We start from the raw sequence: 121,896 nt of genomic DNA, 5'->3' as shown, positions 1-121,896 counted from the left end.
CTACTAATTACAGGAGCGTCTTTACTTATGAGATGTACATGAAAATCACATTGGATTTTTTGCACAGCCCTAGGCTCCAAGAATCCTTTATCCTCGAGCCAACAACTCTCTATGGTTGAGTACGCACATAACTCGCTACCAGCTTCATCCATGGGCCTCTACCCATTAGAGTGCATAGATGGGGAACCCACCTATCCACCTATTCACCTGCTCCCTACTTATTGCCCTGTCTTTCATCTTGTGTTTGTCAGATCGTTGTTTGAAGCTCCCTGTTGTATGCCTGGTTTCTTGTTCCTGTTTCTCCCTGTTTCATCTCCTCGCTGGATCTTCACACCTCTGGAACCCCATCCACTCCACTCACATCGGATCACTCATCTCAGTTCCTGCGTCACGCTCTCCTGCTGCCTCACCTCATCGCCACTTCCTGGAAACCTATGACATCATCTCCCTACACTCCGTTTGTCCCTGCAGTTACCACTGTATACTTGTGTGCCTCAATAAATCTACTATTGTTACTTGCAATTGCTCCCTCACCCTCATTGCCATTACAGTTGTACTGAACTGGACTGAAATTAATAGAATTATACTAAACTTAATTAAAAATAACAATACTGGGCTAGACTAAATTGATCTGACCTGAACTGAACTATGTTGAACCGGATTGAAATTAATAGAATATAACTGAAAATAAATATATTTTGAGGAATTTAACTGAGTCAAACAGAACTGAAAAATACTGAGTTAGACTGAACTGAACTTGACTGAATTAAATAGAAAAGTATAGAACTGCTTGGAACTCAGTTGAAAATAACAAATGTATTTCTTATAATTGAACTGGATCAAACTGAACTGAAAAACACAGAGCTAGATATAATGGAATGGCATGATCTAATTTATATTGAACTGGATTAAAATTATTAGAATTTAATGGAACGGTACTGAACTCAACTGAAAATGAACTCAACTAACTTAAATTGCACTTAACTGAATTGAAACAAACAGAATTGAACAGAATTATAATGAATTACATTGAATGATATCCTAGAATCACACTTAATCAAACTGAACTGAAAAAGACTGAGCTAGACTTAACTGACTTAAACTAGGGCTAGGCGATATGGCCAAAAAATTATCTTGATAAAACTTTTTTAAATCATCGATATTGATAATTGTCATGATAAATCCCAATCTCTATTTCTTTCAAATTTAAAGTCCCATTTTTTTTATTTATTGTGATTTTAAACTACTTGTCATGGTCAGAATATGATAAAGACTTCAAATTCTTTAATTCTTTACAATTTTGCAGTTATTTTCACTTACCAAAATAAACAGAAACATTAAATAGATGAATTTATAGAAACAGTAATTTCTTAGTTTCTGGACCCTCTAATGAGGGATAATGTTTTAAGTCATGAAACAGATTTGTGTTGCCTGACTCCCTTAGAAATGCATATTTTACAGTAGTTTGAGTTAGGTTTCAGATGTAAATTAAAGTTCATAATTAAAAACCGTAACATCTGTAAAAAATTGTAACAACTTTAATTATTTGATTATTCTAACTGCTTGAGTTTTAGTAAAATAAACTATTGGTCTTCCATAGTAGCATACATTTAGACCACGATAACCACAGTTAAAAGCACACACCATGGTGCAGTTAGTGTTACTACAATAAATCCATGGTATTTATAGACTGAAAAGCCTTCTGACTATATCTTTTTCTCTATTTGTCAGTGCTATTTCTATAAACTAGTTTACATCACAAGTCATTTGTGTTCTTGGCTGAATTGAGGTGCCTTACACCAGATCTCACAGTGTTGTTTAGTGTTACATGACCGAGACTTTTGAGTTAAGCATCTGCTCAAGTGAAGCTCTCGCTGTGCTGCTGTTTGAACTTTGAGCCGAGCGGATAAACGCTCCGTCTGGCGTAGCGCTGTTTCCTTACATTTTTTATATCGAAAATTTATCAAATTCTTGTTATAGCTTTATAGAGGAAAATTATATCGCAATAATTATCGTTAACACTGAACTAGCCTGAACGAAATTCTACTGAACTGGAAATTAATAGAAGTGTACACTCCACACCCTGGAACAAACAGCCCAGCGTCACACACGCCTGCGTTCCCAGACTTATTTCTCTTATTTCTCCTTCCGCCGTCTATTTAAGCCCCGGGCACAGCTCAGAAAAGGATCCCAGCCCTCATAGCCAGGGACTGTGGGAGGATAACTCAGCTGTCAGCAGTCAAATCTGGCTCAGTCAAGACTTCTCCCTAACTAATCTGTCTCCTATCCCAGAAAATTCCCTAATACCTCCCAGCCCGAGGCTCAGCCGAACCCCTGTCGCTGCAAACACAAGAAATGAGAATCATGTACGGGACATTGTTGTTGTGGCTCTTTCCTATCTAAATAGGATCAAAACGGCTCTGATTGATCCGGCGCCTCTATCTTTAAGAGATAGCATCCTGCTGACATGCTATCATGCCTTGATTGGTGTGCGCACGTGCGTGTGTGTGTGATTCTGAGGCAATTATATCCAGTGACTCACACCTACGAGCAGATACTCTCTCACAATCACACACACTCCTCTTTCTTCACTGAAATAGATCTGCAGTGAGCTAAATCCAGCTACGTTAACACACCCCGGAGGCCGGAGCACTATAACACACAACTATAGCATCAGCAAGATGTAAGAGCACAGATATATACACACTAATTAAAATACTGTCTTCTACATTTAAGATAACCACGTTGAAACCCGACACGCACAGATAAAATAGCACAGAAAGGCTGGATTCAAAAGAAAGATGTAAAAGGTCGTGCTAACACAAGCCTCAAATCTCATAAAAAGATGATTCTCTTTGACTAAAATACAATTATAAATGTGGCTGCAAAGGTAAGTCACATTAGACGGATTAGCAGCTAATTAACAGAGATCTCACACACATGCATTTCAACTAATATAAAGCTACTGCTGATATAATGGACAGGACACAAGGTAGTATCATTATTTACAGATTCAATTCTGTTTCGTAAGTAATAAAACAAATTTTTATATAAAAACAAACAAACAAACAACAAAAAAGTTGAGGTTAAGAGTTGATGTTTCCAAGCCTGCATTTATTTAATTAAAAATACAAATAAAACCATTTAAAAGTCTGTTTTCTATGTAAATATATGCTGTAAGGTGTAATGTATTTCTGTGATGCTCCGCTGTATTTTCAGCATCATTCCTCCAGTCTTCAGTGTCACATGATCTTCAGAAATCAGAATAATATGATCATTTACTGCTCAAGAAACATTTCTGATTATTACCAATGTTGAAAACAGTTGTGCTGCACAATATTATTGGGGAGACTGTGATACACTACCATTCAACTGTATGGGGTAAGTAGATATGTTTTAAAACAAGAATCCTGAAAAAATAATTCATTACGATTTCTACATAAATGTTACACAGCCATAATTGTTTTCAATATTGATAACAAAAAGGACCATTGTTAATAATTGAGCACCAATATAACTGAGCAGAAAATCATCATATGACACTGAAGACTGTAGGAATGATGCTGAAAATACAGCTGTGCATCACAGATATATATTCAAATACAAAAGAGTCATTTTAAAGTGTAATAATATACCACAATATTTTTTTATGTTTTTATTATATTTTTTTTTTTAAGTGAGAGTGCTCCTCCAGACACTTGACGGGTTCGTTGATGTGACGCACGTCCCAGAACTTGACTTTACAGTCGTCCCCGCAGCTGGTCAGGTAATACTGCTCGTTGGGGTTGAAGTCCAAGTCTCGCACCAGCTGCCCATGAGCATTTTCAATGCAGTAGATCTGACTGTGAGCAAAAAAAACATCACATCACACACTCAGACCAACACAGACAAGAAAGCAAACGAACAATGGAGAGAGAAGCACAGAAGAGAATGAGAGGAACAGACAGAGTGGGAAAGAGAGAGATAAGTATAGAGCGTTTCTCATGAATCAAAAGCAGCACGAGCGTCTGGGTCTGAAGGTCAAACCTCCATCAAGCGGCGTGTAAAAGTGTGACAAGCCATAAAGCACAGGCTGCTGGCGTCCTCTCGCAAGGTGATTGTAAACCTCGTAAAGGTGCTCTGTGTGTGTGTCTCTGTGAGTGTGTGCTTTAGAGGACCTCAGGCTCATCTGTATGGACTAAACACAGTCCAGACACATTACTACACCATCACGTCTGGATTTTTTTACTCCCATTAGCCGGCTATCTTGCCACACACTCATTAGACAATTAACACCCTAATTAAAAATCTCATTAAAACAGGAAGTGAAATATTTGACATGTGAGAGTGTATGGAGATTCAATTAAGTCTCCATTCGAGACAAGTCTAACTCAGCCGCTCGAGAGCCATGTTAACATCGAGAGTCTTGTTTTATTGAGTGGAAATATTAACTCAATGGCAGAGGACATCAATATGCCATCTAGGGCTGCAACTAACTAATCTTATGGCAATCAAATAATCGGACAATTACTTCTTCCATCAAAATCTTAAGTTGTCAAATATATATTTTCTTATTTTATAAGTGAAATATGTTGTTATTCCACAGCTTTCTCTGCACTCTCTAGGGATGCAACTAAAAGCTAGTTTGAAAATCAATCGATTTGACAATTATTATGCCAATTGATTAATCGGACAATTCTTTCTTTTTTTTTTTTTACAATTTAAAAACTATATTGTCTTACTGTTATTCTATATCTAGCTCAGTACTCTCCTTCTATACATTTTAAACTACAGTAATCAGGAAGTATTTTATTTATTCTATGTAAGATTTCAGTCAAATATGGTTTAGCTATTGATCGACAACAAACCTTTGGTCATTTTTTATTTTCTCATTTTCTGTCAACAGTGAAATAAGAATTGTACTAGTGATGATATTATGATTTCATCACATGCACAGATAACAGTTAACCTATACAACATATAAATAATCTATCAAAGACACGGCAATCTGGCCATGTGAAAAAATATGTCATTCATTGAAGATTTTAATATAAAAGTACATTTTTATTTTCATTACTTGTGAAGGTCCTTTAATTCTACACAGACCCAACTAATTAGGGCCAGAGCACTGTTGGTGCGAGGACCCTACTGGAATTGCTTGGAATTCCAAAATGAATCGCATTTTTGTGGGCCTAAATATGCTCAAAACATATTCAGATATAGTCATAGCGCCTCCTGCTGCAAACAGGAAGTGGCATGTTTTATGCTCTAACAAACTCCTCCTAGAGATTTAATGACATCAACAATATATTTGGTCAGTCTACTCTAAAGACCTTTGCAATGTTTAATTGAAAATATCTTGAGTTTTCGTTAAAATACTGTCCATGACAGTGTGACAAAATTCAATGTCTCACCATTAGAATTGAAGTTGTTGTAACTATAAATGTCCAATCTGCCCCAAAATTCACACGTTTGATAAGAGTCCAAGCTTAAATACATATAAAGGTCAATATTCTGTTATAGAGCCATCTCCTGTCAAAAGAAAATTACTTTTTTTTACACTAACTTAAATATTCAATGTCCAATCTGCACTAGACTTGTTTGGTAAGAGTCCTGGCCTGAATACATCTAAAGGCAATATACACTTATAATTAAAGTGCCACCTGTGGCAAAAGGATATGTCATGTTTTAGAGTAACTCAAACATACCATGTTCAATCTGCACCAAACTTTATATGTTTGATGAAGTCCTGGTTTGAAGACATCTACATGCAAATATTCAGTTATAGTCATAATGCCACCAGCTGGCAGCAAGAAGTTTGGCACATATAAATGTCTGACATATTCCTCCTATATGTCCCACTTTAAATGTATATCACTGACCATTCACTGTTTTCCTAAAGCCACCGAGAGGCGGTGAGTCCAGGTGCAAGATCCCTTTCAATGCTGCTTGCAGCTTTAATTCATAATGAAATTTATTGTTGATCATCATTATTGATTTTTTTATGAGTCTTTTGATTATTTGTTGTAGCCTTAATTCCATCATCTTATCATGTCTTCAGACATTTTCAGCACAGCCACAGTGTGTTGACCGACAGCCACACTGACCCTCTCTTACATTTTTCACACAAAAGTTGATTATAAGAATGTAAAATAAACTCCAAGAGTTGAGGTGCACAGGTTATATCAGGAACAAAAATCAAAATCAAGTGACTTAATCGACCATCAAATCTTTCTCAGAATTGTGACTGAAAGGGTGTTTAGTGCACTCAATGAATGGCATTTACAGAAAGATGATAGTGATTTAGTTCCTCACACACTCACTTAAAATTATGCCATTAAAAATTAAATTATTATTTAATTCATGTAAAAACAAATTTTCAGTCACACTGTATTGCTTATATACTAGTACTAGTACTCAACCATTTGATGCAATATATGTGTTATGCACATTTTGGTTGACTGTATTTATGGTAATACTACAGAACACATATTCAATGTTAACTAGCTGCTATAACTCATTATTAATTAGCATTCATAGTATTAGCATACTGGCAGTTTATTAGTACTTCACAGTGAATACCATGTGCTCCCTAATCGAAAAGGTTTACATTTAAAGTATTTGCATTTATTTGTACAGTACTGTTAACTTCATCCCTAATTGTATTACAAAACCCTTATAATCCTAACAATAGCCCTAGCCTTACTATTAAAACCCAACCCTACAGCAAATACAGTTAATTAGCAGTAAAAGTGTGAATTGTCCAGAACAACATGCAGTTATGAAGTAAATCCATAGTCTTGTAGATATTTCATGTTAGTACATAGGAGTTATACCACTAAATATAAAGTGTGACCATTTTTTTTTTCCTTACGTAAGTATGACTTAACGCAGAAAGAAATTATTTGGAGAAATACATAATATATTACATGAATTGTCTTGTGATAGCGGTTATAAAATGTACCAAAATAATTAAAACCAAGAACAAAAGAAGAAAATTTAGGAACTAATTTCCATTCCCCATTGACTATGAAGTCAACAGGGACCAGCTGCTTGTTTACACATCCTTCATAATATCTTCTTTTGTGTTCAGTAAATGTTGACAGAGTTTTAACTTTAGCTGGACTATCCCTTACACAGTAAATGGTAATGCCCCTTAAAAAAGGGTTTTATAGGTTGCTCTTGACAAATGGCCAGACTCTATGCTGATATTGTCGCATGCCCTCTCGTTGGCCTCTCAAACCACGCAGACGTGACAAAGGAGACTTTTAACAGACGGACAGGTTGCAAACTTTCTCCCTCTCATGGTTAAGGAGCAGGGGACGCATCCTGAGCCACAGCCAGCACCGACCCAGCCAAGGAAGTGGAGCAAGAAATGAGGTTAGCTGTGCTGCTCCTGAGTCCTTCATGCTTGTAAATGTGAAATTGGCAAAATGGGCAAAGCCTGGGTGAGCACCCGCCACACAAAATCAGACAGAGATTAGTTGTGTTGATCCATAAGCCTGCGGACAGGCGCAGGCCAATCTGCATCCCTCTCCTGGCCGCAGAAGTCATTCTGAGCTCCAGTTCTGCACTGCAGCGAGGCAAGGCCGGCTGATAAATGGCCGTGGCTGAGCGGATCGGTCTGCGGAGCCGGACCTCTGTTTCCATGGCAACAGCCAGGCACATGACAGCTGAATGGTAGGGCTCGAGACCTGACGTCTGCCTCCGTCTACGAGGAAGACAGTTTAAGAGCATGTGGGTTTCAAACAGCTCTTAAACACTCTGCAGGAAATGGCACTTTCTGAAGGCTACGGGTTATTCGATAGACAGCAAGAAAGTTAAAAGGTCAGGAGACAGTCTGTGGATGTTTGACACACTGCGAAGACATCCGGTGTAAAAACACTGACGTGTGTGGCTCACATTTTTTTGCAGTAAAGATGTCACACACACACACACACACACACACACACACACAAAAGCAGCCTGAAGAGGATAAATAATAATAATAATAAATAAATACAATTCTAATTAAAAAATAAAATTGTTATACTTTTTAACCCTTTTATTTCAATATTTAAATTTTTTATCACAATTACGGTAAGAATCCATCAATTATATTAGCATGATATATTCATAACATTATACATTATTATTACATATTTAATTTTATTTTAACTTTTTAATTGTTATTTTAAATGGTGGTTACCCGCGGGGTCCACTAATAAAATATGAAAATATATATTCAAATTAGGGATGTTCATTTCGGTTATTTTTCCTAACCGACAACCGACACTCGTTAACCGATTATTAACTGACAAGATTATTTTAAATTAGAGATTAATTAAATTAGAAAGGATAAGTGTCTGTGACCCGTTAAAAATAATGCACAAAGGTTTGTTTTTATTGTGAATGTACACAAATAAAGGCAAACCGTTAGAATTCTGATTATGCTCTTTATGACTAAAAGGAGAAGTTGCTCCCACTGTTAGAAGAGAAAAAATCAAGTTAAGCTATGCTACTTTAACAATACAGCCTGTTCATTACCATAATAAAATACGGTCAAACAAACAGAAAAAAAACACTGCTCAGTTTAAATACGTAATAAAATATGTGCTGTTAAGTGTTATTACAGATGTTATGCAAAACATTTTGTTGTACGTGGATATTGGAACGTGATCGTAAATAATAATTTGGCATTGTCACGGTTGGTAAACCGTGATCTCAGGGTGTTTGCACTTTGTGGTGAATTCTGTGTGTTCCGCGTCTGCACTGATTAGTTTGTGGCCGTCTCCGTTAACTGTATCAGCAACAGCTGCCACTCATTACTCATCCACTATATTGGCTTGTCTCACGTCTTGTGTTTGTGAGATCGTTGTTTAATGTTTGATGTGGTTACCCTGTTCTTCTGGCTCTCAGTGTTGTTTGTGTTTGGATGTCTGTGTTTCCCTAGAACCTCATCCACTCTCCGCACGTTCACTCAGCCAAGGACATCTACCTTCGGCTCCATTCCCCGCAGTTCCTGTGCCATCCTCTCCTGCTGCCTCACGCCGTCATCATCCGGATGCCTCACCTTCTCTCCGCCGTCAGCTGGATTCCTCACCTCTTCACCATCCCCTCTGAGTGTCGCTGTCTCATTGTCATTGTTTGTTTATGTACTCATTCTATATCTTCTCATTAAATTAGTAAACTTGCATTTGCTTCCAGACTGTCCTTTCACCCACCGTCACATAACGATCTCACCACCATGGAAGCAGCGAGCACCAACACCTTCACAGATGTTATGCATCACAGTGGTCAACGCATGGATCAGCAGCAGGAAAGCACCTCTAACACCTGACGCGCTATCCGAGCGCTGGTGGCACAGGTGTCAGAGCTCACCCAGCGTATCCATCAGCTCAAATCTCCCACTGTGCCTGCGCCGTCCATCCCCCGGGAGATTCCCCGGGACCACTTCAGGCCAGAGCCGTGACTTCCGGCGCCGGAGAACTATGCGGGTGAGCCAGCGTTTTGTAGAACCTTTCTAACCAAGTATTCGATGCATTTCACCCTACAGCCCCGCACCTTCACTACTGAAGAGTCTAAAGTAGCGTTTACGCTCACACTACTGTCTGGCAAGGCTGCCTTATGGGGGACGGCGGTGTGGGAGAATCAACACCCGTGTTGTGCCTCGTTCCATGCCCTCTCTGAGGAGATGAAAAGAGTCTTCGACCAGGCCGCGACCGGCAGGGAGGAACTCCGGCAAGGATCTTCTTACCTCACCGACTACTCCATCGAGTTCCGAACCCTGGCGGCCGCGTGCCAGTGGAACGAGGCGGCGCAGTGGGATAGATTCCTGCATGGGTTATCCGACCGTGTCCAGCAGGAGATCGACCTCCTCGAGCTGCCCCCTACTCTCAACGGACTCATAGAACTGGCGTTACGAGTTGACGCAAGGTTTAATCACCTGGGCCACCAACCAAGTCCTTCTAGATCTACCATCTCTCCTGTTAGGGGGCACTTGAGTCGAGAGAACATGGTCGGTTCTGTCGACGACCACAAGCCCATGCAGGTGAGTAGAGCTCGGCTGTCCCGGAGGGAGAGGGAACGGAGGAGGTCCCAAGGACTGTGTTTGTACTGTGGAGGCTCAAATCATAACATCAACTCATGCCCGGTTAAAAGAGCCAGCCCGGTAGTAAACTTGAGGTTACTATCGGGTGGGATCTCCGCTGAGAAGTCCTCACCAACATCATCGACCCTCCTTCCGATGAGACTGCGGTGGAAGAATCAACATCATGAGTTTCAAGCCCTTCTGGACTCCGGAGCTGATGGTAATTTCTTTGATTCTTCACCTGAACATTCCTGTCCTTCCTGTGTCTCTCCCCATCCATATTTTGCCTGAGAAATTAGTGGTCTCAGCACTCGTATGGGAGGTCGATTCGAAGGTCAAGACGGCCTTAGAAGGGGTAACGCCTCCGTCCGGTTGCCCACCGAACCGCTTATTTGTGCCGGAGGAGTTAAGGTCCGAAGTTGTTCAGTGGGGTCATTGTTCTAATGTGGCTTGTCACCCAGGGATAAGTAGAACTAATGGGTTGGTTAGACAACGATTCAGGTGGCCACGTATGGCTTGCGATGTTCGTGATTTTGTTTTGGCTTGCTCAGTTTGTGCCAGTGGTAAGTCATCTAACCGACCTCCTGATTAGGGCTTCTTCAACCGCTGTCTGTCCCTTCGAGACCCTGGTCCCATATCGCTCTAGATTTCGTTACCGCCCTCTAATGGCATGACGGTCATTTTGACCGTAGTGGACCGGTTCTCGAAGGCGGCACATTTCATTCCCTTGTCCAAATTACCGACAGGTAACAGTCCTGACTTTTCCGTCACCTGGTTTCCTTGTGTTCCTTGTATTTTCAAGTTCCTGTTCCTGTTTGTTTGTTTGTTTGTTTGGATTTGGACTGATTTTTGGATATGACCCCCAGCTTGTTTGATTCTAATTTTTGGATTACCCAATAAACTTCACTGCTCTTGGATCTCTCGTCTCCTGTGTTCCTGTGTTAAATACTTATTGATAGGCTGCGTGACATTTGATTTTATCTCTCTAAAAAACACATTTTGTTTAATACATTTAGCACAGCTTATTTTAACAATGCCGCAAACTTTTTTAATATATATTTTGATAAATTACTGAAAATAAATAAATTACTTTTTAATCCTTTTAACTGATTGTGTAGTTGAACATAACTTATTACAAAAAAATTTTTGGGAATTGCACGCAACATGTTTTTTTTATTTTTATTTTTTAATGACCCGCCCCAACCCACTCTGCAAATAAAGTAATCATTTCTTTACCCGCCCCAACCCGACCAGCGGGTTACCCGTGGCTTCAATAATGACCAGATCATGACGAGAACATTGTGTGTATTACATGTTATAACTTTTTATTTTATTATATTCAATAAAAAATGGCATATCAAATTATTTTGCCATATAAATGCTGTTGTTTAATTATTAGAAATGCTAAACAAATACAGTTTGACTGACTGTTGTAATTCAAATCAATCAAACTGATTCTGTTTGATTATAAATCACTTAATGAACCACTGAATAATTTTAGTACTGTATGTGTAATCTAAAGGTTCCTAGTGATTGCAATTACTAACACCCACATGTGTCTTTTTATTGGAGCCAATACTGGTTGATGAAGCAACCAAAAAATTCTTTAAATGAACAGGTTTTGACCTATAATGGAAAATAACATATAGAACGTATACATACTGTTTCTCATTACCATTGAAAAACTTCATCTGGAATATACAGATGACAGAAGTTGTCCATCACCATCAAGAGCAAAGTAAATGAATGTACCTTTGGACATATTTGACATTATTCTTAGAGAGAGAGAGAGAGAGAATGCATTTATGCTGAAACTTTTGATGAAGCTTTTCCCTTTAACACCTTCCTCACTGAGCTGTAAATGAATGTGCTGATGTCTCCTGAAATCAGTGCAATCAAACTGCAGGGCATATTCTCACTCAACAGTTATCATACGACCTCAATCTATCACAGACTGCACTTTATACCAGAGGATCCTCCCTCAACGTTATACAATGATCATTCTGAAGTTATCTCAACATTGTAGGTTTAATACATAGTTTGATATAAACTACATTACGGATGGAAATATGACAGATTACTCTTGTTATGACATTCATCATGTAATGCTAAAAATAAGTAAGAGAAATAGTACTTTTTCGAATAACCTAGAATATAGGAGTGTAGAGTCATAACCATGTTTATGTGTACAGGGTGTATCATAATGCATTCCCAGACACGATGATAACATGGATTTCTGGTAAGAACTACTACAAATTACCATGTGCACTAGTGTTCAAACTTGTTCATATTTTGAAAATAAGTCAACAAGCCTGTATTTATTTGATCAAAAACGCAGTAAAAAAACAGTAACATTGTGAAATATTATTACATTTACAAAAAAGTGTCTATGCTAATATATGTTTAAATGTGATTTATTGCTCTGGATTTTCAGCATCATTATTCATCATTATTATATTCTTCAGTGTCACATGATCCTTCAGAAATCCTTCTATAAGGCTGATTTGTTTTCATTACTGTTGAAAACAGTTGGGCTGCTGCATATTTTGGGGAAACCATGATATATTTAATTTTTCAAGATTATTTGATGAATAGAAAGTTCAAAGGAACAGAATTTATTTGACACAGAAACATTTATAGCATTATAAATGTCTTTAATGTCACTTTTAAACAATTTAACGCATTCTTGTTGAATAAAAGTATTAACTTGCGTGTATGTGAATGAGGCTCCTCACGTCGTACCTCATGCTCGGCAGGTCCCAGCCTCGGATGGCCGTGTGCTGTGTGCTGTTGTGATGTGGGCTTCACTTGCCTGCTGTGAACCTCAGCTGCCCTTTACCCTCCAGAGTGGTGCTGCTCGAGATCTGTGGGAGGAGAATCGATCAGTTTTTCAGTGACCTTGCTTCTGGAAGTATCAGCCATTTCATAGGCTTTTAAAATAATAAAAAGTTGTCTTTTTTAAAGCATTATATGCCACGAACCAAACCAACCTCCTATGAGGTCATTCACAACTTTATTTGAAGCAAAAAATGCAAGAAAAAGAAAAAAAGTACAAGACTGTTGAGAAGCAGATTTCCCAGTACTTTGAACCTCTCCTGCTGATTTTTTTTAGGGTTTGTTGCTGTGCTGTAGCTCACTGACCACAGAGAAAACAGATTCAATATTCCAGCACAAACACCAGTCTGAGCGACTAAACAATAACACATTGATCCATCTTTTGATCATCTGCTTATCAGACATTTTAATGCATGATAAACACACTTAAAAACAGTAGGGAGCATCTTTATTTGAATGATACTACTTTTTAAAATTATTTCTTTCACTTAAATGGTAAAGCAGTATCACATTTTTCCTTTGCTAATTAGAAGAAACACAAAATGCATTCCAATAAGCTCACTAAAAAGTTCACAGTGAGAAATCTTAAATATAAGTATGCTTAATGCTAAAGCACATACTGTATATTTCTGTGCTATATATTTTAGCTTATTATTGAGCATGATGTTCTTATTTAGTATTTTTGTCTTGTTTTTCAGATATCTATAACATTCCTAAATCATGATCCATTTACCAGAGAACCAAAATTACCAAAGAAAAATATATCAAAATTAAATAAATGCATGTTTTAAAACAAAACATATATATATATATATATGTATATATACCAACAGCATAAAAAAACAACCTTTTTGCTTTGAATTAGGTTAATTTTTCTTTCCTTATATGGCAAATATGTGTTTTTTTGATTTGAGCATAAACTCTATTAATTCTGATACATTTTTAATTAAAAGGCATAATATCATAATGTCACATGTTGGTTTCCATTTAGATCAAGTACGCTCCTGTTTAGTTAATCTTCTTCATAAAGATCACCTGTTTCTGGTTTTTAGTCATCCTCATTACCTGTCTGCCTCTTGTTATCTGCCCTGTCTTAGTTTGAGCCCATTCTGTTCTCCCGTAATGCTATGTTTGAATGGTCAAAGTGTGTTTATGTTTATTAAAAACTCCTTTATTCCTACTCCTTCTTTTCAAGCCTTTATTAAAACAAAAATTGAAGTTCAAAAACAAGATTCCACATATTGCTGCACACTTGTTTCTCTAAGCTCTATAGAAGTGATTTTTACCCACTAGCTAGTTCTACTTTATTATATCTACAGTAGCATCCCATAGATAAAATTAGTTTGTATTCTGTCAGTCCAGTCTGGGCAAACAGTGCCAGCCACACAGCTGGTCATAATTAACAATGCTTTAAACATTTCAATGATGTTATTATCCAATCATCATTAACATTTACATAGTCTAGTAGTTATAAATGTATCTCTCACATGTGTCCTGAAAAATCCCATCTATTGTCCTAAAACACAGCAATAAAACAAACTGTCACACAATTAAGAAGCACTATTTAATCTCATATTTTGCTATATTTTTTTTCTTAAAAATGGCATTTAAAAAAAAAAAAAATTGCAGCGAATGCCATAGAAACATTTTTTTTAAGTGAAAAGTTCTTAAAATAAAAATTATCCAAACTATGCTAAATATTTTTTTACTATAAAGAACGTTCTGTGCAATGCAAAAGTTTCACGATTTTAAAGGTTCTTCATGACACCATCAACGCCAATAAAGAACCATCATATTTAAGAGTGTGCTGTTGATTATTTTCTCAGCCAGTTTGTTTGAGGACGCTTGTTTCTTTGGAGAAAACGCCCCAGGTACATGCAGACGTGAGCTAGGAGGCTGCTTCTCGCCTCCTTTTCTGTTTGTGGGATTCAGCGATATCCGAATAAAACACTGGCAGACGCAGCGTGGTGATAAACACATCAACCTGAGCTGTTCTGGAGAACAGAGGGATGAGCGGATGGGGGAGGCTGATGAGTGTGTGTATGTGTGTGTGTGTGTGTGTGTTGTGAGGATGGGGGTGGCATGAGGGGAGATTTGCATGAGGCAGATTAGCATTCTTCACGACACCGCTGGAATCTAGCTGTGCCGAGAGCTTTCCGAACATCCTCTCTGTCTCTCTCTTTCTGCCTCCCCCTCGTTTCCTTCGCTCTGGTGTTTTTAATGGGCGCTGCACTCAGCAGGCCTTGCCACTCTATAACCTCCTCTCACTTTGCATGCAAAGCTGACAATAGTGGGACCTCATGGAGCTACTCAGTGTGATGTCAACCACGGGCCTCTTCTCCAGCCTCCACTGAGTGTTTTCGCAAGTGACGCTTCTTCGTCAAATGTCGAGTCAAGGTTATGTTCGCAAAGGCCTGTGACACCGCAGACTGTGAGCGGCAGTCTGGGAGGCATTAATTAGTAACGACTTCAGCTGATTATTATTGAACATTATGCGCAAAGCTGTTTCTTACTAATAGCACTGTCAGTGAACCGGTGAAGTTTCTCCTCACTACAAATATTAGGCATGCAGGATGCAGAAAATGAGGACGGAATCAGAGAATCCAGTCAAAAAAATGGAATTCCCAGTGGAATGTAGCAGAATTTGTCAAATTTTGGAAGGAAAAATCAAAAGGAATTTAATCAAATTCTGATATGTACTGATTTCTGTGAATATTAAAATACAAAAAAAAAAAAGAAATCTCCAGAGCTGCTCATTTGAGAAAACCATCATCAGATCCACACAGAAACTCTAAAAAAAAAAGAGCAAAAATAAAAGTCCAATTTAACCTCAAGTAATAATATTAATTATACAGTGTATTAAAACATTATTTTCAAGAAATATCACACAATTTTTCATCCATGTTTTAATTTAAACAGTAAACCTGCAGTGCATTATTTGCCAGAAGGAAAAAAGAGAAGTTCGAATTTGATTTAATTGCATTTTAAAAGATTAATTAATTTTTATGTTTTATGCATTGGTTTGATTTACACAGTTTTTGGTAATATATATGTATTAAATTATAGAACGAAAAATACAGAAAAATTACCACAGAAAAAACTTTCTGAATAAATAATACACTTTATATTATATTATATTATATTATATTATATTATATTATATTATATTATATTATATTATATTATATTATATTATATTATATTATATTATATTATATTATTTTATATTATATAAAAAAAAGTAGTTTATAGTATATATGGGAACTATTTTTTTTTTCCTTTCCTTAATACAAATTCTAACTACATTGACTAGCAAGTCGTACATCTATACGCATTGGTTGTCTCAGTAATATCTAATGGGAACTGAAAGTTGTGTCTTGTATCATTGATATGCCGTGCTGGTGGCTCCAGAACTGAGAGAAGAGCAGTGAAACTCTGCAGTTATGAAAATAATGAACCTCACCGTGGCCTTGGTGGAGCTCTCCTGAAGGTCCCAGAGCAGCACGTGGTTTTCAGCCAGAGATATCACACGCTTCCCATCACCCATGGGCTCCCACAATACACTGCAGGAGACATGAGAGAAGACACTGACACACACAGTCATGTGCATTTATTCAGTGAATGCTAGCATTTAATATAATGTTTGAATGATGCTCTTTGCATATGTATGAAGAATGTTGATATAGTTGTACAGGAGGTGTACAGCAATTAACCACACTGCAGTCCACACATTATTATCATTAGCTATCAACAGAAAACGTTTTTATATGAGCGCATGTTGTCCAAATGCAGTGCAATAAACATCCACATTTAACCCAATCAAGTAATTCAAACTCCTTTTAGTCAACAATGTTCTTGTTCAAAATTGATGAATTTATGAGGTGGGGATATCTTGCCCAATTACCTTTTCCTGATAACATCATTAATGATTTTTTTTTAATTAGGTATCATTAGTGTAAAATAGTTAAATCACATATTCAGTGTAAATGTATGCAGCTTGACAATCTAGTTTAGATTTATTAATTAATTACAGTACAATAATTTAATGAATAATATGCAGGCTTTTAGTTTAATTGAAGGGATGTCTTAACAGAAAATCAAATACCATTAAATAACTTGACTCAATTGCTCCCTAGGTTATGATGAATAATGAAGATAATTTAAATTGATCTAATTCTAACCTATTATTATGTAATACCTCCATCAGACCGCGAGAGTTTAATAAAAAAAAAAAATGTTTTACTTCAAAATTAAAACTATTCATATTTTTTTTTACCTATACTGTACAGTATATACAGGATTTGCTTTAGATTAAAACAGTTAAACTGTAACAGTTAAATTAATAAGAACTTAACCATTCAGTAAATGTATTGAGATAAAAGTTTAGTTGTTTAGATTAATCAAGAGAAGACAAAGGTAGGAGGAATTTTACCTCATTTTACATTTCATTTGCATGTCAACTTTTTTCACCCCATATACTCTTATAATTAATATGCATGCAGCTTTTTTATGATCTCATATTAACTTATAACATATAGTCTATAGAGACTAAATGGAGTATTTGTACTGTACAAATTGCTGCAATAAATTCCTAAAAGTATTATCACATTTTTCATTTAGTAATGTCATTAAAATATTGACGTTGATTAAAAAATGTCCATGGACACCAAATAAACACATGCTGGGGAAGCTGCTTCAAACTGTAGTTTGTCAAGCTTCACATGATCAAGCATAAGTTGTGTAAAAGTATCTAGCAAGATATAATCTAAATATATTCAAACTATTGAAATGTGCCATTTATTTTAGTGCAATTTAGTGTGACTTCATCAAACCTGAAGACACTGGACAGTCTCTGGATAATTCACATAATGCCACTATTTTTAGTTAATCTGCAGTATATATAAAACCAACCAGGAAGAAAAGTATATTTGATATTTTGGTAAATGGCTTAAGTTTGGTCTGAGGGAAGAAGGCAAGGTAGGAGGAGTGATGTCAGGAGGAAACCCATGCGTAGCAAATGTCCACAATATAAAGGTGTGTGAGCATCGACTGGCCCCTGAACATCACAGAGATTACTCCATCATTACTGAAAGTATTGACTGACCTATATAACAAAGTATGCTTTCGTTTCTTCTTCCAATTGATCTAGCATGATCAGCCATCACACAGCTATTAGCCTGTCTCACGCTGCCTTCGCTACTCGCTCAGCACGTCCCAGGCACAAATACTCACAAATGCTCCACTGGCCACAAAGTGCTCAATGGGCATCGATTAAGAGGCGTCCACTAGCTTTCAAAATAAAGCCATTCTTTTGTGTGAGAGGCAAAAACAAATAACAAAACATAGGTGACAACAAGTCTTTTTGGTACACTTTTCATTGATATCTCGTCTATTCTCTTCAGGGAAGCAATTGGAATGTTTTCAAAACCGGCACATTCTCACTACTGAGACACAACAACAACAAAAATTGTTGAAAATTCCCTATGAATCATGTTAACACTGGTCTCACATGTCAGAATCTCCTCTATTTGACCAATGTGCACAACAACAACAACTTACATTTGGAAACAGGAATGTGTGAATTGCATCTGTCACTGATCTGTGAGAAATCAGAAGTGTCATTCATCTTAAACAGATGATATCAGAAGACTAAACACATTATCAGACCCCAATCACTTCGGTTCACAATCGCTTCACTTCGGAACATGGGCTGGAATTGGGAACTACTGATGTACTCTAGTGTTATCTCTTCTATTCTGGTCTGTGAGCATAAATGTGTGGCTCTTGATGGCGATTGCAGGAAGGGTGAGACTTTCAGTGCTATCAGGCTAATGTTAGCATTTTCCAAGATCTCCTATTGCACCTTTAAGCACTCAGGTACTGTGTGACATGTCTAATGTGTAGGGGAGAGCGGGGTCGAAAGTAACGTGGGACGAAAGTAACAAAGCGATTTTCTCCGAGCCTCTTTCTGCATTTGCATACGCCGATGAGAAAAATCATGTGATTTCCTCATTGTTTCCCAAAGTTAGGTCCGTAAAACTGTTTTCGAGTACAAAAAGTAAATTGTTGAAGCGGTAATTTTTTTGTATTAGTCGTGTTGTTTTTCTTGTTTCATGTGTCACAGTAATGATCAATCTACAGGCAATTTAGTGCTTTAACACATCCTAAAGTTTGCATTTTCAATTTTTTTATATATATATATAAAATAAAATCGAGTTTAAATGCCAGGAGTTCCTGTCGGGACGAAAGTAACGTCTCGGTTACGTACGTAACCCTCGTTCCCTGATGGAGGGAACGGAGACGTTATGTCGACCGACAAATGGGGTCTCACTTGGGAGGCCAATCATCTCTGATTTTAAGAGAAAACGCCAATGAAATTGGCAAGTGGATTAACACACCTGAGCCACTCCCCGTGCCAACGGGTATAAATAGGGCGACAGGTGCATCCACTCATTAGGTTTTACGCTGAGGAGCCGAGAACGTGTCCCGGCAACAGCGAATGGTTCAAGGTTGTGGCATGGGGACATAACGTCTCCGTTCCCTCCATCAGGGAACGAGGGTTACGTACGTAACCGAGACGTTCCCTATCTGTCGGTCACTACGAGTTATGTCGACCGACAAATGGGGTCCTATGGAAAACGCCATAACCTGAACCTCGTCACAACCCTGAGGCGCTGCAATTGTTGACAAGCCTTGGCGTGCCACAAAAGCTACGCTTAAGGTCGTAACCTTCCCAAAGCCCCAGCGCAAATTCACTGACCTTGGTACCGAAGGGGCCAAAGGGTGAGTACATCGCTGCTGGAGAAGGCCATGCTGCTGTTCCGCCCACATAAGTAAATGGAAGGGATTTCAACCTTCGGTGAAAGATTGCTTAAAATCTTCCATATTTGTCCTTTCAGCTGGCAAGACAATGGGGAAGCGAGCCTTAGGAAAGGCCGCTACGGAGACCACATCCTACCCGTAGGGAGGTGACATGTGGATATACCGATATGGACTGACCCAGGGGGCAGTACTACATATGGAAGGGGTCTCTGAGGCAGGTCCTACCTTGGAGTAGGGATGGAACGGCTGCCAGAAGAGACTGACAGAACGATCTGTCAAGGGAAGACACAGGTTTGCCAAGAGGGAAACCTTACCGTGGAAGAATACACATATGGGATTACCCGTAGGGAACCCAGCCATATGGACACCTAGCCCAGTACAGGGGCTGACCGGGCTCCGGGCATGCTAACGCCAGTACTGGGCCTGGCGACAGACTGCTCCGCCAAGTCTGACCCCGAGGGTGCAGGAGGACGCTCGACCAGGGCACGCCAACCGGGGAACTCTACTGGGAGAAGAAGGCGCTCACATCCCCGTGTTAAGGGGAATGGCGCAGCAAGCGAGACACCCAGCCAGCCCTTCCCGCCAATTACCTGTTACCCAACACACGGGAAGAAACTGGCTCTACACGGAGGTTGTAAAACCTCGTAAAGGTGTTAGGTGTCGCCCAGCCCGCAGCTCGACAGATGTCTGCCAGAGAGGCGCTGTGCGCCAACGCATAGGAGGAGGCCACACTCCGTGTGGAGTGGGCCCTCACCCCCAGGGGGCATGGCTCGTCTTGGGAATGGTAAGCCAAGGCGATGGCGTCCACTATCCAGTGGGCCAACCTCTGCTTAGAGACAGCCTTCCCCTTCTGCTGACCTCCAAAGCAGACCAGGAGCTGCTCAGAGCTTCTGAAGCTCTGGGTGCGGTCCACGTATATGCGAAGCGCTCTTACGGGACACAGCAACGACAAGGCTGGATCTGCCTCCTCCAGGGGCAGCGCTTGCAGGTTCACCACCTGGTCTCGGAAGGGAGTGGTGGGAACCTTGGGCACGTATCCAGGCCGGGGTCTCAGGACAACGTGAGAGTAGGCCGGCCCGAACACAAGGCACTCTTCACTTACCGAAAATGCTTGGAGGTCCCCGACCCTCTTGATGGAAGTGAGCGCGATCAGGAGCGCTGTCTTGAGAGACAGGAACTTCAGCTCAACCGAATCCAGCGGCTCAAAGGGACCCCTCTGAAGTCCCGCCAGGACAATAGAGAGGTCCCAGGAGGGAATCAGGGGTGTCCTAGGAGGATGTAACCTTCTGGCACCCCTCAGGAACCTAACGATCAGGTCATGCCTCCCCAGGGACCGGCCGTCCACTGCATCGTGATGGGCTGCAATGGCACCCACATACACCTTCAGGGTGGAGGGTGACAGCCCACGCTCCAGCCTTTCTTGCAGGAAAGAAAGCACGACTCTGACCGGGCATCTCCGGGGGTCTTCTTGGTGAGAAGAACACCAATTCGTGAACAGACTCCACTTCAGAGCATAGGCCTGCCTCGTAGAAGGGGCTCTAGCCTGAGTGATAGTGTCTACCACCGCTGGGGGCAGATCACTTAGGTCTGCCGCGTCCCGTCTAGAAGCCACACGTGGAGGTTCCAGAGATCTGGACGCGGGTGCCAAATGGTGCCAAGCCCCTGAGAGAGAAGGTCTCTCCTCAGGGGGATGCGCCAGGGAGGGGCTGTCACGAGGAGCATGAGTTCCGAAAACCAGGTCCGGGTGGGCCAGTAAGGCGCAACCAACAGGACCTGTTCCTCGTCCTCCCTGACCTTGCACAGAGTCTGTGCGAGCAGGCTCACTGGGGGAAACGCATACTTGCGTAAAGCCCGAGGCCAGCTGTGTGCCGGTGCGTCTGTGCCCAGGGGGGCCTGGGACAGGGAATAGTACAGCTGGCAGTGGGAGGACTCGTGGGAAGCAAACAGGTCTACCTGGGCTTCCCCGAATCGACTCCAGATCAGCTGGACCGTCTGGGGATGGAGTCGCCATTCCCCGGGGAAAGTAAGCTGTCGTGAGAGCGCGTCGGCTGCACGATTGAGCTCCCCCGGGATGTGGACAGCGCGCAGCGACTTGAGCCACGTCTGACTCCAGAGGAGGAGATGGCATGCGAGTTGAGACATGCGACGTGATCGTAGACCGCCTTGTCGGTTGATGTACGAAACAGCCGCAGTGTTGTCCGTGCGGACCAACACGTGCTTATCCAGCACTAGCGGACGAAACCGTCGCAAAGCTAGAGAGTGAGGAAGCTGTGCGTCGCTCATTGTCAACCCACGAGCCTTGCAACTCGGAGGAAGGAGAATTTGCTCTTTTATTGAAAATGTGGGTACGACTGGCCGTTCGACCAGTGGCGGAACAGAAAAAAACAGAAACTGAAGATTCTCCACCCGGCCCTCCTCCGGGGGAAGGAGTGGCGCTGTCTTCGCCATCTCCTGAAGAGCAGTTCTCCGCATCTCCGAGTTGCCCGTGTCAGGGCCGCTTGGTCGACTTCTTCGAGGACTTCGCAGCCGGGAGTGACACGGGGGGCGCCGCTCTCCTGCGCGGGGCTCGACGCGCCGGCCTCGAAGAACTCTCAGCACGGGGCGGAGCTGGTGTGGAGGGCGCAGGGGGCCGCCCACGGCGACGAGCAGGCTGAGGCGCTACCCGCGACGGAACGGTGGCAGCCGGAGAGACACGTCGGGGCAGGATGTGCTGGATGGCCTCAGTCTGCTTCTGTACCGCCGAGAACTGCTGGGCAAAGTCCTCGACAGTGTCGCCGAACAGGCCTGCCTGGGAGATGGGAGCGTCGAGAAAGCGAGCTTTGTCGATGTCCCTCATCTCGGCCAGGTTCAGCCAGAGATGCCGCTCCTGGACCACCAACGTGGACATCGCCTTCCCGAGGGACCGCGCCGTGACCTTCGTCGCCCGTAAGGCGAAGTCAGTCGCCGTGCGCAGCTCCTGCATCAACCCCGGGTCGGTACCACCCTCGTGCATTGCTTTAAGTGCCTTGGCTTGGTGTACCTGCAGGATGGCCATGGCATGCAGGGCAGAGGCAGCTTGGCCCGCAGCACTGTAAGCCTTGGCAGCGAGTGCGGCCGACAGCTTACAGGCCTTGGACGGGAGGCGCGGACGATTCCTCCAAGTGGCAGCGTTTTGCGGGCACAGGTGCACCGCAACCACCCACTCCACCTGGGGAACCTCTACGTACCCCCTGGCTGCCCCGCCGTCGAGGGTGGTGAGGATGGAAGAGGGAGAGGAGCGGCTTCTGGCCGTGAAAGGGGCCGTCCACGACTTCGTCACCTCTTCATGCACCTCCGGGAAGAAAGGCACCGGAGCAGAACGAGGTTGTGAGCCGCGTCCCGCGCCGAGAAACCAATCTTCCAGCCGCGAGGGCTCGGGACTGGGCGGTGTAGTCACCTCCAGCCCGATACTCACGGCTGCCTGGGCAAGCATGGCCGACAACTCCAAGTCCGATTCGGCAGCAGCGACAACACCCGAGGGGGGCAACCCCGCTGAACCTTCATCCTCAGAGGTCGATAACCCATCCCCCGATGCAGCAATCGACATCTGGTCTTCGGGCGGCGCACCGAAAGACACGCTGGGACCGCTGTGAGAAGGCCCAGCAGAATCAATCGACAGCTGCACGGGACAGTCGCTGCGTGAGGAGTGAGAGGTCCGTGGGGCTTGGCCCGGCGGAGAAGCTCTCACTGTGATCCTCAGATCTCCCAGAGCGCCAGCCGGCGGCCCTCTGCTCGAGCCAGAGAGACGGGTGGCGACAGAGGGGTCTGCTGCACTCCCCTTGAGGAGTGAGAGACGCGATCGCAGCGCTGCCATGTTCATACACCCACAGTAGATGCATGAATCATCCACGAGCGCAGCCTCAGCGTGTTGGACGCCCAGACACTGCAGACAACGCTCGTGACCGTCAACCGAAGACAGGAAACGACCGCATCCAGAAGGACACGGACGAAACGGCATCTTGAAAAAGACGCGAATCGTCCGTGATTTGCTCTTTTAGAAAACTGTCTCTTTTAGCCGAAGCGCCCAGGGGAATCGCCGTCTCGCAGGGACACCGCTGTAACGCTCCGTCACACCGACCAGGAACAGCTTCAAACAAAACAAAGATGATGGCTTTGTAGCGAATTCTTGTCATCGACTACTCGGCTCCGAAGCAAAAATCTAATGAGTGGATGCACCTGTCGCCCTATTTATACCCGTTGGCACGGGGAGTGGCTCAGGTGTGTTAATCCACTTGCCAATTTCACTGGCGTTTTCTCTTAAAATCAGAGATGATTGGCCTCCCAAGTGAGACCCCATTTGTCGGTCGACATAACTCGTAGTGACCGACAGATAGGGAACAATTGTTACTTTTGTCCCACTACAGTCACAAAAAGTATTTATTTTGTTCCAGTGCAAGCTATATTGTGAATTTCTGTGTCTTGCATCATTTCTTACAAATGTTAATGTCATATTATACCAAAAGAATATGTCTTAGTGAGGGTCAGAAAGACAGACAGAGGTCTGGTTTTATCCAGATGTTTTTGAGAGGGTGTTTCTGGACATAGAGGAACATCTCTCTCTGGGCAGCTGCTACGTCACATTTATATTTAGGTTTTAGCCATATCTTAGCCTTTACACCTCCACCTGTGAATTTGCAGTGTTTCCAGATGTTTTAATGCACATTTTCAATTCATGCATAAAAAAAAACTGGATGGAAACATAAATAGGTCTACTGTTACATTATGTTTAGAGTTTTTTATTATGCTAATGTGATTAATTTTTTATATTGTGCATTCTGTAGAACTTTTTTATTATTATATAAAAATGCATTGAAATTTACAATAAAAAAATACAGTCAGGTTTTAAGACATCTAATGAAACTTAAACTTAAATTTAAAATGAAAATATGAAAGTGTAATTTAATAATTTTTTGGCAAAGATAAAGGACAAAATATGTTTGCAGTTACTTATTAACAAGGTCACAATCAAGTATACTTAAGAAAAATAAGACTAACAGCAAAAAATCTAGCTTATATTGTTGTGTTACTTTTGACCCACCTGTGTGTTACTTTCGTCCCAACCGATGGGGTCGAAAGTAACAATGTTCAACTTATGTTCAAAGTGAAATTATACTGAAGTCTTTCTACATTTCTACAAAATACCACCTGGTATTGTTAGACTACACATATGAGTTACTGGCCACAGCAGAAATATATCTCTGTATACAACATTATCTTTTAAAATGAAGTTTTTCTGATTTTTCTGTCTTTCGCCACTGCTCTCTCCTAATGCTTGTGAGCTGTCCTCGTCTGGTATGCGACTTGTGTAAGACTTTTGTATGCTGACTTACTGAAGAATGTAGACACTGAATTGTCAGTTAGCTGTAAACTGTGCGGACTTCACCCCTCTCCTCACCAGTCAAAACCAGATGTAATGGCTTGAATTGAGAGGTGGATGTGCAATTCCTTCGGGTCCCCCAAATGACTTTGTTTTGTCCCATACCCTTTTCAACCTTGCTAGAATTAAGACACATCGTAGGTGCACACAAAGGCAAACATCTAGTTTCTCTTGTTTCTTTTGCTGTAACCTGTGTGCTTTCTCCCCTGCATGATTCTTCTTTGTCATGTCTGCATTGTTTGCCTCACTTTTCCTTTCCTTGCTAAATGATTCTACACATCCACATATGTGAGACACCCTACAGCATCTCACTAATACTATTTGTGATCAATATCTGTGGGGGACATCTTCAATCAACCTATTTCTGATGACACACTCAAGACTCATTTGTGTTTATACATATTCAAACGTTTAACATGTTGCACCAAGTTTGACTTCCCTGACCCCCAATGGACATCACTTGTAAACGATTGAGACATGCAATGTGTGAATTCTGAAAACTATTCTTTTATGCTTTAACTTTGGGCTTTAATAGTTCAATACAATGAGGAGATCTGAATGTATTAAATATTACAATTTTCATTTTGCTAAAGTGAAATGCCATTAGTATGTGCAAAGCCCTCATCTGATGGATGTGAGTATGATGGCCATTTGGCAAAACCTTAAAAACACAACCAGGATTTTTTATTTTATTTATTTTTTCCTATTCTGTGTTGTGAATTATCGTGCATAAAATAAAGCATGTGACTGAGACATGTGCAGAGGTTGAAAATGAAACCAAACAGATGGGTGCATGAATTACAGAGCAAACTGATTTCTGAAACATCTAGAAAAGAACTGAACAATAGATTGAAGGGAGGCAGAGCCAAAATGCTGCAAGAGATGGAGACAAAGCGAGACGGAAAGAGAGAAAGGGAAATAAAAGCCATGACGAGAAGGAAAGCAAAGCTAGGAAAGAGGGAGAGAGAACGGGGAAGCTGCAGGGTTAAATCGATAGCGTGTGGCGTACCAGGCCACGCTGCCATGGGCCGTGTTGTCAAGGTGACAGAGAAGCTCCAAGGTCTGCGGGTTGTTTGATGAATCATCGGGGGACTCGTGGCTGCCTGATTCCCATTCCGGGGGCATCCTCCACACCGCAGCACATGTGAGCACTCGACTCTCAGACGCTGGTCGACAGGAAACACACACACACAATGAACATGAGCATGCATGCACAGAAAACAGCTTAAGATCACGGACACAGCCATTTCAGCTCATCTGCAATCTGGAGCACGACAAACAAAAGAAAACAAAAATGCTGATTCTTTAGAGATGCATTTAGACATTATCACAGCATCAGCCATATCAGTCTAATCACATCATTTGACAGTAAATGTATATGATGTGTATGTATTCATTGGGAATGTGTATGGTTTGTGTCTAATGCATCTGTGGATTGTTTTCCAGCAGCACATGCCACATGAGCAGTACAGGAGTGTGCGGCTCTGTTCTTTCAGTAGTGTATACTGCCTCTAGAGGCCAGATTACTCATAACGCTTTATTATTTCAAATACTCATCTTTAATGGAATTGGAATAGATGAATGAATGAATGAATATCATGTTGTTACAAACATGATATGTTTGTAATACCCTGTTCAGTACATTACAGATTTGTAAATAATGAAATTCAATACAATTCAAGTTTATTTGCATAAGCGCTTTTCACAAAACAAATCGTTGTAAAAGAAGCTTTACAGAAAATTACGTTTCTACAAATATATTTAGTGGTGACTATGTCAGTTAATGTAAATATGAAAATGGCCAAAGGAAATCTGTAACATTTCTCAATAACGTTATTTTTTTATCATTACTTAATTACATAAGTTAACATGAACTAACTAACAATAAAAATACCTCTAAAGAATTTTAGTTCAACGTTTACTAATAATTTATTATTATCCAAAGTTTTACGTGTTTACATTATTTAATGGAATTGAGCTGACACAAAACAACAATTAACAGTATTATTTTTATTAGCTAAATGCCATTGTCACTTAACGGCAATTAATGCATTAGCTAACGTTAATGTTGGACCTTATTGTACAGAGTTGAAGAAAAATCTCACTGCACATCTGAATGCAAAATGATTTCATTATGAGAAACTTTTACTCCACAACGTGTCTTAGTTTTGAAAAAACACACATATTTTGTTATTTAAAAATGAAGAAGTAATGTTATATAAAGCATGCAGGCAGCAGTCTCTCTTTTGATGTGTGGGAGAATGAGAACGAGTGTTCGGTTCCTCCGGTGTAACGGCTGCTTTGGGAGAAGTTCAGAAGCGCACATCAGCACTTTCTGCTTCAGCCAAAAAGTGTACAGCTAGTTATGGGATACAGATAAAACCTGCAGCCAATAATTACATATATACAACAATACATGGCTTGTGTTTTCTCTCAAGTATTTTAAAGCTTTTATCTCACATTGTAAAAAACTATTTACAAAAACTGCAAGTTTTGATTGCAAGAAATTCACTGTAAAAGTTTACATTCATTTCATTAAGTGATGCATACAGTATACCAAAATCACAGATAACCACCATGATAATACAGCTGGCACAACAGAGAGCCACATGGTAAAGCAGAGTTTATAGTCTGTCCTTAAAACATTGTACATATAGATGATGCAAAGAGTCACAAAACACTATCAGTTAAACACAAAACACAATCAGTTAAACACTTATGATACTAAAATAATGCAATGAACTAAATAACAGAAAAATATAACACAAAGCACTCTAATGTAGTCAAGTCAAGTCTGCTTTATTGTCAATTCTTCCACATGTACAGTACATACATAAAGAGAATCAAAATTGAATCAAAATCAGATGACATTAACAGTAGAGCCTAAAAATCTAGATCAAATATAGAATATAAGAAACAACTATACAATAAGGGATTGTAAAAAACACATAATAAAATCAAAAATAAAGTTAAATAAAGCAGTGCAAGGCACATGGCAGATAGAGTGCAAATCAGTGAAGTGAGCAAACAGTGCAAAAAGAGCAGTTATTTTATTTAACTGACTGATGAGGTAGTGGAATAATGTCAGTTCCATGGTGAATGAGGTTGTGAGCAGACCAATGCTGCACAAAGTGACTGGTGCATGTCATCGTATATTAGTTGGTGGGGGGGAGCACCTGAGGATGTGGGATCGGGGGGTGGGGTTCCTAGTTCAGTGGTGCCTGGGGCAGAAGAGGGACAGGGGGGCAAGTTCGGGAGCGAGTTCAGCTTCCTGACAGCCTGATGGATGAAGCTATCCTGGATTGGAGACTCCGCAGTCTCCTCCCTGATGGTAGCAGGCTGAAAAATCTGTGTGATGGGTGAGTGGGATCACCTGTGATGCAGAGGGCTTTGCAAGTGAGACGGGTTCCATAAATGTGCTGGAGGGAGGGGAGAGAGACACCAATGATCTTCTAAGCTAGTCTCACTATGCGTTGCAGAGTCTTTCGGCAGGACACTTTTCAGGCGCCATAGCGCACAGTGATGCAGCTCGTCAGGATGCTCTCGATGGTGCCTCTGTAGAAAGTGTACATGATGGGGGGCGGGGCTCTGGCTCTCCTCAGTTTGCGGAGGAAATAAAGATGCTGCTGGGATTTATTGACCAGTGCTGCTGTGTTTTCTGTCCAGGAGAGGTCCTCTGTGATGTGCACACCCAGGAACTTGGTGCTGCTCACTCTCTCCACAGTTAACCGTTGATGGTCAGAGGAATGTGCAGAGTGTGTGCTCTCCTGAAGTCAACAACAATCTCCTTCATCTTCTCCACGTTCAGAGAGAGATTGTTGTCACTGCACCATCCAGTCAGGTGGCTCACCTTGCTCCTGTAGTTTGTCTCATCTTTGTTGCTAATGAGACCCACCACAGTCATGTCATCTACAAACTTAATAAAGAGGTTGGAGTTGTGTGATGGTGTGCAGTCATGGGTCAGCAGAGTGAAGAGGAGGGGGCTCAGCACACATCCTTGGGGGGTCCCAGTGTTCAGTCTGATGGTGCTGGATGTGTTGTTGCCGACCCGTACTGCCTGAGGTCTTCCAGTCAGAAAGTCAAACAGCCAGTTGCACAGCGAAGTGTTGAGCCCCAGCTGGACCAGTTTGTGAATGAGCTGTTGAGGGATGATTGAGTTGAATGCTGAACTTCAGTCTATGAACAGCATTCTGACGTATGAGTCTTTTTTCTCTATATGTATGAGTGCTGAGTGGACGGCAGTGGAGATGGCATCATCGGTTGACCGGTTGGACCAATATGCAAACTGGAAGGGGTCCGGGGGATGGGGGGCAGACTTGATGTGGTGCATGGCTAGCCGTTCAGAGCACTTCATGAGTTTGGGAGTCATTGAAGCAGGATGGAGATGGTTTCTTTGGAACTGGAATGATGGTGGTAGTTTTGAAACATGTGGGAACAACAGCCTGACTCAGTGAGATGTTGAAAATATCTGTGAAGACATCAGTGAGTCCTGCTGCACAGTCTCTCAGTACACTCCCAGGGATGTTCTCAGGACCCAGAGCTTTGCGTGCATTGATCCTGAAGGATCTCCTCACGCTGTCTGGGGTCAGGGTCATCACCTGGTCGCCGGGAGGAGGTGGAGTCTTCTGTGCAGTGGTGCTGTTTTGTTGCTCAAAGCGAGCGAAGAAGGTGTTCAGCTCATTTAACAGAGAGATGTTGTTGTCACAGGTCCGTGGTGGGGACTTATAGTCTGTAATGGTCTGTATCCCCTGCCACAGGTTCCTAGTGTCTCTGCTGTCGCTGAATTGATGGGCTATCCTCCTGGAGTACTGTCTCTTAGCATCTCTGATGCCACGGGACAGGTTGGCCCTGGCTGTTCTCAGGCCCACCTCATCTCCAGCTCTGAAGGCAGCGTACCGTGTCTTCAGGAGTCTGTAGACCTCCCCTGTCATCTATGGCTTCTGATTGGCCCGGACAGTGATGGTTTTTGTGACTGTTACATCATCAGTATACTTGTTGATGTAGGCAATGACAGTCCCTGAGTAGTCCTGGAGAATGCAGTTCTGCCGACATCGAGCATGATGCTTCAACCATCATGACGTACATGACATGTACATGACTGATAAAAAAAATATAAGAGATAAAACTATTCAAATAAAATATAATCATATGAGATGTATCGCGAGGGAAAGTCATTTTACTTGTTTTCACTGTAATTTATAGTAATGTTTACTACCAAGAAATATAAAATTACATACAGTAACTCATTATAACCATTTACATTTTCTTTAATACATACACATGGTTTGGTAATTTACAGTTTTACTGTAGTACATTTACAGTATTTTACAGTACAAATTACAAATATTTTTTTTGTAGTGCATCATTATAGTAAACGTTGAGCAAGATAAACAATGCAAATGGCCGCATCTGCTATCATTATATTTGCTGTGTAAAGGTACAGTAAGAGATTTCTAAGAAACAATGTTGATATTTTAATCACCAAATCACCTAAATAAACACGCCCCTACCCAAAAGGATCACACCTTTATTGAAGGGGTCCTATTATGCCCTTTGGTCTTTGAGGTGTACTAGAATAGGTTTTCGTCCTTGATTTATCATTATCTCCCACTTATTTTACATTATTGAATTATTAAATGTGCTCTGATTGGCCCAGTGTGTTGTGATCATAACCACAAGTTTCATCTGCTCAGCTGTAAATATTAACAAAGGTGCCGTTTTGGCCGATCCAGACCCTGAGAATGTTTGTGAACAAGAGGATCGTGCTGAACCTTTGCAAGCACAAATAAATGTGTTTTTTTTTAACCGGGGTGGAATTTGTTTGTTGTAGTTATTGAAAAGTGTTTAGGTAGAGAAAGTCTATGTCCTTTTAAGGTGGACTTTGAGCTTTTTTTAAATCTCAAACAGCAACATTACACATGAACTAAAGTTAAAAAATAATAGGATTATTATTTAATCATGATAACCGGAATAAAGCAAGAGCTGGAATTCAAGCAATCATAATTCAGTGGGGCTTTGATTCATCTGAAGGCACCAGCTAATTACAGCCGTGCTGATATTCAGAGTAACAGCACAGTTACACATTTGATATTGCTTTTATACAACAGCTCATTTAGCATACAAATCAGTATACTGTAAATCTCCTCATACACAATGGTGGCCAAAATGATGAGAACACATTTTCAGCAGCCCAAAAATGGTTTCAAGTCAGTTATTTCTATAGTAGTGCTGTAGTGTGTCAGTAAGAAAATATCTGTTTGCATTTCCAAACATTCATTTTGTCATTAATTGTAAGAATCCAGTGAAATACTAGTGTTGTAATCACTTTGGCCACCACTGTAGATCTCAGATTGATTATGTATCATTGACTAAGCTATGAGTTGGAAGGTTTCATACTGCAGTTCTTTTCTGTTGCTGAAGCCGTTGAAAGGCTGTGGCAGTGTAGTAGTGGAGCTGAAGCGTACAGCCGTGTCAGAATAAGAGCTTTTCTCAGATCAGATGGTCTAGTGCGGGTGATGATGGAGCAGACTCAGTGCCGCCCAGCTTCTCCATTAGCTTGAATGTCACGGTAATTACATTCCTCTTTTGAACTCCACCATGACATCTTGCACATTGGCCTCATCATAATGAAGATGGAAGGAGAAATTAATAAAAAAAGGAAATAAATGTTTCCCACTATGTGAACTGTCAGTTAACAGCCACAGGCGTTGGTCTTATAAACATGGGATTTAATTAAAATTTCCACTTTCAATTGCTTCTTCATGTTTGTGTACATTTTTTAATTGCCTCGAGGCGAGTGCAAGAATGTGTCATATATTGCTTTAACAGTCTGTGTGACTTGACTGTGCCAGTGCACTCACAGCACATAGAACCACATACTAAAAAGTAGAAAGTCTTTTTTGAAGTTTCACTCATGAGGTTAGAAGTAATCTGAATGGAAGTACAAAACCTTACTATTGGAAGACAGCAGATGACTCATACGATTTAATAAGCATTATGCACACAGCTTTATGAGAAATTGACTACTTTAAGACTACGATTTTGTTACAAACCCTACCTACACATTATGATGCTCAGAATACAAACGCTGTTCTAAACAGCAAAAGGCAAAATTATTACACTAAAACTACTATTAAAACTACTACCTAGTTGCTTATTAGCATACATATTTCTGGCATAATGGCTGATTATTATTACTCATAAAATGATTTTTTTTTTAAATAAATAAATAAATGTTTTAATATGTTATAGGCTAGGCTAAACTGCCTGTCACGATCATCAGCTGGAGTGCCCATAAACTCCTATAGAGGGTGCTCCACTCAGGACTCCGGCATTTTGTATTTCCATTTCCAACTCCATTCCCCAGAATCATATGCTAATCACCACCAGGTATTCCCCATTACCACTCCCCTATATAAACTGTGTCTGGACTCAATTAAGTGTGAAGTCTTGTTCTAGCTTTGTCTGTCAATTACGAGCGTTTCTCCTTGTGTTTGTTCCTCCCGTGTCTGACTATGGATTGTTTATACCGATTTTAATTCTCTGCTGCCTGCCCCGACCTCTGCTTGTTACTGTTGCTGATTCTGGATATCCCTGACATACCTGACACTGTTTTCTCTGATCATTGCCTGTTTAACCATTCTCTTTATTAAACCACTGCATATGGATCCGAACCTCTCTGAGTCCATGTTACACTCCCTTTAATTATACATATAAATCATGAGAAAATATAGTTATTTTATTTACAATTTTCTTCAATAACCATGTCCCTGAAATCATTTTCCACCCAATAACTTTTTTTGTTTTGTTTTTTACATTTTATCCTGCTTGTCCCACCCTTAAAGTTCCACCCTGTTAGGCTATATTATGGAGAATGTTTGTCCTATCAAAAAATGTAAAAATAAATCTGACATAGTTATAAAAGTTCTGTTAATCTGTAGATGGTTAGCTAGCTAAATGTTGATCACTCAGTGATCTATGCTTAACTAAGCTCAAAATTTTCCACCCTGTTAGGTGGAAATTCTAATATAATAAATAGTATTTAGTGTATATAGAATATATATATATATATATAGTCATCTATACAGATAATTATTTTGCCACCATGATTGATTGTGATAAGGAACCACACAGCTATGTTTTGTGTCCCTCCTGGATTATTATTTATGTATTTATTTATTTATTTATTTTATTGTTTTGAAATAATATTATATAGGAGCAGTTCCACACATTATAGATGGGAAACCATGCAGGGCAATGACGAAAAGCATGTCCACCGTTAGAACCTGTTAACACTGGTGTTCCACCCTGTTATGCTCCTTTCCACCCTGTTAGACAAAACAGTCCCTAACAGGGTGGAATATTTTCAATATTGTTTTGAGACCCCGAGCTTGACCAACATCCATTCCTAAAAAATAAAAATAAAAATCATGTAACTTTTTTTCCAACACTTATGAAGCCAAAATGTTACCCCATACCAGGAATGACCCGAACAGAACAAATTAGCATGAGATTGCAAACCTTACTAAATCACTTTGTATGATTCATTTAAATATTCTCGTCTCTTAAATGTTGCAACTGAAATTGAAACTCCTGCAAAAATGCACAAGCAATGAGATCTGCCCCAAAAATAACCCCATCCACACCTTCGGTCAATCCTTCTCATTTAGTAAATCCTGCCAGTAGTTTTTCATCAGTACTGAGAGGAAGAGAAAGAGAGACTCACTCTTGCTGTAGCAGGTGGTCAGCACTGTTTTGTCTGCAGGACTGCCGTTGATGTGCCAGATCTCACCAGCGTCGTGCAGGAGAACGCTCTTATTAATCATATTATTCTCATCATCAAAGTCAATGATGTGAATCTGCAGAAGAGAAAAAGCAGAGCATCCTGATGGCAGTTCAAAGAGCTGGGACTACACTCGCAGATATTTACTTCAATATGGCAGTAAATGAAATCTCTAACGCTTTTTAACTTCACACACTCCTGACACTCATTTCCCAGCTTTTATTTCAACTTTGAAGCGACTGCATCTTTTGAACTAATGTTAGATGCTTAAAAGTTATATGCAAAGCCTGGCACATTTGAAGAGGCAGTAGAAAGTTATTATTTTACTGAGGGGCTTCATGCACACTGTGGGTAATATTCTACTGTAAGTGTTGTCATTATGTGAATAAAGGAGTTGTTGTGTGCTCTTCACAAAATCCTATTCTATCCCTAAAAACATCTAAACAGCATTAAAACAACAACAATCAATTTACTTTGAGAAGGAAAATTGAAATATATATGGTCTTTTAATCTTGATAGAACAATACACTCCAAGCAAAAAGCATTGCTTTTTAGGAGTTTATTTCATTGCATTTTACCTATTTGCATCTGTAGATTTAAATTACAACACATATCTCTAAAGGCTTTCTCACAATGAGACAGACATCTCGCATACACTAAGCTTAGCAGTTTTATACTGTATATATATATATATATATATATAGAGAGAGAGAGAGAGAGAGAGAGAGAGAGAGAGAGAGAGAGAGAGAGAGAGAGAGAGAGAGAGAGAGAGAGAGAAAGAAAGAGAGTTAGTGTCACGTTCAGTGTTATGGAAAACACAGAGAGGGAACCAATTGCAGGTAAGTCGTTTATTAAGGGATAATCCAAAGGGGTAAACAGTCCAGGCAGGGTCAAAACCAGAAGATCCAAAACAGAACATAAACAAGACACGAACACAAGGCAAGGCAAGGCAAGGCAAGAATGACGGACAAAAAAACTTTCACATTAAACAAGGACTCCATGACACAGACTGAGACAAACCGGGTATAAATACACAGAAGGATGATGAGGGAAGTGGAGACAGGCGGGGAACAATCAATTAACAAAAACAAGGAGGAAGGTGACCAAATAAGGGAATGTGAGACCTCTAGTGGACACCCAGGAATACACAGACCAGACACTGTGACATTACCCCCCACCCACCCCCCTCTAAGGAGCAGCTTCCAGATGCTCCACAGACACAAAAAACAAACCAAAAAGACCAGGAGGGCGGCGGACAGGTGGAGGCTCAGGGGGAGGGACGGAGGGCCGGAAAGGAAAACTTGGGGAACAGACATCAAAAGTGTAAACACAAAACAGGGAGACCAGGAGGGAGGAGGAACGGAGGAGGTTCAGGGGGAGGGATGGAGGGCCAGACTAACTGAGGGGAACAGACAGAAACATAACAGAAACCAAAACACCAAACAGAAGTCCATGAAGGGCATGTTGAGGCACCCACCAGGGCGGAGCAGAGGACCACCACAGCCATGTGGTCAGGGTGGAAGCCCCCCAGGACGGAGCAGAAGACCCCCACAGCCATGTGGTCAAAGCCAGAGCCCTCCAGGGCGGAGCGGAAGACCACCACAACTGTGTGGTCAGGGCGGAAGCCCCCCAGGGCGGAGCAGAGGACCACCACGTTCTCGTGGTCGCCGCCCGAGTTGCCCAGGGCGGAGCGGATGACCACCACGTCCTCGTGGTTGACGTCGGAGTCCCCCAGGGCGGAGCAGCAGACCACCCAGTGACTTGACTTGGCTCTGGAGGGTCATCGGTGACTGGCCCTGGCTCTGGAGGGTCCACAAACACCGGACTCGACTCCGGAGGGTCCACTGACACATGACTCGACTCCGGAGAGTCCACCGACTCGAGGTTATGGCGACCATCTTGTGCTGTGGCGCTGGGCTGATGACCACCCTGCCGGAAGAGATAGGAGTGGCTGGGGCATCCCACCGACACCGATGCTGCAGGTAGCGCACAAATTCCCAGAATTCCAGTGTCTCTAACTGTGCCATCTCCTCCAGAGACACTGGATCATCCAGACCGCCATTAAAATTATCTTTAAGGGCCGTATCGTTGTAGCCCATGCACTCTGCCAGGGACCAGAACACCTGAGCCATGGGCACCCACTTCATTGCCCTCTTGGCGGAGGGCGGTTAACCTCAAATACTTGGCTCGCCTCTCCGCCATCTTGGCTGGGGAACGGAAAAACGACATACCGCTGGTTCCTACGGTGACGGAGTCCTTCTGTCACGTTCGGTGTTATGGAAAACACAGAGAGGGAACCAATTGCAGGTAAGTCGTTTATTAAGGGATAATCCAAAGGGGTAAACAGTCCAGGCAGGGTCAAAACCAGAAGATCCAAAACAGAACATAAACAAGACACGAACACAAGGCAAGGCAAGAATGACGGACAAGAAAACTTACGCATTAAACAAGGACTCCGTGACACAGACTGAGACAAACCGGGTATAAATACACAGAAGGATGATGAGGGAAGTAGAGACAGGCGGGGAACAATCAATTAACACAAACAAGGAGGAAGGTGACCAAATAAGGGAAAATGAGACCTCTAGTGGACAACCAGGGATACACAGACCAGACACTGTGACAGAGAGAGAGAGAGAGGGAGAGAGGGAGAGAGACAGATAGATTATTTTCCTGATTTATATGACTTTATATTTATTTTAAAAAATATCATTTTTCTGTCTGATTTATGGAGTGACTGAAAGAAAAAATCTGTGAAAATGTTGAACTCTGTCAACAAAATTAAATGATCATTAGAAACTGGCTTCATCCAATGTTAAGATTTCTGCTTGAATGAATGCAGATTAGTGTATATTTAATTAGATAAGGTCTCGTTTGCATGTTTAGTTGTAACATTTCAGAAAGCGTAACACAAAAGCAGATCAATTGTGTTAATATACTGTGGTTAATCAGTTGGGAAGGTACGGTAAGATCTATAGTATATCTATCGTATATTATATACTGAAGAGTCTAGGATTGCATCATCATTGCGGCGATTAATATGTTTCTAGCATGTTGTATGTTTTGCAACAGTTAATTTAACCCTAGCTGATGCAGTGTGTTGCATTTCATTTTTTCATTAGACAACCAATGATTTCTGAGTGAAAAATAATGTTTTATAAAAAAAAAAAAGAGATTTCTTGAGCCTTTGTTTACTTCTGCCTGTGGTTTTTTTGTAGTTTTTAGTATTTTGCGCTGTGCATAACAAACGCCCCTTAGCTGTTATAAATTCACTGTAAACCACAGCTTCATATGGGGTTTATATCTTTATTACCCCCCCCCCCCCCCCCCCCGGTGTTGTTATAACATTGTTATACTGCATGTGGGTTTTTGCTTTTGCTGTGTATCCTCTGACATGGGTCAGTAAACTGGTAGAAATTAAATAGCAGTGGTTTAAATATCATTCTCCAGATCATGATTTTAGCAAATTAATGTCATATTAATTAGCTGTTATCAAAACTATAGCCCAAAAGGCATCAGTCTTGCTGGTCACCTGTGTAGATGTGAGAGAGAGTAAATGCGCACACACACACACACACACACACACACACACACACGAGAACCTCTTTGTCTCTGTAGAGCTGGAGAGGAAGCCATTTACCTTGAGTTGGACTGCACTGAAGGAGAATTATTAGGCAACGTTATAACTTTATGGAGGAGAGCAATACAAATAAATTGCGATGGCTGGACAGGATAATTGGAGGCATTGGAAGGTTCTGTAACTAGTGCTGGGCTTGAAGAGACTCGTTCGTGATTCATCAGCCTTTACCGAAGCTGAGTGAATTATCTCATGAGCCTCTTCTCTTGCCGTAGTGGTCATGTGAAGGAGCGGTCAGGGGCTCAGGTTCAGACGCGTGCAGACCTGCTGCAGGGAAGGTTTATGAAGCACAAGTGTTTTTACACACTGCAAAAATGCCCTTACTATGCTAGATATTGTAACCGAATATGCCTAAAATAAAAAAATCTAAACTTCTTGGAAGCTGCCAAGTGAGAAAATGATCATACAGTTGTGCTCATTAGTTTAAATACCCCTTATGAAATATGGAAAATAATTTTTATTCTGTGGAAGGAAATATTTTAAAGAATGAAAGGAAGTGGGGTCTAATGTTGCTCTGCACACTGAACTCATCCAAACATCTTCTTTACGTCTTTGCACAGATGAAAGTCAAACGGGTTTGGATTTATAATTATATGACAGACTAAATGATTATTATGTGTTTGTTTATTTGTCAGAAAGTAAAAATGAAAATACACTGTAAAAAAATCAAAAGTTGAGAAAAGTTAAAAGTTTAAGGCAAACAGCTTCAGGACATTTTTGAGTTTATCGACCTCTTGTATTCAGTTTCTACAGAAAAAGTTGAGGAAAAAAACAATAATAATAATAAACCTAAAAAACTTGTTTCCTTAAACTTTTAAGTTTTCTCAAGGAGAGTGATGGGTTACTGCACCAGATGACCTGGCCTCCACAGTCACCGGACCTGAACACAATCCAGATGGTTTAGGGGTGAGCTGGACCACAGACAGAAGGCAAAAGGGCCAACAAGTGCTAAGCATCTCTCGGGGAACTCCTTCAAGACTGTTGGAAGACCATTTCAGGTGACTACCTCTTGAAGCTCATCAAGAGAACGCCAAGAGTGTGCAAAGCAGTAATCAAAGCAAAAGGTGGCTACTTTGAAGAACCTACAATATGACATATTTTCAGTTGTTTCACACTTTTTTGTTATGTATATAATTCCACATGAGTTAATTCATAGTTTTGATGCCTTCAGTGTGAATCTCCAATTTTCATAGTCATGAAAAAAAAAGAAACACTTTGAATAAGAAGGTGTGTCCAAACCTTTGGTCTGTACTGTATATATATATTGTAATTATCACCATATTTAATAATCTTATTAGTACTAATTATTGTTAATTAAGTTATTAAGTTATTATTAATTAATATTATTAATCTTATTAAATTTGTAACTGTATTAATCTATGATTTTATATTCCTGTTTATTTATTATTGTATTATTATGATATATAATTTTATAATTTACTATTGATCTTAATTATTTTTTATTATATTTAGGTTAGACATCCTAAATATTCTACAAGTTAAGATGAGCACAAAGAAAGTGATTTGCTTTTAACCCACTATGACAAATAAGGCAATTAAATTTTTTTGTTGTGTTGCATTTCTGAGGCGTTTCCTCAAGTAGCCGTAAAACTCTGGTAACACTTTACAATAGGTTTCTATATGTTAGGCCTAACATCCGTTGATGGTGAACTAACAACAAACATTTCAAGTTGTATCAACCAACATTAGTTAGTGTCAAGCACATGCATTCAGAAACCTGTTAGAAAGAGTCCTGCGAATACATACAATAACATTATTATAGCAAATATGAGGACTGTAGAGAAATCCCCTGCATCCATCCACTCACCTGGTTATCAAATCTGAGTGACTGTGTGCCCACTAGAAACCTGATGGCATTTGTCTCAGCTGTCTGAGCTGTCAGAGCACACGTCTGAAACACACGGAGAGAACCACAGCCCATGCATTAATGATACACAGCCAAAAGACAACACGTATATGACACCAGATGCCTGCAAGCTGCTACTTACATTGCATTTGTAGGTATTGCAAGGTGGGCTCATTAGGATGTTTTCTGCCCTAATGGTAGTTCACGCAAACATGCTGACTAAGTAAGCAGCTTAAGTTGTATACATGTTTGCTATGTAGGAAGCACTTGATATCTGAAACTGCTGTTTATAGACATCTCCATAGATGCCCAAAAGCACTGTCTAGATAAACTGATCATTTAAATTACCTGAAATGACATCTGAACCAAGCTCAGAGTCACTAGACACAGATAAAAATACAGAAATACTGTTTGATCCTGCCTTACTTTAGGATCAGTGAGGTGCAATTATTCTTTTTCATTTTTTGTATTTTCCCTTCTTATTTTCTATTTAGTTAAGGTTTTATTAGCTTTTTTTTATGTCTATATTAATTTTCAAGTTTAGCTTTAGTTACTTTAGTACACTAAGATAAACTAAATGGCAATGAGGTGAAATAAAAGCTAAAATATAAAAAGATGCAGTCCCACACACGATTCTAAATATAGAAGTTTATTAAGAAATTGATGTGATTAACAACTTATGCCTGATGAAGGTCAGTGGACTGAAACATTGCTTTTGTTAATAAACTTCAATATTTAGCAAGAATTGACAGTGTACGGGATTGCATCTTTTTTTTTTTTTTTTTTTTTTTTTTTATATTTTGGAATTGACAGTTTTGTTGGACCCTTTTCCTAAGCACCTATTAGTTTATTTTTTTGTATTATTATGATTTTTTTTTTTTTTTCAGGTGTGCTGAGTTTGTGTTGAGTAAAATAAAAGCCAAAAAGCATAGTCAAAATAACATAAGCACAAAAATGTAGCAAAACCATGCGATACATCCATATAATTTTATTATTATTATATATTTTTAGTAAATATTAATATTTTACATCTCCTTTATATAGGCTATATATATATATATAGAGAGAGAGAGAGAGAGAGAGAGAGAGAGAGAGAGAGAGAGAATTTATTTTATTATTTTTTGCATTTTATTTTTGCCATGACAAGTTTGCCATCCATAGTTGCTACATTGAAGTGCTATGGTAATACCATCTGATTCTATGCATACACTGTGACAGATGTTTGAAACGGAAAATATAACGGTATATCAATGTGTTACTTTTAATACTAATGCTAGTTTTTAATATCCAACTGATATTTAACGTAAATATCTCAGCAGTTCAGTAATTCTCAGATACTAATAACAGGTACAGCAGTTCCGCGATAGTGAAATAAGACTTACGCAAACGACGCATGGAAACTACCGTAACACTCTTCCGGGTGTCGCGCTGCTTCTTTTACTGTCTATGCGCTGCTTTAGGTTTTGAGAACGTAAGTTTCGTTCGAGAATACCAGACTCCACCGCAGCGACGATGTTTGACACCTTTCGCACACCGTAGGGTTAGTTTGTCTACGTCAGTGCGCATGCGTGTGTTTACTCCGCTGTCATCCCCATAGACAGCGTTCATTTCACAGAAGGTAGTCTCGTTTTTACACTTTTTATTTTATTTTATTTTCATTCACTTTGCGGAATTGTTGCGAAAAATATGACGTTTTCTGAAATGTCAGTTCAACGTTGTTGTGTTTTAGTCTAAATTTCATTACGCAGTTGCAACAGAGCTCTTCAGAAATACAGGATTTGTAAGTTTTTATCGATAAACTGATGTTTAATCATATTTCTGAGTTAAGTTTCTCCTCCAAAATGTTTGGATTTCTATCATTAACGTTAACGCTACTTGTATTATGATTGCAGTTGCTCATTAGATATTCATCATCATATTTATTATTGTTAAGGGGATACAAACAAGAAAAGGTTTAACGTTACGCGTTTGTTGTTTCAGAAAAGCGTAAAGGTTATTTGTCAAATAATATTTCTGTTGTTTAGTCTTCTGATTTGTATTATAGTATTTTGATAAGCGATTGCTTCCTTAAATATTAAGTGAACTATAGAATAATGTCATTGCACTAAATTTAAACTATAATATTTTTTTTTCTCCATGTAATTGCAGTTAACATGCAATTGATTGTCCAAAACATTACATTAAGTAATTTTTTTAATGTAGATTATTTGTGACCCTGGAGCACAAAAGCAGTCATAAGTATGTTTTTAGAAATATCTGACAATACATTGTATGAGTCAAAATTGTCAATTTTTCTTTTATGCCAAACATCATTAGAATATTAAGTAAAAAAGTATGTTCTATTAAGATATTTTGTTAAATTTCATACTGTAAATATATCAAAACTTAATGTTTGATAAGTAATGTGCATTGCTAAGAACTTCATTTGAACAACTTTAAAGATGATTTTCTCAATATTTAGATTTTTCACCCCCTCAGATTCCAGATTTTCAAATAGTTGTATCTCAGACAAATAATGTGCTATCATAACAAACCATACATCAGTGGAAAGCTTTCAGCTGATGTATAAATCTCAGTTTCAAAGAGTTGCCTGTTTTTGTGTTCCAAGGTCACATTTGAACAATAAGCATGCTAAAGTGTCCTTCTTTTTCACAAGGGTTCTTATTAGTCATTTATCCTAAATCATTGATCTCTGTTTTGTCTGAACGTGTATCGCAGGGAGCATCCAGGCTGGACTCATGGACAGCAGTGAGGGTCCAGCCCAGAGGCCTGTGACTCTGGACATAGATGGAGCAGATGAGATGCTAGAGGCCTCCGTCCCGTCCCAGACCGACCCGACAGAAGACTCCTTCCAAGAGGAGAGCATCGATCTGGACGCCGAAGCGTTTGTTTCGCCTCAGGATGACAGCTGTCACTCTGAGAGCCTGATGGACAAGCTGAATGACCAGATGATGGAGAGCGTGATGATTTCTGACTCCCCAAATAGTGAGGAAGAGGACGTGGTCCCCATCAACTTGCTCTTGGAGCAGAATGAAAACGAGGAGGCCAAAACACCTGACGGAGATACAGAAGGAAGAAACGAAGACGTAAGCACAGCCAGCACTGCTGAACCTGACGAGGCATCTGAAGCTTTATGTAAAGAAGAGAGCGAGGAGGAGAAGATTGTGCAGGTGGATGACAAAAGGGAAACTGTTGCACCAGACGACGTGAAACCACAGGCTCCCAAAACCCAGGAGACTGCGCTTGAGATGGATACGGATACAACCCCCAAAGACGAAGCTATCCCAGTGTGTACCCTCTTCAGTCAAGGTGTGCAACCCAAAGCACAAGCTCTGATTCCCGACGGCTTTCAGCCCACGCTGGTAAAATCTCCAAGTTTTACCATCGGCAACACAGAAACCCCCAACAGACTGGTTCCTCAGGTGTGCCAGCCGAGCCCCAGCCTCAGCAAGTTCTTCACGGACAGCAGCGCGGTCAACCCCGCATCAGACTTCTTCGATTCTTTCACAACGTCCACTTCTTTCATATCGATCAGTAACCCAAACGCAGAGTCGCCCAAGACAGCCGCCCCTCCAGAGTCTCCTCTCTTATCTGCTCCCACCGCGGCAGGCACGTACTTCACCCCCGTCGCCACCAAACCTGGAGGAAGTCCCGTAGAGCCCATGAACAAGCTCCAGGCTGTGTTCCCGAGCGGAGACGACCCCTTCGGAAGCGCTCTGATCACCAGTGACCTGGATAAGCGCTATGACGCATGGCTTCCCTCAGAAGACACCAGGAGAGTGCTGATATCGGTGGCCACACAGCAGATCAGTCCTGTCCAGATAGACCGAGAGCAGCTGGCCATGCCTGGACTCAAGTTTGACAACCTGCAGGTCAGTGCAACAGTACAGTTTAAAAACTTCAAAAATGAATGAATGTCATTATGAAAGGCTATCTTTGACCATTTTTAACAGGCTTTGTATTGCGTGTCAAGAGTGGATAGAAATGAACAGTCTGTATGTCCAAGAAGAACCTTTGGCATCGATGGAAATGGTTCTTTAGATGATTAAAAGTCCTTCACACTAAGAAAAAATGGTTCTCCGGATAACTCTTCACTGAAAGGTCCTTTGAGGAACCCAAAATAGTTATGCACTGCGAAACCGCATTTTACAAACATTGTTTTAAACTGAGCAGATGATGTCAAACACACCACCCAGTGATTTTTTGAAACCCCAAGGGCTTTGGTGTAAACTAGACATGGTATTTTTGTGGGTGATGAATTAAGCTTTATAGGGAAAGGGAACACCAAAGCAATTTCTGTAAAATAAATTCTCATATTAGAATGATTTCTGAAGATCATACAATACAATACAATACAATATTTATTTATAAAGCACATTTAAAAACATCCAAGGCTGACCAAAGTGCTGTACATAGCAGAGAATAAAATGCAGAGCAGTACCGGACAAAAGAAACCACAGAAAAAAATAAAAAAAAATAAAAAATAAGCATTAATCGTATCAGAATCAATGAGCATCAAAAGCAAGAGAAAACAAAAAAGTCTTTAAAGAAGATTTGAAGATGGAAACTGAAGGAGACAGTTTGATATAGAGAGGCAGACTGTTCCAAAGTTTTGGGCCTGCAATCGCAAAAGCACAGTCACCTCGTTTTTTAAGCCTGGACCTAGGCACGATGAGAAGACAGTGATCGCTGGATCTCAAAGTACGAGAAGGAGTGTACGGACAGAGTAGATCAGTCAGGTACTGAGGGGCCAAATTGTTAAGAGCTTTATACACAAAAAGTAAAATTTTAAAATCAATTCTAAATTTTACAGGTAGCCAATGGAGTTTGAATAAGATAGGGGTGATCGACTCATACTTGCGTGTCCCAGTGAGGAGACTAGCTGCTGCGTTTTGCACTAGCTGTAGGCGAGAGAGAGAGGACTGAGATAGACCAAATGAATTTACAACAATAGGTTTCATGTGACTCTGAAGACTGAAGGAATGATGCTTCACAGCAATCAGTCACATTCTACAATATATTAACATAGAGAAATGTTTAGGAAACAATACTGTATTTTTATAATTAAGAAAAAACAATCTTTCAGGTCTTTAACTTGCAGTAAATAACATATTAAGTAAATAAACTATTTTTAGTTAACTAAGATAGATACTAAACCGGAGACAGTAGTCACTTTTCATTGCTCTTGGTGTTTTAACTGTGTAACAGCGAGTGAAGCAGAAACTGAAGCTCTGGTGTTTTCAGGGCGATGCGGTGAAAGATCTCATGCAGCGGTTCTTGGGCGACCAGGCCGCTCTGAAGAGACAGGTGCTCTCGGCCAACTCAGTGGAGCAGGACTTCCTCGGTCTCAAGCGGCTGATAGTGAGTAGCACATCATATGTACTGACTCATTTAAGCACAGACATGCACCCGTTTGGTGTCTTCTTTGTGTTATGGCTGGGATATTTTAAGTTGGAGGTGAGCGACATTTATGGCGAAGCTTCACTTTTTGTGTTTATTCAACCTCTCCATTTCTTTTTGAGTTTCATCACTGTTTAAACTAACTTGTGGCAACTAGCACTGATTTTCCCCAAACTGTAAATCTGAGCTCAAACCCTTCACTGTAATGTATTCCAGCCATTAGTTGTAGTAGTATAGTCAATCACAATAGCTATTTGAATTTAATCCTTTCAACAAAAACCCAATAGGATTTTTCCATTGGCTTTTTTGATTATTGCAGAACATAAACCCTGTGTGATCAAACAAAAGTTTATGATTCTCACATGTTTTGTCCAATGTGATCTTCACAAAAGAATACAACTTATGAATTTTGAAGCATAGATGCAACTGGCAGAAGTGAAGAGCTAAACACAGAACCAGAAACACTAAAGAGAAGTTGTGCTATGGCTGCAGCACTCTGTTGAGAAAATAGTAATAGTCAAGAATTGAAGTGCTTTCGTTTTCTATTAAATCTGATTATTAATTCTACACCACTCCTTCCAATCCAATCAATTTCATTCGGATTAAACTCATTCAGATCAATTGAGGTGTTTACATGAAGGCTTTTCTTTTCGATTGACCCTCCAATCTGATAATAAACAGGTTATTGGGTGCATGTAAACATGCTGATGTTGCTTGATTTTGAATTACTATCAAAATCATCACACACACATACAGCATGTATCAGGGATATTCAGTATATCTTCCATATACATTGTATATCCCATAGTTTTGGCCATCTCTGTCTGAGATTGTGTGTGTGTGCAGTGCTGAATCGAGCAGCATGAAGTGTCAGCTTGAGCTCCAGGGGTCCAAAATTACTGCCTCACTGATTTACCTCTGAACACACAGACAGGCCTGAGATGCACAGCCTTGCCCGCTGTGCCCACGACCTTCACCGAAAGACAAGGAGACACTGCGTGTGTGTGTGTGTGTGTGTGTGTGTGTGTGTGTGTGTGTGTGGAGCCTGTGCAAGCTTGAGCTCTAATCCCCAGATCCTGGACTTCACAGGCCAGATCACACAGCTCTGAAGGCAGAGAAACCCTCAGAAGTTCAGTCCTCTGTATATAGTGAGGCGTTCACAGGCAGTGCACTGTATTGCTCTAAAAAAAATACATTTACATTCATGCATTTGGCAGATGCTTTTACCCAAAGAGACTCACATTTCTTCCAAACTGTACATTCATTAGTTCATGCACTCTCTGGGAATCAGACCCATGAACTTGGTGTTGATAGTGTCATGCATTACCGCTTGAGCAACAGAAACCATATGTGTGTGCTCTCTTGATAAAAGAAAGAAACATTTATCTGAATCATTTGCAGTTAATTACAAATATTCACATTGACATGTCCCATCCAAACTTACTGTTTTAATAGGAAACATGTACTGAAAACATATTTTCATATTTTGTTATTGTTAATAATATGCATGATAATAAGCACCTTGTTAATAGTGAGAACTGGTCCCTATGCTAAAGTGTTACTGAAATTTTAAATGCAATTCAGATACGTAAATCTTTTGCCTATTTGTGTTTGTGTGGAGGTGGGTCAGGGTGGTTTATTTATTTATTTATTTTTTTCTGTAGTTTTGTGTGAAGGGTTGGTGTAGAGTTAGAGTAAGGGGATAGAAAATACAGTTTACACTGTATAAAAACTAATACACCTATGGAGAGTCCCCATGGAACATGGAAACCCAACATGTGTGTGTGTCAATAAGTGATGGATAAATTTTGACTAATTTTGCACTGTGTAATAGAAAAGCGTCACTTTGGAAAGGTTTGTTGGGGAAAAAAAATGTCATGGGCCTTGTGGATAAAGTTCTCTTATTTTTGTTGTTTCCATATTGTCATGCAGTCGTGGTTTTAGTAAAGGCGCACGAAGGAGGAGTAGGAATAAAGGGGTTTTTAATAAAATAAATATAAACAAACTTTGACCATTCAGAATTCACATCAGTCCAGAACGAAAAACAGAATGAAACCTTTTAAAGAAAGGGAAACAAAAGAGCAAACGAGATGATTAATATAACACCGGTGGAAACCAATGAATGAAGACTAACATGAGAACAGGAAATGAACCAAATGAGGACAGACAGGAACTAAACCGAAATCAAGACGTGACACATGCAGTGTATTTGTACACAGGACTGAGGTATAGCTGTTGAAATATTCTGGGACTGGGACTGCTGTAGAAGAGCATGCTGATCCAGATCTGTCATCCCCAGAGAGAAGAGATGTGTGTTTCTCTTTTATTCTCTGTTTCTTCTGATCTGGCTCTTGTCTTCATGCGGGGTTGCAGCGATTATTTTTGGCTTTTCTCGTGGCACCATCCTGACTTCCTCTCCAGCTGTTTAAAATAATGTTCCTCCAGCTTATTTCTATGCTGACAAAGGACTGAATCTCTTGCTTCATTTCACGGTTCAGTTTAGATAGTGAGACAATTTAGGGATTTGAAAAAAAGATAAGATTGCATTTACATAGAATCAGTCACTTTAAAACCTGTTAACTGTCACCTGTCCCCTCGGTGGGACGCCTATGTTTACTTCACTATATTACAGTTAAATCCTAATCTAATCATGACAAACTATATATCATTGGAAAGACTCCTAAATAGATATTTTACCAATATTTTTGTTAAAAATGATGTACTCTTTCACTCAGAAATTGCAAATTGTGATTCAATTTATTTTCTTTTCATAATTGCAAAGAAATGGCAAGTAGCATTGAATTAAACATGAAATTAGAAAGACTTGAATGGTATTTTCTTGTTAAACATGATCCAATAATCTTTGTTTTATTTACAACTTCAAAAAGGTTTTTGTTTTGTTTTGTTTTTTAAGATTGAAGTTGTTACTTGATCATTTCTTGCTTGATTTTAAGAAGGATTCATTAAATATCTGATGTGTTGATGAGAAGTCAAGCTGTGAAAACGTATAACTGTTGAAATGAGCCGCCATAGTGATGTTCCTTTACGGTCTCAAACTGTCACAGGAAGCAGAAAGATGGGTCTGAAATCAGTATGATTTTCATTTATAAATAAATAAACTAATAAATCCAAAGAAAGTCATTGACCTACTACTGAACTTAGAGCAGATTCTATGAGAACATAAGCCAATTCATTACTGCTAGACAGAGATGTATAAAGTACTAGAGAACCATACTTGAGTAAAAGTACAAGTGCTCTATCAAAAAAGTGACTTGAGTAGAAGTAGAAGTGCTCTTTAAGCACCACACTTAAGTAGAAGTACTAAAGTATTCAACATTTTTTGTACTTAAGTATTGCAAGTAGTCTATTTTAAAATTTACTACTCAAGTACTGAAAGTAAAAGTAGAAGTATTGTGTTATGTAGCTATTAAAGAAAGTAGTCAAAAGTTTGAACATATTGTTTTTACTATTTCAAATGATTAACCTAAAGGACAATCACAATTCCTTTGACTGTAACTTCTTGTAAACAAAAAAACGGTTACTAGGGTTAGTTAGCCCAATTTGCAAAATGATGTCATTAATAACTTACCCTTGTGTTGTTTCAAACCCGTAAGACATCAGAGGGTCATTTAGAATTTTTTGAAGCATCGAAAATACATTTTGGTCCAAAAATAGCAAAAACTATGACTTTATTCAGCATTGTCTTCTCTTACGTGTCTGTTGTAAGACAGTTAAAAACAAAGCAGTTTGTGATATCTGGTTCGCGAACGAATCATTCGATGTAACCGGATCTTTTTGAAACAGTCCACCAAATCGAACTGAATCGTTTTAAACAGTTCGCGTCTCCAATACGCATTAATCCACAGATGAATTAAGCTTAATTTGTTTAATGTGTCTGACACTCCCTCTGAGTTAAAACAAACCAATATCCCGGAGTAATTCATTGACTCAAACAGTACACTGACTGAACTGATGTGAAGAGAGAACTGAAGATGAACACCGAGCCGAGCCAGATAATGACTCGTTCACGAGTAAAGAACCGTTTCTGTCAGACGCGTCCGAATCGTGAACCGAGGAGCTGATGAAACTGCGCATGTGTGATTTAGCGTGAAGCAAACCGACACACAGAGCGTCTGGAACCGAACTGATTCTTTTGGTGATTGATTCTGAACTGATTATGTGTTAATGTTATGAGCCCATGTGCAGTCAACGCCAATGACGCCATTGCATCGAGCGCAAAAGAATCGGTGAACTGTTTTCTTCAACTGGTTTATTGAATCGAACTGTCAGAAAGAACTAACGTTACTGGTCATCCAAAAAATGATGCAACCGGTTCTTGACTTGTGAACGAGTCATTATCTGGCTCGGCTCGGTGTTCATCTCTCTCTTCACAGCAGTTCAGTCAGCACGCGCAGTCTCGCTTGATTCGCTTAATGATGTGCCAGCTTCATCAAACCTGCCATCTACAGTTCTGGCAGTGGTGTAATGGAATGATTCGTAACATTATAATTGTAACGAGTAACGATGCAGCACATAAAAAAAATATCGGAGTAAAAGTATTAAACTCAGCGAAAATATGTACCGAAGTAAAAGTGGAAGTAGGAGAAAAAAATAATACTCTAGTAAAGTACAGATACCGCCTTTTAGTACTTAAGTACAGTAGTGAAGTAGTTCTACTTCGTTACTATACATCTCTGCTGCTAGACTGTATTGAATTAATGCTGTACAAATGAGTACGTTTATTGAAATTAAATGTGATGCTTTCATTTTGTACGTAGGCTTTTTTTCTAGAATTTAAGTAGAGTTTGAAAGCCATTCTGAATTACTGAAGTTCAATCGCAAAACAATTTTAATTTCACTTTGAAGTCATCCCATTGATTCCTATGTTTACAAAGTTTGATTTGTTGCCAGATTGAAAAGGGGAAATGTGTCTTGACAACCCTGATCCATGTGACTGGAAATTTTTGTGTCTCTTTAAAAAGCCGATTGTGTGTGTGTGTGTGTGTGTGTGCGCGCTCTTGTTTTTGTGACATATAAGGAAGCAACTCTGTATAATGACATGGGTATGACACAGGTATTACAAGGAGAGGGTGACTTATGAGGACATAACCCGTGTGTGTGTGTGTGTGTGTGTGTGTGTGTGTGTGTGTGTGTGTGTGTGTGTGTGTGTGTTTGGAGTTCCCCGAGTATGCAGTATATCAGGAAGGACCCTCATTTCCCCTTTCATTGACTTCTCTTATGTTTTATCTCAGTGGTGGCTGCTGCTTTTGCCCATTTCCTGCCAGTGGTTTTCTGGCTTCATTTGCCACTCTAATGAAGATTTAGAGTCTCTGGGATCTTTGACTGAAGAGAGAGAGAGAGAGTGGGAGAGAGCAGAAAAGAAGGCAAGCAGAAGTGAGAGGAGGTTATGGGGCGATAAAAATGCAGAAGAGAGACTCTGCTCAGGATGAGAAATGAATACAGATGGGAAGACAGTGCTAACAAACAGCATCCCATCTAGGGGACTTGCACACCACCATGTTCCAAGTTACAGTCCTCTGCTCTGCTGTGAGAATTGCACAAAGTGTAACCAACAAGAAGTGTAACCAAAAAACTACATGAGGTCAAAGGGTGAATTTTGATTAAGATCTATAAAAAATCTGGTCACACTTTATTTTAGGGTCCAATTCTCACTATTAACTAACCATTAACTATGACTTTTGCCTGAATGAACTCCTTATTTGCTGCTTATTAATAGTTTATAAGGTAGTTGTTAAGTTTAGGGTATTAGGTAGGATTATGGATGTCATGCATTATATGTACTTTATAAGCACTAATAAACAGCCAATATGTTAATAATAAACATGCTAATAACCAACTACTTATTAGTGTGAATTGGACCCTATACTAAAGTGTTACCAAAAATCTAGATATTTTTTAATCCTATATTCTATTGTATCTATTTTTCTGATTAGATGATTCATTGTTTTGCAAAAATGATTAAATGTATGTAAATGTAAAATAACTTTGCCGATGCACGGTTTACAGATTTGTCTTTACAATGGCATGCATTGAGTAAAGATCCTAGATTGTATTCCCTTTTTTTCCAAGTTTTATGGAGTTATGGAAATATGTTACATCATCTTTATAATTAGCATAGATTAGTACATCTATGACTCTTTCCTGTAAGAAATTAAGATCACTATTGAGGTCCAAGTCTCACTATTAACTCATGCTTTGTTGCTTATTCATAGTTAGTAAGTTAGTTGTTATGTTTGGGTATGGGGGGATCCAAAAGATGTTCATGCATAATATGCCATTAATATGGACTGTATAACTACTAATACACACCCAATATACTAGTAATATGCAGTAGTGTCAGTTGGTCCCTAAACTAAAGGGTTAACAAGATTAAATATGGCACTGCCCTTGCTAAAACATTTCTGTCTTTTGGATGAATCTCTTGTCATGTCTTGGCAAGACAAATCTCATTTATGTGCAATGAGCTAGTTATTTTCTAACCACTTTCAATCCAGTCAAGATTTCATTCAGATCGAAATCAATTGAATTTATTGAGGAGTTGACATGAAGACTTTTCAATCTAGTCATTATAACATTGATAACAGGTACACAAACATTGATGGGGCTTACATGGCGGGGCCGCTTCCTCACCTGGGACAGTCTGATCACCTTTCCTTATTTCTCACCCCTAAGTATTGACCTCTCATCAGCCGTGTGAAGCCATCAGTGAGGACTACTGGACCAGACTCTTTACTTCACGATAGGTTTCAATACACGGACTGGAGTATGTTTACTTCTCAGCCTTCCTGTCACAAGGCTGTGTGCTGAGCCCATTCCTCTCCTCCCTCTACACCCACGACTGCAAGTCTGTGCATGGATCCAACTCCATCATCAAGTTTGATGACACCACGGTGATTGTCCTCATCACAGACAACAATGAGACTGCCTACAGAGAAGAGGTACAGCACCTGGCCACATGGTGCGCTGACAATAACCTGGGCTGGGCCACAAACACCTCCGCCTTTTCTTCCTCAGGACACTGAAGAAGAACCAGCTGTCTTCAGCCATAGTGGTGAACTTTAACTGGTGTGTGATCGAGAGCATCTTAACCAGTTGCATCACAGTCTGGTATGGGAACTGCTCAGTTGCTGACCGCAAGACATTGCAGAGGGTGGTGAAAACTGCCCAAAGAATCACAGGGACACCACTTCCTGCTATTGAGGACATCCAGAGGAAACGCTGTCTATGTCGAATTCGCAGCATTCTTAAGGACTCCTCTCACCCTGACTATGGACTGTTTAACCTCCTGTCCTTCAGGAGGTTCTTCAGGAGCCTCCGGACCAGGACAAGCAGATTCAGGAACAGCTTTTTCCTCTATTATGTCCTAAATTATGTCCATAGTACTGCCTCATCTGTTTAGTTATTGTACATATTGTAGCCACTGTATATCCTGTACTTACTGCTTATTGCACTTCTGGTTAGATTCTAACTGCATTTCGATGCCTTGTACGTTACATGTGCAATGACAATAAAGTTGAATCTAATCTAAGCTATTTGTGATTAAAGCAGATTATTAGGGTAAATGTAGCAACTGCAGACATCCAAAAAACAGATCTATGCCACTTGTGAGTTAAACTTTGCTATGAACAAGCCTGATACGTCAGTCCCCTGTTTGTATCACAGTAGATATTAATTCCATTTCGGAATTTTTGATTGGAAGTCTTGGCTTAATAAAAGGCAACGTCATGTAAAGCGAGAGCACGAGTGCCGAGTCACTCTCACGCCTCCTCCTGAGTTTAAAGGGTACATAACATACACAGTTTCACCTAATCTCATGTTAATCTTGAGTACCTATTGAGAAGTACTACATCCTTCATATATCCAAAAAGTCTTTAGTTTTATCATATTTATAAAAGAAAAATACAGCTTTCTCGAAAAAGCCGAGCTCCTGGAGGCGTGCTGTGGGAGGAGCTATAATACTTATGTTTCGTGTTTTTTCCATTAACATATCTTCATGTGCTGATTTCCAACAAAATACACAAATCTGATGCAATTGTACTAACATGAATAGGGTCTTTTATCACGGGACGGCTCCATGTTTTAATAGCAAACGATGTGCAAATCCAGCGTCAACTTGGGCCTTGTTTATAAAGCATTAGTCACTCAAATGACCAGAACACACAAACGCACTTGATACACTCCTGCCCCGGAAACAACAAACTGCATCCACTGTTCATGTTACGCTGAGTTCTTGGGAAGCTGAACACGGTCAACTTTCTGTCACATCCAAAAACGCACTTATTTGGAGGCATTCTCGAACAAATCCCATGCAGCGCTGCTGACGATTTTGAAGCTTATTGGTGTGCGCAGTCTCGCTCTTCTCTGATCAGTGTGTGTGCGCGGCACGCTTTTCAGAGAGAAGTGCTCATATAAGGACTTCCGTTCTCGTCTACGTCATTAGATCCATGATCGAAAAAATCCAGCCGAAACTTGTACCAACCTGGAAGTAAAATTTTCGGCACAGAAACTCTGTCATTCTTCTAAATTATTTTTTACAACTTTGGCCATGTTTAGCATGAGAATCCATCTCTTTAACACTGTGAACAGCTCTGAATACACGAAACACCATTGTACCCCCCCTTTAATGTCTTCATCTCTTCTCACAGAGCACTAAGAACTGGAGGGCGGCTGTGGACCTGACGGGCAGACTGCTGACGGCTCACGGTCAGGGCTACGGCAAGAGCGGCCAGCCCACCAACCACACCACTGACTCCCTGCAGGTGAGCAGAAGCACTAGCACACCGGGGCCAGATTCAGCTCGTGCCAGGAGTTACTAAAGACACATCCAAACATTAGCCATGAAAGGCCATGAGCACAGTTATCTTTTTGCATATGATTAGTTCACGACATACACTTGTCTATTATTATTACCTTCTTAATATTTACGTTAACCTGCAAGATAATGTTTAATGGTATTATTAACCCAGTGTGTGTAATACTAAAGATAATGATTGCTCAATATGGAGGCAATACTTGCTAGTTTCATAAAGCCTAATTTCATCAGTAGATTTTATTACATTACTGGATATGCACTTTATTTAACATGCTGAACGAATGCCATCACAGTAACCTAATATTGTAAAGACCAGAAAACACTGGTAAACTACACTTACAGAAAGAAGTAAATGTTGGTTAGTTTTCCTGAAGCAGAGTGCTCTCTTCTCTCTACAGCTGTGGTTTGTGCGTCTCTCTCTTCTGGTGAAGCTCAACCTTTTCCAGAATGCAGAGCTGGAGTTTGAGCCCTTCGGGGATCTCGATCATCCAAATCTCTACTATGAATATTATCCTACTGTTTACCCTGGAAGGAGAGGTAAGAGTTCTGGAGTTATTTAACTACAGTTCATGCAGAAGGATGTGTTAAGATGTTGAGGAATAGCTATCCATACAAAGAAATTATATCTAAATTATTCAAAAACATGCATTAAATCAATTAATAGTGAGAGTAAAGACATTTAACATGTTATGCAGTTATGTTATGTAATATACAGGCTTAGTGAGCAAAATAGTTCTCTTTAAAAACATTTAAAAATATTACTGTTCAAAAAACTTTTGCCAGGAAGTGAAGTTCTTTCTCAAAAGCATTCATAATATCAACCCAACAGAGCTTTATTTCAAGACATGCAGATATTTAATATACAAAGTTTTATATTAGGTCTGCGTTACAGGATCGGTCCTGATATCAAAGAGGCGCATGATCAAAGCCACTCATTTCACCAGCATGGAGTCTGTTTCTTGACAGAAAAACAGAAGAGAAAGAGCATGCATTAGTGTTGATTTCTATCTCTGTGTGTTTGTTTTGCATGCTCTAGGCTCGATGGTGCCCTTCTCCATGCGTGTTCTGCACGCCGAGCTCCCTCAGTACCTGCAGAAGCCTCAGGAAACTCTGGACCGTCTCCACAGAATAAAGAACGTCTGTCAGAAGGTGACCTGAACTTTACACCTCAGCGCTCGCACCTGCAGGCAAATTGAATTAGCCTCGCTGTAATTAGTGCTGTAAAACTTCTGCTCCTGTCCTCTCACAGATCCTGAGTAACCTGCAGGAGGGTTTAGCTGAGGACGGGAGTATGATGAACCTCACGCAGGACAACAGACTCGGTACAGACCACTCAAATCTGTCCTCTGTGGCTAGTGCAGGTCAAATACATAGAAAGAATGGAAAATCTGTCACCTTTCACTCACCCTTCAAACTAGTTATTTATACATTTATATTGATATTTTCATGTAAGTTAAGATGATTGAATTATAGCACAGACTTATAAAGAGATTTGCAGACATAAAACTTTCTTAAAATCTAGGTTGAGGATAATGTTTAAATACCTTTTTCTAATATTAAAATACTTTCTAGCATGAGACAATGCCCAGACTCCCTGTTGGGACAAAAAATAGGGAAAATATCAACACAAAAAAGAAAACTGTGCTTGTCATGTCTGTTTGAGGTAAAATTCCATTTAAAAAAAAAATAATAATAATAATAATAAAAATTACATACACTCAAACATATATATATATATATATATATATATATATATATATATATATATTTATTTATTTATTTATTTATTTATTTATTTATATATAACATTAATTAATGAGGACATTTGTTATTTTTTTTATTATTAATCTTTTAAACATGCATAAAAATACAAAAATTCATTGTTAGTTCATTACATTTACATTTATGTATTTAGCAGACGCTTTTATCCAAAGCGACTTACAGTGTATTCATGCTATACAATTTATTTTATTTTTTTAACCAATATGGGTGTTCCCTGGGAATCAAACCCATGACCTTTTTTGCTGCTAACACAATGCTCTACCACTGAACCACAGGAACAGTTCATGTTATCTCCAATGAATTAAATAATACAAATACATACTGTATTTTTGGACTATAAGTCGCACCTGAGTATAAGTCGCACCAGTCCAAAAATACTTCATGACGAGGAAAAAAACATATATAAGTTGCACTGGACTATAAGTCGCATTTATTTAGAACCAAGAACCAAGAGAAAACATTACCATCTCCAGCCGCGAGAGGGCACTCTATGTCTTCAGTGTAGACTACAGGAGAACTGAGCAGCATAGAGCGCCCTCTGGCGGCTGGAGACTGTAATGTTTTCTATTTGTTAATTTCTCTCAGTTCATGTCAAATTAATTTTGATAAATAAGTCGCACCTGACTATAAGATGCAGGATCAGCCAAACTATGAAAAAAAAGTGTGACTTATAGTCAGGAAAATACGGTACTTTAGATTTTAATAATATATGCTGTAGAGCTGCAACTAAAGGTTATTTTTTCTGTTGACTAATCTAACGATTATTTTTTCGATTAGTCGACTAATCTAACGATTATTTTTATTAAAATAAGTTATTAATCTAATGTTCTTTTTTTTGATTAGCTAATTAATTCTTTGGATAAATAAAAAAAAAATATATAAGTACAAATTCTAATATAATATTTATAATATAACCTTTATTCATTTTTTCCCTAAAAAACTTCAAGTTTTTACAGTATACAAAAATAAAGAGGCAAAGAAAAATTATTTTACTATGGCAAATATGAGTTTACGATATCATTTATAATTAAACCACAGTAGCCACATATTTACAGTTGTCTGAGACGTCATGAAATGTTCATTAGCATCAGAAACCATAAAATGTAGTCAGGGTTCTGCTATGGTTTATTTTCATAATAGGTAAACACAGGTCACAAGTTAACACGATCACATTTCCTTGATTCAGCAGCTGACGATGTGCCACCGAGAGTCCTGTCTTAAGGATAGATCGGTAGCTCTGTGATTCATGACTGTTGTCTCGTAGCGCTGTCTTTTAATGCTTGTTCGAAACCCGCACCAACACAGACTTACTTTATTTTTTGTTTATCCTACTTACTTCAGCCGCTACGGGTGATCATACCAATAACTTTTAATCTTTACAAGAATATCAGAATCATGCAATGAGCAAGTCTGCGTTTATTAGACACTTAATAATATCACATCAGTTTGTGCTTTTAGAATCGCTGAATCTGCTGCGGTTGTTCCATCACATCTGCAGCGGAGACCTGAACCGGGATCACATGGTGACCAGTTAAACCGTAACACCGGAGAGCGCCAGAATCACGCTCGAGCATCACAGTTGTGCTGTCGTCGTGCACCATATCGGTTTTGCAAATGGAACAAAGGGCCATTTTATTTGTCCTCTGTTTAAAGTATTCCCATACTTTTGATTACAGTGGTCTCTGTTTTTGTGATAGAAAGCAACTTTCTCCATTTCCAGGAGCAGAAGCTATTACGCAAGATGTACACACTGTGACGTGTCGATGCATTTCACGCACGTCGACGTATTTTTGTAGTCTACGTAATCGATGACGTCGACGCGTCGTTGCAGCTCTAATATGCTGACATTAATGTTAGGTTGATGATTATTTATTTTTATTCAAATTAAATTAATTAAATAATATATACTATGATTGTATACATTCACCGGCCGCTTTATTAGGTACACCTGTTCAAATGCTTGGTAACACAAATTGCTAATCAGCCAATCACATGGTAGAAACTCAATGCATTTAGGCATCTAGATGTGGTGAAGACGACCTGCTGAAGTTCAAACCGAGCATCAGAATTTGGAAGAAAGGAGATTTAAGTGACTTGGAATGAACGTGGAATGGTTGTTGGTGCCAGACAGGCTGGTCTAAGTATTTCAAAAACTGCTGATCTACTGGGATTTTCACACACAACCGTCTTTAGGGTTTACAGAGAATGATCTGAAAAAGGGAAAATATCCAGTGAGCAGCAGTTGTGTGGACAGAAATGCCTTGCTGATGTCAGAGGAGAATGGGCAGACATACATTTATGCAAAATGTATTTTAAGATTGATATTTACTTTCCTGCCCCTTGAAATACATTTTTGAATAAATTGACATTTTGTTTAAATGAAATATATTTTTAGTGTGAAAAATACCAATACTTTTGGTCCAAATTATATGTATTAGTATATATTTGTAATATATATTGGCCATGGAAAAGTCTATATTTTTAAATATCACCATTAAACTTGGAGCCTCTAAGCTTTGTCTGGCCCGTGAGTCTGCTCCCTAAAGCTACCTTGAGAAGAAGCCGTCGATGGTAGCGTAAGATCCCGTCTCAAGCGATCCATCTGAGCTGATAGCAGATGCATCTGTAAGTCTTGCATGCTCCATTGATTTCCTCACATGTTGTTTTGGTGAAGACAGAGATAAATACATGCTTCAGCGTAGCTGTGAGGAGAGTGTGTGACTTCAGCAGCCCCCTGCCGTCTGTGGGTGTGATGTGCTTTCAGCGGGACGTCTGTAGCAGAGCTCTCACCCTCAACCCTTTCTGTCTGGCTGTTCATTGCTCCTGTGTGCCCCCTGGCAGCATGAGGAAGAACAGGATTGATTCAGAAAGACCACATACATACTAGAATCCTGTAACATTAAAACCAGTCCTGTAACTTTCCGTAGTAGACTAAAAACTTATATTGAAACCAATCTACTTCTAAACTTGTTTTGGAATGTGTCACATTATGACATCATAGTGCAATGAAAGCCCATCCCTGCAGTAGAAGATCAAAACCTCTTTGACAGTGGAAAAACCTTCCTTCTGATCCAAACATTAATAAAGAGTAGATGAAGTTCCAGATCACGTCGGTAACAACCTGGTCATTTCGTTTCATTTTTCTGTGAATTAGTTTTTAAACAAGACACAATTACACACAGAATTTTCAGAGAGGTTGATACTAAAAGAAAATGCTGTGCTGATTATATTGAATCAGACAGTAATTTCGCAACACAAGTGTAAGTAACAATGTTTTAATCATGTATCACTTTTGCTTTTTTGCAGTAAGCCCTTTTTTATGAATATGTGAGATATCCAGTACATTAGACCCTGTAGGGAAATGTTTTGAAGAATAACAAAGTGCAGTAAATGGTAAAACTGTTTGCACTACAAACCAGTTTGTTCATAATTAAGAAAATACGTTAAAATAATATGGTTAGACACAACAGTTTGCAGTATCAAGAAGCAAAACTAGTGATTCTATACAGTATATTTTTTTGATATTTCAAACAGTTTTTGGAGTCATTTTCATCGTTTAGTTTCTGCGTAGACCTTTGCATTCACCTCTCTCGCAAACGCTACATGTGCGAGTCAGGCAGTGATGTAGAATCGACAGGCGAAACAAACCGGCGGTGATGTATAATCGGTAGGCGGGGCAAACAGGCAGTGATGTATAATCGTTAGGCGGGGCAAACAGGCAGTGATGTAGAATCAGTAGGCGAAGCAAACAGACAATGATGTAGAATCGGTAGGCGAAGCAAACAGGCAGTGATTTAGAATTGGTAGGCGGAACAAACCAGCGGTGATGTATAATCGGTAGGAGGGGCAAACAGGCAGTGATGTAGAATCAGTAGGCGAAGCAAACAGACAATGATGTAGAATCGGTAGGCCAAGCAAACAGGCAGTGATTTAGAATTGGTAGGTGGCGCAAACGAGCAGTGATGTATAATCGATAGGCGACGCAAACCAGCAGTGATGTATAATCGATAGGCAACGCAAACCAGCAGTGATGTAGAATCGGTAGGCGGGGCAAAAAGGCAGTGATGTAGAATCGGTAGGCGACGCAAACCAGCAGTGATGTAGAATCAGTAGGCGGGGCAAAGAGGGAGTGATGTAGAATCGGTAGGCGGGGCAAATAGGCAGTGATGTGGAATCGGTAGGCGGGGTAAACAGGCAGTGATGTAGAATCGGTAGGCGGGGCAAACAGGCAGTGATGTAGAATCGGTAGGCGGGGAAAACAGGCAGTGATGTAGAATCAGTAGGTGGGGCAAACAGGCAGTGATGTAGAATCAGTAGGCGAAGCAAACAGGCAGTGATGTAGAATCAGTAGGCGAAGCAAACAGACAATGATGTAGAATCGGTAAGCGAAGCAAACAGGCAGTGATTTAGAATTGGTAGGTGGCGCAAATGGGCAGTGATGTATAATCGATAGGCGACGCAAACTAGCAGTGATGTATAATCGATAGGCGACGCAAACCAGCAGTGATGTAGAATCGGTAGGCGACGCAAACCAGCAGTGATGTAGAATCAGTAGGCGGGGCAAAGAGAGAGTGATGTAGAATCGGTAGGCGGGGCAAATAGGCAGTGATGTAGAATCGGTAGGCGGGGTAAACAGGCAGTGATGTAGAATCGGTAGGCGGGGAAAACAGGCAGTGATGTAGAATCAGTAGGTGGGGCAAACAGGCAGTGATGTAGAATCAGTAGGTGGGGCAAACAGGCAGTGAGGTAGAATCGGTAGGCAGGGCTAACAGGCAGTGAGCTAGAAATGGTAGGCGGGGCTAACAGGCAGTGAGGTAGAATCGGTAGGCGGGGCTAACAGGCATTGATGTAGAATCGGTAGGCGGGGCAAAGAGGCAGTGATGTAGAATCGGTAGGCGGGGAAAACAGGCAGTGATGTAGAATCAGTAGGTGGGGCAAACAGGCAGTGATGTAGAATCAGTAGGTGGGGCAAACAGGCAGTGAGGTAGAATCGGTAGGCGGGGCTAACAGGCAGTGAGCTAGAAATGGTAGGCGGGGCTAACAGGCAGTGAGGTAGAATCGGTAGGCGGGGCTAACAGGCATTGATGTAGAATCGGTAGGCGGGGCAAACAGGCAGTGATTTGGAATCGGTAGGAGGGGAAAACAGGCAGTGATTTGGAATCGGTAGGAGGGGAAAACAGGCAGTGATGTAGAATCGGTAGGAGGGGCAAACAGGCAGTGATGTAGAATCGGTAGGTGGGGCAAACAGGCATTGATGTAGAATCGGTATGCGGCGCAAACCGGCAGTGATGTAGAATCGGTAGGCGGGGCAAACAGGGAGTGATGTAGAATCGGTAGGAGGGGCAAACAGGCAGTGATGAAGAATCAGTAGGAGGGGCAAACAGGCAGTGAGGTAGAATCGGTAGGAGCGGCAAACAGGCAGTGACGCAAACAGGCAGTGATTTAGAAACGGTAGGTGGCGCAAACAGGCAGTGATGTAGAATCGGTAGGTGGCGCAAACAGGCAGTGACGCAAACAGGCAGTGATTTAGAATCGACAGGCGGAACAAACCGGCGGTGATGTATAATCGATGGGCGAAGCAAACAGGCAGTGATGTAGAATTAGTTGGCGAAGCAAACAGACAATGATGTAGAATCGGTAGGCGAAGCAAACAGGCAGTGATGTAGAATCAGTTGGCGAAGCAAACAGACAATGATGTAGAATCGGTAGGCGAAGCAAACAGGCAGTGATTTAGAATTGGTAGGTGGCGCAAACGGGCAGTGATTTATAATCGGTAGGTGGCGCAAACGGGCAGTGATTTATAATCGATAGGCGAAGCAAACAGACAATGATGTAGAATTGGTAGGCGAAACAAAAAGATAATGATGTAGAATCGGTAGGCGGCGCAAACAGGCAGTGATGTAGAATCGGTAGGCGGCGCAAACAGGCAGTGATGTAGAATCGGTCGGAGGGTCAAACAGGCAGTGATGTAGAATCGGTAGGCAAAGCAAACAGACAATGATGTAGAATCGGTAGGCGAAGCAAACAGACAATGATGTAGAATCGGTAGGCGAAACAAACAAAATTATTTAGAATCGGTAGGCGGCGCAAACTGGCAGTGATGTAGAATCGGTAGGCGGCGCAAACGGGCAGTGATTTATAATCGATAGGCGGGGCAAACAGGCAGTGATGTAGAATCGGTATGCGGCGCAAACCGGCAGTGATGTAGAATCGGTAGGTGGGGCAAACAGGCAGTGAGGTAGAATCGGTAGGAGCGGCAAACAGGAAGTGATTTAGAAACGGTAGGTGGCGCAAACAGGCAGTGATGTAGAATCGGTAGGTGGCGCAAACAGGCAGTGATGTAGAATCGACAGGCGGAACAAACCGGCGGTGATGTATAATCGATGGGCGAAGCAAACAGGCAGTGATGTAGAATCAGTAGGCGAAGCAAACAGGCAGTGATGTAGAATCAGTTGGCGAAGCAAACAGACAATGATGTAGAATCGGTAGGCGAAGCAAACAGGCAGTGATTTAGAATTGGTAGGTGGCGCAAACGGGCAGTGATTTATAATCGGTAGGTGGCGCAAACGGGCAGTGATTTATAATCGATAGGTGAAGCAAACAGACGATGATGTAGAATTGGTAGGCGAAGCAAACAGACAAGGATGTAGAATCGGTAGGCGAAACAAACAGAAAATGATTTAGAATCGGTAGGCGGCGCAAACAGGCAGTGATGTAGAATCGGTCGGAGGGTCAAACAGGCAGTGATGTAGAATCGGTAGGCGAAGCAAACAGACAATGATGTAGAATCGGTAGGCGAAACAAACAAAATGATTTAGAATCGGTAGGCGGCGCAAACTGGCAGTGATGTAGAATCGGTAGGCGGCGCAAACGGGCAGTGATTTATAATCGATAGGCAGCGCAAACTGGCAATGATGTAGAATCGGAAGGAGGGGCAAACAGGCAGTGATGTGGAATCGGTAGGCGAAACAAACAGAAAATGATTTAGAATCGGTAGGCGAAGCAAACAGACAATGATGTAGAATCGGTAGGCGAAACAAACAAAATTATTTAGAATCGGTAGGCGGCGCAAACTGGCAGTGATGTAGAATCGGTAGGCGGCGCAAACGGGCAGTGATTTATAATCGATAGGCGGGGCAAACAGGCAGTGATGTAGAATCGGTATGCGGCGCAAACCGGCAGTGATGTAGAATCGGTAGGTGGGGCAAACAGGCAGTGAGGTAGAATCGGTAGGAGCGGCAAACAGGAAGTGATTTAGAAACGGTAGGTGGCGCAAACAGGCAGTGATGTAGAATCGGTAGGTGGCGCAAACAGGCAGTGATGTAGAATCGACAGGCGGAACAAACCGGCGGTGATGTATAATCGATGGGCGAAGCAAACAGGCAGTGATGTAGAATCAGTAGGCGAAGCAAACAGGCAGTGATGTAGAATCAGTTGGCGAAGCAAACAGACAATGATGTAGAATCGGTAGGCGAAGCAAACAGGCAGTGATTTAGAATTGGTAGGTGGCGCAAACGGGCAGTGATTTATAATCGGTAGGTGGCGCAAACGGGCAGTGATTTATAATCGATAGGTGAAGCAAACAGACGATGATGTAGAATTGGTAGGCGAAGCAAACAGACAAGGATGTAGAATCGGTAGGCGAAACAAACAGAAAATGATTTAGAATCGGTAGGCGGCGCAAACAGGCAGTGATGTAGAATCGGTCGGAGGGTCAAACAGGCAGTGATGTAGAATCGGTAGGCGAAGCAAACAGACAATGATGTAGAATCGGTAGGCGAAACAAACAAAATGATTTAGAATCGGTAGGCGGCGCAAACTGGCAGTGATGTAGAATCGGTAGGCGGCGCAAACGGGCAGTGATTTATAATCGATAGGCAGCGCAAACTGGCAATGATGTAGAATCGGAAGGAGGGGCAAACAGGCAGTGATGTGGAATCGGTAGGCGAAACAAACAGAAAATTATTTAGAATCGGTAGGCAGCGCAAACTGGCAGTGATGTAGAATCGGTAGGCGGCGCAAACAGGCAGTGATGTAGAATCGGTAGGCGGCGCAAACAGGCAGTGATGTAGAATCGGTAGGTGGCGCAAACAGGCAGTGATGTGGAATCGGTAGGCGGCGCAAACAGGCAGCGATGTAGAATCGGTAGGCGGGGCAAAGAGGCAGTGATGTAGAATCGGTAGGTGGCGCAAACAGGCAGTGATGTAGAATCGGTAGGAGGGGCAAACAGGCAGTGATGTGGAATCGGTAGGCGGCGCAAACAGGCAGCGATGTAGAATCGGTAGGCGGGGCAAAGAGGCAGTGATGTAGAATCGGTAGGTGGCGCAAACAGGTAGTGATGTGGAATCGGTAGGAGGCGCAAACAGGTAGTGATGGAGAATTGGTAGGAAAGGGGAAAACAGGCAGTGATGTAGAATCAGTAGGCAGCACAAACAGGCAGTGATGTAGAATCGGTAGGCGGTGCAAAAAGGCAGTGATGTATAATTGGTAGGCGGGGCAAAAAGGCATTGATGTAGAATCCGCAAGCGGCGCAAACAGGCAGTGATGTTGAATTGATTCGCGGAGCAAAACAGGCAATGATGTAGTTTTGGTAGGCAGGGCTAAACAGGCAATTATGTAGAAAAACAGGCAGTGATGTTGAATCGGTTGGCGGGGCTAAACAGGCAGTGATATCAAAGCAGTCATTAGGCTTGTTTGAGATGCGCCTCGCCTCATCTGAAATGTAGGAGAGAGTAAGCGGCTGCAGTGAGGGGAGGAGTGAAATACACATAGAAAAGATGGTCAGTTCTGACCTCTTCAAGTGGCATGGATACCAACGAGATCAAAGGTGGATATCACATTATTCACAAAGTAATTCATTTTGCTTTAATACTAATGTGTATTTTAGATTTTTATAGAAATATGACAACAATCATCTCTCACAAAGAGATCGCACTGTCATAGTGTTTGGGAATATTCATATAAAACCAGTTAAAAAAAAAATATATATATATATATATATATATATATATTATTTTTTTAGAAGAGAACACAGCATCACAGTTGTCTGAAACAATGAGCATTAAGCTGTATCATCAGTCAGTCAATTCCCATCATGCATTTGATCAGCGCAGTCGGTGGAGAGCAACTCGCCGTCATGACAGTTTTTTGGCACACTGCAGCATAACATCAGGGCAAGTCAGACGTAACTCGGACACTTTTCTAACCAGCATGTATCTCGCGGATGATCACGGGTGATCGGCTCTGCACCGATTTTTCTCATCTCAAATGAGCTTATTGATCATCTTCTGTGGTGGCGGTGCTCAGAACATCCCACATTCGTTTTGACAGACTGTCTTCAATATCAGCTGTTTTTAGAGTAACAACAAAGTTTTGAGTTCTGTAACTTACAGGATGTCTTCATAGAACAAAAGATCAAGGGAATTTTAGTTTCTCAGTTCATGACCCAATTAATTAGTATGCTTTCACATTTCTGATTTGTGTGTCAGGAGTGGAGGAAGCGTGATATTGTCGGTCTGTGTGGTCACACAACATCAGAACTAAGACACATATGCTGAAGTCTGTTCTCACACACACACACACACACACATGAGATCAGATCGGCTCACTGATGGGGGTCTATAGTGAGCCAGAGGGGGAAAATAAATGCAATTGTCACTGTGTCTTTTCCTCCTGCACTATAATTCCCGCCAGCAGACAAATAATTGATGGTTTAGAGCCAGGAAAAAGGATGGAAAGACCGCAATTTCCAATTTTATTCCATTTGCTCAGTCTTTCTCTCTCTCTCTCTCTCTCTCTCTCTCTCTCTCTCTCTATGCTCTGTGTTTCAGCCTCCATCCAGCTGTGGAGGTCACGTCTGAGCAGAGTGATGTACTCCATGGCCAACTGTCTGCTAATGATGAAGGTACGTGAGTGGAAGAGATAGCAAACACATACTCACTCACACATTCATATGTGACCTGAATCATATCTGTGCACATGTTTAGACTCTAGGGTTAGAGAGAGAACAGGCTTTCCTTCCAGCAGGTGCCTACTGAGAAAATAGCTTTTCTGATTACTGTTCTACTGGTAAAACAATGTGTATGCACACATAGTCTACTGTTCTCTGTAGTATACCAGACTGTCAGTAGCTAAAGAAATAACAGTTTTTTTGCAAGTTATCATGGTCAACAAGTGCCATCTGCTGGCCAAAGACTGTAGTGACACCCATTAGCAGACTCACACCGAAGAAACTCACAAACCTGAATCCTTGTTGTAGTGCATCTTTATATATATATATATATATATATATATATATATATATATATATATATATATATATATATATATATATATATAAAGGAAATCCACATATTACATGTATACTATATATATAAAAAAAATATAAAATATATATATATATATATATATATTAGTATACATGTAATATGTGGATTTCCTGGGGTTTTAATGGGTAGAAAAAATAGGTTACACTTCATTTTAAGGTGCTGTATAATTAAATTCAATAATTAAAATCTAAATAAAGTTTTTATCAATTATAAATTCTTAAACTGTTGTCAATTTTATTCCTGATTTATGTTTATATTTCACTTATGTCTTGATTTATTTTCTATAAAATACACATAAAAGGGTAACACTTTAGTATAAGACTCCATTCTCACTATTAATTAGTCACTTATTAGCATGCCTATTATTAACATCCAACGCACTTTTGGTCTTTTCAGTGACCACGTCTGTCAACCTCAATGATAAAAATGTTTCTTAACAGTAGTTCATATACCTTTGAATGAGATTAACTATCATCTGCAGCTGTCAAATCTCATTCACCCCGCAATATTCAAACGTACACGTCACGATGCATTTGGTCCGTTCCTCACACAGAGCTATGACTTTAGGAAACATGGAATGAATCACTAGGTTAGGTTCCTAACAGTCGTATATGTATTTTATGGTAATGTCATGGTGTTTTTGTTCTATTGGAGCTTGGCAGTCATCAAGAGTATTTCAGCAGAACGCAGGTTCGAAGCAGTGAGATGGTGTGTAATCCTGACAGACTTGTAAAAGGTGTTTATTTTCTCTTTGACATGAAGGACTTTGTGCTGGCAGTGGAGACGTATCAATCCATCATCGAGTACGAGCCGGAGCAAAGAGTGCAACTGCTGAGTGGAATGGGCCGCATTTTCCTACAGGTGCATCAGATGGCATCAACAGCAAAACACCGTTTACAATTCTGAACTTTATTATGTACACTACTGTCCAAAAGTTTGCAGTCAGTCATTTTGAGAAATTAAGAATTATGTCCATCAAGGGCACATCAGAGGTCTGGAAAAAAAGAAAAATAATACAATGCTGTAAAGCTTCACGTTGAACCAATTTTTGGTTGAAATATGCCGTGTTTACCTGTAAGTGGAAAGCCACAGAATGTCTGCCGGATGAGGGAACGATGTCTTCGCTCTGCAGAGCTGCTTGTGTTTGAAGAGGATCAGAGAGTGTGCTTCTCTCTTCATGTTTTATCTCCACACAGACCATAATTAATGTTCTGTTTGTTCATATGATTAGATTGGAGACATCCGAACTGCTGAGAAGTATTTTCAGGATGTGGAGAAAGCCTGTCAGTCAAAGGGGAAAACACCTGAAGAAGACACCTCAGTGCTGATGAACAGGTGAGCGCTGATTTCATGAAATCTGTTGACACTCCAGCCCATCGAACGCTGGAATAACTGATTGCTTTTATTCATTTTTGAAAGATGCGTTTGAAGTTTCTTCTGCTCATCGAGGCTGCATTTATTTGAAACAAAAATACAGTAAAACAGTTATATTGTGAAATAATTTTACATTTTAATATAGCTGTTTTCTGTGTGAATATCTGTTCACCTGTGATGTATTTCTGTGATCAAAGCTGTATTTTCAGTATCATTACTCGTCTTCAGTGTCACATGATCTTCAATTATTAATAATGGTTCTTCTTATTATGAATATTTAAAACATTTTTTGTGGAAATCATGTTACTTTTTCAGGATTCTATGAGCAATATTTACTTAAATACAAGAATTTATAAGAATAGATATTTTAAATGATTTGATGATTTAAATAATTGTATATTAATAAATTAATATAAAAAAAAATATTTCCTGTCACTTTGGTCGGTTTAATGTGTTCTTGTTGAATAGAAGTTTTTGTTTATTTTTATTTTGTTGATGTTGTGCATTTTGGTTTATTAGCATCATTTGGCATCAACTGTTTTCAACATTGATAATAATCAGAAATGTTTCTTGAGCAGTAAATGATCATATTATTCTGATTTCTGAAGATCATGTGACACTGAAGACTGGAGGAATGATGCTGAAAATACAGCTGTACATCAAATAAATAAATTACTATAAAAAATGTATTTTTGATTAAATAAATGCATCCTTAACAAGCTTTCAGAAGCATTTGTTCATCTGTAGTATACGTGCTTCTGTGACTCTCCTGAAGCTGGATGTGATGTCGTCCACAGGGCTTTTGTTTATCTGAGTCAGAATAACTATGCAGACGCGCACATGTGTTTCTCCAGCGTCCTGAAACTCGATCCCAAGAACCCAGTGGTAAGTTAAACATGTGATTGAGTGATGCACCGCCAGACAAACAGCACTGGATAACCTGCCAGCAATAACAACGCCAACTTTGTTCTTCAGGCAAACAACAATGCAGCCGTGTGTCTGCTGTATTTGGGGAGGCTGAAGGAGTCCCTGGGCCAGCTGGAGAGCCTGGTGCACAAGGACCCAGCGCTCTACCTGCACGAGAGCGTGCTGTTCAACCTCACCACCATGTACGAGCTGGAGTCCTCACGCAGCACGCAGAAGAAACAGGCTCTGCTGGAGGCCACCGCCTGTAGAGAGGGAGACAGCTTCAACGTCCAGTGTCTCAAGCTAGTATGAGACCCCACAGTCCAACACACAGGACACTACCGAATGATTACGAGTGAAAATACTGTTCTGCATTTACAGCTTTTACAAGTTCACACATGTTGTGCTTACCATGTACAGACAGGACCAAAGTTAACATGACAACTCAATGATATTTGCGCCGCACAGAGCAGAAAAAGGGTTAAAGTTACTTGCGTTTCAAGAATCAAGAGAAATGCTTCTAAATGCATTAAGTGATTGTTTTCAAAGAGTCTAAGCTAATTATAACTGTACTGTGTATTTCTGAAGATGAAAAAAGGAAATCTTGTTAATAAATGTGTTAAAACCTGACCTGATGTTGAGATGTGGTTTATTAATGCGCCAAATATTTAGGAGAACTATTTTGTTTTTGTACTCTTTTACAAATTATTTGATTTTAAAATGGCATTTCCCTGCCACTTTAAATAAAAAAGGCTACTTTTTTGACTCCTCCTAGATTGTTTGTTCAATTCACAAAGAGAGCTGCAACTCCTCAGCAGTTTAATCAAGGTCAATTCAATTCAATGTATTTCTTCTTTAGTGCCAGTGCTAACCAAGCCTTGGAAAATCAATCATACAAAACAACAAAAATGGCAGCCATCAGTTAATAACATGCATTTTTTATGATGACTTATCGCAATAAAAAATTGCATAATGTATGAGGCTGTATACTATATATGCTGAGAATCTAATTGAAATTTTTTGCTAGCATCTCTGTAATTGTAAATGCTGTAACTTTTTCCATTAAGCAACAGTTTTGTGGATGAAAATGCCTTGTTGATGTCAGAGGTCAGAGGTGAATGGCCAGACTAGTTGTAGAAGCAACAGAAACTCAAATAACCGCTCATTACAACCAAGGTACTTTTTGATGATATTCTAATTATATGACCAGCACCTGTGTATACATATATAAAATTGTATTAAAAGGTTTTTTTTTTTTTTTACCTATACATTTTCAGACCAAAAGTTGGGTTGTTTGCACAAAAAATCTAAGTCTTCATAAAACACGGCACACGTGAAAAACTGAGAATTCTAAGAAAACATGCAACATTTCATACATTTCTGATGCTTGACCAGTTCATTTTTACAATGCAGAGAAAATATTGTTTTATTTAATCAACGAACAAAGAAATCAGTGAAATGCTTTAAGATCATCAAACTAGGATTCAGTCTCTTTTGAGCTAATTAATAGTTGTCTGTTGTGGTATGAATAAAAAAACAAACACTTATAGGCTAAACTGTAAGAATATCAGTGATCATTCAAACAAACACGTTTTCATTTCAATAAGACATGTCTAACATGTCTTCATTACTTACATGAATTAATGGTACAAAATTTGAGTCTATTAAACAACCACCATCCACACAGCCTTCCAGGACTACAATTCATTGTCATAACTATCAAAAACCTCATGTGTTTATCATTAGTAATGATTTTTTAGATGTCGTACTCATGATTGTAACCCGTTCAAGAGTGTTTGTTAAAGGCACAGCAGAGTTTGATTCTCCTGATCATCACTGATGTAGAGCACAACTAAACCAATCCCATCATGCATCTCAAGAGCAGCTCAGGGAGTTCACATAGGCTTTGCGGATGTCAAAGTCATCAGCTGGGCGGTTGTAGGCCTTCCAGACCGGTTCACCAACAAACAGACGCATGGCTTTTGTGTAGTTCTAAAGAGAAAAGCAAAACACTGTTTTAGTTTAAAAAAATGAATGTCCTCACCCTCAGATCGTTCAACTTGTAGATGAGTTTCTTTCTTCATCATTTGTAGAAATGTAGCATTGTATCACTGTCTTGAGGATTATTGTGATGTTTTATCAGACTCTCATTCTGACAGCACTAAATGACTGAATGGAAATGCTTTAGTTCAGTAAATTCTGAGACGCATACACTCTCATCAACGGTGAATCTGTGGTAAATTCCCGCCGGCAGCGTGATAAGATCCCCTTTAGACACAGCGATTCGGATCCAGCGGTCATCTTTGCCCCTCACATCAAAGTAAGACGATCCGTCCAGTATATAGCGGATCTCATCGTCAAGATGAAGATGTTCTTCATAGAACATTTTCACCTGGAAAATAAGAGTTTGAAATTTACAGATGGATTTCATTACAAAAATAAACATACCGTACTGATTTTTTTTTTTTTTATACAAATTAAATCATGTTAATATGCATAACCTACTTTGTTCTCATAATCAGGAAGTTTATCTGGGTGAATCGTTATGATATCCATATAGGAGTAACCCTTTTCTTCACGGATCTTCTGCAGTTCAGGGTCATTTTCATAATTATCAGCATTTAACTACAAAAAGAGACAGAAAAAATCAGAACCTTTGGAAAGTGACAACCAGTCACATTTTATTGCAGCTAAAATACAATTAATTTATGTTAATAAAATTTAGTAGATTTTATTTTTCACTTTCTAGTGTATATATATATATATATATTGTCACGGGGTGAAGAACCACTCGACAAGAGGTACGTGAAATCAAAAGCCCCGGAGGGTGGGTTTATTGAAAAGTGAAGGGTGCCTGGTGAAGTGTCCTGATCTGCTTTCCGCTGGTTGGTGCTCCCCGTGTGCTCTCCGTGCTCCTCTGTGCCAATCAAGGGGAAAGTGGGTGTCCAGACGTGCTCCAAAGGGTGTGGGCTGTCGGTCACTCGCTGCTTTCTGTGGGGATAGGAGAGAGGGGTTAGTCCAGCTTTGCGTTCTGTTTGAGAACCTCTTCTCAGTGCAACATGTGCTGCTTTTCAATGTGCTGGCTGATGGGGAGCAGCTGTGACCGATCAGCCGGTGACGAGGACGTGCAGGTGTTTTGGTTTGGTTTCCAGGGCGACGCTGATTCCTCTGGGAGTGCTCGTCACATCCCCCCCCCCTAAGCGTCGTTCTGGTCCTGCGAAGACATGTAGAAAGTAGGGGTGAGATTAGGGGAGGGTGGGGAATGACCCCTGACAGACCTGCATAAGCTGTCCAGATCCGGGAGAGGCCATCGGCGTTCGCGTTGGCGGCCCCAGCTCGATGGCGGACTTCGAAGTGGAAGTCCTGGAGCGCTAGGAACCAGCGAGTCACCCTGGCGTTGGTGTCCTTGGCGCGGGCCATCCACTGTAGGGGCGCGTGGTCGGTTACCAGGGTGAACTTGCGGCCCAGGAGGTAGTACCGGAGCTCCAGGACTGCCCACCTGATGGCCAGGGCTTCCTTCTCCACAGCGGCGTATTTCCTCTCGGCGGGGGACAGCTTCCTGCTGATGTAGATGATCGGATGCTCCTCACCTTCCTGAATTTGGGAGAGGACCGCTCCTAGTCCTGTGTCGGAAGCATCCGTCTGCAGCAGGAAGGGGCAGCTAAAGTCCGGGGCGCGGAGTACCGGCGAGGACGTGAGTGCTGCTTTCACCTGGGAGAAGGCTTCTTCCGCCGACGGGGTCCAGCATACTTTCTCCGGCTGCCCCTTCCTGGTCAGGTCTGTCAGGGGGGCGGCTAAAGAGGAGAAGTTGGGGATAAAACAACGATAATAACCCGCCAACCCCAAGAAGGCTCGTACCTGGGTCTTTGTCTCCGGTCTTGGTGCGGCGTGGATGGCCTCAACTTTCTTGTCTTGCGGCCGGATGAGTCCTCGGCCGACTTGATAGCCCAGGTACTTGGCCTCAGAGAGGGCTAGGTGGCATTTTCGGGGGTTGGCGGTAAGTCCAGCCCGCCGGAGCTCCGAGAGCACCCTCCGCAGACGATCCAGATGTTCGTCCCACGCCTCGGAGTGGACCACGACGTCATCCAGGTAGGCGGCCGCGTAAGCTTGGTGAGGCCGCAGGAGGATGTCCATCATCCGCTGGAACGTCGCGGGGGCCCCATGTAGGCCGAAGGGAAGGGTCCGGTACTGCCAGTGGCCACTGGGGGTGGAGAAGGCGGTTTTCGGCTTGGCGGCCTCGGAGAGCGGTACCTGCCAATAGCCCTTGGTTAGGTCTAGGGTGCTGATATACCGGGCCCTTCCTAGCCGGTCCAGCAGTTCGTCCACCCGAGGCATGGGGTACCCGTCGAATTCGGAGACTTCGTTCAGGCGGCGGAAGTCGTTACAAAAGCGGAGGGTGCCATCCGGCTTTGGGACCATCACAATGGGGCTGGACCACGGACTCCGGGATGGTTCTATTACCCCCAACTTTAGCATCTGTTGGACCTCTTCCTCAATAGCCTGCCGACGAGCCTCCGGGACTCGGTAGGGCCGTTGCCTAACGACGACTCCTGGGGGCGTCCGGATATGGTGTTGAAGCACGTTGGTCTGCCCGGGCTGAGAGGAGAACACATCCTGGAACTGACTGACCAGGTGCTGCAGCTCCGTCTTCTGGGCAGCCGAAAGGTGGGGGTTGATATCCACAACCACGGGCTCGGTGAGGCTTAGGGCAGCTACTTGGTCCCGGGTCCCCACCCATTTCTTTAGGAGGTTGACGTGGTAGAGTTGCTCCGCCTGCCGTCGTCCCGGCTGTCTCAGGCGGTAAGTGACCGGTCCAACCCTCTCGACGACCGAGTAGGGCCCCTTCCAGGAGGCCAGAAATTTGAAGGCGGAGCTGGGGACCAGGACCATGACGCGGTCTCCCGGTTGGAACTCCCGTGGCTGGGCTGTCCGGTCATAATGACGTTGCTGCGCTTGTTGGGCCCTGGTGAGGTGTTCCCGGACTAACGGCATCACTCGGTCGATCCGTTCCCTCATTTGCCGGACATGTTCGATGACGGTACGATGCGGGGCCGGCTGCTGCTCCCACGCTTCCCGGGCCACGTCCAAGAGGCCCCGGGGTTGACGGCCAAACAGGAGCTCGAAGGGGGTGAAGCCAGTTGAGGCCTGGGGAACTTCGCGGATCCCGAAGAGCACGTAGGGGATCATGAGGTCCCAATCCCGCTTGTCCTCCGCCGCCACACGTCTGAGCATTTGCTTGAGGGTCTGGTTAAATCTCTCTACGAGGCCATCAGTCTGGGGGTGATAAACAGTGGTCCTCAACTGCTTCACCCGCAGCAGCCGGCAGAGGTCAGCCATTAGCCGGGACATAAAGGGGGTTCCCTGGTCAGTCAGGATCTCTGAGGGGAGGCCGACTCGGCTGGCCAGCAGAAACAGCTCCTGGGCGATGGACTTTGCGGTGGCCTTCCGCAGGGGGACTGCTTCTGGGTACCGGGTGGCATAGTCGACGATGACCAGGATGTGCTCATGCCCTCGGGCAGACTTCGGCAACGGCCCCACTATGTCCATTCCAATCCGCTCGAAGGGCACCTCGATGATAGGCAGCGGGATGAGCGGGCTGGGGGGAGGAGTCCGGGGCGACGTGGCCTGACAGGTCGGGCAGGCCTGGCAGAACCGCTTTACCTCGGCGTCCAGGCCCGGCCAATGGAACCGGTCGCGGATGCGTTGGGCAGTATTGGCTGCCGCGAGGTGTCCTGCCATGGGGTGGGAATGGGCCAGCTCCAGAATGGTCTCGGTCTTGGCACGAGGCACAACTAGTAACTTTTTCTCCTCCCCCCTACGCTGGGCGACACAATACAGCAGGCCATTCTCTACGACAAAATGTGGGAGAGGGTGGGGCCGGGGGAGGACGTCCTCTCCATCCACGACTCGCACCTGGCTCCAACAGTGCTTGAGTCGGTCGTCCTCCCGCTGTTCCTTGGCGAAAGAGCCCCCTCCAGCGGCCTGTTGGTAGACATCATAAAACAGATTAGTAGATTGGGAGGGGGCCTCACCTTCTCTCCCACTGTCGGAGACGAGCAGGGCCGGTCGGCGGCGGGGTCCAGGCGGCCGCCTCGGTCTTCGACGGTTCCCCTTGGGGCTGGCAGGCTGGGTAGCGGCGGACAGCAGCTTCTCGAAGCCGGGCCAATCCCTTCCAAGCAGTACGGCCACCGGCAGGTCCTTCACCAGGCCTACCTCCACTGGCCAGGTGCCTTGGGGGGACGAAATGACCATTTCACGGGCCGGTACTTGACGAGTGTCTCCGTGCACACAGGTAATCGGTAGGAAGTTTTTCCGGCCGCTTCGCGGGGCGCACAGCCGCGCCTGGATGAGGGTGACCGCACTGCCTGAGTCCAACAGGGCCCGGAACCGTCTTCCCTCCACCTTCACATCTGCTTCGGGGGCTCCCGCCGGCACCCGTTGGTGAAGGATGCAGCCTGCCAGCCAGGCTCGCGGAGGCGACGGTGGTTCGGCACTTGGCATGGGCTCATCTCGCGGTGGGGGAACCGTCGGCCTGCTGACGGGTCGCGCGGTGCCTTCGAGCGGGCGTCGCTCCTGGACCACCCTCCGGGGGAATGGCGGCAGCCGGTCCCCTGCCCCGCTGGGATGAACGGCATCCGCCAGCTCGATCGCCTCCACTAGTTCCCGGACGTCACGTGGGTCCCTCATGCCGACGGCCTGTCGGTGGGCGCGAGGTAGTGCGCGCAGGAGGCGATCGACCACCACTCGTTCCGCTACCTGTGTTGGTGTGGGGTTTCCTGCCAACAGCCAGTGCTGGGCGAGGCGGCTGAGTTCGGCTGCCTGGGCACGGGCTGGCACCCGGGGCTTGTATTCCCACTCGTGGAACTGTTGGGCGGCACTTACAGGGGAGAGGCCCAGCCTCGCCAGGATCTCTCGCTTCACTTCGACATAACTGTCGGCACTCGTCAGGGGGAGCGAGAAGTAAGCCCTCTGTGCTTCACCGGTGAGTAGGGGTGCCAGCGCACGTGCCCACTCGTCCTCTGGCCATCCCTCTCGGTGGGCAGTGTTTTCGAAGACCTGAAGGAAGGCTTCCACATCGTCATCGGCCGTCATCTTGGGCAGCAGACGGGTGGCCTGTGCCCGAGGCTCAGGTAGCGGAACGCGCTGGGCCGCGGCCGCCCGGACGGCGGCGAGTTCATCCTCCGTCCTGCCCAGGCGAGTGGCGAGGTGTTCCGCTATTTGCTGCTGGCGGATGCTAACCTCAGCGAGGCGTTGTAAGACGTCCTCCATCGCGGGGCCGCGCGTGCCGCCTTCCGTGGTGCTGCTGACAGAAAGCAAAAAAAAATTAGGAGTTGGGGCGGTGACCTTGTCGGTGATTCCTCACTGTTCTGCCCGCATTCTCCACCACTGTCACGGGGTGAAGAACCACTCGACAAGAGGTACGTGAAATCAAAAGCCCCGGAGGGTGGGTTTATTGAAAAGTGAAGGGTGCCTGGTGAAGTGTCCTGATCTGCTTTCCGCTGGTTGGTGCTCCCCGTGTGCTCTCCGTGCTCCTCTGTGCCAATCAAGGGGAAAGTGGGTGTCCAGACGTGCTCCAAAGGGTGTGGGCTGTCGGTCACTCGCTGCTTTCTGTGGGGATAGGAGAGAGGGGTTAGTCCAGCTTTGCGTTCTGTTTGAGAACCTCTTCTCAGTGCAACATGTGCTGCTTTTCAATGTGCTGGCTGATGGGGAGCAGCTGTGACCGATCAGCCGGTGACGAGGACGTGCAGGTGTTTTGGTTTGGTTTCCAGGGCGACGCTGATTCCTCTGGGAGTGCTCGTCACAATATATATATATATATATATATATATATATATATATATATATATATACACACATACACACACACACACACACACACACACACACACATATTTACATTTATTCATTTAGCAGAAGCTTTTATCCGAAGCGACTTACAAATGACGACAGTGGAAACAATCAAAAACAACAAAATAGCAATGATATATAAGTGCTATAACAAGTCTCAGTTAGGTTAACACAGTACACGTAGCATGGGATTTTAACTAATATAATAAATAAAAAGAAAACAGATAGAATAGGAAAAGAATAGAGCAAGCTAGTGTTAGAGGTCGCTACACACACACACACACATATAAGCATAATAAATGAAAAGAAAACAGAATACAAAAAGATTAGAGAGGTAGTTAGATTTTTTATTTTTTTAAGAATAGAATAAGAATAGTGAGTGTTAAAGTTAAAGGTCAAATAAAGATGGAAGAGATGTGTTTTAAGCTGATTCTTGAAGATGGCTAAGGACTCAGCTGCTCGGATTGAGTTGGGGAGCTCATTCCACCAGAAGGGAACATTTAATTTAAAAGTCCGTAAAAGTGACTTTGTGCTTCTTTGGGATGAACAATCAAGCGACGTTCACTTGCAGAACGCAAGCTTCTAGAGGGCACATAAGTCTGAAGTAACGAATTTAGGTAAATGGGTGCAGAGCCCATAGGTTAACATCAATGCCTTGAATTTTATGCGAGCAGCTATTGGTAGCCAGTGCAAATTGATAAACAGAGGGGTGACGTGTATTATTTTTGGCTCATAAAAAATTAATCTTGCTGCCGCGTTCTGAATTAATTGTAAAGGTTTGATAGAACTGACTGGAAGACCTGCCAAGAGAGGACTGCAATAGTCCAGCCTGGACAGAACAAGAGCTTGAACAAGGAGTTGTGCAGCGTGTTCAAAGAAAGGGCTTGATATTCTTGATTTTGCAGTTGATGGAGATTTGTGGGATGCACATCCAGGACACGAAGCTCCCGTTCCACCACATCACAAAGATGCTCTACTGGGTTGAGATCTGGTGACTGTGGGGGCCATTTTAGTACAGTGAACTCATTGTTATGTTCAAGAAACCAATTTGAAATGATTCAAGCTTTGTGACATGGTGCATTATCCTGCTGGAAGTAGCCATCAGAGGATGGGTACATGGTGGTCATAAAGGGATGGACATGGTCAGAAACAGTGCTCAGGTGGGCCGTGGCATTTAAACGATGCCCAATTGGCACTAAGGGGCCTAAAGTGTGCCAAGAAAACATCCCCCACACCATTCCACCACCACCAGCAGCGTGCACAGTGGTAACAAGGCATAATGGATCCATGTTCTCTTTCTGTTTACGCCAAATTCTGACTCTACCATCTGAATGTCTCATCAGGCAACATTTTTCCAATCTTCAACTGTGCAATTTTGGTGAGCTCGTGCAAACTGTAGCCTCTTTTTCCTATTTGTAGTTGCCATGAGGGGTACCCGGTGGGGTCTTCTGCTGTTGTAAGTCATCCTCCTCAAGGTTGTGCATGTTGTGGCTTCACAAATGCTTTGCTGCATACCTCAGTTGTAACGAGTGGTTATTTCAGTCAAAGTTGCTCTTCTATCAGCTTGAATCAGTCGGCCCTTTCTCCTCTGACCTCTAGCATCAACAAGGCATTTTCACCCACAGGACTGCCGCATACTGGATGTTTTTCCCTTTTCACACCATTCTCTCCTCTCCGGGATAAAGATTTTAAAAAAATTCTCTCTAAACTACGCAGAACAATAATAATTAATTTATTCTACATATAAAAAAAATGTATAAACATAAGAATCACTGCGACGCCTCATAAACGTTGCTGTGCCTTGCGTAATTGCATTCAAGGTGCTGCCGCGAGCCCACAAGAGCTGCTACGTTAAAGCTATAGCTTGAAGCTAAAAATGGATCGCTTTGTCAAACTTAAAAGAAAAATTAGAGCACATGGAAAATATAGCAATAGGAGTGAAAATATACCCGTTGCAGTGGAGGGAGAGCCCTGCTTGACCTTAGAAACAGAGGACACCAAGGAATTGGAGGATGAGGAGACGCGACCGGAGTCCGAGGCGGAGGAGACAGGTGAGCAGACGGAAAGAAATGGCTCCTCATCGAGCGCTACAGCGGGCACGGATGGTGGGAATCCTGACGGTGGAGTGGGTTTAACAGGGGATTTAAGCCATGGCCCAGCCGAGAAACCAAGACAGCCTCAACTAAAATCATACCTGCGTCGTACTTTTGGATCGCAGGGGCAGCTAGCATCCAGGGGTTTTAGTTACTCGTGGTTCAAACAGTACCAGTGGCTTAATATTCTGTGTCAAAAGACGCTGCTTTTTGTTTTGGCTATTGTCATTTTTTTTCACAGTGTGCATGGATCTGGTGGTAACTCAGAAAAGTACTTCACCCTGGAAGGATTTAAAAACTGGAGAAAAGGAGGAGAGAAACTGGCGCAACATAATGCCTCAAAATGCCTTGTCAAATCATTGGTCAAAGAGGGACCCAAGAGAATGAACAGTCCACCAACAGAGGTAATCTGCTGGGGAAGTTTGATAGCACTGTATCCAAAAAATTATCTACTGGGCCAGGTAATACAAAATATGTCCATCATGAAATTCAGAACGAGTTAATTGATATAATGGCCTGCATTTTGAGAGAATAGGTTAGTAACAAAGTTAAACTGGGAGAGCACTTTACTTGGTGGATGAAAAAAGATGTGAGCAAAAAAGAGCAGATATCTATTGTTCTGCGCTACATACACAATTATTACATTTATGAAGAGTTTCTTGATTTTGTTCCAGCTGATGGTTTGGATGCAGAGTCTTTACTTGTGACAGTGAAAGAGGCATTGGCTAAATTCAATATAGACAAAAATGCATGTGTTGGACAATGTTACGACGGGGCATCTGTAATGTCTGGCTGCAACAACGGTGTTCAGGAAAAATTCCGCAGAGAAGTCCCACATGCAGTGTACATCCACTGCCATGCACACAGATTAAACTTGGTTTTAGTTGACTGTGTCCATAATGTAAAACCAGTTGCTGACTGCTTTGCCACAGTTCAGCTACTTTACAACTTTTTTTCTTATTCATTAACTCACAAAGTGATCATAGAGAAACAAACAGAACTTGAGCCCACTAAAAAAAGCTGTGGAATTAAAACATCTGTCAGATACCAGATGGGCATGTCAGTACTATAGTCTTTGAGCAATAAAGCAAAGCCTCCCTAGCATCTTAGCCACACTTGAGGGAGTCAGCAATCAAACAAATAGCCATAGAGCTATTGAGACTAGATCACTAAATGGCTTGATTGATGCACAGTTTGTTTTGCAAATCTACATGCTGGAGAAAATATTTGGGCTCACAAAAACTTTATCTGACCAACTACAGGCCACATATTTAGATTTGGCATCCGCCATTGATCTTGTCTTTGCACTGGTTGACACAAAGAAGAACGCAATGGTGAAACTTGGACCCATTTGTGGCAGGGCACAAATGACGTGTGTGAGAGAGTGGGCACTGACATGCAGCGCCAACAGGCAATAAGAAAAATAATACAGCCCTCCCACCTGCAGCAGTAGCCAGACAAGGAAAAAGATACTGCAAACACCAGAAGACTACAAAATCCACTGTTTTTTTCCCAGTACTTGACCGTTTAATCAGTGAATTGAATAGGCGCTTCTCTGCTGACAGTTGCCACGTTATGAAAGGAGCTGCAGCTATTAATCCCAAAGACAAGACCATAATGCACCAAGATGCCATTCAACCGATGGCTAGGCACTATGGCATATTAGAAGACAACCTTTCAGCAGAACTACATCAACTAAAACCCCTCATTGACAGAAAAAAAACAAATGACCATGACTTGCTGATTCTATTGAGGCCATACAAAGAGAATTTCATTGATTTATACAAACGTTTAACAGGTTGAAATTGTACTTATTTAATGCGCTATAAACACAATAGTTGCAGGAAAATCACACCTGTGGTGAATAGAGAGAAGACAGGAGGAGACTGGACAAAAGAGGAGCAGAGAAAAGGACAGGAAGAAAGCTCCGGGGAGCCAAAAATGCGCCATTACACAAAAACTCGATTTACTTATTTTTTTAAATCGCCTGTAACAAAAAATTCGAATTAATTCATTCAATCGATTTTTCGCCTAGACCATCCTCAGGAAAGGTTGAGAGCAACACATCTAATTCATCCAAAAAGTTACCCAGTGGTCCTGGGGGTGGTAAGACAACTACAAAATGTATTGTTAGAGGGTAGGTAACAGTAACTGAATGAGATTCAAAGGAGCTGTTGATACCCAAAGATGGTAAAGGATTAAATTTCCAATCATTAGAGATGAGCAGACCAGTACCTCAACCTCTTCCAGTCAAACGGGGGGAGTGAGAAAATGAGAAATTATTGGAGAGTGCTGCAGGTGAAGCAGTGTCCTCTGGTTTGATCCAGGTCTCTGTTAGGGCCATCAGATTAAGCTTTGAATGACTAATAATAGAAGTAATGAAATCTGCTTTATTTACAGCAGACTGGCAATTTCAGAGACCAATAGAAAAAGAAAGTAGTGTATTAGCAGACATAGGCAAAGTGTGCAGGTTGTTAAGATTGCGCTGCCTACTACATTGTGTGATGTGTGGTTTGTGAGTGGTAGTGATAGTAAGGATCTGGAAACATAGTTCACCCGTCTATACACACACACACATACACATATATATATATACACATATACACACACACACACATTATATATATATATATATATATATATATATATATATATATATATATATATATATATATATTAGGGGTAGGGCTGTGCGATATATCGAAAATATCGAAATATCGCAAATTCGCATATCGCGATATGCATATCGTAATGATTTGCGATAGATGATAAAGTAATACAAAGCTATTTATAGTTTTACGACACAGATCATCTGACACGCGGACGTTAGTTGTGTGTGTGCGTGCGCATAGCGCCCGCGTGCTCACTGCTCTGACGTCTGACCATCAACAAGCCAGCACGCAGTGAGTGACGCGCTCATAGCAAACTAATATGATAAAATGAGCCAGCCTGAGACATCCGCAGCTGCTGCCGACGATTTAGTGCCAAAACGAAGAAGCACCTCAAAGATATGGCAGTTTTTTGGATTTAAAAGAGATGACCACATGCAGACTGAAGTTATATGTAAAACATGTAAATCTCGTGTAGCAACGAAAACGGGAAACACTTCAAATCTGTTCAGTCACCTCAAAGCAAAGCACAACGATTTGTATCAGCTATGCTCTGCAGAAAAATCTTCAAGCTCAGGTGAATCAACCCTCGTTCACCAACCCAAGCAACAATCCATATCATCAAGCTTCGAAAGCATAACACCATATCCTGTAAGTTCCCGCCGTCATAGAGAGATAACCGCGGCCATTACACGCTATCTGGCAAAGGATATGGTTCCGATCGCCACAGTCGGGAAACCAGGGTTTTTGCACCTGATGAATACCATCGACAAACGGTACAACATTCCCTCTCGAACCTATTTTTCACGCATTGCTATCCCCCAAATGTACGAGCATACTCGCGACCGTGTCATGTTGGAACTGAGAGATGTCGAACATTTTGCGTGTACAACGGACCTCTGGTCCAGTAGGACAACAGAGCCGTACATTAGTTTAACGGTTCACTTTATTGACAAAGCCTTTAAGATGAGAAGTCTGTGCTTACAGACAGCATATTTCCCCAGTGAACACAGTGGGGAAAACATAGCGCTGGGACTGCGAGAGGCTTTGTCTGGCTGGAATTTGAATGAGGCGCGTCTAGTGTGTTTTACCACTGACAACGCAACCAATATGATCAAAGCGGCGGAAATAAATGGTTGGCCCCGACTACAGTGCTTCGGGCACAGACTGCACCTTGCTATTGGTAAGTCTTACTTTTTTATATCAGAATATTTAATTAGTTATCTTAACATATAATAACTTTATTAAACACATCTTATTGTATACTGTCACAGATATTTTAGTGTTGATGATATTTAAATTAATAAAGAATTATACGTTAAATTATAGATGTAAGATTTATTCAAATTAATGTTTAAAAAATATGAAACCAGAACTTAATTAAAACGATTGAAACTATTTTATTTCTATTTATCCAGAAAATGCAGTCAAATGTGACACACGCATCAGTCGTGCTCTAGGAGTGTGCAAAAAGCTAGTGGGACATTTTTCCCATAGCTGGAAAAAGAAAGAAGCGCTAAAGAAAGCACAGAGAGAGCTTAACCTGCCAGAACATGGTCTGATCACAGAGTGCCCTACACGATGGGGCACTAAGCAACAAATGATGGAAAGGATCCTGGAACAGCAGAGGGCTCTGTCACAAGTTCTCTCTGAAAATCGGAGTACAAGACATCTGGTTCCATCTTGGCAGGACATTGAGGTCCTTGAGTCCGTAAACAAGGCATTGAAGCCACTTCAAGATTTTACAGATGCTTTGTCTGGGGAAGAATACGTGAGCATTTCCTATCTACTTCCAGTTCTTCGTTTACTGAACACACAAACCCTTGCTGCTGACGAGGAAGACACAGAGCTGACATGCTCAATTAAAACCAAAGTGCTGGGCTACATGGAGGCAAAATATGAGGATCCTGCAACCCAAACTCTCTTGAACATTGCCACTTTTTTAGATCCAAGGTTCAAAAAAGACTACATTCCTAAGGAACAATGGGAAGAAATTAGTTTAAGGATAAAATCAGAAATGAAGGTAAGAATATTTTATATAGCAAGAATGATTTGAGCTCATTAATAAAATATGGAGGTACTAATCATTATTTTCCTTTTCTTTTTTTTCTAGGAGGCACAACCTGCTGTTGCCATATCATCATCATCAGTGGGTGCTGCTGTGTCAGGTGCTGAGGCTGAGCAATGTCAATGTGCCACAGCCACAAGTACAAAGAGGATGAAGAAGTCTTTAGGAAGTCTCTTACAGACCTCAGTCACATCTCCCTCTGAATCCTCTGACCATGCAACCATTGAAGCAGAATTTAACAGCTACATTCTGATCCCCAAAATCCACAGTGAGCAGGACCCTTTGGCATGGTGGGGAATTCACAAGGTAAATTTCCCCCACTTAAGCAAGCTGGCGGAAAAATATCTTTGTGTGCCTGCCACTAGCACACCATCTGAAAGACTTTTCAGCACATCAGGCAATGTAGTTACATGTCAGCGTGCATCCCTGAAACCAAACAAAGTGGACATGCTGGTTTTCTTGTCCAAAAATCTTTAACAATTTTAGCATGAATGCTAAAATCTGACTTGGCAAAAACAAAACAAAAAGAGAGCAAAGAAGTAACTCCACGGTTTCTCAAGTGTTTTTGTTTACTTGAATGTTCATGTTTTCAGGTTGATGTAGGCCTAACTATATAGTGGAGCAAAGTATTAGTGATATTTTTATTTTCTGTTTGTTTACATTTTTAAAATGTAATTTTAACATTTAAATGTAATGTTAAAATGTAATTTGTGTTAATGCAACATAAAAAAACTGCTGTTGTTCACTTTCAAAAGTTGTAGTGATTTCTTTCCCCTAAATAATTTGAAATTTTGGTTATATAATTTCTCTTAATACAATTTTAATTGATTTTAGAAAAAATAAATATCGTATCGCATATCGAATATCGCATTATTTAGCAAGATATCGCATATCGCATTTTTCTTCAATATCGCACAGCCCTAATTAGGGGTGTAACGATACGCGTATTCGTATTGAACCGTTCGGTACGACGCTTTCGGTTCGGTACGCGGTACGCATTATGTATACCGAACGGTTCGTTGGACTAATTCATTATATAAAAAAAAAAAAAAAAAAAAAGAGAAATATAATGATATGCGTTCAACAAGGTAGCCCAATAACCCAAACAACGTAACAGGCAACGCCCCTGACACTCCCGAAGAAGAAAAAAACACCATCTTATATGTTTATGTTAGGCTACTCAGTCAGGCGCTCGCTCACTCAGTACACGCTGAAGGCTCGTTGAAAAATAGCCAATGCGTTTAACAGACTAGAAATGAGAAGATCCTCCAATAACCAACAGGTCTGGTGTTTGGGTGCACTTTGGATTCCCTTTAAGCTATAATGGTGATGGCAAGAGAGTGGTGGATAAAAAAACAACGGTATGTCGCATCTGCAACATGACAGGGTACACCAGCGGGATTACAAAAAAAAAAAAAAAAAAAAAAAAACACCAGCGGGAATACTTGAAACATGTCAACTCATTTACGCTGACATCACCTTATTGTGTCAGTATCTGGGAAAAGACGAAAAAAATGAGAAACAAGCACGCAACAAACTATCCCTGCAGCATTTAGACACCGGTATTATAGCTTACAGGGAATCCAAAGTGTACCCACACCAGACCTGTTGGTTATTTTAGGATCTTATATTTCTGGTCTGTTAAATGCATTAGACATTTTGCAACGAGCCTTCAGCGCGTGCTGAGTGAGCGAGCGCCTTAGGGGCCGTTCACATATCGTGCCTAAAAACGCATGGAAACCGCTAAGCGCGTCTTTCTCCTCCTTTCCAAAGCGCTCGGGCAGAAGCGCTCATGAGGCGTCTGTCTTTGCTAAGCAACAATGACGTGCTCTCTCCATGAGACGCGGAAATTTCAGCGAATGATAAATGGATTTGCAAGCTCTAAAAATCGCTTGCAGTAGCTCTGCTACTAAATTTATTTCAAAATTGCAATCCATATACAACTGTGAACAGCTGTTCCTTCATCTTGGCTGAGCTCTCAACGTTGTTACGGGAAAGGATGAAGCTGATTGGTTGGTTCTTGTCACATGACCCGCGGTGCGCTTGCAGCATTCTGAAAAGTTGAGATGTTTTTACATTTTGCTGTATCTAAAACGTACCGAACCGAACCGAACCGTGACATCAGTGTATCGTATCGAACCGAACCGTGAATTTTGTGAACCGTTACACCCCTAATATATATATATATAGTAAGACATTTTTCAGGTCCCCTGTTAGACATGCCTTAAATCATGCTAAAATCAATTGAAAAAGCCCCTGGTGAAGTTTTTTTTAATTTTGACCAAGTGGGGACCTGGACGTGTGTGTGTGTTTAAACTCATTCTCAGCAGCGCCCCTGTAGGCCGGGGCAGGAACTGTAAGGGCAAATTCACACACGTCATTCACACTCCTGTATTGTCTGAATGCCTGCTGCTCCAGAGAGACTCTGAGGCTCTGAGAGGAGATTGAACACAAACCAGCCTTTTAAACTCCTAAACTCTTCTTAACTCTTAAAACATTCATATTCTCAAACATCCAGGAGGACCACATTACAGTGAGGCAAAATAGTGTCTGAATTATTAGCATTATTATTTCACTCTAATGCTAAAAAAAGTTTATTTATATATTTTTTTACCCCCAAATTTTTTAACAGTGTATGTTGAATGTCAAGAACTGGTATTTTAGTGTTATCATCAACATTGCCATTGCAAGCACAGATAGTGAGAATGTGAAATATTGTTAAATGTACAGTCAGCCAATCAGGCGTCACACTTCACCATCTAACAGGGGACCAGTGTGCTTTTTTTTTTTTTTAATGCCGATTCAATGTTGGACTGCGTGCGGCTCATGCGCACTCAACACGTGCGAGCGGCTGTTTGTGACGGTGACGATATATAAAAGCATCATCATTCATTCACAATGTACAAATTAAGCTTTTAATGTGATTTAAACTTTAAAGTACATTAAAATAGAAACAACATAAAAGTTCTTCAACATTAAATGCAATAGAAATGTAGTTACTAATCATTTCATCAGATAACTGTTTTATATCGTGCGCTTTGCAGGGCTGCGGGACACAGTGACAGGACAGGTAGTCTATTCATTCCTACAACTTGTTAATTCATTCCTACGAATTATTAATGTGGCAATTGTCCATGTTTCATTAATTTTGTTCCCTAAATAACCCATGATTTAAGTGAAATAAGGGAACAAATTAATAAATCGAACGAATTCTTAATTCATGAAATCTTTAATTTCCCTTCCCATGTTTACCACAGTAAGAGATGCGAAAACAGTTATTAAAAGCGAAAGATAATAAAATAAACCTGGGAAATTAGAGGGTTAGACTATGAAGATTTAGGAAAAGAAACGATGCCTAAATATACTGAATTTGTGGAAATTCGTGACCAACCGGCAAACCAGAACAAAGCCGCGTAAATGAAGACTATGGGGTCCAAAAGCATGGTCGCGATCTAACATTTTCCAGTTAACCTATTATTCCTCTAATAAACAAAGCTTTTATACCACACTTGTCATAATCAGATTTTATAATTTCTAAATAAATAATTGCTGGATTCAAAACGGCGATTAATAGGCGCTGTGACCGACACATTCCTGGAGCATTCACTGCTGTCACTAAACGGTGACGCCGAGCATCGTTCACAAGTTTCTGCATGGACCTGACTAGGGCACAGGTTCTAAGCCCTGGGACAAAATGGGATGCTTTAAGGAAAATTTATAGCCTACTAAGTAATAGGCCCAACATAAAAATAACAATTTGTTTTCATGTTTTTTATTTTATTTATTTTTTTAAAATAGGCTATGCGAAATATATCCGACTTAAATAGGCTAATTAAGATTAACGGATTTAAAACAGAAGTGTGGGCGCTCCCTAAGTTCACAAAAAAAAAAAAAAAAAAGGATGACAACGCATTCTGTTTGTTTGCTTTATTTTACAAGAGCACAAATCTTCTGTTTTTATTGTGAGTGTGCACAAATGAAAGTAAACACTTTTGCGGAAAATATATATATTTTTTAATGTCTCAGCTGTTTCGATCGCCCCGGAGCCTGCTGCACACGTAGCTATATTCTAGCGATTCAAACTTACATCGCAGTCTGTTCATTATCAAAATAAAATGTCAACTAAACATTAAAAGCTTACACTGGTCAGTTTAAATAGACCGTATAGTATACCGGTCCACTCTGCTGTTATGCCAAGGACGTTTTTGCTCATATGAAGAGGATCATCTTTTCCGTCTATATGCGAATGCGTGTTAAGTACAAGCCTAGTTTACATTATAAATAATAGTTTAACATTCAAATACATTGCGAATATGGAAACATTTCGATTTGTGCCGAATGAGACATGAGCAATAACCTCCAAATAAATCTAGCCAAAGCCGCGCTCGCTCATCCTCGTCTGCACGCATGCACTGTCACGATCTAATGCGCTGTATGCCGGATTTTTAAAAATCTGACATTTTCTAGGACAGAATCCAGCAGGATCAAATTAATGTGAGCAACTGTGTTTTGGTGCAGCAGCGCCGATGTAGTTCACTTAAGGTGCAGCGCAGTCACACGCGCTTCACATTTCGGATAATTTTATACAATAATGTCAATTGAAAACATTGCAATTGTGCTTTAAAATAAAACAACGAGCACCACAAAACCGTTTAAAGAGGCGCATTCAGCGTTCTCCGTGCGGGATTGGAAACTGTCAACAAAGTAAAATGACCTCAAAAGTATGGCGCGCTCTCTTCATTTTATCAAATGATCATAATCGCATCTATTCATTTTATAATCCTGCTACTAGCATTTTATTCAGACTAAAACCTCTTTAATTCAAGTGAGAAAGCGTTTTGTGTGTGTGTGTGGCTTTTGCACATCCTGTCATACCGCTGACTGCGTGCCTGCAATAGACACATTTTGCAGTATTATGGTTAACGATTAATCGATTAATTGATCGTTAATTTAAACGACGATCGATCATGGAAATAATCGAAATTTGACATCCCTAATCTAAACTATAGCAAATAAACTGTGATACCGTTTGAAATGTTCAAGGTGTCTGAATAAATGTAGTTTTTACTGTATAAATATGTATACATACACAATATACGTATATGTCCTTGTAATACTGACACATTGAGAAGTGTCATTATAGTTAGTTTGTTAGTACTTAGTTTCTTTATTTTTCAAATAATAATAATAGTAATAAAAAGTAGTAATATAATTAGAGTCAGCCAGCTGTCAACAGTTCAAGGGCAGAGGTAATGCCTCTTATAATTAACTAATATATATATATATATATATATATATATATATATATATAATTATTATTATTATTATTTTTTTTTACATTTATTTGTCATTTTCTTGGCTTAACCCCAATACACTTCTCAACGTATGAATGCAATCAAAACCCATTCCTGAGAAGGTCCTATCAGTGATGATAATTTGATCAGATAGATAGATAGATAGATGGATGGATGGATAGATGGATAGATAGATACAACAGATAGATGGAATAGTGATAATGTTGATCTGAACACTTAGGTCCCCTGTTAAATGGTAAACTGCGACATCTCTTTGGTTGCTTTGACATTTCTTGAAAATTATATGTTGGCTTTGAAAATATTCAATTGGCTAAATTTCTAAATCAATGTTACAATCAACATATATTGTAACATTATATTATCATCCTTGCCATAGCATTCAGAGATGGTGAGAATGTGAAATATTGTTAAATGTAAGGTCAGCCGATCAGGCGTCACACTTCACCATCTAACAGGGGACCAGTGTGCTTTACTCTAGAGAAAACACTATTATATGCACAGACCTGTTGCTGTGTACGTTTAGCATGTACAGTTTAGCCTGTGTAGAAATGACCATACAGTAGTGAACAAAATGGTGACCTAAACATGGAAACATTGAAATGAACTGATTTTGTTCAAGTGAAAAAAATTATTGAACATCATTGAACCAAATATACACTTCAGTTTTCACCAACAAAACTTTTGACATTGTTTGGGTAAAAGCAGCAGAAAGAGCTCTTTAAGGTAACAATTGCAGGTCAGTACGTTTAATAGTAAAGAGTGCATTTGTTTGATAAAATGAGTTTGGTCCCCAGTTAGATGGTGATGTGCGACACATGTCCGGCTGATTTGCCCTTTCTCGAATAACAAACGCACTATAAAGATTCTGGAGCTTAAAACTCAACAATTCTACTACTGACGAATACTGTTAAATTTAAAGGGTTTATCGTGGACTATGGTGTTTATAGTATTTTATTAGTTTAATACGCAGATTTTACATTATTTTGAGTTTAATGAAACAACTTTTTTTCTGTCAAAAACAATTTTGTTTGACATGAGTAGCATATTTTACTAACTATTCAGCAGATGTTGTAAAAAATGCTTGAAAAAAATCTTACATTTCATCTTAAAATCTTAAATTTAATTTTAACAACAGTTTGTAAGTAAAAGTTCTTAATGTCAGTTTACAGTGGACCCTTGGCGTCAATGTTTAGTTTGTCCATTTAGTGCAGTTTTTCCATGTGCAGGGTATTTCACTGGTTTCATTAAGATACCTTTGCATCAACAGACGCTGTGGACAGGGACATTTTTTACGTCAGTTTTGATGTTTTTTATCTCAAACTCAATTCAGCTGTATTTTATGATGACTGTGTTTTAGGGATGCACGATAATATCGGCACAACATCGGTATCGGCCGATAAAAGCTTAAAATGACCATTATCGGTATCGGCCGATATGAATATTTCTGCCGATGAGCCAAACCGATATTCTCCAAGCGAAATAATTGACCTGTTTTTCAGATGTGAATGTCTGTCTACATTTGTAAAATAATAAATTTATGGTAGAATCAGTACAGAAGAGATACATGGATTTCTCTTCGGTAAAATTAAAGTTTAAATATATCAGTATATATTTGTAAATATATCATTATATATTTGTATATATATCGATATCGGTATCGGCATCGGCCAAAATTATTTAGAAAATATCGGCATATCGAATATCGGCCAAAATCCAATATCGTGCATCCCTACTGTGTTTATGGAGTGGAATTATTTTCAGCAGTTAATACCTCAATGTTGAATCTTTTCACATAAACTTATTGTATGACTTCAGAAGACTTTGAATACAACACAAATAGTTTTTAATACTTTTATAATCTTTCTAGCACTAAATGCCCTTGGAGTGTAAAAAAAAAAAAAAAAAAAATTCCCTGATTATTTTTCAAGCTACATAATCTAAAAGCAAACCAATCCCGGTCAAAGTGACTTGTTTTAAAGAATCCCCACATCCCCCGATTCCCCCAACAGTGTCTGGTAAACTGATTGTGCTCTCTTCTTATATGCTAATAACACTAATGTCTCCACATTATCACCTGGCCCTTCACAGCAAACGGTACCAAAAGTATCTGGACACATCCAATCACGCTCCAGATATCTGGGTTGGGTTGTATATATATACTCTGTTTTCCTGACAGAATCTACATTGAATTTTTTTGTTTTTTTGTGAAATAAAATTCCAAAACAAACTGCTTTTTGAGATTCCTACATTGCCTACAAGGGACCACATACAACAAAGCCTACTAAGGCCATCTCTCATCTCTTTTTTCCATTCAAGACTGAAAAGGTAAGTTATACATTCTGAATTTAGATTCTGATAATATGTAAATGGTAGCCTTAAAAAATAAATGTCTGCCAAAAATGCAAACATAAATTTTAACTGTTAAAATTTGTATGTAGTCTCTTAGTAAATGTTAGTGCTGTTTAATCTCTATTTACTGTATATATTTGTTCATTTATTGATTGATTGATTTTTTTTGTGGTTGTTTCTAAATATTGTTTTTCATTTTGGCAAATGCAGTGTACCCTAAAAAGATCTTGAATATTTCACAGGAAAATGAGACCCAGAAGAGTCTGTCCTGAAAAGGAAGCTTTGAAATTCATCGCATCTGGGAAAGATAAAGACATATTTCAGTCAAGAGAAAGGTAAGTTATCATTCAAGACTCGGTCTCCAATACTGTATGACTGAATTAAATACTTGGCATAGTAGCTTATGAATTTAAAGAAGTGCACTGTGCAATGTTATTACTTGTTCATAGTGTGCAGTGTGGAAAAATAACAACAGGAATTATAGATAATCAGTGGCTTGAATATTTAGTGTATTTTAATTTTGATGCACTGTTATAAAGATTGTACTGATAATCATACTTGATCAAATGTTTAATATTGATAATCATTGGAACTCGAAAACAACTGGGACACATATTAAACTTGTATCATAAATGTATGTATTCTCTAAAGCTAATATGTGCGTGTGTATGTGTTTGTGACCAACAGATGGTTGATGAACAGAAAAGAGCACATCTGTGTGCATTTGTGACCACAAACATCACTAAAGGAGAAGAAATGATGTTCGACTGCGGAGATCCTGACTGCTCATGGAGACAGGTTTGTACATTTCTATTTCAATAACTTTAGCTCATATTTCAGAGTTATTTCATGAATTGTTATTTATTTGTAGTAGTCAAACTTCCTTTGAGTTTTAATGTAAAATAATGGAATTAACCTGGCAAACTTGTTACAAACAATGTTAAATCAGTTTGGGATCAGTACGATTTTTTAAATGTCTTTAAAAGAATATTCTGCTCACCAAGTCTTCATTTATTTAATAATAAAAAGTACAGTGAAAACTATATAATAGTGATATATTATCACAGTTTAAAGTAACAGTTCTCTCTCTCTCTCTCTCTCTCTCTCTCTCTCTCTCTCTCTCTCTCTCTCTCTCTCTCTCTCTCTCTCTCTCTCTCTCTCTCTCTCTCTATATATATATACACACACACACATATACGTATACTGTATATATAGACAATATATCTATAGATATCTCTATATAGGTCTATTCAGTTTATTTTAAATAAATGCTTTAATTTTGAACTTTATTTTCATTAAATAATCCTAAAAAGTACTATATATCACAGTTTCCACAAAACTATGAAGACGGAAAAGATGCTTTTTTTGATCATAAAAGAACATCAATTCAGCTAATTCAAATGATTTCTGAAGATCATTTGACACTGAAGACTAGAGTAATGATGCTGAAAATACAGCTGCACTTCACAGAAATACATTACAGTTTAAAGAACATTCGATAAGAAAACAGTTATTTCAAATTCTAATAATATTTCACAATTTTAAATTCATTTTACAATATTTCTGATCAGGTAAATGCAGCCTTGATTAGCAGAAAAGTCTTCTTTTAAAAGCATTAAACCAGTCTTCCTGATCCCAGACTCACTGGTCAGGTGTTGATCCTGTGAGAGGTGTGATGTTTGTGGGAGAGAGAGAGAGAGCATGAACAGGGCTGATAGCACTACAACACAATAGAGATTATTGATCAAAGTGAAGAAAAAACAATCCGCATTGGTATGGTCTTTACTATATTTCATAAAATAGTACCACTTTCCCATAAGATGTCATTGGTTAACACTAGTTAACATGAAAATCACTTTTAAAGTGTTTATTAATGTTAGTAAACATTACTTTTATCATTAACAAATACAATGTTTGATTTTAATAATGTATTAATAAATATTATTTAATGTAGTTGAGCTAACATTAACAAAAAATAAACAGTTGTATTTTTTTAATGTTAACAAAGCTTAAATATTTAAACAAATGTATTTCTCATTGTTAGTTAATGTGTCCTGTCCATCGCTCCGTGTTTTTAGATCAAACTTAAAGACTCATTTTTACACCCTTGCATTTGAGTGATGCTGTGAACAGTTCTTTTGATGTATGTTTTTAATTTTTTAAATGTGTATATATACATATTTATTATTTTAATTTTTGATCTCTGTTGCTTTTAAAGTAACCTTTTCTTGTAAAGCACGTTGGATCAATGATGGTTGTGTTAATGTTGTGCTCTATAAATAGAAATTGACTTGACCTGACTTATTGTAAAGTGAAACTTTACACTTAACAAAAAACACTTTATTTTAAGGGAATAATGCATTGGTAATCCAGAATAATGCATTAGTTAATCAATAATTATTGGCTTATTCTGGTCAATAAACTTGAATATCACTTAGTAAGTGCCACTCAATAATTGTGGAAAAGTTAATAATTAATTACTGGTTTGTTTATTCTTAACTAATACACAATTCTGGATCCTTAAAATGTTAGGTTAATCACTAATTACTAGTGTGTTATTACATGAATTACATCTTTTAATTTGGGTCCGGGTTTGAGTATAAAAGGGGATGCAAGTCAACAAGTTTAATGTATGCAATGATAAAATTTTAGTCTGTAACAAATATGATTAAAATAATTAATTAAAGCATTAATTAAAATCAGTTTTACAAAAAAGAGCACTTTTTGAAATGTTCTGCATGTCACTTTCAGCGTTCATAACAATATCATTATTAATTCTGTACAGCTTAGTCAGGTGGCCATTACTAGAGATTGTTATAAATGAATCTACTATATTACAGGTAGCAGGATGCTTGGTCCATTACATCCTGACGGATGGACAACACCCTGATCAGACTACTACACCCTACACCCAGGATCCACTTGGTCTGTCTCTACATGTCAGAACGAGTAACTTCAGTCTTCAATGTGATGAAAAACTAAAAATATCTTAAGCAGAATGCTGAGCAAATCAGTGGAAGAGCATCCTACTATTGAGGAAAGCCTTCAGGAAGTCAAAACTATGTGCAAAGACTTATTGTAGAGTTTACAATAAGCATTCAAATGATTAGATATAAATACTGGTGTGAATTTACAGGTTTTGATCACTGGTCTTATCAAATATGAACCACAAACAGCTACAGCAATGTCCATGTGGTTTCAGGAAATAGTGACACAAATGATGATCTTTCGGAAATAAGGGCTGCCAGCTCAGAAAAGACTTCATCCTTCAGTCTCGGATACATCAGTAAATCACTAGTGCCATTAAATCAAAACGGTATTTTCCATTCACCACAAACAATACTGAAGAGCTGAAGATCATTGTCTTTTCATGTTTTCAACTTTGTAAAGTATGTATTACTGGCATTAAATTTTTTTCATTCATTCATATATTTATTCACTATATATATTTTTTATCTTTTAATTTTGTTAAATAGCAAAACCCAGAAAGCCCTGGTCAGAAACAGAGAGGAAAGTCATAGAACACTGTTTCAAGATCTACTTTGAGGAAATGAAGGCTCCTGGAAAAGTGGACTGTGAAAGATGCATAAATGCAAACAGGATTCTAAAGGGTAATGGAAGAGACTGGAAAACAGTTAAATACTTTGTGCTCAACAGAATAATTTCAGTTAAGAGAAGTTTGGGTCAACAGTACTGAGCCCATAAACCCTGAGAGCTATTTTTAGAGAGATTATGAGATTTTCTTGATAGTTTATCAATTGGAAAACCATTTTCGTCGACAGCAGTGAAGCTGAAACAAGTGACAAACCATTAGTCAAGGAGTGTGTGTGGACTTTAAATAAAGTTTGACTTGATTTCATTCAAAATGCTGTTTTGTTTTTTCACAATATCCTTTTCAATGCAGGAAGTCTGCATATATATATATATATATATATATATATATGTATGTATTACTTCCAAAGATCCAAATGGTTATCTGTTTTCTTGCCTTTACATTTAACAATTTACATTTCACATCAATGTTTAGAATATTCTGCCTATTTCTGAATGTAATGGCAATGTTGATAATAAAAATGGAGCCCCTAAATCAAGTGCTGCTCTGAAAAATGTTAGTGTGTTAAACGACTAAAGAGCCAATGCTTAAAGTATTTTATTGTAGCTCTCCATACAACACCAGACACTAATACACATGTGGAGGTCAAAACTCAAAAATTATATATTGATTGCTGCATTGAGAATTTTCAGTTGGATCTACAAATGTGCAAATGTTAAAAGACATTCAGTTCATTTAATTTACTGGAGCCAACTGAAGATTTTAATGCAGTAAATAAAAAAAAAAGCACACTGGTCCCCTGTTAGATGGTGAAGTGTGACGCCTGATTGGCTGACCTTACATTTAACAATAATTCACATTCTCACCATCTCTGAATGCAATGGCAAGGATGATAATATAATGTTACAATATATGTTGATTGTAACATTGATTTAGAAATTTAGCCAATTTAATATTTTCAAAGCCAACATATAATTTTCAAGAAATGTCAAAGCAACCAAAGAGATGTCGCAGTTTACCATTTAACAGGGGACCTAAGTGTTCAGATCACCATTATCACTATTCCATCTATCTGTTGTATCTATCTATCCATCCATCCATCCATCTATCTATCTATCTATCTATCTGATCAAATTATCATCACTGATAGGACCTTCTCAGGAATGGGTTTTGATTTTGGGGTTTGACTTTTACCGGCTGTTTTGAAGGAAGATCAACGTTCGCGACGATAACACATGTGCAAACTGTAATGAAACAGAGATCAGTTAGTTCCTCACTTTCCGCGCTGATGCAGAGATCGTTCGCTTGCTTCAGTGAAAGTATAACGTGCCCATAGACAGTAAAAGAAATGGACACAGCGACCCCATTGGAACTCAATTGAGACAAATGAAGCCCAGTTTTAGCGTTTTTTAGCACTTCCTTTTCTGACGCGCAGACTCAAACGAAGCTTGACGACGTCAGCAACCTGTCTGGCAGATGTAAATCTTCTAGTAGCTGTGCGTGAAAACTGCCATCGTTAATCTTGCAGAGACGGCGAGCTTGAGCGGAGAGTTCTTTGTCGTGAGTGAGTAGGAGTAAACATTCTGATTAATTATTTTGTATAGTATTTTAAAATGTAACGACAGTACGCCATATTAAGTTAATTGCCTGCGAGCTTCTCCTCCTGTCTGTACGGTAATGCGACAGAGAGCCGAGTGGTTATGACGCAATCGTTAGCCTATTTTTTACAAAAACTGTTTATACGGGGCCATAATGTAACATAGAAGGTAATGGAGCCCTTTATACATTGTTGTGTATCTTTAGAAATAAATAATGGACAAACAGAGTCTTTCAACGCCTCAGATGTAAAGTTATTCGCTGTCAAAGTGACGCCAAAATGAATGGGAGTCAATGGGAATGCTAACGCAAGTGAAGTTCTGCTAAAAGATGGCAGCCCCCGCCCGACTTCAACTTCCGGTCGAGGTCCTTGCCCCTTGAACGTGCCTAGCGTTTTCGACTCGTACATTACACGTCACGCGCTGATGTCACGTGTTGTTACGGGATCTTCAAGGGTTGCGTGTGAAAGCACGCACATATAACGTTACCGGGTCATCACTGGCAGTGTGAAAGTGCCAAATCTAGCGATCAGGGAACAATTGCAGGAACACTTTACCCCTGTATTTGCCGGAATGGCAGTGTGAAAGGGGCTAGAGTGTGTGTGTGACTCGTGCTCGAACCTTCCAGTGATAGACTCCGATCTGCTCGAGCTGTGTGAGGGTCACGGGCTGGTTCGGGTTCAGTCTGTGAGGCAGCTTCTGCTTCTCGCTGGATTCATCCATGTACCATGCCTCCAAACTACCCATCGTTAGTGATGTGACATTTGAACCGAGGCGTCGGGGCTTGTGTCGAGAAAAAAGTGGCGTGCCAGATGAAGCCTTCTTCTTCTTCTTCTTCTTCTTCTTCTTCTTCTTCTTCTTCTTCTTCTTCTTTGGTGTTTATTGGAGGTTGGCAACCTAACTTATTGGTGCATTACCGCCACCGACTGGAATGGAGTATGGATAAGGATATTATTTGTATATAGCTTATTAATAAACAAAAAAAAAACAATCAAAACAAATAAACAAACTGGAAAATAATACAAAACAAACAAACAATCAAAACAAATTATATTCTTTTGTATAATTTACTTACTTTCAAAAATTTAATAATATAATCATACAACTTGCTATCTTTTTTCCCTAATAAACCTGGCAATGTAAAGTCATGATGTTTTGCTATCTTAAGTGACTGAATAAGGTGATGTCTCTCATTATTATATTTCATACAATGAAAAAGTACATGCTCAACTGTTTCTTGTTGACAACAGTATATGCATTCCCCAGTTGGATGCTTTCCAGTCTTATATAGTGTACTATTAAGTCCTGTATGACCTATTCTCATCCAAGTTATAATACTTTCTTCTCTACGATTCCTGCTCTCCCTCCTCCCAGAACCAACTTGATTTTGTATATTATAGTGTCTGCCTAATTCAGTATCATCCCAATTTATCTGCCATACTGAGTACGCATATTTCCTAATATATGCTTTAGGTTCCATTTTGCTTAATGGAACTTGTAGATCTATCTGTTAGTTTAATCTGTTAATTTTAGAGTTTGTTTTGCCAGAATATCCACCTTCTTATTTCCTTCCACACCAACATGAGCAGGAACCCAAATGAATTGTGTTTCTTTGCCTTTAAGCTTCAAATTATATATCTTAAGGAAAATTTCATTAATTATGTCCATTCTAAAAGATGACCTGCCAGATTTTATACTTTCCAGTGCAGAATAACTATCAGATGCAATAACTGTGTACATTATTTCTTTCTCCTCTAACCACTGCAAGACCAATAATATTGCTAATAACTCTGTTGTATAAACTGACAAATGATTGGTAACTCTTTTCTTGATGTAAAAATCATATGTTGGAATATATACAGCTGCCCCTGCATATCCTGTCTCCGGATCTTTTGATCCATCTGTAAATAAAAACACTGAATCTTGGAAATGCATCTCAAAATAATTCCTCACTATATGACATACTGGAAATTGTTTAGATTTATTATTTATTTCCCGCTTTATATTGAGGTCAACAGCAGGGGAGGGGAATAACCATGGAGGGATGGAGGATATTGATACTGTATTGCTGTACTGTAAATGACATAAACCTATATTCCTAGCCTTTGCATCACCTATCCACCCAAAACTTACAAAGTTTGTTTCATTATGTTCCCAGCACTTTTTCAATACACTTTTAACAGGATGTGAAACATTTTGTCCCTGTATATTAACCCAATATATCAACATCAACTTTCGCCTGATGCCTAAAGGCATTTCTCCCATTTCCACCTGCATTGATGACACTGGGGATGTTTTAAATGATCCACTGCAGATTCTTAGGGCTTGAGCTTGCAACACATCTAATTGTTTGAGATTTGATTCTGTTGCCGACATATAAGCTATACATCCATAGTCAAAGACAGACCTCATGAGTTCCCAGTATATATTTTGTAGAGATGTTCTACTTGCTCCCCATTCCTGTCCTGACAAACACCGAAGAATATTAATAATCTTTTTACATTTATCCTTAATTTTATCCAAATGAACTTTCCATGTCAATTTTTCATCAAACCAAACCCCAAGAAACCTTACTGATTTGACTTGCTCCAGAGGATTCCCATATAATTTTAACGATAGAGGTGTGACTTTATGGCACCTTGAAAAACAAATAACCTGTGTTTTTGCTACAGATAATTTAACTTTCAACTTTAACTATTGCTTCTTGCATTTTTTTTATTAATATATGTTATATTACGACCTCTAATCCACACAGCCCCATCATCTGCATATAAAGATTTTCCAATGTTTTGTTTAACTTGAGAGAAAATATCATTAATCATTATATTAAACAATAACGGACTACATACACTACCTTGTGGTGTTCCATTCTCCACTGTATACACACTGGAGTATTCTTCACCTACTTTTATTCTTTCCATTACTTTGCATAAATGAGAAGTTAAGGCAATAGGCCTGTAACTAGTAGGATCTGATGAGTTTTTCCCAGGTTTAAGAATAGGTACTATTATTGCTTGTTTCCAAACAATAGGGAGTTGACCAGTATCCCAAATTAGGTTAAATAATTTTAAAACAATTTCCAGTGTAGTATCTGTCATGTGTGCCAACATTTTGTAACATACTCCATCTTTTCCAGGAGTAGTCTGCCGAGCACTTATAATTGCTCTTCTTAACTCAAACATGTTCAGAGGCAGGTTAAGTAAACTATCTGACATCTCATCTTTCTCTAATAAATTTGGGTAGTCCATTAACGTTCTATTCCTACTCTTCCTGGCTTCTTCTGAAAGATTATCTGAACTATGAACTTTTTTTAAAGTTTGTACTAGAAGTTCGGCTTTATCTAGATTACTGACAGCCATGTCTGCACCGACCAACACTGGTAACTCATAATTCCTTCTATTCCCCCCCATTTTCCTGATCATATTCCATACTTCTGACAGTTGTACTTCTCTTCCAATACTATCACAGTACTGCCTCCAAAAAATATGCTTTTGTATTTTTATTGTTTTCCTTACTAATGCCTGGGCACATTTATACTTGATCATGGCATCCATAGAATGCTGTTTTTAAAGTTGCCTAAATGCTTTATTCCTTGCTTTCACAACTACTTTACAATCATCATTCCACCAGGGTATGTTCTTGACACGTCTAATTCCTGTAGTTTTGGGTATTACTTCCTCCGCTGACTGAATTATTTCACTTACTAGCTTATTACTAGCTTATTCATTTACATCCATCTGGTTCTCCTCTAGTAGAGTCATACATCTATTTCCACATATTACTTGAAAAACTTCCCAATTTACCTTCTCCAGTTTCCATCTAGGACTTCTCTTTTCTTTTTCATAACATATCTTAGCACCAACTGTAGTCACTATAGGATAATGATCACTCCCTATTGTAGTATGTTTGATCACACTCCATGTACTTATCCCTGCTATTATGGTAGATACAAATGTCAGATCGAGTGCCGTTTCTGTATTTTGTAAACTGTTATATCGCATTCCCTCTCCATTATTAATACACACCAAATCATTATCATCAATAAATTCTTCAATAAGTTGGCCGTTCACATCAGTTTTATTACTTCCCCATAATGAATTATAGGAGTTAAAATCACCACACCATACTGCATTGCCATACAAAGGACCAGCTACAGCTTCTAAAATAGTTTGACTTAATTTTGCACATGGATTATAGTAATTTATGATATCTATACACCCTCTTTCAGTCCCTATCTTACTTATAATTGATTCATTATCTTTATTTATTTGTACTACCTTATATTTCATTCCATTATGAATAAATGTAGCTATTTCTCCCCCTCTACCAGATTCTCTATCTTTTCTAATTACATTATATCCATTTATTAAAAAATCGAATTGTGGTATTAACCATGTTTCCTGAATACATATTACGTTAGGTTTCTCTATTAAATTATCTATATATTTCTTAAACTCTTGACCGTTAGCAATTAAACTTCTTGCATTCCACTGTAGTATTGTTAAAAACATTGAGATGATCCAGCACATGCTTGAGATGATTGTGTCTCTATATTAAGGGTATCTCTAACGGTCTCCCATAGTAGCCCTTTTACATCCAGATACTTCTCTGCAGATTTGACAATTATTTTAATTCTTTCATTTCGACTTTTTGTCTGAGCAGAACAGTTTATAATCTCTGCCATGAACATTACAAAATCATTCTTTTTCACTATCAGAGTTTCCTCTTTCAGCTTATCACATCCTTGACACGAATTCATTTCTTTGCTCCTAATTTCTGTTTGTCTAACCATCGTCACAATTCCTGGTAACCTTCCTTGCTGCTTCTGCATAGCTAATTCCCTGTACAGCCTTGACACGTTGCACTTCAGCTTGCCTCTTGCTAACCTCACATCCTCTGTAAGCAGAACTGTGCTCCCCACCACAATTACAATATTTCATCTTTGTACCCTCTTGGCATTTTCCATACTCATGCTCACCTCCACATTTACCACATCTTTGCTTGCCCTTGCATACTGCTGCCACATGTCCAAATCTCTGACATTTAAAACATCTAAGTGGAGGTGGTATGTAGAGCCTCACATCATAGCACATGAATCCAATATATACTTTTTCCGGGAGTTTTTCCTGATCAAAATTGATCATAACTGAAAGGCTATCTTACATATTTCCGTTACTGTTTATTTTTAGACGTCTGACTTCATTTTCTTTTACATTTGCTATGTTTTTTTCCACTCTTCAACTGATACGTTTACCAGAATCCCTGTAATGACTCCTTTTGTGAATTTCCTGTAAGTCCTAGAACACTCCACTTTCGTTTTGTTTATCATGTTTATTTTGATTGCTTTCCCCTGTTGTCTTTCATCCTTACACACAACCAGCAGTGCACCATTTCTTAATACTTTAGCACTCTTTTTTCACCTATTTCCCTATTAAGAGATTTCGTTAGCTGTATTGGGTTCATACCTCCAAACGAGTCCCCTTCATCCACAAGTTTTGCAAAGACCACATACTCCTCCCTCCGCTTATCCTGTATATTTGATCCCCCATCCGAGTCACTTTCATCTGTTTTATTTTTTCTTTTCTTTTTCCGTTTATTATTCCTAGCCATCCAGGGCCGCGGGAAGTAATTTTGAACAGGGGGTGCTGTGAATTTTTTTTTTTTTTTTTTTTTTTTTGGCAAAAAACCTATGAGCCTATATAGGCCTATTTAAAATACATTTTAAAAATAAATACATTGAGATTTACTACTTTTATTGTCATATACACTTCAGTGCACAGCCAGCCAGGGTCTGAAACGTACAGACATCAGTTCTCAGATATGCGCAATGGGTTATTAATCTGAAGCAGAAGCAGAATCAGAAATAATAGTTTAATAATCGAAAGAAAACTAAATAATTACTTTCATTACAATTTCAGATAGCCTATACATACATGCAACATATTAAGATACAACAAATAATATTACAACAAAATATAATATTAATCAAACTTCACAATAACGCTAAAACCATGCAATCGATTTGGTCAGCTGGCTTGAGTCACTGCACGTTTATGTCACACGCAACTCTATTAACTCCAAAATCTTTTTACGCACACCACAAGGAAATAATCTCTGACTATTTAAGCAATTTGTTTATTGAACAGTTCTCCACATCCATTACGCAAAGAACACACGCACAGTATAAAGCTTTCATCTCCATCCTTTTTACACAAACCACAAGGAAATAATCTCCGACTATTTAAACTTTATTTTAACATTTCTCCACAATAATTACGCAAGGAACACACGAACGAAATAATACTCTCCATCCCCACCACCTTACAAAAATACTATAATAGTGTACTACTTACAATTGCTTGGCTAGTCAAAGCTGATCCCACACTTGTTGCCAAAAAAATAAATGTTACAAGCGCGGCAGCACAATGCTCTTACCTGAGCTACATGCAGGCGGGGTGCCCTGGACTGGTTACAGGTGTCCAAATGTCGAGGTGCGCTGTATTATATAAAGATGGATGTATTCTGCATGGAACGAGCGGGAAACCTCGTTACTCGGCGACCAAACCTGCCTGTCTGACGTTGACAACGTAACTTCCGAACCTGTGTTGATTAGGCCTCAAAATATGAAATTAAAATCCAAAATATACGTAATAGCCTACGTGTTTCAAAATCATTTTCTAAAATATTCATAAGGAATTTATAAATTGTGCAAAATATTTTAATAGGCCTACATTTTTTTTATCTCCCTCTCCTCACTAGGGGGTGCTGCAGCACCCCCACTTCCCGCGGCCATGTAGCCATCTCCCATTTTTCATACACCCACCACCTTTCTTTTACTGTCTATGCCCACCACCTACTTCCATCTCTCCTCGTTCATTTCCTGATCCGTCACTTCCCTCCACACTCTCCTGTCCACTCACAATCCAGCTGTTGCCAACCGCCTTGGGAATTAACATCCTTCCTTCCCGCCACCTACAGTACGTTTGCTCTTGTTAGCTATATGGCTGTATTCTCTTCAGAATGACTTATAAATTCAAAGTGCTTTACAGAAAATACCAAAATAACAAAATCACAACAATAAAATAAGGAATTGAAACTATGCAAATGTATGAAAATTAATTTAAAATGTTTAAAATGAATTTTAGAATAGAGACTAGCTACAACAGAACAGTTATGAATTGAAAATGATTCTACATAAAATATAGTGCAATCAGTTTGGACAATGCACAGTGCTCATTCAATAAATGCACAGCTAAACAGAAGAGTTTTGAGTCTAGATTTAAATGTGACTAGTGTTTTAGCACATCTGATCTCTTCTGGAAGCTGATTCCAGCATAGTAACTAAAGGAGGACTCTCCTTGTTTTGTGTGAACCCTTGGTATTTCTAACTGACTTGATCCTAGTGATCTGAGTGCTCTGTTAGGTTTATATTCAGTGAGCATATCTGCAATATATTTCGGTCCTAGCCATCATTTAGTGACTTATATACGAGTAAAAGTACTTTAAAATCAATCCTAAATGTAACTGGAAGCCAGTGTAAGGACCCGAGGACTGGTGTGATATGCTCAGTTTTTCTGGTTCTAGTCAGAATCCTGGCAGCAGTGTTCTGGATGAGCTGCAGCTGTCTAATGCTCTTTTTGGGAAGGCCGGTGAGGAGCCCATTGCAATATTAGTATTAGATGATAGTATTCTGATTTAGTTACTGCTTTGACATGACTACTAAAACTATATGTATATTGTCCAGACTATATATATATATATATATATATATATATATATATATATATATATATATATATATATATATATATTATACTATGCCCTAAAAGTATGTACTCTTTTTGTAGAAGAATAGTAGGCAAGGTTTGGGACATACTTCGTCATAGCTGCTTCTTTCATGGATGCTGTGTCGCTTAGCTATGTACATTCTGTCACTGTTTAAACTGCACTGTCAATCATCTCATCACAGTTAACATCATCCACATTTTTCGTTTATTTTTTCCCTCAGTCTGATTAATGTTTTGTTTTAGACTATTCCTCTCTTCCTTATATCTTATACATTATTTATACACACCTTATCCACACGCAGAGCATAAACACTACAGAACGGTAGCGCTGGTTTTCAAAATAAAAGTTTTATCCTACACCAATAATAATAATAATAATAATAATAATAATAATCGTGTATATTTCTTTATTTTTTTAATTTAAAATTAAATCATTGCTAACCAGAGTAACACATTCCTGGTGGGGACAATCCCAGTAAGTAAGTAATTAAATATTTTGAATGTTAAAAAGTAACGTTAAATAATTAAGCATATTTGTTTGTTTGTTTGTTTGTTTGCTTAGAGGGAACGCCCTCACAGTTAATGCTCTATGGATATCCAGTATAATTAGTTGTCGATTAAGGTTTACCTGTTATTATGCACTCTACTTCAAAGTTTAATAACGCCTGCAAAGTGAACGTTATACTTTTGGATTTTTGTTTGAACTTTTATTATGACAAACACACCGTTTTGTCCTCTCGCAGCGCTTCCGGTCTGTCTCACCGTGTCTCGCTTCACAGTATTGAGGGCTTTTATCAGTGTGAATTCAGACTCCAGGTTTGTCAGACGTTCATCTTTAAATTATGTTATTTGAACAGTTTTTTTTCTCCATAATTTTACACGAAATGGTGTATGAATGTAGGGCTGATTCTGTTTCGTTTTAAAGTGTTCACTTGTAACCTTAGCTGTTCATAATCAAGCGGCTAACCAGCCTGTTAAATTGACATTGTTGTGAAATTAATCGCTGCTTTATTTAATCAGTATTTCCGCCCAGAGTCAGATTTGAGGAACTACTCAGCTATGTGCGGTTAAATAAAAAACCACAGTAATACCACGAGTTTAACATACCATCACGATACAATCTAAAACAATGGTATCTGAAAACATGCGGTTTTGTTTAAGGTAATATCAAAGTCCAGACTCCGTCACTATATCACCACAGAAGTGGTTTGTTTACATTCCTCACAAACCTTCACAGTATGTACTACAAGTGCTGTTTTCTGAACGTTAATAGTCTTGCACTCAAAGAACAGAGCAGTCAGAGTTAAAAACATGAACTTTACATGATTCTGTGATTATTTCTGTGACCCAGGGTCTCTTCACAGCATCGATGGCTGATCATGTGGAACATGCTGTCAATAATGTGGTGAGTAATGTGCTTTATATTGTGATGATGTGGTTCTGTGTAACACCCAGTGATGTAGTCCTGTTCAGTATCATTCCTCTGTGATTAGTGTTGTCTAGTGCTCACTCAGTAGTGCAGGAGCGAGGCAGGGCCGCACCCAGCACAGGGCAGATGAGGTGTTTATCACTGTTTGTGGCTGGAGGCTTATCTCAAGCTTTTTTTGTGAGCGATCACAGCTGGAAAACTCTGCTTTCATTTCCTCGTCACATGGATGCAGTACTTTGACACTTGCTCTTGTGCATTGCTGTTCGTTCATTTTTTTCTTTCTGATAGTGTAGATAACAGTTTGCTTGTTAGTTTGCTTGGTATTAATTTCCTTTCTCACAGGTTCATGATAGTAAATATTCATTTTTTTTTTTGTTGGCACTTGCTAGCAGGATTGACGACGTGATGACGTATCATGCTGTAGATTTTGATTTAAAGTGTTCAGATTTTTTATTGCCGTTTTTTTTTATAGCTGTGATCTTTCGCCCTTTAATCAGTTAGAAGGAAGTGTTTATTTACTTTACACATTTTTGCAATGTAACGTTTTATTGTATTTAAATGTGCAGGCCAACACTTCACACACAGTTTCAGTTATAATCTTAAAGTTGCAAGATTTCTGTTTCAAATAGATGCTGTTCTTTTGAACTTTATATTCATTGATAATAATCAGAAATGTTTCTTGAGCAGTAAATCATCATATTATTCTGATTTCTGAAGATCATGTGACACTGAAGACTGGAGGAATAATGCTGAAAATACAGCGGAGCATCACAGAAATACATTACACTTTAACAATAAATTCAAACAGTATTTTTAAACTTAATATTTTACTCTATTTTTGATCAAATAAATTGACTTCCATTAAAAACAACAACAAAAAAGAAAAAAAAATCTACTGATACAGACCCCAAAATTTAATTGTCAATGTTAGTAATTTAATTAATTGCTGTTTTGTTTGATTCTATCAATGAAGTTTCTAAATATATCCTATTCCCCAAAAAAAAGTCCAGTATAGTAAAATCTGCATAATTGTTAAGGTTATTACACCAAACTGTGGAATAAAGGCAGATAATGCAGACTCTTGCTTTAAAACACATTCAAATAGAAAGCAGCTATTTAAAACCGTATTACAGTAATATTTCACAGTTTTAGTGTTATACTGTATTTTGAATCAGATAAATGCAGCCTTGGTGAGCAGAAGAGACTGTAAACAGCAGAACGAGACACCTCTTCTCTCTCTCTGCAGTCAGTGGACGGGACAGAGGGCAGCCGGCACACTGAGACGAGCCCCGGCCGAACCGAGGTGGAGCTGAACGGCCAGCCGCCCACCGCTCGACCCCCGCTGGTGCTCACAGACACCGAGGAGGACGAGGATGAGGAGCTGACGCTCAAATACGGAGCCAAGCACGTGATCATGCTGTTCATTCCCGTCACGCTGTGTATGGTGGTGGTGGTGGCCACCATCAAATCAGTCAGTTTCTACACGCAGAAGGACGGCCAGCAGCTGTGAGTATCTGATTTGATGGGAGTTGGGCTTGAGCTCGAGCCTTCAGGGACTGTTTGACAGAATTAGTTCATGCCTAGAATCAGAAAATGCTCAACATTTATCAGCATCACGTCCTGACTTGATCACGGATGTGTTTGTTCAGGAGAAAGGCCAAATTCTTTCATGGAGGGCATGATGCAAGAAATACTCTGAATATCAAAGCATCACTACTACATTATAGTCACATAAGTCACATCACATCATAGTCAGGGTACTTCCATACGTGACGCTGGAACACAAAACCAGACATGAGTGTCAGCTTCTCAAAATTGAGATCTATACATCATTTGACAGCTGAATAAATATGCATAAATAAATTGATGTATTGTTATGATCGGACAATATTTGTCCCAGATACAACTTTTTGAAAATCTAGAATCTGAAGGTGCAAAAAAAATCTAAATATTGAGAAACGTGACCCTGGAGCACAAAAGCAGTCACAAGCAGCATGGGTATATATGTAGCAATAGCCAAAAATACATTGCAAAATTATTTATTTTTCTTTTATGCCAAAAATTATTAGGATATTAATTATTAGGATTATTAGGATATTAATTAAAGATTAATTAAAGATCATGTTCCGTGAAGATATTTAGTTCAAATTAAGTTCTTAGCAATGCATATTAATAATCACAAATGAAGTTTTCATATATTTACAGTAGGAAATTTACTAAATATCTTCACGGAACATGATCTTTAATTAATATCCTAATAATTTTCACATCCCATTTTTTTCCTCAACTGTTTACTTTCACTTAAGAAATAACTGACAGTTTTTTCGAGCATAATTTCCAAGGTGGATATTTTGACATATTTTGTATGTATTTGTCGGCACAAGAGCAAAAATAAGCAAATTCGATGTTCAAGTGTTTTGAGACGCCTTTCTCTTCGCAGAAGAGAGTTTGGTTCAGTGTCGCTGTCCGTGATACTTGTCTCTCTCTCTCTCTCTCCGCACCAAACACAGTGCGCGAGTAAGCAGCTACTCCGTTCAGCTTTTTTGCGTCTTGTGTTTGGATGCTTTAATGTTTAAATCGACAAGCAGTACGGCTTAACAACACGTGAGAAAGATAAGCTTTCGTGACGATGTGCAGCAGTGGCCCGTCAACTGTCCTGAGCATCTTTTTAGGCTGTCCTCAGCGAGTCAGTAATATAAAATATCAAGGTGAAAGTCATCATAGCTTGCGTAGTATAGACCCAGCTCCCAACCCAACTTAGAAAATAGATTAACGGCGATTTGTATTTTTATCTCGCGTTAACGCAGCAAATCCTTTCATCAAAGTTGTCCTAAAACCTAAAACCCCAAAAAGCCTTCTTAGGACAACTTTGAACTTTTTTGATCCACGTATATATTGACTTCTGTAGATGTGGTGTGAAATTCGCTAATCATAAAAGAGTTATTAGTGTTAACGAAACCATTAAAACCATTTTTAACATCTTCAAAACGTTTACTGAAATAACATAATTCTAACATTATCATAATATAGCATAATATAAATAACATTTCTCACTTTTGTGAAGTAAAAGACGAAGTACTTAAATAACTCTTAAAAAATATATAAAATTACAAAAACACAATACAATAAAATTACTAAAACTTTAACTAAAATTGTTAAAATAAAATCTAAATCAAAGTATGAACAAAAACTGTCATTGTATATTAATATATAGTATATTAATTGTATTATAAATATATATTATCGTATTAAAATAACACCGTTTTCTTTAAGTTATAATTAAATGTAATGATTTTAAATGTATTGTAGGACTGTAAAAGTCTGAGTTCGTGCTCCTGATTTGAAGGTTTTCGTGTTGAGCGAGCAGCATTATGTCTTGAGCTGTTGTTGTCTCTGTTGTGTTATAACGTCAGGATCTACACTCCGTTCCGTGAGGACACAGAGACGGTGGGACAGCGTGCACTGAACTCCATGCTCAACGCCGCCATCATGATCAGTGTGATTGTGGTCATGACCCTGGTGCTGGTGGTGCTCTACAAGTACAGATGCTACAAGGTCTGTTCACTCTCACACACTCGCTTTGACCCACGCTGCACGTTCATGACGGATTTATTCACTTGTCTGGGCTTTTGCAGGTGATTCAAGGCTGGCTGTTCTTCTCCAACCTTCTCCTCCTCTTCTTTTTCTCCTTCATTTATTTGGGGTGAGTTCTGTTTTTTTGTCCTAGTGTTGCTGCTTTTGTGCTGTAATAATGGGTTAAAAGTGATTTAAGTACTGTTTTTAAAGAGCCCTGTGAAACCACTGTCCTGTTACTTTAGTACCATTGTTTTACTTTTTTTCTCTTCTTTACATTTTAGTTTCACTTTTATGTTTTTTTTATTTTAATTAAGTAATTTTTTGTGTCTTAATCAGTTTATTTTATTAGATTTTTTAGCTTTATCATTTATTTGATTAATTTTAGTACATCAAGTTAAACTAAATGATAAAGGAAAATTCTGTTTGGCAGCTAGATTTAGTTTTTAACTATTTTTATTTAACTTATTATATATATATATATATATATATATATATATATATATATTAGGGGTGTAACGGTTCACAAAATTCACGGTTCGGTTCGATACGATACACTGATGTCACGGTTTGGTACGTTTTAGATACAGCAAAATGTAAAAACATCTCAACTTTTCAGAATGCCCCAAGTGCACCGCGGGTCATGTGACAAGAACTAACCAATCAGCTTCATCCTTTCCTGTAACAACGTTGAAAGCTCAGCCAAGATGAAGGATCAGCTGATCATAGTTGTATATGGATTGCAATTTTGAAATAAATTTAGTAGCAGAGCTGATGCAAGTGATTTTTAGTGCTGCAAATCCATTTATCCTTTGCTGAAATTTCCGCGTCTTCATGGAGAGAGCACGTCATTGTTGTTAGCAAAGACAGACGCCTCAGGAGCGCTTCTGCCCGAGCGCTTTGGAAAGGAGGAGAAAGCGACGCGACTAGCGTTTTCAACACGTTTTTTAGGTGCGATATGTGAACGGCCCCTAAGGCACTCGCTCACTCAGTACGCGCTGAAGGCTCGTTGCAAAATGTCTAATGCATTTAACAGACCAGAAATAGAAGAACCTCCAATAACCAACAGGTCTGGTGTTTGGGTGCACTTTGGATTCCCTGTAAGCAATAATGGTGTACCAGTGTCTAAATGCTGCGGGGATAGTTTTTTGCGTGTATGTTTCTCCTTTTTTTCGTCTTTTCCCAGATACTGACACAATAAGGTGATGTCGGCGTAAATGAGTTAACATGTTTCAAGTATTCCCGCTGGTGTTTTTTTTTTGTTTGTTTTTTGTTTTTTGTTTTTTTTTTGTATTCCCGCTGGTGTACCCTATTGTCATGTAGCAGATGCGACGTTGTTTTTTTATCCTCCACTCTCTTGCCATCACCATTATAGCTTAAAGGGAATCCAAAGTGCTCCAAAACACCAGACCTGTTGGTTATTGGAGGATCTTCTCATTTCTAGTCTGTTAAACGCATTGGCTATTTTGCAACGAGCCTTCAGCGCGTACTGAGTGAGCGAGCGCCTGACTGAGTAGCCTAACATAAACATATAAGTTGGTGTTTTTTTCTTCTTCGGGGGTGTCAGGGGCGTTGCCTGTTACGTCATTTGGGTATTGGGCTACCTTGTTGAACGCATATCATTATATTTCTCTTTTTTTTGTTTTTTAAATATAATTAATTAGTCCAACGAACCGTTTGGTACATAATGCGTACCGCGTACCGAACCGAAATCCTCGTAGCGAACGGTTCAATACAAATACGAGTATCGTTACACCCCTTATATATATATATATATATATATATATATATATTTTTTTTTTTTTTTTTTTTTTTTTATATTTTTTTTTATATATAAAATATAAATTTTATATTTTATATATACATTTTTTTATGTTTTTTTTTATATTTGATCTATAATAACCCTCAGTCCGTGTTGATATATTTCGGTTAGAAACGTGTATTTGCAGTGGAGAGCATTTAAATTGGTGTTTTAAATGGTGTTATTGAAGAATAATCAAGAAGTAAAATGCAGTATAAGCATCGTTAACAGAAATCAAGATTTATCTAATGATTGTGCATGACAGCATCGCTTCTAATGACCGCTGCACTTGTGTTTCTTCACACCAGGGAAGTGTTCAAGACGTATAACGTGGCCATGGACTACCTGACGTTAGCGCTGATCATCTGGAACTTCGGTGTGGTGGGAATGATCTGTATCCACTGGAAGGGTCCTCTGCGGCTCCAGCAGGCCTATCTGATCATGATCAGCGCTCTCATGGCCCTGGTCTTCATCAAGTACCTGCCCGAGTGGACCGCCTGGCTCATCCTCGCGGCTATATCCGTCTACGGTCAGTCACTGAAGACAGCATTCTGTTACTATATTTATAGCCATATAAGTACAGTAGGGCTACAAATGGTCTCAAGGCTAAACCGCTAATAATTAATGCTGCTTGTGTAGATCTGTTGGCGGTGTTGTGCCCGAAAGGACCTCTGCGTATCCTGGTGGAAACGGCTCAAGAGAGGAATGAACCTATCTTCCCTGCTCTCATCTACTCCTGTAAGAACCTCTGTCTTCTCAGCCTGTGGAGCATTGAATTCAGGGTTTAAGTTGAACGTGTGGTTGCTATCGTCACATTTACACGTGTGCGCCCATTTGATTCGTCAGCAACCATGGTGTGGCTGTTTAACATGGCGGACAGCGCAGAGACCAGGAATAATTCCAGCCATCCAGTTCCTGAGCAGGAGAACCAGGGTGAGTGAGTGGAAGAGCGTCTTCACTGAAGAAATATTCATTCCAGATCTGTCTCAAAAATGCTTACTGGCTAGATAAAACATTGACCAATAAGCTACCTTTCATAGGTTTCACGTTTTGAAAGAAGTATTTTCTGCTCACTAAAGGGGGCATGTCACAGGACAATGTTTTCAGCCAAAAGCAGGAACATTTATACAGCGTTTTGGTTTCCGTGTAAACACCGAATACAGGAGTCTTTGAAAACGGTGACGTCATGCGTGTGTGTAGTATGTGTTAGGTGTGTAGACGTGTGCAGTGCGTGTCGATTTTAAAGTCAAGCGAGAACAAACACAACAATGTCAGAGTACATGCTACTGTTGTTGCTGCTCAAGAGTTTCTTAACACTTCTTCAGCAAAGTGTGGAAGTACTTCACCAATATTACAAGCAAGAGCAGAGACGCATCATATACAACATACAATCATCACCTCCCTGCAGGTACGGTTTACTAACCAGGTGACAGCGCCAACTACTGGCCTGACATACGTAATACAGCAGTTCTTGCCATTTTCACAGATTTGTGTAAACGTGGATCTAATGTTGTCACGGTACCAAAATTTCAGTATTTGGTACCAATACCAGTGAAAATCCACGGTTCTCTGTACCAATTTCGGTACCAAAGCAAAACATTCAGTACCAAAGCAAAAATATTCTAATTAAAAAAATAAAAAATACTTTTTATCACTAAAAATAAAACCAATGCCATTCTTTATACTTATTTACAATTATGTTTAAAGTTTTTCTACAAGTTATATAATTATGAAAAACAGTAAACAAGTTTCACCCAAATTTAATTTGTCTTTTAATTAATGTAATTTAAACCTTTAATTTTAAAGTGGATTTGCTATTAAAATTTAAACATGGAAGAAATATTGTGTGATTTTATTTCTTTAAAAAATGAAGTTTTATTAATTTATTCAACAGTAGTAGCAGTATCACATACATTCTACTAAAATAGTAATTTTTCTAGCACAATGCCTTTATGTAAAAATTAACTGTTATTTTGACACTGGTTTTACTCAAATGAAATGGTAAAATGCTTGTGAAGTGACTCACAACAGTTTTGGTGATGATGTTAATGTGTTTATGTCCTCAATGAGATGGCAGATGCTGAATTACTGCAAGTGTCATGCGCTTCAGTCGATGTAGTAAACAAACCCTCACGTCTCTGCCATTCACTCATTCACACAGAGATGCGCTGAACATGCAGGATTCAGATTTCAACCAACTTCTGCAGCTTAACATTTACAGATACTGGTCCATATGGAGATTTGATTTGATTAATTTATGCTTACTTTGACAAATTCCGAGGCTGTCCATATTAAAATATAAGTTTCATTTCCATGCTGGATTTTGAGATTCCGTCCTCGTTTTCTGCTTTGTGGAAATCAATAGCGCTGTTTGCGTCAAGAACCGGGTTGACCGGGTCCTCGGTACCACCGGTACTTTAGGAAACCTGGTACAGTCACTTTTTTTTTTTTTTTTTTTTTTTTTTTTTGTACCGACTTGGTACCGAAGTACCGGGTCTTTTGACAACACTACGTGGATCATTTTTAAAATGTTGTCTTTTATACTATATACTAATATTTCTGTTTTTGACTACAACATTGTCATGCTTTTATTTGATTAAAAATACATTAAAAACTGTAAAAAGGCTACATGTTATTTTAATTTAAATGTAAATATATTTTAAATTGTGATTTATTCCTGTGATTTCCTTCAGGAATCATTCTAATATGCTGGTTTACTGCTCAAGAAACTTTTCCGATTATTATCAACCAAGTATCAATTATTTGCCATTTATATATATATATATACAGGTCCTTCTCAAACAATTAGCATATTGTGATAAGTTCATTATTTTCCATAATGTAATGATAAAAATTAAACTTTCATATATTTTAGATTCATTGCACACCAACTGAAATATTTCAGGTCTTTTATTGTTTTAATACTGATGATTTTGGCATACAGCTCATGAAAACTCAAACTCAAAATAAAAGAAAAGTGTTTTTAATACAAAAAAAGTCAACCTTCAAATAACTATGTTCAGTTATGTACTCAATACTTGCGCTCCTCACTGAGTCTGTCTTGTGTAGTGGCCGTGGCACCCATGGCTCAGCCGGACGATGATGGCGGGTTCACACCAGCGTGGGTCGATCAGCAGCAGCATCAGCTCGGCCCCATGCAGTCCACTGAGGACAGCAGACGAGAGATCCAGGAGCTGCCCTCCGCTCGCCCGCCACCTGAGGAAGATGAAGAAGAGCGTGAGTATCTGCAGTAACTCTGTCCTCCATCCCCTGATTCCTCCATGTGTCTGAAGTCCATGTCACATGATCAGACCACATGAGGATGCTGTGCCATGGAATGGGCCACAATAGTCAACTACTATTATAAAACATTTTTTCATAATAAATATAATTAAATGATATGTGACCCTGGAGCATAAAGCAGTCATAAGTAGCAAAGGTATATAAGTAGCAATAGCCAACAAAACATGGTATGGGTCAAAATTTTGTTGTTTTTTTTTAATGCCAAAAATCATTAGGATATTAAAGGTGCCATCTGTAATATTTGGCAAAAAAAAACAAATCATACTCCACATTCCATACCAGATGGGGGCAGTATGCCTCAATAACGTGAATTGGTCTACTCTAGAGTAACAAACGAGAAACGGCATAGTCTCTATGCTCCGCCCCTACTTTCACAACAACACTACAGCCATAGCTGAAGCCTAACTGTGCGTTCACACCACCGGCGTCTAGAGCGTCAAAAATCGCTCTTGCCGCTCTGCTCACGACGCTGCAGAAAGATTTGTGAGCGCTCAGATGCTCTAACGTAGATCGAATGCTTATTTTGTATTTAAAGCGCCCGCAAAGCAAACAAGCTTGTTGATCTCGTGCAGACTAACCACAAGGAGTAATAACCTCATTAAATATTGTTGTGGACGAAATATTATGATCCTTTACTTAAAATGAACAATCTCAGACACCTTGGTCCACGTATCACTTTAATTTATTTTTTATGTCCCTGTAGGCAAACAGGGACACATCATAGATTAATTCAAAAGCTAAACAGCAATAATCAACCTGTCCTCTATGTGCCAACTCTCAAGCATTCACCGTGAGACACATGCAATTGACTCTTTTCACACGCTTTCACGCCACACATCAATTTTTTCACGCACAGAAAAAACACGAAGCAAAGAGGACACAGAGACCAACAGACTAGACAGAGCAGGTTAGTTATGATATAATAAATGGGTAACGTTAAGTTATAGCTAGCTAATTATCAAACGCAGCTACGGTTAGCCATCGTTAACATTAGCACGTTTATCGAACAGCCTTCGATACATTTCTATGTTATAACTTCCCAAAAACAAATACACAAACATATAAAACAAACTTCTAGCGAAATACTAACAGCATCTTACTTACCAATCCAAAATAAATGTTGCAAGTTCGGAGTGGAACCTCATTTCTTTCAGGTCCATCAGTTGTCTCCAGCGATTAAAAGCAGTGTAGATGTTAATTTGATTTGTGATTCCGAGCGCGGTTGTTTCCCTGTAGCGGGTGGCGCTCTCTTCCCTGAACTGAAATGCTCAATGAACTTTCAATGAAAGTAGTGGGCTGTACTTTCCACACGATTAACATCAGGTTCAAGTACACGCCCACAAGCCGTGCGAGTTATTCGTGTATTGCAGGTTGGCTGGTGGTTATGTTGCCCGCATACCGTCTCCCGTGGCCGAAACTGGTATTACGACATGTGTTGGGCCGGGGCTAGTAATGCTAATGCTAATTAAGGTTGATATCTCTGCAGCACTATAACTTGACATTTTTTTAATGACATCATCGCTCTTATTTCTTCTCATTCTTTTAATGCGTGTACGTCATGTTATGGATATTTTTACCTCAATTTTTGCATATGGCACCTTTAAGTAAAGATCATGTTCCTTGAAGATATTTTTTACATTTCCTAAATATTTCCATTTAATTTATCAAAACTTAATATGCATAGACAATTTAGATTTTTATTTTTTTGCACCATCAGATTCCTATCCTAACAAACCATACATCAATGCAAAGCTCATTTATGTCTCTTTTAAATAATAAATACATTTCATAAAATTTTACCTTATGACTGGTTTTGTGGTCCAAGGTCACACACAGACACACACACTTGCTGTTGTAACCCCATTGAGCAGGATTTCATGCTCATGCTGTGTTTCAGGGGGTGTGAAGCTGGGTTTGGGAGACTTCATCTTTTACAGTATGCTGGTGGGTAAAGCATCAGCCACAGCCAGCGGTGACTGGAACACGACGCTAGCCTGCTTTGTGGCCATTCTTATCGTAAGTATCTCAAACAAATTCGTACAGCTTGCTAAATCAGGCGTAATTCAGGTATTATTCTACAGACATGTATAAAGGCCCCAAAAAGTGTTCGGATACTTCGGGCAAATCCATTGTTTTCTCATGCACTGGTCAATTTTGCTTCTAGATTTGAGACTTTTTTCAGTCTAATGAAAAGCAAACACCCAAAATACACATTTAAGTGTTTGTTTCTGATATATTTTACCTATTTGCATCTTTAGATTTCAGATAAAAATATATATAAAAGTTTTTTTCTGAAACCATATACTTCATTAAATATTCAGAAGAAAAAAAAATTCTTTGTTCACTATATTTATTTATTTATTTATTTATTTATTTATGGGGTGATTTAAAGATCCTTTCAAAATCCCCTTTGTAAAAAGCTCTGATATATCAACGAAATTAAACCCGAAAATAAAACCCTGGTTCTGGAAATGTATGCAAGGTAGTGCATATGTAGATAGATGAGGTCTAATTTGCATATTTAAACTTAAAATTACATGAAACTTGTAATACAGAGCTTTAATCTGAATGGACTGTAATGTATTTACTGGGGAAGGTATGGTCATATGGATAAGTTAACATTTTTACACATTTCACACATAGTATCTGGCTTAAAGTCACCATGAACCCATTTAAAGATGTTCACTGAGCTCTTATTCATCAGAATGGATTGGATTGTGTGAAGTGGTGACGTCACCTGAAAAGCTAAAGTCATTTCAAAAGTGAAGCTGTTTATTATATTTGTATGAAAGATTATGACCACACACTTTTTGCAGTAATGTGCACAGATGAATCGTTCCCAATTAGACTACTAGTCTAAGCAAGTGTATATCCTGTCCCCTTTTATTACGTGTTTTGTCAGCATTCACAATAGTCTGATATTTCTTCCTCCTCAGGGTTTATGTCTAACTTTGCTCCTTCTGGCCATCTTCAAAAAGGCCCTTCCAGCTCTCCCCATCTCCATAACCTTCGGCCTGGTCTTTTACTTTGCCACTGATAACCTCGTGCGGCCGTTCATGGATCAGCTGGCTGTTCATCAGTTCTACATTTAACACAGAGGAGAGGTCACTCGTCATGCACTCCACTTTACAGCTAATTCCCAGAATCCTCTTGCAGGGACCGTGAACCCTGTAGACTAGCACACCTCTCATCTTCCTCTGGACACATGACTGGATTGGCTGTTTTTGCCATTGAATGACTCTATTAATCACAGTGCCTCTCCAGTGACTGACCTGATCCTAATATCCTGATATGGCAACATCTTCGGGCGATACGTCGAACATTTGTTTGTTTGGAGAAAATACAAACCATCTTACATGTACGAATGGATGAAAATGATTGACATTCAAACTTAATTCAAAGTTTGATGAACTCTGTTGTATAGAATGGGACCAGAGCTTGCTTTGTCCACCAGATCTTGGATGCATTTTCTAGGCATTACATTAATTCCAGCTCTGATATAGTGAGCGTTAACCCAAAGCTCTCTGAATGATACGTCTGCGCGCACAGAGGCCGGTACTGATCACTTTTGTTGGTCTTCTGAGGGTGCCTGTGATGCTTCGAGTTTTCATTTTTAACACCAGCCATTTGACCATATTTGAGACGACTCTAGCATTAAATCAAGTGCTGATCCAAGCTACTGTTTTGCTCTCCTGAAAAGTGTGAGCGCGTTATTTTGGAATGTATTCGATTTTGGACAGGATGTCAGGAGAATTGTTTGTTTGTTAGTTAATTTTGTTGTTTTGTTTCTCTTTTTTTTTTTTTTTAACCAGCAAAATGGATGATTGAATGACTTTTACTTTAATAGTATCCACACCTTTTGTCATTTCAAGAAAATGCAAATGTTTTGTACCTAAACTGAAAGATTCACAAATAAAAGGATTGCTCATTTGAGCAAATTTCAGTCTCCATCAAATCATTTCACATTGAAATATCTTTTTTTGTTGTTTTTTTTCCGCCTTAAGTACACCTGGTATTCACAATCATGTCATTGATCTGATCACAAGAAGATACTCTTAATATGTAAATGGGGTCCAAACTGTTTTATAATCAGGGTTGTCATAATTAAGAATGGCAAATGAGTTAACCTTCAGGTGGACTGGCCAACTCTTGAGGACATTAGGGAACAGTCAAGTCACATTACTTTGGGGTTCATTGTCTTGACCTATTGTTCCGTCTTGCTAATGTTAAAGGCCTGAAAATGGTGGGAACATTTGAGAAATTCCACAGTGTTGCAGGACTGCCGAACCTCATCCAAGTCTCTGACCCTTTGTATTTGGCACGTTGCCTGAATCTCTAGAGGTAGTAGCAGTTTCCATGGGGCCAGCTTGGCACGGCATCCTGGGATGGCCATGGTTCTCTTTTGTGATTGTACCTTGGTGATTAGCATCAAGCTGAGCCTTCACATTCCACCTCAGCGTCTCGCCTGAAGTCTGCAATGATCTTGTTATGCCACAGGTGTAATCAACAGATTTCCACAAAATCACAACAGGCACTGGCACATCACTAATACTATTGCTCAAGCTGTTTTTAAAGCTCTAGAACATGGCAAAAAAAAAATAAAAAAAAATAAAGATTTGCATTGAAGGAAGGACCAAAGACAAGGCTCTTCAACTCTGGGCCTGGAGGGCCAGTGTCTTGCAGACTTCCCAGTTGACCCAATGGTCTGTATTTTGCAAGTAGTTCTCAACACTTTGGTTGTGGTTGGATTTATCTAATCTGTGGGATTTGCCAACTGCTGGGTGGAGTTGAAACGGAGACTTAAATTTGGACACTTTCTGCTTCCTGTAGTTATGCTAATGTTGCATACTTTATAAACAGATGAAATGGATTAGATTGAGTATTCTTCAAATAAACACATTTCAGACAAGCTCATGTAGCAACAATTTTTCTACAGTTCTTCATATACTGCTTAATCCAAAGCCTGTTTACAATAATAAAGAAAAGGCGGGACTTCCGGGTTGGACATCGTCAAGATGGCAGCATAGAGCTGGTGCTCCCGAATAAAATAGTCTAGAAAGCTCCCTATACTCTTTAAATCACGATTTAAGTAATATATAACGTAAGAATACAAAGGGAGTAAGATGGAAACTAGGTGTAAAACGAAGAAAGTATCAAAATCTACAGAGATATACGACGACAACCCCGCGCCCTCACCTCCCAGCACACAGATAAGCAGCCACGAGGAAGACCCAGTGATACCCGCCGCAGAGACCGTCGACCTGAGCCTCATTCTTAGGGAGTTAAGAGATTTTCGTCGAGATAATAAAACCCAGCTCGAGGACATTAAAGCAGAAATTTCGAATACCAATGCTAGACTAAAAGAGGCGGAAGGCCGAATTGTGACGGCTGAAGAAAGGATTCAAAATGCGGAAGAGGTACTCACTGCCATGCTGAAGATGCACAGCAAAATGGAAGAGAAACTCGTGGACATAGAGCGTCGTTCAAGACGTAATAACGTTAGAATATATGGCGTGCCGGAAGGTGCCGAAAAGGATTCTCCGACAATGACTGTGTTTCTGGAAAAACTCCTGAGAGAAAACTTAAATTTACCAGGGGACGCACCGTTTCAGATTGAACGAGCCCACAGATCGCTCGGAAAGCAGCCGCCAGCAGACGCACAACCGCGATCAATTGTGGTTAAATTCCTAAGTTTTACAATGAAAGAACAGATCGTTCGTCAGGCATGGCAAATGAGAGGATTTTCCTGGCAGGGAAAGCAGATTAACCTTGACAACGATTACGCTCCTCAAGTACTCCAGATGCGTAGAGAGTACGCAGAGATACGCAAAATCCTGAAGGACAGTGGAGTGAAATTTAGAACTCTGTTTCCCGCTCGTTTGATGGTGATGTATGAGGATGGAACGAAAACATATAACACAGTGGAGGAAGCAACGCAAGATATGGCAAAGCGAGGACTTCCAGTGCAGCCTATCAGTCAACCGGGCACCCTGATGGAACAGATCCAACGGATGACCTGGCAGAGAGGCGGCCGAAGCAAGGGTATCCGCGATCTTCAACAGAGGAGAGGCCCAACATTCAGGGAGAAGTTGCAGACTTTCCGAAGAAAAGACGCGAGTTCCTAATCTCGATAATCTCTGCCCGGTCAGGATTCCCGGCTTTTTTATAGCTTATCAAGAGGAAAGAGAGATGGGGAGCCGGCATTTTGAGAATTTTTTTTTTTTTTTTTTTTTTTTTTACAACCTAGTCAATTTAGCGCAGTTTTGAATATTCGGGACATGCAGTATTAGCTCAAATGACTTTAATCGAATCTGCTATCTACAAGGGCCCCTTCTACAAGTCTATGAAGAGGGGCTTTCCCTTGCAGCCTACTAGTGATGGCTCGTCAGAAGTCGAGGTAACGACTTCAATTATGGAAGTTCACTTTGTTTCTTATCTATGGTTAATTAAGAATTTAGTTTTTGGTTTTGTTAATTTGTTTCAGTTTACGTTAGTTCTATCAAAGGGGATGCTGTATGTTAAGATACACTTTGCCACTACTATTCCATGAAAATTGTTTCTTTTAATGTCAACGGCGTACTCAATCCTGTTAAGAGAGGAAAGATTTTCTCCAAACTAAAGAAGGCAAGAGCGGAGGTAGTGTTTTTACAGGAAACTCATTTAAATGATGTTGAACATCTTAAGTTAATCAAAATGGGCTTTAAAGAGGTATATTTTGCATCCTATAAATCAGTACGAAAAAGAGGAGTGGCCATACTCATATCTAAAAAACTGAACTATGAACATATTTCAGAAATGAGAGATAAGGAAGGAAGATTTGTACTGATAACAGGTAAAATAGAGGGAAGGTTAGTAAGTTTTTTGAATGTCTATGCCCCTCCAAGTTCAGAGTGGAATTTCTATCGTGAAGTGTTTGATTTAATAGTTACTAAAGTCCAAGGAATTTTAATATGTGGAGGTGACTTTAACTTTCGCCTAAACCCGGGTCTGGATTGCTCTAGAAATACTATGGAATTAAAACCACTGATTAAAAAGGTGAATGGCATGTTAAAAGAGATAGGTATAGTAGATGTGTGGAGGGAACTGAATCCAAAAACTCGTGACTATTCTCACTATTCTCATCCTCATATGACATATTCTAGAATAGATTACTTCTTTACTTTTAAAAAGGATCTTCATTTGGTCCACCACTGCGAATTAGGTACCATAGATATTTCTGATCATAGTCCCATTTACATGTCGATGTGTTTAGAAAGGAAACCTAGATCCACAGTTTGGAGAATGAATTCTGATATTTTAAACAACTCCCAAACCAAATTAAATTTAGAAAACGAGATTAGATCATATTTGGAAATAAACGATAATGGGGAGGTGTCACCATCAATGCTTTGGGATGCACTAAAGGCGGTAATAAGGGGCAAGATAATAGCCATCACATCTCATTTAAAGAAACTTAGAAGGCAGAAAATGCAGGAACTTGAAATTAAATTGAAAAGATTGCAGGCTGAACATAGGGCTACAATGAATCATAAGGTGAAGCAAGATATTAAGAAAATAGTTAGAGAAATAGATGATATATATTCTAAAGAATTACAGAATAAACTTATATTCTTAAAGCAAAGATACTATGAAACTGGGGGGAAGTCATTAAAATTGTTATCTTACAGACTAAGAAAGCAACAAGCAGAAAGAACAATCAATAAAATAAAGAATACTCAAACAGGGGAAATTTATTGTAAATTGGAGCAAATACAGCAGACTTTTGAAACTTTTTATAAAGCTCTCTACTCACAGCCTAAAATTAATAATGATTTGCAGATAGATGCATTTTTAGCTTCAATAGATTTGCCTAAAGTGTCAGAAGAGCAAAATAGATTTTTGTTAGCAGAAATTACTTTGGAAGAGCTAAAAGTAGCCGTGACTAGACTAAAGACAGGCAAATCCCCAGGGGCGGATGGCTATAATGCAGAATGGTATAAAACCATGTTTGATCAACTGGCCCCGTCTCTACTAAAGGCATTCAATTGGGTAGTACAGAAAAGGGAAATTTTACCTTCATGGAGAGAAGCAATCATTTCTGTCATCTCTAAAGAGGGAAAAGATAAATCGGAGTGTGGAAATTATCGGCCTATTAGTGTTTTAAATGTTGATTATAAATTATTTACCTCTATTTTGGCACGAAGACTAGAAAACATTCTCCCAGATTTCATTAATTTGGATCAAACAGGCTTCATCTGTAAAAGGCAAGCATCTGATAACATTAGAAGGACCCTGCATGTTCTCAGACACGTTTCAAATCACAAAGTGGAAGCTGCTCTAGTGAGTTTAGATGCGGAGAAAGCCTTCGACTCTGTAAGATGGAACTTTTTATATAAAGTATTAACAAAATTTAGATTTCACAATAACTTTACTGAAATAATTAAGACATTGTATGACAAACCTTGCGCAAGGATTAAAATCAATGGGGATTTATCTGATCCATTTCAATTAGAGCGAGGCACAAGACAGGGATGCCCCATCTCTCCACTTTTATTTGCCCTATTTATTGAACCATTGAGCCAATG

The 121,896-nt window shown here is 39.9% G+C and overlaps 4 protein-coding genes and 1 pseudogene across 6 annotated transcripts; 3 read left to right on the top strand and 2 right to left on the bottom strand.

Annotated features, from left to right (window-relative positions):
- Positions 1-3,643: 3,643 nt before the first annotated feature.
- Positions 3,644-48,434, bottom strand: LOC113116963 (EARP-interacting protein homolog; annotated as a pseudogene).
- On the top strand, positions 40,913-68,639 carry LOC113116960 (trafficking protein particle complex subunit 12-like). 2 transcript variants are annotated; one of them, XM_026285274.1, is made up of 12 exons: positions 40,913-41,004; positions 42,105-43,258; positions 44,631-44,747; positions 53,453-53,566; positions 54,018-54,156; positions 54,656-54,768; positions 54,869-54,941; positions 65,232-65,305; positions 66,492-66,590; positions 66,961-67,064; positions 67,901-67,988; positions 68,079-68,639. In XM_026285274.1, the coding sequence occupies exons 2-12, from the start codon at positions 42,125-42,127 to the stop codon at positions 68,319-68,321; spliced, it is 2,298 nt and encodes a 765-aa protein (XP_026141059.1). In that variant the 5' UTR covers positions 40,913-41,004; positions 42,105-42,124; the 3' UTR covers positions 68,322-68,639. The 2 variants fall into 2 exon arrangements, with proteins under 2 accessions (XP_026141059.1, XP_026141060.1); XM_026285275.1 differs by having other exon boundaries at positions 40,961-41,166.
- A 659-nt stretch (positions 68,640-69,298) lies between these two features.
- Positions 69,299-100,940, bottom strand: adi1 (acireductone dioxygenase 1). Of its 2 annotated transcripts, none has more exons than XM_026285278.1 (4): positions 100,905-100,940; positions 70,515-70,634; positions 70,222-70,401; positions 69,299-70,001 (listed from the first exon to the last, which is right to left on the bottom strand). In XM_026285278.1, exons 1-4 carry the CDS (start codon positions 100,923-100,925, stop codon positions 69,885-69,887), a joined length of 438 nt encoding a protein of 145 aa, XP_026141063.1. In that variant the 5' UTR covers positions 100,926-100,940; the 3' UTR covers positions 69,299-69,884. The 2 variants fall into 2 exon arrangements, with proteins under 2 accessions (XP_026141063.1, XP_026141062.1); XM_026285277.1 differs by lacking the exon at positions 100,905-100,940 and adding an exon at positions 96,061-96,303.
- On the top strand, positions 80,637-83,605 carry LOC113116961 (zinc finger BED domain-containing protein 1-like). Its single transcript, XM_026285276.1, has 3 exons — positions 80,637-81,742; positions 81,978-82,582; positions 82,673-83,605. The coding sequence occupies exons 1-3, from the start codon at positions 80,890-80,892 to the stop codon at positions 83,102-83,104; spliced, it is 1,890 nt and encodes a 629-aa protein (XP_026141061.1). The 5' UTR covers positions 80,637-80,889; the 3' UTR covers positions 83,105-83,605.
- Positions 100,941-103,958: 3,018 nt separating the features above from the next.
- LOC113116959 (presenilin-1-like) lies at positions 103,959-117,270 on the top strand. Its single transcript, XM_026285273.1, has 11 exons — positions 103,959-104,042; positions 104,578-104,631; positions 105,902-106,161; positions 108,069-108,210; positions 108,291-108,358; positions 110,338-110,558; positions 110,669-110,767; positions 110,876-110,962; positions 113,099-113,266; positions 115,230-115,348; positions 116,269-117,270. The coding sequence occupies exons 2-11, from the start codon at positions 104,596-104,598 to the stop codon at positions 116,422-116,424; spliced, it is 1,356 nt and encodes a 451-aa protein (XP_026141058.1). The 5' UTR covers positions 103,959-104,042; positions 104,578-104,595; the 3' UTR covers positions 116,425-117,270.
- Positions 117,271-121,896: the final 4,626 nt, after the last annotated feature.

This window comes from Carassius auratus, chromosome 17 (assembly GCF_003368295.1).
Source record: "Carassius auratus strain Wakin chromosome 17, ASM336829v1, whole genome shotgun sequence".
NCBI lineage: Eukaryota > Metazoa > Chordata > Actinopteri > Cypriniformes > Cyprinidae > Carassius > Carassius auratus.
This window is presented reverse-complemented; position numbering and strand designations above follow the sequence as displayed.

What these genes read in the sequence shown, in the direction of transcription:
- LOC113116960 (XM_026285274.1), top strand. Translation starts at nt 42,125, where the DNA reads ATGGACAGCAGTGAGGGTCCAGCCCAGAGGCCTGTGACTCTGGACATA. An exon ending in TCAAGTTTGACAACCTGCAG is followed by an intron (nt 43,259 to 44,630) that starts GTCAGTGCAACA and finishes TGGTGTTTTCAG; the next exon opens with GGCGATGCGGTGAAAGATCT. An exon ending in ACCTCAGTGCTGATGAACAG is followed by an intron (nt 67,065 to 67,900) that starts GTGAGCGCTGAT and finishes TGTCGTCCACAG; the next exon opens with GGCTTTTGTTTATCTGAGTC.
- LOC113116961 (XM_026285276.1), top strand. Translation starts at nt 80,890, where the DNA reads ATGAGCCAGCCTGAGACATCCGCAGCTGCTGCCGACGATTTAGTGCCA. An exon ending in CAGACTGCACCTTGCTATTG is followed by an intron (nt 81,743 to 81,977) that starts GTAAGTCTTACT and finishes CTATTTATCCAG; the next exon opens with AAAATGCAGTCAAATGTGAC. An exon ending in GGATAAAATCAGAAATGAAG is followed by an intron (nt 82,583 to 82,672) that starts GTAAGAATATTT and finishes TTTTTTTTCTAG; the next exon opens with GAGGCACAACCTGCTGTTGC.
- adi1 (XM_026285277.1), bottom strand. Translation starts at nt 96,186, where the DNA reads ATGGGTAGTTTGGAGGCATGGTACATGGATGAATCCAGCGAGAAGCAG. An exon ending in TTCCTGATTATGAGAACAAA is followed by an intron (nt 70,402 to 70,514) that starts GTAGGTTATGCA and finishes CTTATTTTCCAG; the next exon opens with GTGAAAATGTTCTATGAAGA. An exon ending in GATTCACCGTTGATGAGAGT is followed by an intron (nt 70,002 to 70,221) that starts GTATGCGTCTCA and finishes TTTTCTCTTTAG; the next exon opens with AACTACACAAAAGCCATGCG.
- LOC113116959 (XM_026285273.1), top strand. Translation starts at nt 104,596, where the DNA reads ATGGCTGATCATGTGGAACATGCTGTCAATAATGTG. An exon ending in TGAGGAAGATGAAGAAGAGC is followed by an intron (nt 113,267 to 115,229) that starts GTGAGTATCTGC and finishes GCTGTGTTTCAG; the next exon opens with GGGGTGTGAAGCTGGGTTTG. An exon ending in GCTTTGTGGCCATTCTTATC is followed by an intron (nt 115,349 to 116,268) that starts GTAAGTATCTCA and finishes CTTCCTCCTCAG; the next exon opens with GGTTTATGTCTAACTTTGCT.